Source organism: Gouania willdenowi, chromosome 22, assembly GCF_900634775.1.
Source record: "Gouania willdenowi chromosome 22, fGouWil2.1, whole genome shotgun sequence".
Lineage (NCBI taxonomy): Eukaryota > Metazoa > Chordata > Actinopteri > Blenniiformes > Gobiesocidae > Gouania > Gouania willdenowi.
This window is the reverse complement of record NC_041065.1, coordinates 27274423-27401047: the sequence shown is the minus strand read 5'-3', so window position 1 is coordinate 27401047 and position 126625 is coordinate 27274423. Positions and strand designations below refer to the sequence as shown.

Here is a 126625-nt window from a genome sequence, read left to right as displayed (position 1 = left end):
CCCCTTCTTAAAAATACATCTCGGCTTTAATGCGGTGCTGCCTGCCATTCACTCGTCCTCGGCCCGCACCTTGAAAAACACACCACCGCAGCAGCGTTCATTCCTTCCTCCCGCACTTTCAGCCCCTTCCCCCGGCCTGAGGATGCGGTAACAGCCTCGTCCCTCCTCCGCGGCGTCTATCCACGGCTGCTCGGGCGATCGGATCCCTGACTGTTTTGGGGGGATTGTCTTGTTTTATTTTTTGGGGTGTCTTGGATCGCCACGGAGAAGGAGAAGGAGAAGCGAGGGAGAGGGAGAGAGAGAGGGAGAGGGAGAGAGGTAAAAGGAGGGGTAGAGGACAACAACAAGCAGAAGCCTCCATGTTTCAGCTGCCCATCTTGAATTTCAGCCCCCAGCAGGTCGCCGGGGTCTGCGAGACTCTGGAGGAGAGCGGGGACGTGGAGCGCCTGGGCCGCTTCCTGTGGTCGCTGCCCGTGGCCCCCGCGGCCTGCGAGGTCCTCAACAAGAACGAGTCGGTGCTGAGGGCCCGAGCCGTGGTCGCGTTCCACACGGGAAATTTCCGCGAACTGTACCACATCCTGGAGAACCACAAGTTCACCAAAGAGTCGCACACCAAGCTCCAGGCGCTGTGGCTCGAAGCGCACTACCAGGAGGCCGAGAAGCTCCGGGGCCGCCCGCTGGGCCCCGTGGACAAATACCGGGTCCGGAAGAAGTTCCCACTACCCAGAACCATATGGGACGGAGAGCAGAAAACCCACTGCTTTAAGGAGAGGACCCGGCACTTGCTACGAGAATGGTATTTGCAGGACCCCTACCCGAACCCCAGTAAAAAGAGGGAGCTGGCCCAGGCCACCGGACTCACACCCACACAGGTGGGAAACTGGTTCAAAAACCGCAGACAAAGAGACAGAGCAGCGGCTGCAAAGAACAGGTGAGCTGCATGAATCCTTCACATCATCATCATCATGAAATAATGCATCAAATATATACCGTCATTACAAAAAACACCATCAATCAATTCCAGCACAAAACATTTTTTTTAATCTATTTTTGCAAATGCATTCTGACAATAAAATGTAAAATCTGACTAAATGCAACCATAATTCTGTTTTTCAAAATACAATTATTTAATGAAAAATATTTCTATTGTTTAATATCGTTTAATGTCTTTGTTTATAATAGTCTGAGTCAAATTAACACTGGACGGCACAGAGGTTTAATATGAATTATTCTGCATATATTTTGCCCAAGAGAGAGAGAGAGAGAAAAAAACGATAGGCCTCTTTTTTAATTTTTTTTTTTTTTTTTTATACACTGAAATTATATATATTTAATTACAAATGCTCAATATATATATGTATGTATATATGCAATGCAATAAGAAACTAACAAAATAAACATTGAGTGATAGGATTAATTTAAAAACATGAAAACAAAGACAAATAACAGTTACACAGTGTGTATAAAAATAAATCAGTCTCAGATTAAGTATTCACAAAAATTTCGTTGTGCTTTTTTTGTACAATGACAAATAAAATGGTTCTGATTCTGGTTTTTTGAATGTTATTCAGTTTTAATCAGTGTTAAATATACATTATTTATGTTATTTTTGTTATTGTTAACATTGTTTCCTTTTTAGCCAAATGTGTTATAACCAACATTATCATGGGATTTACGATGTACTAAATGCAAAATAATATAGCCATTAAATAGATATATTTTTTGCTATTTTGTGTTTTTTATTTTGTTAAAATGTATTTATTGATCATATTAAGAAAAAAGAAAAAAAGACGGTATGTTTTTTAGTCGTTGAATAATTAGTGTGTTTTTGTGGCCCATGTTGATCCGTCTCATGCGTCCCGTTCCCAGGCTCCAACAGCAGGTGCTTTCCGGGGGTTCGGTTCGCTCTCTGGCGGATGAGGATGGTACCGTGGACCGTCTGGGGAACTCATCCAGTCCCGAGGCCAGTCTGTCCAGCAAAGCCGCCGCCTCGGCCATCTCCATCACCTCCAGCGACAGTGAATGTGACATCTGAGGGGCCACATCCATCCACCCAGGGTGTTGTTGGTTATAGTTACACCCGGAGTGAAAGACAATCGAATAAAGAGTCATAGTGCCTGCGTTAAGTTATAAACACACACACACACACACACACACACACACACACACACACACACACACACACACACACACAGAGAGAGAGAGATTTGTGACGTCTGCCAAAAACACAAAGGGAATTAATCCAAGACTTTTGGTCCTCATCCTTTTTTTTTTTTTTTTGCCCCTAAATACTTTTCGTTTACTTATTCTGGACGAAAAACATTTCACGGACTAAAGCGAGACGAAAACACACAGAATTTCACGAATACACAAACACGGAAAAAGGATGAGGCATCATCATCATCATCATCATCATCATCATGACGCGCCTGACCTGCTGTTCTCTGTGGGTTATTTCATGTTGAAAAAGAACTGTGAACATTTTTACTTTAGCGTCAAAGTTTTATAAATAATGTTTATTTGCCTATTTAAAAACATTTTGCTCTGCTGTCTCTTTTGAATTTCGTGTCCATTTTGCTTATGGTGTTTTTTAATACTTTACCTTGTACACAGGTAATAAACCATGTTGAGCATGCGCGCTTTAGTAAAAAAAGAAAGAAAAAAAAATGTGTTTGAGTAAAAGATAAAGATAAGTTAATAAAATAATAATTGTTGACCCAGAGGGGTTAAAAGTTAAAAGTCTGCTGGTTTATTTTCGGTGACAAAGTGATGAATGGATTTTGTATTAAAAAAAAAAACAGAAAAGTTTGTGTATTTATTTTTGCGGTTATGATGATGAGGAGGTTGAGGAGGAACTGCTCTGGGTGTTTGGGAGGTGATGAAGCCGCAGAGCTGGATTCTCCAACACGTTAGAGCGCGCGCGGGGCCCTAATTGGCCAACATGCTGCGCGTTCTGTAATGCGGGGTGACAGCACGAGGTCACCGCGAGGCCGGCTCACTAACCCGGATGATCCAAGAGAGAGATGATCACAACAAAACAGATATAGTGGAGCCTTTTGAACACAGACGAGGCTGGAAAACTGCGTGCGGTGTACAAGTCTATATGTTCATCATCATCACATAACTAATGGTTATAAACACTTCAATTATACTGCCTAAGATAACGTGTATTATTTACAGTTGTGCACCACTAATGCACAACTATTGCTCAAATTTTAATTAAATCTTTGTATCATTTAATTACAATATTTTTTTTATTATTATTTTTTTATTATCCAATCTATATTCAGACCGTGAAAATGGCTATAAACCATTTTTTTTTTTTTCAACCTTTTGGTCGGGACATCATGTGTGGTGGCCTGAAACATATAGAAATTGGTAAAATAAATAAATAAATTAATTGATTAATTAAATCAAATTAAAATTACAATTAAAATAAACAAATTAATTAATAAAAAATATTTTTTTTAAAGAAACTAACATTTTACTTGAAATTTGATAAGGTTGACATAACGCTGTCACCTCCAATATTTTAATACTGCGTTTTATTTGAACTATTTATATTTCAGAAAGTAAGTTTAAGCATAGGATACAGTTGTTTGATATTTATCAAGTGTGATGTGTATTTGAAAAATAATACGTTTTTATTTATTTTTTAATTTAAACATTTTAAAAATGTACATTTTAATTCTTTTTTTTGTGGGGGGGGGGGGTAATACTTTACTTGAAGTTTTACCCATAAGGCTGACGTTACGCTGTCATTATTATGACATAAACCTGTCATTAACATGAATAAGGTGTCATGAACGCTGTGATTGTTGAAGTGTTGTTTGCTAAATCATGACACCTTTCGCTATAATTATGACACCTTTGGAGCTATGTTGGCATTTTTTTGGGTTAGGTGGTGGAATCTAGTGCAGTTAGGTTGGGTTATGGGTTCGGGTAACGAAGGGTTTGGGTAACACACTTTAATAATCAAACATTTATTCTAGGAAGAGAAAAAACCCATCCTCCCTCTAATTACGACCCAAGACATTGTGCATTATTTACATTTGTGTGCAACACTATAATGCACAACTATTTCTGAAATTTTAATTAAACCTTTGTGTCTTTTTATTAAAAGCAAGATATATTATTTAAAATGTCCAAATTGTATATCAGAATATCAGTTTAAACATCCTAAGCAATAATTGTATTTTGTTGGTTTTTGTTGTTGTAAGTTAAGTTGTAAGAATTGCGATACATGTTTTGTGAATAATGATTTAATTCACTGGCCAGAATGTCATTTTTTCAACATAGTTTTTTAACCTTGGTGTTGTGAACCCATGTGGGGGTCGCCTGAAATGTCTATGAATTGGTAAAAAAAAAAAAAAAAAAGATTAAAATTATATTTTAGAATGTTTCAAATAATAATTTTTGGTTTTAATTTAACACATCACACACAATAAATATAAAATAACTGTATTCTACACTCAAACTTTTTCAAATAAAAGGCAGTATCAAAATATCTAATCCATGGCTACTCTGTATTTTAATAAAACATGATCAAATACTAATTTTAGAGAGAAAAAAAAGTCAGAAATGTATGATATCAAAATGGGGTCACGACCCGAAAAAAGGTTGGGAACCGCTTTTTTCTTTTTTTTAATTATAGTACTTTATTTTCCTCGATGTAATTTATTTTCCTCAGTTTCCCCACCTTTTTTGTGCAAAATATGTTTCCAGCTTTACAACATTTCTTGTAAATATTTAGGACAACATGTGTGGCCCCTTTAATAGACTTTTTAACATGTTTTTAACAAATAAAATCAGGTTGAAACCAGCAGTTCTCCCACCTGGTTTCCTCCAATTTGCAGTTAATTAGGCTACAGTAACTTATGAAACAGACAAAAGCCTTTCAGAGGGAGCACAACAGAAGCTAAATGTGAAGGTAGAGGAAACATGTGAAGAGGGTCTAAACGGGGGCGTTTGTGGGGGCTTTCCCCCCCCCTACTCTATTCTTATTGCTGCTCTTCTTCCAAACAGAATAGCTAAATATTTCCGTTTCTTTTGAGCATCAGGAGGACTGTGGAGACTGGATGAAAAAAGTCTTTCTCGCAGTCAATAAGGTTGTCAAACTGGTCAGTGGTAATCAGTGCTAATGATGGGTCTGGGGTCCCAGCTCGGACAAAAGGGGCCCCGCTGCTGTTTTGTGCAGGAGAAGCGAACGCCGAAGAAAAGACTCATGAGGACAGTCTGGTGTGTGTGTGTGTGTTGTGTGTGTGCGTGCGTGCGTGCGTGCCCATGGTCTATTTCTTGGTTAGCCTAGATTTAGATTTAACCAGAGACTGTTTCTAACAGGGTTGGGGTCAATTACTTACAATTTTTTTTTCAATTACAATTACGTCTTCAATTATGTTCAATTACAATTACAGTGACCAGCATTTTTTTTTCCAATTAAAATAAAAAAAATTATTATTTTCACCCTGAAAGTCAATTCCAATTACATTCTAATTTACAACAGTTCAAATTCAATTAATCACAATTACTGAGCCTTTCTGTTCATCTCTTATGATAACAGGTCAGTTTGACCCATTTAATCATCTGTAAAATACACAAAAAAATATATAATCTATACTTATTTGTTGGTTACCTTGTTAAGGTTCTTTATCCTTTAAAATATTGGTAGTAATATTTTTGGTGTGGATGGCACAGCCTTTTTTTATGTCAGTATGTATTTTTAGTGAAACATATTTTAATAATTGTTAACTTAATTAATTAATAATTGTTGTTTGATAATGTGTAAGACATAGAACTATGACATGGTTCCACAGGTTTACGTAGAATTAAATTGTAATTGAAAGTCTTCATAGAACACACACACACACACACACACACACACACACACACACACACACACACACACACACACACACACACACACACACACACATCAAGAACCAAAATTAAATGCAATTATTTACTATGGTTTACTTTCTTCTTCACAATAAATAACAATAACAAGTAGTGTAACGTAAGGCTTGTAAACTGTACATAGCTTAGTAGACTAGAATAAATTACACACATTTGAGCTTTAACATTTCCAACTATTAACATTCAAGAAAACTATATACAAAACAAGTAAAACAAAGTATTTTACAAAGTAGCGCAATTCAAAGCTTGTAAACTCTGTATAGCTTAGTTTACTGCCATAAAAGGTTAAATAAAAACAATAATAAAAGAAATTATTATGGGAATAAAAACTTATAAGAGTACGATTAAACAAGAAAAAAAAAAAACACACAAAAATAAAAGGTGTTTTGAACACACTATACTACAAATCAACCCTGCAGGTTTAAGTTTAGGTTTAAGGTTAGGTTTAGGTTTAGGTTTAGGTTTAGGTTTAGGTTTAGGTTTAGGTTTAGGTTTAGGTTTAAGGTTAGGTTTAGGTTTAGGGTTAGGGTTAGAGTTAGGGTTAGTCTTAGTCACGTGACCTAAAGTGACCAAATAGGGCCACTGCGTAAGAATAGATCCGGCAGTAGTATGGATAGCCACTGCCTAAAAGGTTATTTTCAAAGAGTAAAGCATGTATAAGAAAAGAAGTGAGAGGAAAGCAGGAGTGTAAAGAGTTACTATTGGAGCCGACTTCTTCACTCGGAGCGGAGATTCACTGAGAACCGTTTAACTCACACGCACGTTGCACCGCGTGCGCGTCGTACAGCGAATAACCTTGAATCTGCTGTTTTCTGAAGGGGCTCTGGCTGCCTGTGCTCGAGGCTGCAAACAAATCGTGATCCTGTCCGCGTGCGCTGACATCTCAAGGTGTTTGGACACGTTTGGGTGACGTGGAGCTGAATTTCAAACACATAAACACAATACAAATGCATTTTTGAGTGATTATTTTTCAATTTAAAACAAGAATCAATGGAATTCTATACTTTCACTTTGACAAATATAAATCTAGTTCAAAGAAAATGCATTAGCACAAATATCTGAGCTGGCACAACTTGTCACACACTCTGTATTTGTAATAGAGGATATTCTTGATTTCCAAATTGTGTCACGATCCAAAAGAGGTTGGGAACCACTGCTATAATGACTTATTCCTGCAATTCATGACTGAATCATTTTAAATGTGGATTTTAAAAAGTAGGCCTTGACTATTATTAATTGTAACCTGCATTTTAAAATCCGTTCACTAATCGTTTTGTCTCTCACCATGTTCAAAATCAATACAATGTGAAGATGGCTGTGTAAAAATCAATCTCTAACTGAAAAGGAAAAGTTCAACAATTCACTGCGTAAAATAATCTTAAAGAAAATATGACTCATTCTCAACTTATATCCAAACAATTAAGCTATACTTAATAAATCTACATTAAAAAAAACATGTTTAATTGTGTAGACCTTGCTTTTTAATGTATTTGTTTTTTATTCCCATATTATCATAGGAAGTGACAGGGTACAACAGCTTTGCGCTTTGGTGAAATATTGATATTAAACCAATGAGGTTCAAAGATATTTATAAAAGCTACATGAAGATGCACGATGATGGACTGGTGTCATGTGCCATAATGTCATTTAACGTCAATTTCCCATTACATGTCTGGTATTTGGTGCCTTTATTTATATATTATTAATTTCAACTGTAATACTAAAAATGAATGAATAAATAAATCAATAAATATATTCCCTGGCTTTTAGCCTAATAGCTTTTACAAATCTTAGAAATTGAAATTTTATCTCCTCTCATGTTTCGAAGGCATATCACCTCTGAGGAAGACTGGCAGTTGACAGTCGAAACAAGTCAGGAGATAAAATATCCTAAAAAACCTTGTCTGGATAAACGAAAACTTAACATATATATTAAACATATTTTTTGCTTGTTTTTTTAATTAATTATTATTATTTAAATTATTATAATCATTATTATTTATTATCATTATTTTTGATAATGAACCACACTTGCTCTATATTATTATTATTATTATTATTATTATTATTATTATTATTATTATTATTATTATTATTATTATTATGTTCTTTCTCTGTCCTGTCCACACTCATCAATCCTTCCTTTTTTGAGTCCTCATCTGCTACTCGCTTTGTACAAGGTTCTAAAATGTGAGATACCTCTAAAAGAAATAAATCCCATGGAAATAGTTTGTTTGGATAGGAAAAGCGGGCATTCATATAATATATAATTGGTTTTAAAACCCACGATAACCGTCAGAGATCCCCAGCCTTGGGCACAGGCTGTTGAAAGGAGTTTGTGTGTGTAAGATACTGTCATTTCCATCTCAGGGGTTTTCTTATCACACAATAGCTGTAGTATGGTGATTAAACACACTGAGCTGTGGGTCAATACCGCCCCCTGGTGGTGGAGAGAATATAAAAGCTATGATTGAATGAAGCCCTCAGTCTGTATTTGTGGTGAGCACAAAAAAAAATGTTAACAAATGTTCTTCAAAAACACACACCATGACAACAAAAATACACAGAACGATAGAGGAATATACAAAACAACATCATAAATACACATCACTTACTCCAAACACACAACCTGACAACAAAAATACATATTTACTCAAACAAACACAATGACAGGAAAATATACAAATGGCAACAAAAATACAATAAATAATTTCCAAAAACACACAAAATGTCAACAAAAACCCACTAAATGACTACAAAAAGTAAAACACAACAATAAACACACAAAATGTGAGAAAGTTATACAAAACAACATTAAAAAAAAAGAACAAATAATTTACAGAGAAAGTCTGTGAAAAGTAAATTTTAGCTTTGACAAGTTCTTTAGCTACGGCCGGGCCCACGGAACATCACCACGTTCCGAAGAATTCAGTTAAATGACTCGGTTCCACCAAGTAAAACAAATGAAATTGTGCGATCTAAAATCGGAATCTACATTTAAATACCTTTGAAACGATATGTCACGACTATGTTCCAATAAATTTAGAAATGACCGGAAAAGGGGGTGGTCTCCGAGAGGCTATTGACATCCGCTCATAGAATGTCCATGTCAAATTACAGCCCGATTCAATGAGCATTAACGGAGGAGTAGTTATTTCAAAACTGGGGCCCTCGGGGGCCTTCTGGCGCCCTGTGGCACAAACAGAGAAATGGGCCCCATTCATATATTGGTATGTGTCAATTATTTGGTTCTGACAACTCTCGCAATATTTGACTCACAAATAAATGAGAAAACAACTTTAATGGAAATTGCCTAAAAAGGGGGGTGGACCCCCGGGCCCCTCAAGCCCCTAATCAAATTGTGCGAGGCATAATCGTAATCTATATTGCATTACCTTTGAAACGATATATCACACGACTATGTTTTCATAAATTTGGAAATTACCGGAAATGGGGGGTGGGCCCCATTTTATAAAAAAAAGTTTCCGAGTGTCTCATCATATTCATTCATAGAGAATCCATGCAAAACTGTATTCCAATCCAACGAGAACTAACGGAGGAGTAGTCATTTGAAAAATGGGACCCCCGTGACACGTACAGGATAATGGGCCCCATTTTTATATTGGTGTCGATGATTTGGTACCACCAAACATCGTATTAGTTGACTCGCAAATAAATGAGAAATTGGCCTTAGTTTTTTTTTTTTTTTTGGTGGGGGGGGGGGGGGGGGGTTAGGGTTCCAAATAAAAAATCGAGCTCAGAGCGTCGATGCGTGCACATTCATAGATTATACCTACCAAATTTCAACCCGATCGTTAACAAATAACAGAGGAGTAGCTATTTTAACTAGTGTACACAACAAGAAGAAGAAGAAGAAGAAGAACAAAATGAGAGGCGTTTTTTAGTCCAGGATCAACAATGGAGCACAGAACAGCAGCTCTTACCAGCCAGAAAGCTTCAGTCATAATTAAATGTATTTTCCTAAACTATCTGTAAAACTAATAAAAATGTAACAATCCTAACATGATCAATTATTGAAAGCCTATTAGGAAAACTTACAAAAACAAAAACGAGAATGAATTCTAAGATTATACGAGGCCAGAGAGAGAATAAATCAAAACAGCTCTGTACGTGGAAGTATGCTGTTATTGATATTTAGCATTAACCTTGCTTAACTTATCAGATTTATTTTTCATTTATTTGTTTTCAATCAAAATAAGTTCACCCAAACTAATCTGCCTATTGAAATGTGTTAGGTTATGTTGTTTAACTCTTGGTTTTTCTACTAACTTAATAAATAATAATGACTTCTGCTTTAACAGTTTTAAACATTATATCCCACAGCTAAACTAACTCACCCCTGTTGGAAATGGCCACAACTTGGACAAAAATAGTGAATTTGTAATTGTTGAATACAAGTTACAAATATTTATATTTCATTTTAAAACATGATGTGTAGTCCACATTATTGCTCCACCAATGTAAGAGTGGAAGCAGTGAGACTTTCAGCACCTTGGACAGAGCCTTAGCACCTGGAGTCACTTTTCATCTAATAATTCAAAAGTGTTAAAATCAACATGATTTATTGATCATTTTAACTCATGTTGTAACTTTCAAACAATAATTCAGTGCAGAGATCATTGATATGAAAAAAAAAAAAAAAAATGTATGTATTACCATGGGGAAAGTTTATGGATGTAGTGAAGCTGAAAACATGGTTGGTGTATGCATTGATGACGTCATGGGAAGTGCAGATGACTTGTTGGTATTGATATGATTTCAGCTGATAGGTTGTTCATCTGCACTTGTCTAAAAATCATTAAAACGAAAATAAAATGGATAAGACGAGTGACGATGCTTTCAACCATGGACTCAAAAAAATGGTTAAAATCAAAACTACAGTATATTCACATTAATAGTTTCTCACTTGCCCGTGTTGTCTCTGCCCTAAAACTAATGACTGTATTGAACATTGCTTTTCTTTTTGTAATGTTTTGTTCAGTGCATATTTCCTCCTTACTTTCTTATTATTTCTGTTACTTTTAACCTTTTTAAAAGCCTCCTGTGGACAGGTGTTGTAAATTAATACATTTCTGGGTAACTAATGTAACTGTCTGTCCATATCAAATAAAGGGGAATAAAAAAAAGTAAAAACCACATTAGAAACCATGTAAACTTCATACTACTATACGTTTTCCTGCACTTTTTTAGACATTTCTCCATGTCAGTCTTGCACCAGCATCATCATCCTGAACACATAGGAGTCCCCCAAGGATGTGTGCTGAGCCCCCTGCTGACCCACGACTGCTCACCAAAGCACAGCTCCAACCTCCTCATTAAGTTTGCAGATGACACAACCGTGGTGGGTCTCATTACCTTTTATGAGACTAACTACAGGAGCAAAGTGAGGCACCTGGCTGGGTGGTGTAGTGACAACAATCTCCTTCTGAATGTGGAGATTGTTGTGGACTTCAGGAGAGTGCCCACCCAGCATCCTCCTCTGGACATCAATGGTGCTGCTGTGGAGAGGGTGAGCAGCACCAAGTTCCTGGGTGTGCACAACCCAGTCTGACTCCCAACTCATCACATATTGACGTTCCGAAACGACCCTTTAGCACGGGGCACCCCCTTGGTAGCTGCCTTTCACCGCAACTTTTCAAAATAAGACTTCTAACCCTAACCTTAACCTTAACCATAAGTAATGGGTAAATTTCTCACTAGAAATGTAATAAAAACAATTGTAAAGCCACAAACTATCTTGAAATAAGGCAATTTGTCACGGGCCGACGCGTGACGCCAAAGGTACCCTCCTGAACTCAAACGTAGATATATGACGAGCTGGGAGTGATAATGTGTTGTTATTCGTGGTGACCCCACCACCCACTACACAACCTTTTGAGTGTGCTGCCAACTTTATTTATGTTCAGATTCATACCTGCACTCTCACTGTAAATATTCTGAATACTTGTTGTGTTGTCCCATCATTTATATTTCATATATTCTACAATGTCGTGTTGTTGTGTTTGTGTTGTGTAGAGAACAGTCATTTCGAATCCCTACATGTCTTGTACATACAGTGCGTTTGACAATAAAGATGACTTTGACTTTTGACTGAGAGCATCCTACTTTAGTGCAGTGCTCACTTCTGCCACTAGATGGAGACACCGACCGATGAGAGAAACTGAACGCTTCTCTCTTATCCATGATAGGTGTCAAACTCATGGCCTGGAGGCCAAATCCGGCCATTTGGATCATCGAATTCGGCCCACAGGAGAAAGTAAAAATGACAGAAAAAACATGAATCATTGTGTCAATAAAACAGTTTAACATTGAGTACTATTTAATTATTATTACTTGTACTCGAGTATTTCATGTATGAATTACTTTTACTTGTACTTGAGCACAATTTCAATCAAGTAACAGTACTTCTACTTGAGAAGGAAATATTAGTACTCTTTACACCCCTGTTAATAATTAAACTATTTGCAGTACTTTTACACCGTTTAGAAAAACACTGAGCTTTGTACAAACCTCCACCAGGGGTCGCACAAGAGCCACTGTAGCCACATGCTTTAGTGTCGTTTCACTGCTTCTTCAAATTGATACATAACATGTAATATAGTTTGTTTAAAGGCCTTAATGAGGGATGTAAGTGCTGATTACTTTTAAATATACAACATATTGTGACCAAATTTAAAAATGAAAACATATTTGTGACTTAAACAAAGGATTGAATGTTTTGTTTGGGTATTGTTTTGTGACTTCCGGCCATCTGCACCATCAGGTAAGACCATTTCTATCCAAATATCCCATTTCAATGAAGAGCAGTAATCACTGAGGGTAAAAATGTAATCCATGCACAGGAATGTTGGCTCCAGTGTAAATGAGTGAGCAGCATTACACAGTGCACGGTGTGAACGTACATGTGTAAGAAGGTTTACAGGCAGAGGATAAGGGCACCAGTTGGGCTCTATATTTAAAACTCTCCAGTTTCTGCAGCTGTCGCCAAGTTGAAGTTCAGCACATTGAGCCTCTCTCCCTCAGTTATGATCCTGGGTCACAGTAATAAAGCTGCCAAAGCCTGAGACAGAGAGAGTGAAGCTCAGACTCTCAGTCTGGCTTCACTTTATGTCTAAAGAAAAGCTGCACAAAATTAAGTGAAGTCAAAATCCGACAAACATCCTTTGTTTTTTCAACTTTTAACATAAAAAAATAAAAAAAAAAAAAAAAATAAATCAAAAATTAATTAAAAAAAAAAAAAAAACAATAAAATATTGATAATGGTCATTATATATATCTTGCTTTTTATGACCATTCTGTGTCTGTGTTGATAAGCAGTTTATTTCAAGTATAGTTGAAGTCATGACATCTTTTTGAGGGTAGAATCATGTTCATTTGGTTCATTATTTTCTCTTTTATTTTATTTTTGGCCGTGGCTATTGATGCAGAAACGTATCAATAGACTAACATTCTATTCATACGCAGCGCCCCGCAATGGCCAGTTTAGGTGACGTGATAGGTGCACCACGTGACTTAAAGTTCCGTCAGTTTTATTTTAGCTCATATTCATTTTTTGCTACCCCACTAAAACTTTTATTTTAAGACTAACCCTAACCCTAACTCAAACCTTAACCCTTAACCCTAAACCCTTAACCCTTAAACCCTAAACTTAAACCTAACCCTATCCCTAACCCTATCCCAAACCTTAACCCTTAACCCTTAACCCTTAACCCTTAACCCTTAAACCCTAAACCTAACCCTAAACTTAAACCTAACCCTATCCCTAACCCTATCCCAAGAAATAACCTAACATGTTTGTTTTTTTTTTGTATATGTATTTTTAAAATTGGATTTTGCCGTGTTAAATATGTTAAAATGAAAAATATATATATATGACAAAAGTGGAATTGGAACCCACGGCAGGGGAAGGAAGAATTCTCAAGTCGGATGTAATGTAGAATAAACGTATACGTGAAAGTTTCCTATGATAGACAATGGACATCGCACCTGGTGAACTGCACACGCGTGTCCATCATGTTGAAAAAAGGTAAGAATCTTTCCTTTCATTTTTAGGGTTAGTTTTAGGGTAAGAGTTAAGGTTTATCATAGTCGGAAAATTTAAGGTAGAAAATAACTGTACATATACATGTAAATATTTACTACGCTATTCGTGAACATGTGCCTTTAAGAGGCTTTCACGCGTAGGATTATTTTTCACTACACCGGAAAACGTACCCATAGCTCCAGGGGCTACTGATGCGTTTCCGTATCAGTAGACACTTCCTTTCTTTTTATCTGTGGCCCGGTTTTTATTTTTCATGAGTAGGGTTGGTACGATACACTGAATTCACAATACGATATGATGTGGTCCCCAAACTGGGGGGGCGGGACCTAATGACGGGGGAGGAGGTGATTGACGCTGGCACGAATGGCCTTGCTGAACCTTGAGCATGAAAAATGGAAAATGTTTTTTGTTTTCACACTTTATTAATAAAGGGCTTTATTACTGTTCTAAAATTTGTGATTGCAAATTTTATGTTATGTTTTATGAAATTTGAAGAAGAATATTGTACCTTTTTTTTTTTTAAAGGTCACTTTTTTTTACTCGTTCTTTTGGAAATTTTGTCCCGACGGGCCTGGGAGTGGAATGGGGGGGGGTGAGAGTTTTTAATTCTTCAAAGGGGGCGCCACTGATATCTCGTTCGCAATATTGATACAGTACTTTATTTTTGGAAAGGAAAAAAAGACAAAAGAAAGGTGCAGTCGAAGAAATAACCATCCTTCTGATTACTTTCAATTAGGGGTGTACCGATCCGATATTGATATCGGATATTGGTCCGATATTGATATCGGATATTGGTCCGATATCAGCCAGAAAACAAATTTTATTGGACTGCATTTAAAATCTGCGATATAATCACTCCGATAAGTTTTTGTTTTTGTCCCCGCCCTCAGTTGTTCCCGCCATATACTGACAGTAAAAAATTAACTGAAATGAATTTGAATTGTTGACTATTGTTCTCTGTTTGAGTAACATCACTTAATCAAGCCTTTTCTAACATTCCACACTACAAAATAAGTAATAAAAGTATATATGATTTATACTGATATTGAATCAGATCGATATCGGTGCAATATCGGTATAGTATCGGAAGTGAAAAAGTTGTTTTGGGACATCCCTACTCTCAATCTGGACATACTTACTCTGGGTATGACTTTTTCAATTCAATAGGAATATTAAAAAAAAATAATAACTATAACAATCTGATGTGTAGTAGGTTGTGTGGTATTTCTTTACCTGGCTGACCCCCTCCCTCGCAAATACCACTCGTACCATCGACAATACATTCTGTGAAGTTTTAATATCACTTACTCCACGATATATCGTTCCACTTTTAGTTATTAGTGAAAAACTGAGGATGTATGTGTGTTGGTGAAAACAGTAATTACCAAAAAATAACACAAACACAATCAATGCAGAAGGAAAAAAAAATGTAAAAAAAAAAAACTGAGTAATCTCTAAGACACTCAATGCTTACCGAACTGAGAATGAGATTATTTAAAAAATAATAATGATACTTTATTGTTTGAAAGATACATTATTGAGTAATTCTAAACTCACTCCAAAAATTGAGATCTGAAAGCTTTGGTGTCTGCTTTTGCAAAGGACATCTTATTGCCCACCTATAGGCTAGCACGTGGTGTATTACTAGTTAGCATTAGCATGACCACCTCACGTTAAGAAGGTCCTTGGCCTGAGCTCCGGAGTGGACACTGGAGGGTCCTTTCTATGGGGAGTATGAACACAAGTTGACACACTGTCATGAAAATGAATGTTTCTTGTTTCGTGCATGCTAACGCAATTATTTTTTAATTTTTTCACGCTGCTTAGAACAACTTATTTTCATCCTGGTTGGAACAAATTTCAAACAAATGTATTCAAATTGGAATGTTTTTCTCTGAAGCCTTCCCATTTCTCCCAGCCCTGATCCAAACCAACCCATTACCTCTTAGCTCTGGCTCATCATTTTCTGTAACTCCAATAATGCAGTGTTCAAGGTCTCTGTCTATCCATCTGAAGCATATTTCGTTCCCAGCCACAAGCACTTATGAAACAATAGATTAATTAACGTTGCAGTTTCATAGTTCCCCATGACATCTTGTTGGTAGGTTAGTGGTAACGCATTCCAACTTAAAGATTAGGCTTTGATTACCATTCATGTTGGAAAATCTTTTACTTTAATCCGAGTTGGAAGAAAAAGACTGTGCAATTTGCTGTGTGGCTTTTTGTCTGTATGTGATGTGTTTAAGGAGACATAATAAATGAAGGAAAACACAGATGAACAGATCTTAGACTTCTTATACCTGGTTTTATTGGGTAGTTTCTAACACTCAAACCTTGGCCTTTTGGAGGTCCCCATGATGATATAAGTTCATGACTATAACATCTGATAGTTTGGATCCAGTGATCTCATCAGTCCTTCATCCACTGCAGACACATTGTGCTTATAGAGACATGAGCGGTGAAGATGAGAGGGATCCTTCTCGGGTGTTTGACAGGTTAGAAACACACCATGTTTAAAACTCCACCAAATACAGAGCGTTCTGCATGATGATGACTCGTGTGTGTGTGTGTACAATTACAGCTGCCTCATATCATAAACATGTGTCCTACATAAACGATAAAGATCCTTGTAATTCAGCTTTCTAAAGCTATAAATCTTAGTGGATGGATGCACACAGTAGATGTGTATTCTGTGGAAGTGGGGCCTACCGTCCGGTGGCAGTGCTGGGCCTAATGACAGAGCTTAGCTGGAATAGCAGAGCAGGTGGCACGCTGGTGTAGCAGTAACTCCAGGAGAGCCTGGTAATTACCTCCAGCGGGTGACACCATGCTGCAAATGTACCAGTGAGTGAGCAGAGGATATTTACCCTTAGCTCTCTCTTGGCACAGATCCGGTAACCAATCTTGGTACACCAGCAGTTTGTGTTCACTGCACCATTTACCTCACATGTCAAACTCAAGGCCCGGTGGCCAAATCCGGCCCTTTGAAGCATCCAGTTCGACCCCCCGGCAGAAAGTAAAAATGATGGAGACGGTGCTTATATTGTATGATTGCAGTCATTTTTAATGTTAAACTGTTGAAGAAACTCAAAATTCTGACAAAATCCTTACAATTTCCTCAAATTATTACATAATATTTACCTTGATTAAATAGAAACTCTTCACAAAATGTAGGAAATTGAAAGTGAAGATCCTGTTGCGACTGATATTTACATATTGGTTGGATATTGTCAGTTTCTCACATATTTTGTATATCATGTATACAAAGAAGCATAAGGTTTTGTACAAGTTTTTTTTTTTTTTTTAAATGAAAGAATCATAAACTAGGGCAGTGGTTCCCAAACTTTTTGTGCCCAAAGTACACCAAAGGACAAGTAAAAAAAATCTAAAGGCACACCTATTGTGCAAAATAGCCTTTATAACACTTGTTATCATTAATATCATGTGCAATATCTATATATTACTCATGAAATATTTATTAACGAAATATTAAAAAAAAAAAAAAAAAAAAATATGTATAGAATTTGTCTTTTTGTGTAGTTGTATATTGCAATAATTAGGGCTCTGTAAAATCCGTTTTATTTTATTTCCAACTTCCATTTTATTTTTTCCCAAATTCCCTGTTTTTCACATTATTTTTTTTTAAATTCCGTTTTTTTTTTTTAGAAATATGAATACATTTTTTCATAAAATATTAGTTTTTAACTCCTGTGAGGAACCAAAATAAATGCTAATAAATAAAAACCCCATAATTAAAAAAAAAAAAGTATGTCGTAAAGTAAAGTAAGATACAATTATAAGGTAGATGTAATTGTAGTGACAAAGATTATTCTGACTGCTCCTTTTTAATTATTTATACGTCATATAAAGATTCCCCCTCAGGGATAAATGATTTACTGAATCTGATCAGGTTTGTTAATTTAAATTAACCGTATTTAAATTATCCTGATGACATCATTCCAGACCATAATGATTAAACAAAAACAAATGGACGCAAGGATGCATCAGTTGTTTCACCACTAGGGGTCAGAATATTAGAAGTTATCATTAACCTGCGATGTTTCTGGCTCTACAATCCACAACAACAGAACAACTTTTCCCACAGATCTTCTGTAGCTCTGATGAGATGTTGTTTAAACACTGAGCAGATGAAGCTGATTAAAGCTGATCATGTTTTCACGGAGCGATGCTGCGCTTGACGAGAAACGGATGAGCTTTACAGGCACGTTAAAGTTAAGCAGCCACTGGTCGGCTCCGTATTTAGGAATCAGTGATGATTTACGTAGTTTTTTGGCAGTTTAGACGCTGTTTTGGGTAGTTTAGGCAAGGTTTAATGCAGCCAGGATGGGAGGGGGCGGGGGGGTGCATCTAATAAGCGGTCCCAAAAACATTTCCCTATGAAAAAACGTTCTTTCATGCCGATTCTGTTCATTTCCGCGTTCAGTGGTGGATTTCGTTTTCATTAGTCAATTCCGCGATACCGTTAACGTGGATTTTACTGGGCCCTAAATAATAATAAATGGTTGTCACAGAATCCCGCAACACACCCGGACTTGTCTCGTGGCACACCGTTTGGGAACCACTGAACTAGGGCACAATAATGTTGAAATTATACTTTTTCCCACATAAAATTTGTGGCCCACTTGAGATTAAACTCTGTATTTGGCCCCTGAAATAACATGAGTTTGACAACCCTGCTTTACCTCAATCAGAGAGCATCCTTATAGTGAAGGCTCGTAGATGTTTTTTTGTTGTTTTTTTCCAGAAAACCTACTGCATGGTCCGGAATGGGGAAGTTTATTTTCCTTGGTGGATGGAGATCTGTGGGACGGGGGGCTCTAGTGCTCAGTGGACAGCAGGGGCACTGTTGATCAACACTGGGGAAATCATTTGAGTTTCTACTTTCTTGCAATCTCTATTGTTCTGTACTTTATTTGACTTATTTACTCTATGTTAGCAACCTTGTCGCTCCTCTATGGTCTGCTGACTAAAATAGGCCCAGCAGCTTTTCTCTGGGCCTTTTGTCCTAGCTCAGGGAGACGTTTGGCACACAGAGGATCGTGTTACAACTTTCATTTCCTGACTGTTTTCTTTTTTTTTCTGAGTTTCTTGGAACCAAGACGGGTATTCTATCCCCGCTCTGTATTACCAAGCTGAAGGTGAAGGAGGTGGGGGGTGGGGGCGTGATGGCAGCTCGGATTCAGGCTACTGTCACTCCAGCATCGCAAACAAATACAGTACAAACCCTGTGTTGCTGCAAGGATAGCTGTAGTGTGTGTGAAGTTTTTTTTTGGGGGGGGGGGGAACTGGTTATTCGAGCTATTTGTGAGCCCCAGGATAGCTAGCTGAGGTGACGTCCCTCGGGAGCGTGAGGTAGATTTCATTATCCCCTATCCCATACCACTTCCTCTTGTTGTGTCTGCCACCTCTGCCCCTCCTCTAGAAGCCCCCGGAGCATGAAGTAGAGTTTAGATTTATGGAAGTAGAAAAACAAGCAGCTCTGAGGTCAAGGTCAGAAAATAAATCAATTATTAATCTGTCATTGCTTAGGTTATTGATCCGCTAATGAGAATGCAATCAATATGAATTTACAGGCAGAATATCTGTCATCCATCCATCCATCCATCCATCCAGTAGATTCAGACTTTTTGTGGATATTGGTGTCATCAAATATGTTTTTCTTAAAGTTGCTTAACCACATAAATCACATCTTTTAAAAACCGTACCTGTAAGTCATCTAAAACTGGTTCTCATCCACTACTGATGCCAGTGTGACCCTTCAAAACACAGACAAAGTGACATTTCTGGTGTTTTCACAGAGTGAAAGTTGATGTTGATATTTTAGCTTCCATGGAGACAAAATCAGACAACATATCAAGGGGAATATTAAAAAGCAGGACGGTCACTCAAGTGCCGGTACTGTAAACCTATTGCCTCTGTGTGCGAAAATGTAATTTATAAAAACAGAACAAAATTACATCACGTGAAACACTGGCTGTGTTCGAAATGTCATACTAACGTGCGTTCACATTAGATAGTATGTAAAGATTGAGTATGTGAGAAATACCTGGATGTATAATATAACGGGACATTTTTTAAGTATGCACAGTGGGCACACTAAAATCATACTACTCATACTCAACCGCCCCATGATGCATTGCGAGCGGTACTTAAAATCGTCCTGGGACCGACTTCAAGCTAAAAATCAAACATCCCCTTTTCAAAACAAAAGCATCCCTTCTTGTCTGTCATTAGTTTTTTTTAATGCTTTTGTAAATAAGGCTCTTGTTTTGAAGTTAACGGGAAGTTTAATTAGTTGCACAATGGCGGTTCTCCAAAACACTCTGAAAAAACACAATGAAATGTTTTTCCATGAGTTTTATGGATCAAATCAGCACATGTTGATATTCTACTTTCATTCTCTCACTTAAAATGATTTCAGAACTTTCAAAGGTGGAGAATTAACAGAGATATTTAGCATCAGTGTGATTCGAAATGCATCTTGGGTAACTTAGAAGTATACTATATTGGGAATGGTCATCATCGTAATCATACTAATAGTATATACAGTAGTAGACAGTATTTACTCATTGAGTGTGTAGTACGTTAGTATGCAATTTCAAACACAGCCACTGTGTTGCCTGGCAAAGAAACACAAGTAATCATGGTATAAGAATAAAGTCAAAACACTTCCTAAATAACCTTTTCCGTATCAAAGCAGAATAAAATGTTGTCCAGTGAATCACTGTCTTTGTTTTCTGGCGGAGAAACTCAAGACATTACAGTAAGAATGAAGTTTAAAAAAAAACTTGTTAAATTTCAGAAATGTTCTTTGAACATCGCAGTCCAACCTTGTGTCGTAAATTTAACTTGATAATGTGAAACTTTTCATATAAGTTGCGGCAAAACTACAAAAAAAGATGATGCTCCTTTGAGCTATCCTTGCTCTCTTTCTTGCCCAATCTGGAATGAAACTTTTCCGCGTAGGTGCCATCTTTGCATTTTTCTACAGACTCCAAATCCCACAATGCAATGCACAAGACTTTTTTGAAGTTAAAGTCACATGGCCGTTTGTCGACAAGCTTGTTCGTGGTGGACACAAAAACAAACTGTCGAGCGGGAATTTCTACTTTCCAGTACTTGTTTGTTTAGTTAATCCCTATCAGAGGATTTGTGAGAACAACTTTTGGATGACGTACATTTAAAAAAATGTGAAGTGGTTAAGCAGCTTTAACAAAGTGCTTTCAATTCTAAGTTTGTTATCAATTTTGATGCATGTCCATAATTTCCTCAATTCTACATAAAATAATCAAGGGAAATGCTTTATTTTCTGGGAATTGACCAAGCATGAGCCATTTGCTGAACTTCCAACACTGTTTTAACAGTGCAAGAAAAAGCTTTGACTCGCTGCAAACCGCATCAATTGAATGAGTGAAAAGCACCTAAATGTAGCCATTTCTCACTAAAAGTCTCACATACATTAAAAACTAAGTCTGTTTTACTGATAAAATGTATGTTCATGACCTCATGTAGACTTTAAAAGTTACTGTAGAACCAAAGTCTGTGACAAAACATTATCCTCCAATTATTTATTTTTTCATGTCGTCTGACGCTGACATTCCCAAAGTGGGTATAAGATCATTTCCAAAACTGTCCACATCCGAGACTCTGCTCATCAAATGAGACTAATGCTGCTATCACTTTTCACTCCAAACTAAAAAAACAAAAAAACATGTATCTGATTCTCAGCAACCAGAGCTGGGTTTTTTTTGTCCCAGGAAATGGTTCGTTATATGAGCCGCAGCCTTCAGGACACATCACATTCTATTCTCTTTCTTTTTTTAAAGACATTTACTGCACGTCTTGTCTTGTCTCGTCTTTGGACTTTTTTCTTCTGTGCCCTTTATTAAAAATCTTCTTCCTCCTTTTCATCGTGTAATGTATATGATGCTGTCCTGTATTTGACACACAACAGGCTATTTAACACCCTAATAGCTCAGCATCTTCCTCCACCTCCTCCTCATCATCATGTCTGAACCCGGGGTCATGCATCACTCACAGTTAGATGACAAAGATAAATATTTCTTTCAGCTCTGTCACAGCGATGCTTCCTGAATGGCTTCCAACTAGTGTGGGTGGAGCCTGTACACATCTCTGTCCTCCTCATCAGTCAAGTGGCATATAGAGTTAATATGGGAATGGGATTAAGGACCCACAACTATTTATTACTTTTATTTATTTCTATGCGAGTGACGCACACACAGCCTGTATCGGCCTCTTGACTTCGACCATGCATTGTCAGATCCATGTATCATTGGTAAGAAAATATCCCTGCCTCACCAACTTCCCCCCCACCCCCAATCCCTCTGAGGCAGACCTGAAAAGATCCTTTTGTCCCTCATCACCCGCCCTGCCCCTCTCTCTCTCTCCCCCCTCTGTCTCCCCCCCCCCTTTACTCTGACTCACTCACATATACACACACACACACACACACACACACACACACACACACACACACACACACACACACACACACACACACACACAGCCTTTAGGTATATCTGAGAACAGCCTCTGATACACTTTAAAACAGGGTTTTTTCAACTTCAGGGTCGAGACCCCAAGTGGGGTCACCTGAAATTAAATTGGGTTCACCCGAAATGTCTAGTAATTGATTTAAAAAAAAAAAAAAGATTACTGATTGAAATTATATTTTTATTTTAAATACACAAATTTAATTTGAAAATTAAAAAAAAAAAAAAAAAAATCAATTATGTTTTTTTGTCTTTCTTTCTTCTAATATGTACAGTAAAAAACATAGAGACCACCTGTATCGTGTACTGTTAAGCAGATTTTCTGTTTGATAAATATTTGGATGTCTTTTGTTGTTTGGTTGTTGTTGACGTTGCAAACTTTCTGAAAACTCTTGTTTGTGTGTGTGTGTGTGTGTGTGTGGGGGGGCATATATGCTAACAGATAGAGGTTAGGCTTACATATATAGACCAAACGTGTGTTTTCATGTTTTATCAGAAGAAAATCTATATTTCTATAGTCAACTGCAAGTTATCTAATTCAAATTACTTTTCCTCTACTCTTGAAAAAAAAATTATTTTTATTTGTTTGTTTGTTTTTTATTCATTTATCTTTCTCCACACACAAACTCAAACAATAGTATTCTACACTTTAACTGAAATATAAATCTAGCTCAAATAAAATGCAGTATCTAAATATCTAAGACGGATTATCTTGTCACTTTATGGACTAATCCTGGCTATACTCTGTATTTGTAAAACAGCAGAACAAATGTGTAAAACTGTAATTCTAGAGAAAAGAATGTCTCTGGGGTCACCAGGATTTAGTGAAAAAATAAATAAAAATGGGGTCACAACCTGAAAAAAGGTTGGGAACCACTGCTTTAAACCTATACTGCAGATCCACTCAGGTCTGTGGATTCTGTCCTTGACTTGAGACCAAATCTCAGTCCTGATGCTTGAGAAAACATTAATCCAGCGAAGGCGCAGGAGGCTTTAGGCTGATGCGGGCTACTCTCCATGTTTATTTGCACACGTCAAGGCCTTCCTGCTGTTGATTTAGAGCCACTGCCACTTACAACCATGACAAATGAAATACCCTTTTGATGACTCGTGCTCTGTTTGCCATCAGCAGCTGTTGTTATTGGCTCTGAAACGCTCACGGTGGACGTTAACTTTAGCTTTTGTCATGTCGTAGATGGGTCATAACACGCCCCTGTGCACTTTCACTTGTGTGTCTGATGAGACTATGCAAACACACACTGCAGTGAGGCGACTGAATGTTTTCCAATCGGAAGCAGGAGATCGGAGCACACACAGGAGGCTAACTCTGAGTTTCCGTGTTGGATTGATTTTTAGTCTCCCACACATCCTGAAGGTGACTCCCATCACTAGTCCATGTCATGTGGCACAGAGCTTGTTTAATCCACTGTGTGTGTGTGTGTGTGTGTGTGTGTGTGTGTGTGTGTGTGTGTGTGTGTGTGTGTGTGTGTGTGTGTGTGTGTGTGTGTGTGTGTGTGTGTGTGTGTGTGTGTGTGTGTGTGTGTGTGTGTGTGTGTGTGTGTGTGTGTGTTCTCTGCTGAACATGTTGTTGTTAGATTAACAGGTATAAGCAGCTTCTTTGGTGGCTTTATGATCACCTGTCTGTTAATTTGTGATAATTTGGCATCACCGAGTGCCAAAAGTGAAGGACGTGTTGTGGTGGGATCTATACTAGACTCAGGCTGAATGACATCTGAGGGTTATTTATTTATACTCCTAAATATTACTCTTGGGGATTTGATATGTTGTTTAGTTTTCAATTATCAGAATATATTGGCCACAATAGAAAAGCTTATTTACTTGTTTGTAATTATAATATACAAATGACCTTATGTTGTGCACATCCAAATCCCTTGCTCACTTGACAAACTATAGTTAAGCGTATTTCATACTATTTTTTTAAAAAACCATGCAGTTATTTTGCTTTATTTACCTTTTTTTCTATCTACATTGATATAATAAACAACCTTTAAATGTATCCATTGCATATCATAAACCACATCTCACCTTTCTTTTGATTTTTTAAATGTATGTATGTATGTATGTATTTATTTTATTTTATTTTTTGCTATAATTTGACCAGATTTGCTGATTTAGGGGTCCGTCAATTGAAATTGAAAAGTCTCTTATCCGCTTTCTGACCTGCAGGCTCACATCACTACAAAGTCTAACAATAATAATTAACGAAGTTGTTTTTAAATGGACTAAAACACCTACAAAACTGTTCGTATCGCTTTATATTGTGTGTTTCATTCTTGACCAAAGTCCTTAATGTATCAATACTGCATTTAGGTGTTTTGTAGATTTAAATAGAAACTGATTCAAAACTTGTTCATTATTTACAAAATTAACCATTTCTTCACTGCACTGATAGCCTAAAGCAGCGATTCTCAACTGGTGGGTCGAGATCCAAAAGTGGATCGCGGACCTGTACTGGGTGGGTCGCGCACAGCTGGTCAAAAATAAATAAATACTGAATATCCCTCATTTTGGACTCGTCTTTTATTTTGAAATAAACTATTCTTGTGACAGGCATGCTGTGAAATGCATGTTGCACAGGAAAATATATAGATTTATGTTTTAAAAAAGATTGTATATGTGTGTTTTCAACAGCTATTTTTGAAAAACTAAATTTTGGTTGGTTAATTTAAATTTAAAAAAATAAATAAATAAAAATTGGGTTGTGATTTAATGACTGTGGAAAAATGTGGGTCCCAGGGTGAGACCAGTTGAGAACCCCTGGTCTAAAGCAGGGTGTCAAACCTGCGTTCAGGGGCCAAATACTAAGTAGTTTGATCTTCAGTGGGCCACAGATTTTATGCAAGAAATCTAGTAATTTCAACATTATTGTATATACCATAGTTTGCACTTCTAAACATACATAAAATACAAAAGATGTAAGAAACTGACCATATCCAAGCAATAAGTGACAGATATCAGTCACGACAGGATCTTCACTTTAAATTTCCTTGATTTTGTGACAAATTTCTATTTAATTAAGGGAAATATTTTTGACATATTTTTGGAAAATGAAAGGATTTTGTTAGGAATTTTGAGTTTTTTTCCACTGTTTAACATTAAAAAGGACTACAATCGTGTGATATAAGCACTGGGGAAACTGTGAGCTCCTGCAAATGTTGAGTTTCATTTACACAATGGTTCATGTTATTTTTACTATCTCCTGCGGCCCGAATTAGATGCTCCAAAGGGCCGGATTTGGCCCCCAGGCCATGAGTTTGACACATGTGGTCTAAAGAATGAGTAGTTTTCAGGTATCTAATGATGGAGGATCTGCTAAGGACATGATCTAGAACCAACTTTTACCCCCCACAGAGCCACATATGAAGTTTACAGGAGAATAAAGGGTCTCCCATGGTGCTACAGCAGTCAGTGACACTGACAGAGAAACCTTGCATGAGGGAAATCTCCAGGGGTGCAAGAGCACCTCAAGGTCCCTCCACAGGCTACCACAGCCCCTGCAGTCCTGCAATCTCCGCAATCAGGCAGCAATGTGAGCTGCAACTGTTTCAGATTAGGCTCAGGAAATCCTCAGTGCTCTCTGCTCAAAACAATTTAGCCAGACATGAGCCCAGACAGGGAGCGTGGGGGGCTGGGGGACAAGAGAGCTGTCTTCACTACTGTCCTCCTCCATGGCCACCAGTGTCCAAAACCCTGGCCTACAAATACAGCTTCTACACACAGCTCTTCACAATACACTATACTATCTTTATACATTATCTCCATCATGGTCATTAATATTTATATTGACAGCACGATACCCCAAATGTATGTTGTTCCTATATTATTATAGAGGTGTGTTTAATATTACATTTCCAATTTCCGATATTAACCGATACTGATATTTACATATACCCCCCCTACACCCCAACCTAATTTGAGGTCACATTACATATATCTTCAAATAACAACAGGTTAAGATATGTTTCTTGTGATGCCACACTGGATGTATTCTATAAATAAACATCATCTGTGCAAAATAAACATACTTATTCAACGTTAGTAATGGAAAAAGTGCCATATGAATTTTTAAAACAAGTTTAAAAAAACCAAAACAAAAAACATATCAGTTTTTCAATTTTACCATGCAATATCAACCAATATTATACATCATAACGCAAATATTGGCTATTTTTATTTTTATTTTTATTTTTATTTTTATTTTTATTTTTATTTTTATTTTTATTTTTATTTTTATTTATTGCTCATGCAGTGTTGACGACAGTGGTCATTTATGGATTGCCATTCTATCACAAAGTTTTCACTCCTGCGGGTAATTCCAAAGATCCTATTGATTCCATTAACATTCATTGTTTTGGACTACGGGAGGAAACCGGAGTATTACTTGAAGACTTCCTATTACCCGATTAAGCGCACTTCCACAACCTGGGTGTTAGACATCACCACTAACATCTGAATAATCAACCTATTTGTTTATTTTGTTAATGTAATTTAAAAAAAATATTAAAAACGAATAAAAAATACTGTTTTATTTGTTTCCATAATAAGTATAAATATAATAATTGTAGTAATAATAATGGTAATTAACTTTTGTTGACATATATGGGCTTTATAATTATAAAATTATAATAACGCCTGTCATCATATAAAAACTGGTTTAGTTGCGTTCTACTTTCACATGTGTAAATCCTAAAAAAAAAATAATTCCATATATTATCGAACTTGGTGTTTTTCCCAACAGGCCTCGTTCATTCCCATGGCCCGGAACACACAGAGCAAACTCCCAGAGAGAGCAAAGAAAACACGGCAACAAAAAGTCAATGATCCGCAGCACTTTGACTAAAATGATGGAGGAGGGAAAAAAAAAAGGTGGGGGGGGAATTATCTCAGTTTTGGTCAGACTGGTAAAATAGCTCAAAGATGACTGGTTTTTTTTCACTGGAGTCTTATTACTTTGATCCACGGTTGTATAAAAGCAGCGACACTGGTGCGGGATTCCATAATGGTTCATACACACAAAAAAAAAAAAAGATTTGGTGTTTTTTAAGGATGCATCATGCATCTCATTAAATATCCATCCAATTTTTTAACCCGTTTTTTCCTCATTAAAAATGTGTCATATATATATATATATATATATATATAAAATTGCCCATTTGTGTGCTTTAGTGTTATATGGACATAACGGTATTTTTTTTTTCTCTATGTGCACAAAAAACACAGAGACCATTGTGTCCTTTTGTTTTATTGGAAACCAATGAGCACGACTCTAATGAAAACCTTTCTCTTAGTTTCCATCAGTGGACGTTGCTATATATATATATTTTTTTTTTTAATCTTAAGAAAATATCATAAATTAAGCAAATGGGCAGTCCGGTTGTGTGTGTGCGTGTGTGCGTGTGTGTGTGTGTGTGTGTGTGTGTGTGTGTGTGTGTGTGTGTGTGTGTGTGTGTGTGTGTGTGTGTGTGTGTGTGTGTGTGTGTGTGTGTGTTTAGTAGATCGGAAAGCCTCCTGTCAGGGAGGAAAATACACATTTAAGCGCGTTAAGGAATTTGGATCTAACCAAGATTAACCACAGTCAGGTCAGTCTATATTATAAGGTATAGCCTACTATAGTGTTTTTATACATGTATGCAATTCGATCACCGTCGGTCCGCTTTTTCTTTTTCTTTTTTGTTTTGTAAAATAAAAACCATCTGTCAGCCCGCTTTAGGAGCCCAAATCCACAAGGCTGGAGGTTAAAGGTCCCAACAAGGAGTCCTGCAGTTGGTGCGGGTGTCCGTGCATGCCGTGCACCGGCTGTGGGCCTCCCAGGCCGGACATGGGGTAGGCAGAGGCCCCGGGGTGGCTCAGGTTTCCCTGGAGCAAAAGCGCTGAGTTCTGGTCGGGACTCTGGGGCGGAGAAAACTCGTCCTCCGAGCTGGACATGAGAGACTTTCCTCCGTCTAAAGGCGACAGTTGGTTCTGCTTATTACCGCCTGCGTTGTTGTTTTCACTGTTCTCCCTTTACAAAGAATAGAAACCAGAGGAAAAACTGAGTTAGAATAAATACATAACAGTCAACCAGAGAGCAAAGCTTATTTTTTTTTAAGTATTCAATTTGCTATAATTGTACAAAAAATGTGAACTGGTTATAAAATAAATAATACATACCTACATATTTTGCATTTCTATGTCTAAATTGAGCCTGTCAACTGCATTGCAGTCTGTTGACACAACTGTGCTTGAGTGTGTTGTTGTTGTTGTTGTTGTTGTTTTGTTTTTTATCCTAATTGAACCTTTTACTCGTCAGGAATTAACTCGCATTTTTTTTTTTTTTTTTTTTAAATACCAAATTACTTGCTCTAATTAATTTAAAAATATTAGATTCTATTTGTTTTAAAATTGTATTTAAATGTTATATATTTAATCAAGTAGAAAAATGCTTTACTGAACCAGCATGTCTATATTTTTATTTATTTTAAGTTATTTTGGTCTTCAGTTTTACAGAAAATTGACTTCCTAAAATGATCTACTCAAGTACATTTCCTGGAAAACAGTTGTCTGAATAGATGAAACCTTAACATGTTATCGTTGTCAATTCACCAGTTATTAAAATTTGTATCAATGTGTTGTTGTTGTTTTTTTGTTTTGTTGTTTTAATTTTTGACAAACTGACAAGGTTTGAAAGCTTGTGTCGACACAACCTGAAAACATTCAGTCCATGGCTTTGTTTTGTGAACATGTGTCACGTGAATTTTCTTACAGATATTGAAAACAAATGAAACACATTAGCATTGGATGTTATATGAATGAATAGAGTGTGTAGGGAGCCATATACCTCTCCTTGGCCTCCGCGGCTCTGTCTCTCTGCCGTCTGTTTTTGAACCAGTTGCTGACCTGGGTGGTGGTCAGTCCCGTGGCTTCGGCCAGCTCTCTCTTCTCCCGCGGGGAAGGGTACGGGTTGTGCGTGTACCACTCCCTCAGAACCCCCCTGGACTTCTCCTTGAAGCAGTAGCTCGTCTCCTCTCCGTCCCATATCGTCCGGGGCAGCGGGAATTTCCTCCTCACCCGGTACTTCCCCACGGCTCCGAGCGGCCGTCCGCGCAGCTTCTCCGCCTCCACGTAGTGCGCCTTCAGCCACAGCTGCTGCAGCTTGGGGTGGTTGTGCGGGGAGAACTGGTGGCTCTCCAGGATCTTGTAAAGCTCCCTGAAGTTGCCCCGGTGGAAGGCCACCACCGCTTTGGCTTTGAGGACGCTTTCGTTCTTGTGGAGGTGATCGCAGGCGGGCAGCGACCACAGGAAGCGACCCAGCCTCTCCAGGTTACCTCCCTGCTGCAGCACCTCGCACACGCACGCCACTTGCTCCTGCGTAAACCCGAAGGACGGCAATATAGACATGATGTCCGAGTATCCAAAACCAAAAGCAGCGATGTCTTTTTGTTGTTCTACAGGCGATAAATATTCAAATCCAGACGCGTTCGGTTTGCGCGCTTCGCTCCCGGCTCCGGTGCGCGCAGCAGATTTGGAGGGGATTGATGATTGTTGGGACAATTTGTTCCTGTTGGAGATATGTTATAGGCTTAAAGGGAAGCCTGTGTGCGTCTGCGGTGATTGGCTCTCCTTCCCTTTCTGCCCTGCACCCTGTACAGCAGAAGCAAAGACTGAGTTTGCAGCTCCGTTTCCTCCCCAGAGGCAGCGCGTCAGGGGCTGAAATAGGAGCGCTCCCATCACCTCCTCCTCCACCCGCCCCCCCACATAGTCCCTCTCCTGCTCTCCTGCACCTAAACACTAATCAATTATTACAGAGCCCTTAAAAAGACACATTAACAGGTCCTCTAAGGTCTACCTTTAAACTTCACACTGGGGGGAAGCAAATTGAAATATCTAAGTTTTATACCGAATTCTCACAAAACACCCTGAGGATATTTGGAGACAAAAAAAAAAAAAAAAAAAAAACTAAAATTGACCTGAAATGCACTCACATCAGCTTATATAATAGATAATCATTTAATTTTGAATATATACAATAAAAATAACTATTTTCCGGTTTGATACACACATTTTCTTTAGTCTATAATTGCATGCAGATTGAACTTGTTGTGTTCACACCTTGAAGAGTCCATTAATTACCCAAGCCGTTTATTTTACGAGGTGATATAATGTTAAAGTTCTTATGATATAGCTGGGAACAATTACACACGTGTTTTATATGAGGAATACAGACAGTGCCAATATAGTTCAAGCGAGATTAATTTTGTCTTCTTTTTTTAATATCGTATAAATGAAGTTTTCGTTTATTCAGACAAGGTTTTTCAGGAAATGTTCTCTGAAACTTTCCCTGAAAAACCTGTGTATAGAGGCCTATTGGTGGATTTCAGCTTGTCTGCAGTTTGCGCCACAATTTTTTCTTTATAAATAAATAAAATATATATCCCCTGGGTATGGATAAAACCGTAATTTATGGTGGTATTCCCCCCTATAAAATTTTCTTTAAATTTTGTGCACATTTGTAAGAAATTTTCTAATCTGTCTCATTTTTTTAATAGGGATTCTTCTCCCCACCAACCCAATTTATATTTCAGGGATTAGACGCGGCCACCTCACTGGCTCCAGTGTTTTCTGTGGGGTGAAATACTAAACCAATCCATTAGTAAATGAGTTCTCTGCGACACTGGTTCTTGGTGGTGCAGTTGTTGGCTTGAGTCACAGAGATCACGTTTCTCCATCTGCACCATGCCGTCTGAAACTGGACTCCCCTTTGAATGAATATGGCATGAGGAACAGCACATTGGGGTTATAAACTAATATTTGCTCTGAAAACCTATTCATGCCACTTCTGAGGACAGTTCTATTGTAAAGCAAACCAAAATCCATTTGTTTTACGCACGATTCAATTGGATAAGACGCACAATTGCAACATAACGGAAGTGTAAATAACTGAGAATGAAATGAGAAGAGGTAAATGACTGAAATATGTTAGAAATGTTGTATAAAACAGTGGTTTTTTAACTTTTTCAGGTACCCCCTTTCTTTTATTTTTGATTTTAAGTACCCATTTTGCCCTATACTACAACATTTTGACCAGAATTCTATAGCATGGAATAAATGAGTGATAATAACGCACATTTTAAATAACCCTAACCCTCACACCTTGAAGAGTTAATACATTAATTACCAAAGACGTTTATTTCCATATTATTTTATGTTTTCACTTGTTCATTTTTGTCTCGCTCAAGTTCTCTCTGTAGTGCCATTGCGTACCCCGAGGGGTACACGTACCCCATTTGAGAAACACTGGTATAAAACATGTTTTCTATATACATTTTAAAAATAGATACAAATAAAATTGTTTATTATTATGATTAAATATCAATTTAGTCCTTATGGAAATGTAGCGTTTCCTGACAGCAGGGAGAATGTATATTATTTATTGGTGCATGCCATGCAGGAGGGCCTTTGTGGTGCAAAATGCAGAGTTGGCTGGACACACAGGCTGAGGTCCTATGGCTGTGTAAAACCTCAGTGCTTCAGTAAATGAGCTGTCTGATGAGCAGCTCTCGGGTTTCTCTAATATCTCTACCACATTGCGCCTCGCCTCCTCCTTTAACCCGAGCAGCCCGGGGGCCGAGATTATTTCAAGATGTGCATGGAGGACTTAGTGCTTCTACTGCGGCCATAGTTAGGACTACTCTTACATCCCAACGAGGAAAATGCAAATGCATGGATGGACAATCCATTATTACTTGGTCCCAGTTATAGGATATACAAGCCATTTTAACGTGCATTGTTATCAACTCATGTGTTTTTTAAAAGATCAAAATAAACACAATCGTGCAAAAAAAAAAAAAAAAAAAAAAAAAACAATTCCTTTGCCATTTTTTTCTATCTAAAACATTTTCACCTTAAAATGCAATTTTATTATATAAATATATACTTTCTTTATATTTACCACAATTTTCATTTTTTTGCACAACCTCAGAGTAGCAACCTTTAACCCTAAATAGGCTACTTCAGCAGTTCAACAGTTTTTCAACCTTGGGTTCGTGACCCCAAGTAGAGTCGCCTTGAATATCTAGTAATTGATCCAAAAAACGAAGAAAAAAAAGAATGATTTTAAATTATTATTTATTTTCAAATTAAAACACACAATCTCACGCAACTATGTTCTATACCAACGATTCTCAACTGATGGGTCGGGATCTAAAAGTCGGTCGCCGACATGTACTGGGTGGGTCGCGAAATGAATGAATACTTAATATCTCTCATGTTGGACATGTTTAAAAAACTTCTTTTCATGCTGTGAAAAGCATGTTGAACTGGACAATATGTAGATTTTTTAATTTTTTTTGTAATTACATATATGTTTTTAACAACTATTTTTGAAAAACAAAAATTGGTTGGTTGAATTCTAAAAATAATAATAAAAAAAAAACAGTCGGTCTCGATTTAATGACCATGGCAAAATATGTTCCATGACTGTCATTTTCTCAAATATAAATATAGTTAAATCAAAATATTGGATAATTAAAAAATACCAGAGCTGGTGCATCTAGTCACTTATAGTGATACTCATAACACAATATAACAAAAAATAATTCTAGGAAAGAAAAAATAAATAAAAAATATCTCAGAAATTTGTAGTTCTGAACCAAAAAAAAAGGTTGGGAACCCCTGGGCTACTTGATCATTTAGTTTATTGATATATTTTTATTATTCCAACACTTTGCATCTGCACATTCATGTGGAAAAAATAAGTTGAAAATAAAACAGCATAAGGAGAATGAGAGGAAGAAAAGGCTCATAGAAAACACTTCATAAAGATGTCATCATCAAAAAAAAAAAGACTGCTTTTCCTTCTGGATGGTTTATTTTCCTGAAAATATGAAGGAGTATCAGCTCACTGAACAGATGGTTTTCACTCTTCTTAAGTCCAATGTGCTATTTCAGCTGAAACGACTGGAACAAAGCAATAGTGTCTGAATTAAGGGGAAAATATCAGATGTAGTCTCTCTCTGGGGGGATTTTTTAAAAAAAAATTTTTTAAAGACGTCATTGTTGGAAAACATTAAAACGATTAAAAAAGAAAAAAAATGGTACTCAGCGCATCTTAACTCTTATTTTTATTTTCAGTTTTAAATTAATTCGTTAAAAAATAATGTAAATAAGACTTTGTCCAGTTCTCTGGTTGATCCTAAATAATATTGCGGCTGTTGTGAATAGAACTGCAGTGAAAAAAAAAAAAAAAGGCCTATTTTCTCCTCAAAATAAAACACAACTGTTGACATGAGTGAGTTAAATGAAATTGGAGCTGCAATTATCAGCTTAACAGAGTTTCCTGTCATGTTGGAAAATTAGACCTGGTACAAGTGCGCTGGGGTTACCCCCCCCCCCCCCCACTCCCTACACCCCCCACCATCAAAATCATTACGCATTTCCTCAGAGGACCCACCTCCACAAATATGCAATTAGGATCCGGGCTTTTTACAGTGCTCTGCTCCATAAACACACTCCGGGCGAACTAGATGAGCACATTTGTTTTTAGAGGAGCCCCTCCCCACCCCCCCCCCCCACCCCTTTTTTTTTCTTAAACTTGTGGCTTTGGTAAATAAACAAACGAGCCAGGCAGACAAACATAAACACACCAAAGGGAGGACTTTAGTCAGTGTGATGTGCAGCAGAAAGCTCCTAATGTTGTGCTTTCTGACAGAGAGAGGGCGCCACGACAAAAGCAAGACAACACCTAGAACTGTGTGTGTGTGTGTGTGTGTGTGTGTGTGTGTGTGTGTGTGTGTGTGTGTGTGTGTGTGTGTGTGTGTGTGTGTGTGTGTGTGTGTGTGTGTGTGTGTGTGTGTGTGTGTGTGTGTCAAACAAGTCACACAAAACACATTTATGACACATGCACTGGGAAACTATTGTGTTATTAAGATTTTCCATATAGGCCAGAGGTGCATGGCAACTTCTATGACAGCAGGGTGGGGGCACGTGATCAACATTCATGTCAGTATTTAGAATAATGACTAATCTGAGCGTTAACACAGAAAAGAACAATAGTAATTCTGTGTGTTTTTCTGTCATTCTGCAGTTTGTTATGATTGCATTTTGAGCATTTCTATTGTCCCTTTGTGTAGTTTTCCTGTAAAATGCATGATTTTTGGAGTCTGTTTGGATTAATTTTGTGTATTTATTTTTTTATTTGCGTTTTTTGGAGTAAGTTCTCTGTATTTCTGGTGTCGTTTTGCTTGTTTGCTAGTACTGTTAGTTTGCGGGGTCATTTTTTTTTTGTGTGTGTGTGTTTTTCTTGTATTTTAAGGTATTTTTGTTGTAATTTTCTGTAATTTTGTTATGCAAACCATTGCGATTTTGACCCAATATGTAAAACAGGTCACACAAAAGTATTTACAGTATGACATGCTGGAAAACTATTGTGTTATTTACAGTTTCTTATATGGGACCACAAAAGTGTTTTGTTTTTTTGTTTGTTTGTTTTTTCTTTTTTCTTCTACCTTGTTCGCACATGCTGTCGAAGGTCAACACTACATGTAGTCCAATCTTTTTGCTACAGAAATGCATGAATTATTATTGTATTTAATAAATACATTTATTTTATTGCATGAATGCGACTATCACCAACCCTCCCTATGGAAGGGTAAAAACACTTTATTAAAGGGAGAATATAAAAAAGAGCACAGTGTTGCACCTTGGTGAGGGGGAAGGGAACAGGGAAGAAGGAGTCAGGGTAGGGCAATGGAAGTCGTGCGGAAGAGTCGACTGCCAGTTGTTTGATTGAAGGGCCACATTTTCAACATTCATTTAAAATAATGACCAAAGCATTTTTATAGTAATTTCATGTGTTTTTCTGTTATTCTGTGTATCTTGTTGTCTTGTTTGTTACGAGGCATTTTGTGCATTTCTGTTGTCCTTTTGTGTGTTTTCCCCATAAAATGTATGTTTTTTGGAGTATTTTGTTGTGTGTTTTACTTGTCATTTAGTGTGATTTTGTTGTCATTTCCTGTAATTTTGTAAATTTGTTGAGTAATTTTTTGTATTTTTGTTGGTTGTCGTTTTGTGTTATTTGGAGTAATTTTGTGGTGTCAGTTTGTTCGTTTTTGTAGAAGAAGGTGAGTTTTTGGAGTATTTTCTGTTTTTCTTGTCTTTTACTGTATTTTTTTTGTAATTCTTATTTTTTTAATGTGTTCTTGCTTTTGTTTTGTCTATTTTTCAGTCATTTTGTACGTTCAGAGCCACCAGTTGCTCACTGTAGGCCATATAAAATGATCCCCTTCTTTCCCACAGCCGGTTGAAACCACCATGCAGGCTGTTGATCAGCCAGCTGAGTTTAAAGCCTGTAGTGGTGGGTCTGCCCGAACAGCCCATACCCGCTGACCCCTGGCCTCTCATTAGTGGGACGTGGAGCTGTGGAGTACTGTGCTCTCCCCAGGTCATGTTACATATGGCTTGCAGTCTGCTGCGTCGCATTAAATGTCAGCTTTGAAACCATCGGAAAGATCAGAGGTCAGTGTTTTTAATAAGACCAGAATTCTGGAAAAGTTCCCTCTTTTGTTTACATTTTCTTCTGCACTTCATTTTTAAAATTGTGGATAAAAAGAAGCCACTTATTAGATTGCATTGGGCTGTGTTTCTCAGATGTCAGCGTACCCGTAGGGGTATGTGATGTCACTACAGGGGGTATGAAAATTTACAAATTAAAGCATAACAATATGGGGGTTTATAATATATATTTTTAGTTAAAATGATAATCTTAAAAAATATGGTGTAAATGATCTTGATTAAATTAAGTAGGGTCAGTCTTGGTCTGGAAATGATAAAAACTATAGAAATAAATCCATTCAGGAGGCACTATATACCTTTTATTTACACTTATTACAAAATGAGATACTTTAACATGTGTTTCATCACTTTTTCATGCTGTATAGCTGTTTTTCTCATAGTATTCTGAGCAAAATGTTGTAGTTGGACAAAGGACTAGTTGGATTCAGAAATTAAAGAAAAGAGTAACTTGAAGTGAAAAAGTTAGAGAACTGGTATTGTTTAACCTTTACATGTAAAAAAAAAAAAAAAGGTAAAACTGTCGTTTTTATTTAAAATCATCGCCCCGTTTCACCTGTGCTTGTTTCCTGGTGTATTTTCATTTAACACAATACACAAAGGTGGAGTTTGGAGTTTTCTTTGTGCACCCCCTCCCCGTGAGACCCACAGGCCATGGGCTCTTTGCTGCAAATGGGATATTGTCCTGGGCTCCAACAAAGCTGTTTTCACCCTCTTCAATATTACAGGAGAAGTCACCTGATACCTAACAATCAGCTAATCCACTGCCCATGGCGACCAGGTCACCTGTGCTCAGGTAACTTTATCCCAATCGCATGCACATCCCCTCCCTTTCCCGCTGCTCCCTGACATTTTTCTTCTCTGAGCTTCAACAGTGAGCACAGACAATCAGCCTGTTGTTTATTTAGGTCATCAGTTAGATCACTGCTTCCCAATCTTTTTGTCCCCCCAGTTCCTCCATAATTTCATATATTTTTTCATGTTAGAATTTAGAACAATGACTAATCTCAGCATTAACCTATAAAAAAAAGTGTTTTTTTATAGTAATTTTGTGTGATTTTCTGTCATTATGTTTATGTTTGTTGTCACGTGCTTGTTTCGAGGCATTTTTTGCATTTCTGTTGTCATTTTCTGTATTTTGATGTCGTCGTTTGGCATTTTTTGAAGTAATTTTTGTGTATTTCTGTTGTTGTTTTGCTTGTTTGTTAGTACTGTGGGTTTACAGAGTCATTTTTTGTGTTTTTTGTGTCTTTTAGCATATCTTTGTTGTCATTTTCTGTCATTTTGTATATTTTTTCAAGTCATTTTGTGTATTTTTGTTATTGTTTTGTGTTATTTGGAGTGATTTTGTATATACTGCTGTCAGTTTGTTCATTTTTGTGGAACTTTGGTGTGTTTTTGGACTATTTTATGTTTTTACTATTGTGGAATATTATTGCGATATTGTCCTTTTACATTTGTAGAACAGCGGGCTCTTGACCCCTACATGTGACTGGAACATTATTCCCTGTAAGGCTTAATCTACAAAAACAATGAGTGCATTTTAAAATGTAGCTTTATATTTATTGTCAGAAGTGTAATACAATGGCATCTACAGTATAAAAATAATCCTATTTTAATAAATTACAATAAAATATAGTATTTTATTGAGCAATAGTACTGTTAGTGAATGAACACAGGTCAAATCGTCCAGCCCAGAGGTCACAGCAAACATGGTGACGCTACTTTTAGTTGCTATGCTGCAAAGAAGTGGAACAAACTGCCAGCAGAGCTGAAGTCAGCATCCAAAGTCAACATTTAGAAATCCAAGTTAAAAGCACTCTTTTTCTTTGCTGCGTATAACTGAGAGGGAGATTTTTTTAATGTTTTTCCTGCTGATTTTAAGTGTTTTTTTTTTTTATTGATTTTCTAACTGTTAAATTTTTTCTGTTGCACTTTTTAATCATGTAAAGCACATTGAATTGCCTTGTGTATTAAATGCGCAATACAAATACATTTGCCTCGCCTTGCTTGCCTTGGTTTGTGGTGAATTTGTCCAAACAATAGCCTAAAAACGAACTAAGAACATTTCCTAATTTATTTTTTATTTTTTTTTCAAATGAATTGTTAAATCATTCCAAGTACCCCCTGCATTATGTTCCTGTACCCCTGTTTGGGAACCACTGCGTTAGATCATATATTACTCCTGCAGCCAGCCACAGAGAACTATAATCCCCCCACTAGACAGAGCACCAATAAAATAAAATCCCACACTGTTTATCTATTTGTCAAACTTTGTCTTATCTCTCAGGTGCCCAATGGGAAGACATGTACACGATTTAACAACGAATCCTTTCAAGCCCGTGAGAAAAGGTTAAAAAAAATTCTGGATAGAGATGCAGTATCTATAGCCATGAGTGGCAGCAACTCAGATTGGTTGAATGTGGAGAGAATAGGAGTGGATTTGGCCTTCACCGAGGGGGAAAAGGCCTGTGGATTGCACTGAGCCGTGGGGAGCTGCAGACCCCCCACCCAAGAGGGGCTTTACTTCTGGAAATCTCATTGCTGTTTATTTGAATTACAGGGGCTGAGATGAGAAAACGGGGCCTAATGAAGTCCAGGTTGCCTTTGCATGTGCAAACGATCACTGAAGGTTTGCAGCAGCAGCAGGCACGCTGGATTACAGCATGCCCCCCCCACCACAACCCCACCTACTCCAACAATTTGGCTACACCAGGGTCTTAAATGTTTGGAGGACATGTGCTTTCTGTCTGTCATGAACTTACTTTCATTACATGCAGGCGGGGTCACTAAAATCCAGTAGATCACTGCAGTGTGCTGTCCACCATCATGTAGACAAATTTATTACAAATGGGAGAAGAAAAAAAAAAGGTCTGTTTTATGTTTTTATAAATATAAACTTTTATTGCAGTATGGAGATTTAGAAAAATACATTCACATAATTTCAGACAACAAACATATAATTCAAACTAAAAAAAACAAACAAAAAAAAAAACACAATAAAATAAAATAAAAACCAAATCATTAATTTAGTCTGCCCAGAGTTTACTTTTTTGGTATTTTACATTAAAGCACTGAAATGTCCATTTAAACTGAAGATTCATTCCTCGTGGATTCTCTGTGCCAGGCTGAAAAGGGGTCATTCATAGGCCTGTGTGAGTCCGTTCAAACTTTAGACTGCTGTTGTGAAACGTGCTGGACATGTTTGACAAATGGGCTCCACACACTCTCATGTCTGTCCCCTCAACTGACACCCAACAAATGTGCCTGTGATGGCGGCAGACGTACATCTGCTATGTATGACTAATAGCTTCCCTTTACAATCGTTCCCAAAAGTCAAATGCGACGGGAAATGTTCACAATTTATTTCTCTTTTTTCCTTTTTTTAGGAGCATCTCCATCAAAGTTCTAGAAAAAAGATCATTAATGGTACAAATGAAACGTCTAGCAGAACATACGACGAGTTTCAGCCATTCAAACGACATGTAACAAACAAAATGTGTCACTGAGAGCGCAACCATAGGGCTATCGCTAAGTTCGAGTCATTGTTGAGATAATCTACGTATACATTCAATGAGGCGAAATCTCTAAAAAACCTAAAAGTGGATTAAAAATGTGTCCATTGTCAAGTCACTGTTAGTGCAAATGCCAAGACCGACCAATGCCACTGTGTGATTTATAGTTTGCAGAAAGGCACGTTTGTCTTTATTGTTCTTCCCTTTTTTTTTTTTAAAATAAACCCCGCAAACTCATTTGGTATCATAAGAAACACTAAAGCAGAGTTTTTGCAGTGACGTGTGAGGAATAAGGAGATTTTAAAGTGCTTTTTGAAGGACACTTTTTAAATTGTTTTTTGCTATATGAGCAGCTTTTGTTGTTTACTGACATTTTCTCTGTTTGTGTGCAGTCCTTCACTAAAGCTGTGGCGCCATAGACTGAACCCCCCCCCCATCCCCCTTCATAATGACCTTTTTGGTTTGACCCAGATGACGCATTTAGTTTGGAGTAACATCCTGGTCACATGACCACCAGGAATTCCAGCACCTGCTTCTTCGGATCAAATCCACTCAACGGGAAGTAGCAGGTGTTGTCCATAAAAATGAGCTTTTAAACACGGCTCAAATTCACAGTGACTTCTTCTTCTTCTTCTTCTTCTTGTGAACAGCCACGGCGTTTCGTCTGACGAACAGGGCTTTTTTTTTTGTTTTTTTGTCTCTTTAAAGTTTCATGATAAACATATCCAGCACACCCATAGAGTGCATTGTTTAACTCCACTGATGATAAATCAAAGCAAATAATTTAACATTAAAAAAGGAAATAAAGGGTTAAACACACACTCGTGCACACACACGCACACACAAAAAGGAGTAATCATAATTCCTATTCAATCATTGTTCAGGTGGATGTGAGTCAGGGTTGGGGTCAGTTATAATTGGAATTGGAATTGAAAAAATCTATTGCTGTTGTAATCGAAATTGAATTGTAATTGAGTTCAGATAATTGACTTTGTAATTGAGATTGGCAAACTGTCAATTACAATTTCAACTCAAACCTGTGGAACCACGTTACAGTTCTATGTCTTACACGGGTGCAGTTAACGATGATCAAAATATGTTTTAAATCAACTTTTCCCTCGACTTGTCAGTTCCATTCAGGATCATTTTACCATTTTTTTTCTTAAAACAATGTAAATCTAGGGGTACACTAATAATATCAGACGCCTGCACCAACAATATTAATACCAATATTTTCATGTATAAAGGAAGCCTAACAAGGTAAACAAGAGATGAGAACCAAATTAGATGATATATAATATTTTTTAGTGTATTTTACATCTGATTTTGGACATGGGTCAAAAGTGACCCGTTATCATGAGAGATGCTAACAGAAAGCTAACACAAGAGGAAGGCTCAGTAATTGTGATAAATTAGTTTCAAATTGTAATTGTAATTGACTTTCAGGGGGAAAATATTAATTGTCATTTAAATTGTAATTGGAAAAAATGTCAGTCGCCACAATCATAACTGAGTTGTAATTGAACATTGATAATCAAAGACGTGATTGTAATTGAAAAATGTAATTGACCCCAACCCTGTGCTTCTGCAGGTTAAAGGTCAGCCATGTCCTCGTCCATCTGCACTGTCTGTAGTTTAACGAGTTCCTTCCCCTCGGCGGCCCCCAGCTCGCCGCACATCGCCCGCACCATCTCGTTCATGCCTCCCGTACCAGAACCGTCCAATTTGTTCTCCGAGAGGTTCATGTAGTTACTATTTATGCCGCCGTCCATCATGTGTGAGGAGGAAGCCCCTCGAACATCATGTCCCCCCCCGAGGTACTCGGCGGGCTGGAGGTGATGGCCGCTCGGGTCCGTTTGAGCCATCAAGGGCGTGCTGACGGTGAGGGTGGTGTACACCTCCGGCTCGGGGCTGGACGAAGCCACGGTGGTGACCTCTGCGGTGGAAGCAGGGACGTGCGTGGGGGAGATGTTTTCTGAGTTGGGGGTGACGTAGGTGATGTGGCCGTTGGAGTCCAGGTGGAGGCCGTGGTGATAGGAGGAGTAGACACTCCCCTCCAGGGGCTCCTTCTTAATGGATGGATGGTTGCTCATGTTGTAGAGGACGGTGCTGTGGTGCAGAGACGTCATGGTCAGCTTGTCCTGCTGGAAGGAGTCCTCAGTGGAAGAGCTCACTGCTACATTATTCAGAGCCATGGTACCTGCAGTGTAGCAACAATAGATCAATACTCTCTCCCTACAGTAGATCCTCTTCCAACAATTGAACCTCTACGTCTCTGTGTGTTTCATAGATCAGTGTTTCTCAAACTTTTTTGGCTCAAGTACCCCCTTTGTCTTATTTCTGAATCCAAGTACCCCCTTTGTCCGACTATTTTGCTCAGAATACTGTGAAAAAACCACTATAGAGCATAACGATGACATATAAGTGATAACACACATTTCAAACAATCTCATTTTGTGAATAAAAGCAATGAAACACCATTTAGTACTTCGTGAATAGATTTATTTATAGTTTTTATTATTTCCCCTCGTCACTATTCAGTTCATGTTCTAATCAAGATCATTTCCATCATTATGATTATCATTTTTAACTTAAAATAAACATTATAAAACCCCATGTTTTAATGCTGTCATTTGTTAATTTTCCACTATCTCTCTCTCAAGTACCCCCTGTAGTGTCATCGCGTACCCCCATTTAAGAAACACTGTCATAGAGAGAGGGACATGGTTTCAAAATAAAAGACTATTATATGTTAATTATTCCATTTTTTTGCTTCCTTAATTGTTCCTCCCTGTGTATTTCCCTGCTTAATGTCTAAGTAAGTGCTCTAACAGTTTACCCCGTGTTTCCCTTCTTGCCCAGGAGATCAAGGGCCTAATGATGATGAGTGATGGTGACTTCAGAGCTGCTTTCTCTTCATCTCTGGGCTTTTAAAAGGACCACCATATCAAACTGTGTGGGTGTGTATGCTGTGCTTTACCCTTTTAAAATTTATTCTGCTCTGTTTTATGTGAAGTAGCCCCCCACCCCCACCCGGGTTATAGGCCCAAACATGACATGAGCTTTATATATGGGTGGTGTAGGTGCATAGAAACCTTGAGTAGATTAAAGGCTAAATGTAATTTGTTATCAAGTGAAAAGACTTGGCAGTAACAGCATTGGTTTAGTTTTGATTCACTTTGGGACATTAAAGCAGAATATTTCCGTAATTTTAAGGTTTCAAAACCATTTAAAAAAATTATTTCTCAAATACAAATAAAATAAATATGTCAATGTTCAATCATAAAAAATCAAAATCCAAGCTCATGACATTGCTAGAGACATGCTCTTGAGTCCTAACAGTGTCGGCCAGGGGTGTAAACTCATTTTAGTTCAGGGGCCGAATACGAAGCAGTTTGATCTCAAGTGGGCCACAGATTTTATGTTGGAAAACGAGTAGTTTCAACATTATTGTGCCATAGTTTGCACTTCTACGTATACATAAAACACAAAATATGTAAGAAAGCGACCATATCCAAGCAATAAGTGATAGATATCACTCCCAGGAGGGTCTTCACATTAAATTTTCCTAGATTTTGAGGCCTATTTCAATTTAATTAAGGGAATAATTTGATGAAAATTGTTGGATTTAGTAAGAATTTTGAGGGGGTTTTTTTCAACTGTTTAACATTGAAAATGATTGCAATCATGCGAAAACTGTGAGCCCCAGCAAATATTTTTGAGTTTCATTTGCAAAATGATTGATGTTGTCTCCGTCATTTTTACTCTCTCTTGCAGGCCAAATTGGAAGCTCCAAAGGGCTGAATTTGGCCCACGGGCCATGAGTTTGACATTGGTGTAGGACAGCAATACATCAACCCTGAATGATGAAAAATATTTACTAAATGAATCATCACCTGAACCCACCTTGTGCAATAGTTGAGGCAGATGAGAGCTGCAAGGGTGGGAGACCCACGTTGTTGCTGAGCAATGAGCTGCCATCGCTGTCTGAGACTCCACTCGGTACCTGGACCAGACTGTAGCCCCCCAGCTGCAGAGCTCCAGACGGGGAGGTGAACGTCAGCACCGAGGAACCTCCGTTCTGAGCTGCCATGGTGTGATGAGCCTCCTCCAGCTTCACCTCGGTCCCGTTAACACAGCCCGAGTAGGAGGCGTACTGCAGGTTGGACTCCTCACCGTTGCCTATAAGTCCCTTCTCCTGTCCTGTCTGCATTTGCATGTCCACCCCAGAGCTGCTCAGGAGAACCCCCCCAGACGACCTCAGTGGACTGAAAGCCAAGGGCGGGATGCCCAAATTGAGCCCGTTGAAAAGGATGTTTCCAGGTGAGTGTAGATACGACGAGCCACCATTGTGGAACACAGTGGGGCTGTTACTGCTAACAAGGCTACCATTGTAGAGACCACTACTGCTCGAACCAGGGGGCATTTTGATGTCCCCAATCTGCTGGATGACTACCCCAGCATCCAGAGAACCTGTTTGAAGAGGAAGCGTCCCATGAGTTATCACCCCATCGGAAGAATTCGACAGAGGACGAGGAGACAGTTCTTCTTGGCCTTTGCTGGATTCATCTTCTGTGCTGTGGTTTCCATCAGATTCACTGGAGGAAGAAATAGAAAAGTGACTTTGAGCTGACAATAAACAGAAGTATAATAATCTGCATAATATGTAAAGGTTCCTGATTTAGAAGTGGACCATTTGGCTTTATTTTTGGCCTTTTTGAAGTAAGTACACTTTTAATTGTAAGTACTAGTATGTCAGGTTGAAATGATGAAGATCACTTGAGGTCGGTTAACTGTGTAAGAAAAAATAGATTTGTTGATATATCGCAATATTTCACTGCGTGATTATCGTATCTATCCAAAAAATGTCCAGATCAAGTTTTTAAACCACGTTTTTTAACGAAAAAAAAAACATTTAATTGTGCTAACATATGCACAGATTTGATAATATATTGTGATATTTCACCACGTGATTATTGTATCGATCCAAAAATGCACAGATACATTTTTTAAATCATGTTTTTTAACTTTTTTTTTTTTTTTTTTTAAATTGCACTTACATATGCATAGCACGTGAACACCCGGTCACTATAGTGTAAGTGCACCACACACATCAGACCTTGTTAAACTACCTCACTCCTCAGTGCATATTACCTTGGAAGTTTATTGCACTTTATTTTCATCAAGCATACTTTGCACTTGTATAGATGTATGTGATTGTTTTTTTTATTTATTTATCTTTTTAAGAATTTCATAATTTAACAGAATTAGAATATGTAGTAGAAACAAAAGTTAAACTTGTTTTTACATTTGTAATTTCACAGTTTGATAAACATACCACTTTCTTTTATTGCGTATCGTATTGTTTAGTAGTGGGATATATCGGGATATATCGTTTCCCTACATGCAAATCGTGAATCGTATCGTATCGTCAAATCCCTGGCAATGCACAGCCCTGACGTTCGCCCACATGTTGCAGAGAGAATCCTCGAGGCTGTTACTTCACAGCTGTGAGAGTGTGAAGGCCTCATACCTCATGCTGAGAACCAGCAACCAATGAACACACTGCGCTACCATTTGGCGCAAACATTTAAGGGGTGAGAAAACAAATGGCTGCACCATCAGACTCTCATTTCATATTTTAACTTAGAATCCTCTTCTTCTTTTTTGGTCGGAGGACCAGGATTTATTTACGTGGTCGCCTTTAAACTTCTTGGAAAAACGTGCACAAATAATAAAAATAAAAAAAACTACGTAAACAACAGTTGCTAAACCAAAACACAAATAGGTCGTGGCCATTAAACCCCCACTGTGCGTCTGCGTGTGTGCGTGCGTGCGTGTGAAAGAGAGAGAGAGAGAGGGAGAGAGAGAGAGAGATAAAGAGAGCGGGGTCACCTCCACCAGGTGTGCGTTGTCTTTGTTCGCGCACAGAGCGAAACATGAAAGAATAGTCAACACACTCTGTTTGTGAGCGGGATTATGAAAAGACTCAGAGCTCAGAAATCCTTTTTGGTTCAACAGCGAGAGAGGAACAAAAAATAAGTGATCATAAAGATGATTTATGTGCGTGGCTATGAGGACACACGCACACGTATGTGTGTTCACCTACACACACACAATTACACTTCAAATGAAAAAGAAAAACACTTTGTCACGTATTGACTCTGTTTTCCTCCCAGTGTTATTACTGGAACGTTTATTATTTTGGTTTTACTTGTAGATTTCATGCCTCTCAGCCTCAGCGTTTGAAACCGGATCTGTCTGGCAACAGCTTCATATTTCAAAACATTAAAAAAAAAAAAAAAAAAACGTGCGTATAAGCGCTTAACGTGAATTTTCATCTCCTTTATTTGTGAGTTTATCTTTCAAAAAGTCAAGTGTGTGCCCGCATGTGGGTGTGAATAGTAGTAGCAGGCCTTCAACTATAGCAGAGGGGCATTCACATTGAAATTTCATTGTAATATAGGCAAAGTAATTAAGTTCAAATTAGATAATTTTGGTGCGCTTTTACGCACTGAAATTGCGAGTGAAATTGTCTTTGATCTTTGGCAGTTCTCACCTTTTTGATTGCGCCTCCGACGGGTTTCTGTCCCTCTGTCTCCTGTTTTTAAACCAGTTGCTGACCTGCGTCAAAGACAGTCCTGTTATCTTGGCCAGGTTTCTTTTCTCGGCTGGAGACGGGTACCTATTCTGGTTGTATAGATCCTTCAGCGCGTTCCGTGACCTCTCCTTGAAACAATAAACAGTCTCCTCACCGTCCCAGATAGTCCTGGGTAGAGGATACTTTCTCCGGATCCGGTACTTGTCCACCGCGCCCAGGGGTCTCCCCCGCGCCTTCTCCGCCTCGGTGTACCGGGCCTTGTACCACAGCTCTTGTAGAAAGGTGTGGTTGGACGAGCTGAAGCTGTGGTTCTCCAGAATGCTGTACAACTCCTGGTAGCGAGCCTGGTGGAACGCAACGAGCGCCTGCGCTTTGAGAATGCTCTCGTTGCCTCGTAGCAGGTCGCTCTGCGGCAGGGACCACAGGAACCTGGCCAACCGGTCCACGTTGCCCCCCTGCTGCAGCGCCTCGCACACACACGCCACTTGCTCCGGGGAGAACGCCAGAGAGGACGCGGCGCTCACCAGGAGCTCCGTGCGCACCGCGTCCGCGCCCACGGCCGCGCGCTCCATGGACATCTCCACCGCGTCCAGCGCCACAAGCTTGATGCTCTCCCGCCTGTCCGCCGCCTCCTTCACATTTTCCCTCTTGATGTCATTAGCTGTTGTGACTGCCCCGGCAGAAGAAGAAGACATTTTTTTTGGTTCAAGCCTTCTCTGATAAAGTCACTCCTCCTCCCAGCTCGATCGGGTTACCTCCTCGCCATGCGAACGCGATCGGATATCTGACAGCAGCTGAAAGTAGATATCTCTCACCCCCTTCCCTCCCAGCGTGACTTTTACACTGCGGGACTGGAGCAGGAGGGAGACACGCTGGGCTCTGTCGGCATTAGAGCCACGCCATTGGCCGCCGGGGGCCCCACGAGGGAGGAGCGAGCGGGATTCAGGACGCGACTGTTTGGTTTCCAGCTGTCAATCATTGAACTTCCAGTAGTGTTCCCGAAGCATCACCTGTAAGGTGAGTGCCATTCAGATCGTGGGAACGGGATATCCTTGTTGTCTGTTTAGTTGTGAAAGGCTTGGAGTGCAGGAATGCGCATCAGGGCATTTTCTATCCAACACCATGACCACATTTCTTACAAGTAAATTACAACTTGAGGCAAGGCAAGGGAAGGCAAATGTAAAAGCACATTTCATACTCAAGGCAATTCAATGTGCTTTACATCAGTGTTTCTCAAATGGGGGTACGTGTACCCCTAGGGGTACTTGAGAGAGAAAGAGTGGAAAACACCAAATGAAAGCATTAAAAAATATCTTATCATGCTTATTTCTATAGTTAAAAATAATCATCATAATGATGATGGATTTGATTAGAACATGAACTGAAAAAACAAGAGTCAGTCTTGATCCCACACCAGGCGTGAGACGACCTGGAAATGATAAAAAAAATTTTTTAGAAATAAATCTATTCAGGAGGCACTAAATCAGTGTTTTTAAACCTTTGGGTCGTGGGGATGCTTCAAATTTAAACGGGGTTGCCTGAAAGTTTTTATATAAAAATGTGGTCACGAACCAAATAAGGTTGGGAACCACTGCACTAAACACTCTTTCCTTCCACTTATTTACAAAATTACATTATTTACAATGTAAGTTATCACTTACTAATTACATCATTTTGCTCTGTAGTTTTTTTTTTTTCATAGAATTCTGACCAAAATGTTGCATGGGGTTACTTGGATTCAGAAATTATAGAAAGGGGGTACCTGAGCCACAAAAAGTATGAGAACCACTGCTATACATGATCAAAAAGTGCCACAGAAAAAAATTCAACAGCTTAAAAATTAACATTAAAGTCTGCAGTAAAAGAGTGTCTTTAACTTATATTTTAAAAATGTTCACATTAGATGCTAACTTTAGCTCTGCTTACAGTTGTTTCCACTTCTTTGTTGCAACTAAAAGCAGCCTCACCATGTTTACTGTGAGCTCTGGGCTCCACTATCTGACCTGTGTCCATAGATTTGAGAGACCTGCTGGGTTCATACCTGACTAACATCTCACTGATGTATACTGGACCAAAACCCATTTACCAACAGCAGAACTTTAAAGTCTATTCTGAGGCTGACTGGGAGCCAGTGACTTGAGGACTAGCCTACTCTGTATTTTGATTACAGTAAAATGTTCTCAAAAGCTAATTCTATAGGAAGAAAAAAATGTCGCAATATATTGTATCGCGAGGTACCTGGCTATACCCAGCTCTAATATCTTGTCACAACAGCAGCTAATGTAACAATCCAATGTCCAAATGTATGGGCACTCTCATTTTTTTAGAAAATCACAATAAAATGCGCAATCTGGATAAAACCCGGTGAGGTAATTGATAAACCAACTCAACATAAGTGTGTAAAATTTAATAACGATTAGTCAAATACAAACTGAGAAATGAATTTTCTCAATTTCACCAATGATGAGTGAAAAAGATTTTAGATTTTTTTGAAACAGATCCAAAATCAGTATTAATCTGGATCCCCTCCAAAATTTATTGGAATTTTCCATGTTGTAAGTTGTATCTTTGATTAAAATTTTGTCGAAATCTGTTAAGTACTTTTGTCTGACTCATTACTGCCCCCTGTGTTGTACGTTGGCGAGCACCACTTCATAATGACATAATGGCTTAAAGGGGCGGTATCATGAAAAAAATCACTTTATTATGGTTTTGCTACAGTGATATATATATATAATCATGCAGTGTGTTTGAACCTACAACTAATTATTTTGAGTGAAAGAAAATGTTCAGAATAAAAGTTGTGCCAGAACCTGTAAATTTACCTTTGATTGTGATATTTGTCTTTGATGTCTGTCTTGTCTAAAGCACCATGGGACACCGCAAAATAAAGCAGATATACAAATGATGAATAAATAAATAAATGAATGCATTCATGAGAATCTGAAAAATGTAGCTGTCAATCACTTCGCCAGCCTACCAGTGAAAAAAAAAAAAAAGTTCTTTGGTGTTTGCTTAAGATAAACTTGCTCTACAGCTTCTAAACCCCTGCTTGTTTGTAGTTTTTCCTCAGAATTTCTGGAAAAACATGACGTTAGCATCTGCTGCTCATGAAGCTTTCAAACTGCGGAAGAAAACAACTTCTTCGCTGGATTAAAATTTTAATTTCCAACCTGAGAAGCAACTTTACTCCAGTTTATCTTCATTTTCTATTATAAGTCAACCACAAAGTAAAAATAAAATAATAATAATAATAAAAACTTACTTTATTTTGTACTTTTTTACCCAACTGGCTAATGTTGACGACTATTTTTTCGAGGTTTAAATTGATGTGTTTGCTAAAAGCCTGTCGAAAAACTTGCCAAAATCTTAAAACAAACATTTAAGAAAGGGACATTATGTTAAAAATCCGTCTATTACATGATCAAAACTTTTCTCCTACAATATCCAGGCAAAAACCTGGCTTACAAAAGGCTGCATGGCTTAAATAAACTGACACAAATAGATATTTAATTAAGATACAACAGAATAATTAGTGAATCAGTGACTCAATCCGTTTTATTTACAAAGCGTTTTTATTTATTTATTTATTTATTTATTTATTTATTCAGTTCATTTCCGACATGGTTGCATTCACAGAAATTCATTTGACATCAATCAGTATTATAAATCATATTTAATGGCTTGAGTGTGCCTGTAACTAATAAAATAAAATAAATGAAAAGTAAAACGAGAAATTAGCAGCACTCCTCTATCCAGTCTGCGGACTATCGGACTAGGAACCTTTCTCATTAGCAGTGTTTCCAGGCCGGATTGCATTCAGAGGGGACACGGTGCTTCGTTTAACGGCGGCGCTGATGTTCATTTGTTGACAGTTGTTCCAAAGTGTGTTATTGTGTGTGTCAGACACAGACATGGACGACCAAGGCTGTCCGAGGTGTAAAACAACCAAATACAGGAACCCGTCTTTAAAACTGATGGTGAACGTCTGCGGACACACACTGTGAGTACCAGCACCTGCTATGCTAACATATGCTAATGTTGTAGCTTACTCTCATTCATTTCATTTACCACACACCGGGTACAAACATACACAACAAACTCCAAACGCACATTAAATATACAGGAAATACGAAGAAGTGCTCTGTATTTATTATTTTCCCGTGTACTAAACTCAAACGTTTATGGCTCAAGTACCCCCTTTTTCTCTACCCTTTGAATAGAAGTACCCCCTGATGTCCGACTACCTCATTTTGCTCAAAATACTGTGGAAAAACAACTATAGAGCATAATAATGGAATAAATGAGTGATAAAACACATTTCAAAGTATCTCGTTTTGTGAATCAGTGGAATGAAACAGTATTTAGTGTCTCCTGATTCCTGAATAATAGATTTATTTGTATAGTTTTCATCATTTCCGGTCATCTCCCTCCTGACCCTTGTATTTTTAGTTCACGTTCGAGCCAAGATAATTTCTATCATCATTTTGTGTGTTTTCTGTATCATTTTGTGAATTTTGTTGTTGTTTGTCTGGTGTTTTTTTTTAAATTATTATTATTCAGTAGGGGTGTGTATTGCCTGGATCTGACGATACTATTTGTTACGATACGGTACATCACAATATTAAAGTATAAGGCTATTATTGCATATATATATATAAACAGTGCATGCGGAAAGTATTCACAGCGCTTCGCTTTTCCCACATTTCATCATGTTACAGCCTTATTCCAAAAGGGATTCAGTTCATTTTTTTCCTCAAAATTCTACACACAATACCCCATAATGACAACATGAAAAACATTTTTTTTGACTTTAGAAACAACTAATCTGTAAATGTGTACACCTTCATGAGAACATTATGTATGAAATATAATTTATTGGCATATTTTAGACTCAAAACATTGGCTTTAACATGCCATGTGCCAACAACTTAAAATAAATAAAATACATACAATCTGCCTGTGGCTTTTAAACCAATTTTGACTTTAGTGAAACATGACTTTAACTGAGGTATATGCCCAGAACTACAAAATACATGCAGAAAGTTAGTACTTTCTTTTTAGATTTTTTTTTTTTCTTTTGAAAAAACACAAGCAAAAAAAAAAAAAGAAAGAAATCGATATGGATGCATATTGAATCGATCCGAGAATAGCGCGACGTAACATCGCGATATATTGCCGAATAAATTTTTCTCTTATTTTGTGTTGTTTTTTTTATTATTTAAATTATCTGTGTTTGTATTTTTGGTGTCTTTTGGTTGATTCTTATGTTGTTTTTGTGTCCCGATCCGATATTGATATCGGACATTGATCTGATATTGATATCTGATATCGATCCGATATCAGCCAGAAAACTAATATCGTATTTTATCGGACTGCATCTAAAATCACAGATATAAGCTCTCCGATAAAATTTTGCGTTCCAGCACTTCTATCCATAGGTGACTGTGGTTCACACTTCAACAAAGTCACCCACTGTTGGTATTGTTCTCTGTTTGAGTAACATCACTTAATCAAGCCTTTTCTAACATTCCACATTACAAAATACGTAATAAAAGTATGTATAATTTGTGCTGGTCTCGGATCAATATTGGTATCGGCCAATACGCAAGGCTGCAATATCGGAAGTGAAAAAGTTGTATCGGGACATCCCTAGTTTTGTATGTTATTTTTGTTGTTATTTTTGTCTCAACTTCTGCTTAGAAGATGCTTTAGTGCTCAGATTATTACTCGGATTATTAGTCGATCCTTAGATTTATTATTCACATTTCATATTTGTTGGACCAGTAGTAACATTAGTCATCAATATACAATTATGTTGTTACACATGAAATCCAAGAATGAGATCAATACAAAGGGTGTATTAGTAGTTAGAGACGTTAATTTTTAATATAGCATTTAACATAATTTATTGAGGTTTTATTCATTACATTTTTGATACGTAGTTCTTTTTTTTTTATGTTATTATAATGTAATATTATTACTATCACTATCCGCATATATTAAAAAACATGCAACATTATGTTTACTAGGGATGTCCCGATACAATTTTTTTTTATTTCCGATATGATACTGATATTGTAGGCTTGCGTATCGGCCAATACCAATATTGATCCGATATCAGCACGAATCATGCATACTTTTTTTTTTTATTATTTTTTTTTTTAATAAAAAATCAATAATTACTTATTTTGTAGTGTGGAATTTTAGAAAAGGCTTGATCAAGTGATGATACTCAAACAGAGAACAATAGTCAGCAACAGTAGGCATGAGAAAAACTAACCCATTTATTATTAACAGATTGGTTACATAAATTTTAACCTTCAACATAATATCTACAGTATTCTACTATTGATTAAAATAAACAAAAAATTAATTGTGAAAAAAAAATCGGAGAATCCGGAAATTTTATTCCAATATTTGATATTCGTTTTCAGGCTAATATCGGACCTATATTGATATACCTAACGTTTACAAGTAGAAGTAAAACCAATCAGTTACTTTAAGTATAGCAGCACATTGAAAAGTAAATTGTTCTGTAAAAGGTGTTTAAGATAATAATTTGTTAAAAAAAAATACAAAGGAATATCCTACTGCCGGGAAATTATATTTAGTATAGTCTTTAATTTAGGACAAATTCTACATCATAATGTAATTATTATATTGAATGTTAGAGTAGTTTAATTTTTTATTTTGTTAATTAGTTTTTACACCTCTGATTCACTCTTCCTAGCTTTATCACTGACTCCCAGGTTTCTTACCTTTAGTTTTAGGGCCAGAGTTTCAATGTGGCAGGTTAGGTTAGTGGACTAAATTCACCTCATTGTTGTGGCTTTGCATTTGTTAAGGTTCTGTTGTTTAAGAGTTTCTTTCTTTGTGCTGAATAGGATATGATAATATTGTTTATTCAACCAAGTAAATAACTCTAACTGATTGATTTAGAGCTTGCACAACACTAGATGTATGCTTAAAATACAGTCCAACCCGACTGCATTTCATTTGTTTTAATGGTATCCAGTCTAACCAATACCAACACTGCTGCATTTATTATTCATTATCATTAACGGCGTTTTCCTGGGGGGTTGATCGGACTCACTAATGGTTCAGATGTCGTCCACGGGGCTTAAGGTTCACTTGAACCCTGCTCGTGCCGGTTTTAATCCATTCTGTATTCTTTATTTACGTGACGTGAATCTATAATTCCATAGAGAATTATTATCAGGAGAATAATTGCGAACAAATGAAATGGGTTAATGTCAATGAAGTTAGGTAAATTTTGATGCGGAATGTCAGATTCCCTAAATCAATTGTTGGAAACTGGTCGTCCGAGAGCCAGATTTGGCCTACAAGCTAAATTTGTATGGCCCCCAAAGTTAATTAATTTGAAAACACACAAGATGATGAAAAAATACACAAAACAACAGCAAAAACATACAAAATTACTTCAGGAAAACACAAAATTACAGAAAGATTCAAAAAAGGACAATGAAAACACACAAGAAGACTACAAATATACACATTAAGAACAGAAAAACCAAAAAAAAATACACAAAATGACCATGAAAATGCACAAAACATTAACAAAATAATAAATACACAAATTGACTCTAAAAACACACAAAACGACAACAAAAATACGTAGAATGACTCAAAAACACACAAAACAACAACTTACATAAAACAACAAAAAATCACAAAATGCCTCCAAAAACACACAAAACAATGACAAAAGTTGCACAAAACAACAACAAAACTGTTTATTTCCAGTATTAATGCTCTTGGTCACAATTCTAAATGTTAACGTGAATATTGATGATGTGGCCCTCAGATCAGATAATTCTATTTTTCATATATATAAACATATTTCAATCATGCCTGCCTTTAGCTCTGCAAACTTACCTTTTAAATACTTTTTTCTACAAAACATAAAAAGTAGTTGCATGCTAAAAATACATTATCATATTTTGGGTTTTTTCATAGGGCTACATTTGACTCATAAAACAGTTTTTAATTAGTTAAATCCTGCACTCACAAAAAGGAACCATGGTCTCTTCCAGCTCTGTGCTGAAGTTGAGGCCGCTTGATCGTAGCAATTTTTTTCGACTCTGTCTTTTTATTGACCGCCCTGTCAGGAAGTAGCCGTGCTTTGTCATCAGGTCAGAGAACCTATAACTGACTGCCACTATCTGGATGCTGGGCTACACACAGAAAATTAAAATGATTCTGCAATGAAGCAATTCAGGTAGAGATGCCCTTGCAGAGGTCACCTTGGGTTGGTCAGCAGGATTTTATTCACCACTTGAAAAAAGACTGTGGTCTCAAGTTGTGTAGTGGGATTTGATCCCTAAAGAGTGAAGAGCACCTAAGAACTCATATTTAGATCACCATATTATAATAAAGAATAAATTATTCCAATTAAAACTGCGAATCTTATTAGGATTCATCTTGATTGGTATGTTTTGAATCTATAAGGGTGGTTTATATAAAAATGCTAGGTTGCATGCCTGTCCAATGTCCATCCAAGTAAAGTGCCTTCATTACCTCTTTGTGTCAATGTTGGTAAATGAATCTCGCCCATACATATTGATATTTGATTGACAAAACACTGGAAATCAACCCCAAAATTGTATATTGTATTTTATTCCGTAAAAATGACAGATGACATTATAGAAACATAGCTTTTCTCTCATATGTTAAGGTTTCATTTATTCAGACAACTGTTCTTCAGAAAATTTGCTTGGACCTCCTGACATGTTTTGACTGTCAACTGCCAGTCTTCTTCAGAGGCATTTGCTGATCGCTTTGATGTTTCCTTGACTTATGCATAATAATTTTAGCACGTTATTTTTGTCGTCTTTTTGAACGATATGCTAAGGTTTAATTTATTCAGAAACCTGTTCTTCAATTTGCTTTGATGTTCTGACATGTTTCGACTGACAACTGCCAGTCTCCTTCAAAGGCATCTGCTGATCTCTTTGATGTTTCCTTGACTTCCATATAATAATTCCAGCAATTTATTTTTGAATTATATGCCAAGGTTTAATTTTTTCAGACAACTGTTCTTCAGAAAATTTGCCATGATCTCCTGACACGTTTTGACTATCAACTACCAGTCTTCTTCAAAGGTGTTTGCTGATCGCTTTGATGTTTCCTTGTCTTTTGAATAATAATTCCAGCAAGTGATTTTTGTCTTCTTTTTCAATAATATGCCAAGGTTTAATTTTTTCAGACAACTGTTCTTCAGAAAATTTGCCATGATCACCTGACACGTTTTGACTATCAACTACCAGTCTTCTTCAAAGGCATCTGCTGATCTCTTTGATGTTTCCTTGACTTCCGCGTAATAATTCCAGCAATTTAGTTTTAGTTAATATGCCAAGGTTTAATTTATTCAGACAACTGTTCTTCAGAAAATGTATTTTGATCTCCTACATATTATTCAAAAAGAACTTGCTGGAATTATCACCTTTTCTTTTTCCCCTAAGCCATTGAGTTGTTAGCTGTTAGCTTAGCAGCAAAGGCAGTGATAATAAGTCTCTCTGGGCTTTAGGATAGTCCTTTAAATGCTGTGTGAACACATGCTTTAACATCTATTAGCTGAACTTGTGCCTCTGGTTTGTTTATTTGAATATTTTTTCACATAGTTTCTCTTCTTTGGAACAGTTTAAAGGGTATTCCAATTCGGGGTGCTCAGCCCTTGGCAACTCACTGCATTGCTAAGGTCTTCCATGTGTCTAAATTTAAACCCCACCACAGCACATTTTGTATCCCTGTCACCAGATGCATTTGATGTGCGTTATTTATTACCTTCGCACAATGACACTGGGCTCCGTGTCCTTTGGCATTTGACATTGGGTCCATTGGGTAAACACAGTTTGAGCTCATAGGATTGAGTGTGCGATCAGAGGGTGGGCATGCTAAAGCTGACAGGACAGACACACACCATTAGGTATGAACTTCGCTTCATGAAAAACATGGGAAGTAAAATGTTGCGTTTGCATACATGCACGGAAATACAATGAGCTGATGTTGGCGTAACACCAGCAGTGAATTGTTTTCCTGTAAATTTCCCATTAGGGCAACCACACTTATTAATTCCAGCAAGTTCTTTTTGTCTCCTCTTAGATTAATATGGTAATGTTTTATTTATTCAGATAACAGTTTTTCAGGAAGTTTCCTTTGATCTCCTGCCAGTCTTTTTCAGAGGCGTCTGCTGATCGCTTTAAAGTTTCCTTGACTTCTGCGTAATAATTCCAGCAAGTTCTTTTTGTCTTATCTTTAAAAAATATGTTATGGTTTCATTTATTGAGACGGCAGCTTGTCAGGAAGTTTACTTTGATCTCCTGCCAGTCTTCTTCAGAGGCATCTGCTGATTGCTTTGATGTTTCCTTGACTTCCGCGTTATAATTCCAGCAAGTTCTTTATGTCTTATCTCTAAATAATATGTTAAGGTTTCATTTATTGAGACGGCAGCTTGTCAGGAAGTTTACTCTGATCTCCTGCCAGTCTTCCTCAGAGGCATCTGCTGATCGCTTTGATGTTTCCTTGACTTCCGCATAATAATTCCAGCAAGTTCTTTTTGTCTTCTTTTTAAATAATATGATTATTATTCAAATGACCACATTGTTACGCGGAAGTTAAGGAAACATCAAAACGATCAGCAGACGCCGTTGAAGAAGACTGGCAGTTGACAGTCGAAACATGTCAGGAGATCAAAATAAACTTCCTGAAAAACAGTTGTCTGAATAAATGAAACCTTAACATATCACACTTATTATTTTACTTCAAAAATTTCCAAAAAAAAAAAAATTGTAAAACAAATCTCAGCTTTAGTTGGTTTTGTGGTTCTTTTTTTTTATAAGTAGTTGAAGCCGTACTTTAGTGTGCAACGCTCATGAAACACATTGCATCAATATATTGTTATAGCCAACAAACATTTGGCTACACTGCTGTTTTGTTCCTGCAAAGTGACAAGGTGAGGATGAAGCCAATGTCACAAAGCGGGTGGAGGGGGTTGGTGGAGTGTCTTTGCTGAGCCAGGACCCTGTTTACCTTCCTCCACCACCACCCCCCATTCCCCTGACCTGCTGACAGCTGCAGATGGAGGAGATGGCAGCCTGGAGCTGAGAACAGGACAGGTGAGAGAAGGAGGAGTCTGCAGAGTGTAGTTGGCCACAACAGCCTTTGGATACCGAGATAAGAAGCTGCAGAGATCCCTGCTGTCCCTTAAAGGATGGTTCCGTGTCCAAAGAGACCAATCGAAAGCTTCTACATGGCCACTTTGATTAGAGAGCTACAGCCATCCCATTTAAGAGTTTAGTAAAGGGTCAATTCACAGGAAATATGACAAATTGACTCAAAAATTCTCCTCCTGCCTTTTAGACCAGGGGTTCTCAACCTCGGGGTCGGGACCTCATTTGGGGTCGCAAGACACTGGGAGGGGGTCACCAGATGTGTTTACGAAACAAAGATTTTGTCATTTAACAATTTAAGCCCTTTTTTGCCATTTTTCGGCAAATTCACCAAACTTACCATATTTGAATATATTTTCATAACTTTTTCTTGTCATATTTTAGCTCCTTTTGATGCATTTTTCCCTTTTCTGCCACGTCTTTATCATATTACAATGCTTTTTCTGCACATTTTTTACATTTTTGGCACTTATCAACCCTTTCCACCTTTTTCACCTATTGTTGCATTTGTTGACTCATTATCGTCACTTTTAACATTTTTTCACCATAATTCATGCTTTTTCTTGCCAATTTAACCACATTCACAATTTGCCGTGCCCATTGTTGGCCAGTTTAAACTAATTGTTCCTACTTTAATCTGCCACTTTTAAGCTAATGTTGACAAATCTTTTATGTCTGTTTTTTGCCACTCTGATTTCCAATTTTTAACCAATGTCTGTGGTTTTTTAAATCCCATTTCACCACCTTTTCCACCATTTTTGCTGACTTTCAACCTAATTTATTTCTCATTAAAATAAGGATTTACGTTTTTAAGATCACTATGGTGCAAATAATAATAAACTTCCTGGATAACAGTGGATATTATTCAGAAAATTAAATAAATGTGGTTACAGATTCGTATAACAATGGGCCATCATTTTACTGATTTTAGAGATGGGATCAAAAAAGTCTCGACATGACTGTTCTTGAATGTTTATGTATGTGTTGAACCACCTTCAGGTACAGTGAAGGGTGGGTCATCGGTCTCTGGCACCTTAATTTTGGGGGTCGTAGCCGGAAAAGGTTGAGAACCACCATTTAAGACCATCATCATCATCATCTTTGCTTTAAAGTTACACAGGATTTACCCTTTGTAAGTTTTGATGTGTGGTCCATTTATAGGGCCGGGGCAAAGCGACGCCCCAGTCCTTGCCCCGTGCTGATGAATGGGCTTATTGTGGGCCTGTAGAAACAAGCTGAATCCCTCCATCTACCTCCATATGGCAAAGCCCATAGATCTCCTGTAGCCCGAGGCCGCAGAGGAACATCTGCCTCTTCCACAGGCTCCTCCAGCTCTGAGGCACCAACTGGACAATGCAGATGTTTCTGTTCATTGTTGGTTTCATTTTCAGATTGCAGCTTCATGTGATATATAGAATTACAGATAGGGATCAACCGTGCGTCCAGCAGTAAAAGCTCTGTGTCATATACTTGACAGGTCGGCATGTTTGACTCCATCTGAGAAGCTTGGTGTAAACAAACACACTCCAATGCTCTGCAGTGTCACCTTAGACTGTTTAGTGCTAGAGTCGTGGTAACTAAATGAAGTCTTGTCTTTCTGATACTTCCTCTAATCCACATGTATCAAACTCGAGGCCCGTGTGCGAAATGCGGCCTTTTAGAGCATCAATTTTGACCCGCTCGAAAGTACATGAAACTTATATTACATGACGGCAGTCATTTTTAATCTCAAATTGTTTAAAGAACTCTTGATTTTTCCAAAATCTGGAGAAATTTCTACAAATTCTCAAAATCAGGTAAATTTAAGTCAAGATCGTGCAGCAACTCATATACTCGCGTACTTTATCATTTATATGCACGTGACGTGCAAACCAAGGGAACATTAATGTTGAATCTGCTCTTTTTCCCACCGAAAATCTGTGGCCCACTTCAGCTCAAACTGGTCCATATTTGGCCCCTGACCTAAAATGAGTTTGACATTTCAGTGTTTTTTTTTTTTTTTTGGGAAAAAAAACCCCACATTCAATGTTTTTAATGAAAACTCCCTTTCACTTCCATGTGTTTCATTATAAAACAGTGATCCAACAGCAGTTGGGATTATTTGGAAACCAGATGTCCACCCTTGAGAAAGTGGTCACAAGCAGGAAGGAAATAAAGTTCTACAGAGGCTCAATTAAAACAGTGGACTTTGTAAACGTTTATCCAAGCTCCCTGGCCCTTCAGGGTTAGATAAACGAGCCTTTCCCATTGTCTCCAGCATCTTCCTCCTCGCTTGAGTCTGAGTGATGGGTAAACGCCTACCTGCATGAATAGGTGATTGATGGTTTATCTCAGGATTGTGCCCTCAGGTAGATCTGTTGATTGGTTGCTATGGAGGTTGTCGTCATGGTGCGTGAGGTAAAAGCAGCGAATTAAAGCTGGGGATTTACCTGCTGTGGATGGTTTTTAGCCTTCTTGTTTTCTAGGGGTCAAAAAGTGATGTAATTCAACCAAAGCACAACTGAACAACTCATCAAGACAGACTCAACCGCCACATGTTTTACGCTGAAAATTAATAAAGAGATTTATAGTGAATATTTTAATGAATACTTTCATGGAAATATAATCTTTTTGTCTAGTAAAAATTGAGAAAGGATGTAACAGCTTTTGGACCAACATGGTGGATTTTATTCACCCATATTAATCTTTCTTTTAAACCAGGGGTGTCAAACTGTTTTTTCGTTCAGGGCCCAAATACAGACCAGTTTAATCGCAAGTGGACTGCAAATTTTAGGTGGGAAAAATGGCAATTTCAACATTATTGTTTGCACTTACATCAATATAAAATATATCAAGCAATAACTGACAGATATCAATCACTGAAGGATCTTTACTTTCAGATTCCTTGGTGATGTGACCATTTTTTTTTAATTTAGAGAAATATAGTGAAAAAATGTAGACTTCTTTCAACAATTTGTGATGAAAAACGACTGCCATCATGTGATATAAGCATGGGAAAACTGTGAGCCCTGCAAATATTGCAGTTTGATTGGATTTGTACACTGTATCGTTATGTTATTTTTACATTCTCTTGCAGACCAAATTAGTGCTCCAAAGGGCCAGAATTGGCTCACCGGCCTTAAGTTTGACACTTGTTCTAAACTCAATGAAAGCAGTCAAAAAGCTGCCAAAACTGACCGGTTGTTCGTTATATGTACTTTGAACTGAGTAAAAATAACGCTTTATTCATCTACCAGGCCATACATGGAGCAAAAGGAACAATAGTGTTGAATGTTTTTAGTAGAAGCTCTAGTAAAGAAAAGGTCTAAATTTACCTAAAATATGCTTTGCATTTCTGTGCAGTTTAAACACATTGTTTATTCTCTTATACAGTAAATGGACAACAATGAGCCATTTACAGTCATATAATGCAACTTGGCAAAATCACTGGTACTGAAAAAACAACTGCATAAATGTTTTTCCAGCACAGACTCACACTTCACTGATGGGGTGTTGGAAAAATTCCCTTTCGACTTGAGAATAGGATGTAGACTAAAGTTCTAATCATAAGACTTGTTGTCCTTGAGCTGTCAAAGAAATTATTCACATTCTGTTTTATCAGCCTCTGAGCCTGATAATCATTTCCAGGCACACAAAGGAATACAAACGTAAAAGTGTATTTTTCAGTAGACACAAGCATCCTGACACTTGCAGTTAACTGTGACAGTTTGATGAAGTTCACAACTGGAAAAGTAAAGGATTTCTGTAATATCTTCTCCTGTGCAGATGTGAGAACTGCGTGGACATGCTGTTTGTGCGTGGCTCCGGTAACTGCGTGCAGTGCGACACGCCGCTGAGAAAGGTCAACTTTCGTGTGCAGCTCTTTGAAGACCCGGCTATAGATAAGGAAGTGGAAATCCGCAAGAAGGTGCTGAAGATGTGAGTGTTTGGGGCTGAAGGGTGTGGCTCTGATGTGTTTGTGTGTCATCCAGCATGTCCTCCCACTTCTTAAACTACCTTTGTCTGCTTCATTGCGCTGTTTGTTTTGTAGACAATGATTCTCCTCAGGGGAGCTCAAACGGGGAAGGCTTTTTCTCTGCCAGAATTTTTACTTCTCAGCCCCTCCCTGCCCTCTTATTTTTTCTGTAATAGCCTGTTAATTGACATCTAATGTGTACCTATTAGGCAGTGTGCAGACATGGTTATTATAAAATGGTTGATTTAATGGAAGCTATTAATGTCGATGAGGCTTTTTCTTTTTTGCATTAATTTTTCTTCTCTTCCTCTGCAGATACAACAAGAGGGATTTTGACTTTCCCAGCCTAAGAGAGTACAACGATTATCTGGAGGAAGTGGAGGACATAGGTACAAGCGTGGATATAATGGTTTTCATCTTGAGTCTGGAGGTGTTTTACAGGCATTAGTGCCAGTCAAAGAACTGGATTAGGGGATAGCTCTGTCAATGTTAACAAGTGTTGACTGAGCTCTGAATGTGCAAGTTTTTAGAGACTTTGCTTCAACACTTCACTTAACACTTGTATGGTTCATATTAGTCCAAAAACAAGTGTCATTATTCAAATACTGAATGCAAAAGTCCCTGCCGTTGTATAATGTAGTTTAGCAAAAGGAATATTTAATGTCACTCTTTTCATCATCTTCTATCATTGGGTCAGACATTGGTCACGTTTAGATGAGAGCTGTAATTCCCTTTTAATTCAGAATAAAAAATGTATTAAATCCTCTTTAAATTCACCATGAAAACACCTAATTCCTAATAAAAATGGCCATTCTGAATTAAATATAATTCCGAATCAAGTGGCTGGTTTATTATGATTTTTATTCCGAATTGAATAATGCCTCGATCTTGTATACGTTGATTCCGCTTTAAATTAATGCCGGTCATTCTGTGCATGCTTGTCCTGTCGCAATGATGCGCTAGTGACAGCATAATCCAAGATGGCCGCCCAAAGCAAGCGTTGGACTCGAGCCGAGACTATTTATGTAATAAGAGCCTTAGAAGATATGGATGTAATGCGCATTAACATGCCGACATTCACGCGGACATCAGCAAATGAAACGGGCTTCATCAGTGGACATGAAACAGTTTGTAGTTTTGAAGCAGCAGCTCGACAATAACGATTAAAATGAAAGTGAAAATAGTACTTATGTGGTCTTCTGTGCTGTAGCCGAAAAGAAAGGGTTTGTTATGTGTTTTTCCCCGATAGACGTGATATGTCATGTTTGCCCCTTGTCCAATCAGAAGCCTTCAAAATCCCAATGCCTAAAGTGGAATTGAATAAAGGTTTATAAATGTGTTTTCCATGTAAACCTCAATTCAGAATGATTATTTCCATTTAATCATGAATCAGAATACTTTAATTTTAAATTTTTTAATTCCAAATAATTAATTCCGAAATAAAAAACATTGTGTAACCGTGGCCCATGTAGAAGTTTTTGGGGTCTTCGCTTCAACACTTCAGTTAACAGTTGTACAGTTCATATTAGTCCAAAAACAACCATTCAAATACTGATTGCAAAAGTCCCTCCAGTTGTATAATGTAGTTTAAAGTTAAAAAAAACAAATATTTATCATCACTTTTTATCTTCTATCATTGGGTGGGACAATATAAATGTTTTGACTTTTCAAAAGGATACAGATCATTATCACTTGACCTCTAAATGCTTGTTTGTCAAATCTATATAAAATTTACTGCTACAGCTCCAAACCTGGTTTATAATAATACATTTGTTGAGCTGAAGAGATTGGCGTTAGTGTTGCTTGATTTTCTCATCTGTATGTAGTATACAATCTGACAAACAACATTGATGCTGAGAACACCAAGCTGAGGATGGAGCAGTACCAGAAAGAAAACAGCGATCTGATCAAGAAGAATAAAGTAAAACTTGTGAGTACTTTTCAGTGTTGTACCTTCCTTTGCGTTTAATGTTTAATTAAGGCTACACGATTAATCGATATAAAATTGAAATTAGATTATTTATTGAGGGGGATTTTAAAAAGTAAAAAAAATATTTTCCTGTTTCATCATGTGTAATCACATAAAGAGTCTGTCTCCCTTTAAAAACTGTTGAAAAACAAGTTTCAAACACGTGATAGTCCTCTGCTACAACCTCTCTTTTCTTTTTTTAAATGTTAATTTTTTGTGAGGTTTTTTTCTAATGCAAGGTACACTTTTTAAAAATGGTGAGGGATTCATTTTTGGTTGGGCAGGTTGTTATTTTATCAATCCCTCAGGGGATTTAACATTTTTTGTTAAAGCTTTGCAGTTGCACTTTATTCCCAATATGGAAATTTGTTTTTACTTTTTTCAATTAAAATAAAACACTTGCAATAATTAAATCCAGTGTCTATTTCTTTTTCTTTTTTTTTTAAAGGGGGAAACATTTTTTTAAAAATCGGAATCGAACGTTGAGTTTTCAAAGTAAAAAAAATCGGGATTTTGTTTTGAGCTAAAATCGTGCAGCCTTATGGTTAAAGTTACTGTTTCCAGAGATGCACAGGCCCATTTGTGGAGCCATACTTTGTGGTTAAGCATGACGGATTCTTTACATCGGCTGTTATTGTTTTTTTTCTCCTCTCCAGACACGAGAGCAGGAAGAGCTGGAGGAGCTGCTCTTACTGGAACAACAGGGCAATGAGCAGCGCAGACTGGAGGCCTTACAGGAGGAGCAGAGGCAGCTACAGACCAAGAGAAAGAACAAGCAGGCTCTGCTCGATGAGTTGGTCAGTGACTGCTCACATGTTGCTCACACAGAATGAATCACTTGTAGGTTATGAATCAGACATTTTAAGTCTGACATACATTTAAAGCAACACAGACGCACACATGTATCTAACCTGAGGGCTTGAGCTGTGAGATCATTAGGAGCTTATTAGCACTCATTGTGCTGCAGGCCTCATTGTTCTCATTCTGTGATTGCAAAGCCTATTGGCTCCGTCGTGTTGAGCTGCAGGGCTTTGAATCGTATTGTTCCTTCTGAGCCAGCAGCCGAAGGACCATCACAGATAGCAGCCTAAGCTGTGTGTTTGTTTAGTTAAGGCACTGGGCCTGTTGACTGTAGGCAGATGAGATCAGCTCTCACAACACTTACCCATCCCACCTCCCACCACCACCCACAGGGAATCTCCTCAGCTCTGACGTCTGCACGCCACTCACTTCAAACACTCGCTGCTCATTTGCTTCAGTGTCACTTCATGTGTTTGGTTTCATGATGTCATCGTGTTGAGATGCAGTTAAATTACTCAAATGCTTTTTGTCTAAGCCCTGTACAAGCCCAAATTTGGTAATAATCAAAATAATGTTTTATGATGTGGATGATTTGGAAATTGAATACTTCTATTGCCTATTTGGTATAAGAAATTATTTAATTGTCAATCATTTATGCAATTACAAGTACAGGATTATATTGTATTATAAATTGTTGTATTGAAAGCAGTTAGTACCATATGTAATTACCTAATGTTCTGTGTGCAGTGACATAGAATGCAGGCAAATTTGGCCCAAATTAGACTTATTTTTTATTATACGATTTCTTAATAACATACTAAAGATCACAAATAAGATATTTTGAATTCAGTCTAGGCCACTCTTCATTTGTGGTCCTGAATTATTGCATTCAAATCCGATCTATCAGAATGATATTTTAAATACAATTCTGTGTTTTACTTTGTCAAAGAGAGAATTCTGTGCAGAGGCAGGATGTAGCCTCTGCACAGAAACATTGTTCAAATGTAAACAATGAACTACACAAGCAGAGTTAATGAGTCGCATTACACAACTTGAAAATTGATACACAAACACACACACTGACATATGTTGAATCTATATTTGGGTCTGTAAAAGCAACATGATGCAAGCCATGTCACATTATCTATGCATGCAAATTAGGTCTTGGAGCACTGTTTTCTTTTGTAGATGATATGGATATTGTCCTCACGTGACTTTTTTACTTTCAGTACTCAACAATTCTGATTTGCAGTCGTCTTTCACTTTATTTTGTTGTGTTATAACAGCTCCTCACGTCTAGACCCTTCTGTTCATTTTTATGTTTTCTTTTTCTCTTTGGTAGAAGATTTCAACTGAAGCCCCCAAAGGTGGCAGTGAAAGACATTTATATAATTTTTTTACTGGACAATAGCATAACATAGGGCCATCACCATAACAAATGTTTTTTTAGTTAGACACAGACGTTGCTTATATTGCTCATTGCCTCGTGGTGGTTTCCATTTTTGGTTGTCAGAAAAAAATCAAAATAAAATATAATACTGATTCCTGTTTGTTCCCCTAGGAGCAGTCTAAGCTCCCCGCCACCTTCGTACTCGCCCAACACAAGGTTCGCGCTTCTCAGCTGGAGACCCAGATAGAGCAGCAGAAACAGGTCGTGAAGCCCACCACTTTGTTTTCAACTGGAATCCAAATGGTAAGTGTAACGCTCATTGGACTTGGCCATGAATATGTCACAAGTTTTTTTGTTTTTTTTTTCACACATCTTAACCAATTTAAATGTTGTTGATGCTATATATCTACAAACATGTTTGTCCTCTAGGTCAGTGTTTCTCAAATAGGGGTGCACAACGGCACTAGAGGGGGTACTTGAGAGAGACAAAGTGGAAAATTCACAAATGAAAACATAAGAATTTTAGTTAAAAATGATAATCATTATGATGATGATGATGAAAATTATTTTGATTAGAACATTAATTAAAAATACAAGGGTCAGTGTTGGTTCCACACCAGGTGGGAGATGACCAGAAGTAATAAAACTATAAAAATAAATCTATTCAGGAGGCACTAAATTCTGTTTCATTTCACTTATTTACAAAATTAGATTATTTAGAATGTGCGTTGTTATCACTCATTCATTCCATCACTATGCTCTATGGTTGTTTTTTTCATAGAATTTTGAGCAGAATGTTGAGGTCGGACAAAGGTTAGGTTCCGAAATAAGAGAAATTGGGTACTTTTGCCAAAAAAGTTTGAGAACCACTGGACTAGGTTATTATTTTTCTCCACCATTATTACACTACCTTGTTGTACAATACCTTTGTTGTATTCTCCTTGTTGTCCATCAGCTTTATGGTTTGTAGTACTTCTCTTATGGTATTTGTTCTATAGTTGTTAAAGATCTATCACTCAGTCTACTACTGCTGGTTAGGGAACAGCAGTAGGAGCTGCTGTGGCAGGGACGACTGGGAGGTGTAGCCATGAGACATTGATTAGTGAGCAAACCCACTAGTCTGGTCCAGATGACATGTGAGCACATCAACTGCCATCTTAGGAACATGGGTTGCACTTGGAAAAGACAGTAACAGTGTCAAAAGTAAAGTAGAATCCAGCTTATCAGCAGAATTGATTACCGGAATACTGAACCATATTTGAGTTTGTTTTCCCGTTCCTCGTACACGTTAACCTCTGTGTAACCTTTCTTTGGGTGTTGCTCCAAAGCAAAATCAAAATCTTGATCCAAAGAGTTAAAGTCATGTTTGGCTTTTAGTTCACTGCAAATTCAAAATGAAAACGTCAGATTTGTTTACAACTGAGTGATAAGAACATTTCAGATCTTCAAAAGCGGAATTTTCTTCAGTGCCTGCACCTTCCTTATCCCTTCAGTGGTGTCATCACATTCTTCAGAATGAGAGCTAGGTTCCTCAGAGAGCATGTGGGCTCAGGGCTTGCTTTCACTTGGCTGTCGTACAGCTTCTCTGTCGTTTATTTTCATTTTACAGCAATGAGATTGGCTGTGTCATCATTCCCCCACCAGCACCAGCAGCACTCATGAGGTATGGTTGTGTTCCCACAGTTCAATGGTGTGTGGGAGAGATATCTATCAAAGTGCTCACCGAAGCTTAACAGTAGGTTACAGCTAGATTCTTTACTAGTTTGATATAAGTAGGTTTTTTATACAAGACATTTACTTTGCTAAACATTTTCAATGATCCAACCAAAGAATGCTCTGACTTTAACTCCCTTGGTGGAAAGTGAAGCCAAACTCGCTGATGGGAGAGAAACTGCATGACTATGTTGTTCTTGGCCTTGTCCCCGTCTGTTTTTCTTTGCTTCCTTTAGCTCTGAGCTCCGGTTGGTGGAGCGGAGTTCTCCGTTTTTCAGCTTGGAGATTTGAGTTGGGGGACCATGTGGGTTTGGATCATCCTTAGAATTTGTTCTGTTTGACTTGGTGCAGTTTCAGGACACAGTGGTCGGTTCCTGCAGACTTGGTTGTAGTTTTGCTTTTTAAGCAGAAGTTCTTCAAACTCAAAATTCTTCAATTGTGGGAAGATAAGCGAACGTAGTTATTCAACAAAGCAGCAGTCACTAAGAGTATTGTATACATCTTTTTATTGTGATACCAGAAGGTTTGATGAGGTTTTCTCTTAAAATTTTAGGCTGGGAGAAAATTATTAATATTGAGTCACATTTGTAACAAGAGATCACATTTGCATCACTGGGACACTATTATTTTGTAATTTATCTGGAATGAAAGCATTTATTTGGGTACCTATGGATTATTTTGAGAAAGATTTTTGCTGAAATGTTTTAGCTCAACAGATAATTTACCAAGGAACAAGATGAGGCTTCACTGGCTGCCATCACGCCAATTGAATGGCACAATGCCAATTTCTTCTTAGCCTTCCTGACTTTATCTAAAGCATGAAGGAGTTAAAGAAGAATTGTCATTGGACAACAAAATTGCAGATCAGATTGTCGGGTTGATCTAGAAGTAGTGTTGCATATCTTCAAAAAGCCTGTGAGGTTTTTTCTTTTACTTTGCTGGCACTGCTCATTGCCAGAAGATATATCTTGGATTTCACAGCTCTTATCTTGACCATGATATCGCCGGAGCTTCTGTGGACATCACTGTCAATTGAACCCGATGCTTTTTGGCAAATACTTGGGTAGTATTATTTCAGTCCAAGTGTGACGTGAAGGGGAATGAGCCTGGTCTTGCCCAAGGAATGGTCTGTAGTCACTCACTAATCTCTCACTTTGTAGGCACTCCATTTATAAAGCCTGTATGGTGGTGAATGCGCATGCCCACACATGGTTGCACACCCCTCACAACCAGACTGGGCATTTTTTGAAGAGTCTTTTAGAAAATAGATATCGGCATACATTAACAGAGATGTTCTGTGGCAGAGTAGGAACACATTTCTGTTTAAATATGTTTTGTTGTTGGAAAAAATAAACGGGACATTAATTGAGAAAAGATCGTTTATTTTAATTCCAGACCTTTAGGCAATCATGTAATCAATAATAATCCATCCCATAGCAGTAATACAGTAGCTGACTAACCTGAAGGTTCAAGTTTGAACACTTAGTCAGGTACCAAACAGGCACAACCAAGGTGCTACTCTTACACAGTTAGCCAAATGTGGGTGGAAATTTTGTCAATAAACATAGACGAGTAGCGGTCTGAAATAACCTCAGGTTCTCTCAGAAATTTGTCTTCAAAAGGGGGTTAAAAATAGCATATGCACGGTGAGCAGGTTAGCTCTGACCCGTTCTACTTGGTTAACTCGTCCTCTAAGGTGACCTCTGCTCAGGAGATGTAAACGTCAAAGCAGGACAAGCTTTCCGTCACTATAGCGACAGACTGGACGAACCAGTTCTGCCTGAGGGTTTGTTATAATATATAGTCAATGCAACCCCCACTCATCAGTTGTATCTTCAGCTTCCAGGAGTAGTCAACAGCCCCCCCAGTGCTGTTTATTCTTTTAGAATGTTGTCGTCATCATTAGATGGAAGGTTTTATATGCAGCCACCGTCACTTTTTTTTGGATGACTGGCATGCACGATGGCTTACAGGGGACTTATGGGGAGCGGGTCACTGAGTGACTGATGAGAATTGTCTGCTTTGAGTGGCACCAGCACATGTGGGCATTCACACCACGGATTCTGCCCCAGGCTTGGCCCTGTTTATGTTGGCTTCAGGCGCCCCTCCGTCCTCAGGCGGACTGGCCCAGCCTGGCCCAGCAAAAAGAGGAGTTGTCAGATTTAGGGGCTTTGCGCTGGGGCAGCTGCTACCAGTCAAGTAGTTTATATTTAAACTTGTAAGGTGAGTTGAGGCACAGTGTGGGCCGCCGTTTTTACACTTGCTACTTGCTGCTTTGGGCCACTGGACAGCCCAAAGCTCTTGATCCGTACAGAAGCACTGGCAATGCCCGGGCAAAAGGTGGAAATGAATGGATGACGAGTTCCCTAAACCGACCTATTATTTTCCTAACCCCTCGTTCAGTCCTTGCTGTTTCTCTCCTTTCCATTGTTGCCATATCGATTCATGCTTTTGTGAATACTGGAGCATGTTTGGAGCCGTGGTTTCCAAAACCAGAGAGGGGCAGTAGTTTTGTTAGTTTGTGTGTGTGGTTGGAAGGTGCTTATGGAGTTGTTGGCTTCTGCAACCTTGTTGTGTTCTACTCTTCTGCAAAGTCTGATTTCTGGATGCTTGTGAGTGGGGCGTGTTTTTTCCTTTGCCGTTTACTGTTCTTTTTTCTTCACGCCAATAAATCCACATCATTATCATGAACCATGGACCATCACACTTTCGATTGAACACAACTAACCATTAAAATAAAAAAATCACACTGAAAGTACTAATACCATCAAAATTTAAAGTAAGCAGAACATGCAGTGATGCAAAGCAGAAAAAGAGTAATTTTAAAAACATCTGTTAAACTTTTGAATCACTCAGTGGCACTGACCCAACCATCTACTGTTTTAATATCGATTTGGCCTTATCCGTGTTATTTCTCTGCGATATTGCTCACGCTGTAGAAATTCTGACATTTACGAGGCGCCTGTCACATAAATGGGAAGAGAATGTCTTCCATGCTTCTCTGTCAGATGTTTTAGCTCTTTGTTTGCATACTAAAGCTAAGGAACAGCAATGTTCTGCTCCATCACGAGACCAACTCAAAGTGTGGAGTTGTTTCCTTAACCAAAGCTGCTGTCACTTTATAGTAACCAAGACAAAAAGCTCTAGTGATTCCAGAATTTGACAGTTTGATACAGTTTAACACCAGAAGACTAAACTCCAGGAAAGATACTCCCACTAGTGCAATGGTGATTTCCTCACATCATGCTCCCCTTCTCTTTTATCAAGATTGATGGCCTCCTGAGTTTTATATTAGTGCCACAGGGGTATTATTAGACTCCAGAATACCAGTAACACAAACTTGTAACACACGCAGTCTTGTGTAGCAAGGAAGATGGACCTCTGTGATGATAAAAGCAGATGTTTGCGTTGGCTCTAATTTTTCAGACATTTCTGCTCAGCTGAGTCGGACTGGTGGTCCCCCTCCCCCACCTCTTCTCCTTTCTGTTCCTCTCACTTGTTGGAAAATTTGGAAAACAATATTCATCTGTTGTAATTCTCACAAGCTTTTAATAGGAGGTGATGAGTTCCTGATTGAAAGTGTCTGCATTATTTTTAGAAAAAGTGGATGGGAGTTTTGTGAGGGCAGTTCTTTGCTGTGAATTGCATGATAGACTAGGCCCAGTTCTCAAAAAGATTGCTGGAACTAGAGGTTAGTGGCAAAATGGGGTAATGCTGTTTTCATGTGCTGATTCCGAATATTCATGTTCCCAAGCTGAATTTCAAGTCCTTCATGCACAAATTCAACGTTTAAACCTGCTCATAGACATAATTAGCTTAGAGATGATATCATGCTCATGCCAATGACTGTGCAGAACCTTGCAATGCAAATGTGGGAAATACAGGGCTAGGACATACATCACTATGCTGGTGTAAAAAACAGAGTGATACCACTGAAAAACTTATCTGCATGAACATGAATGATTTCATTCACAAGTATTGCTAATTTCATCAACAATTATTTTTGCACAGTATGTTGCATTGCAGTGTATGTGCTCCGCAGCGTTTTGTCTGCAATGTAATGTAACAGACTTTAAGGATATCCCAAACTGATTTGACTAAAATTTGACCAAATAAACCAATATTATCACACTCTGAATATCACCTGTTTGTTTGTAAAATGCTAAAGATTGTCCAAAAGCTGCTGTTTTGGCAGCAATTTTGATTAAGAGGTAAAGGGCTCAAGTTACAGCTTGGGAACATTGATATTCTGAATCAGCATGTATACCCAAATTGACCAAATGAGCTTGATTCACCACTTTTACCCCCAAATGGTCCTAATATTTACGTTTTTGGGAATTGGGGCTAGTCTAAGAGCAGTTTTTTTAGTTTAACTACTTGGGACTGATTTTATACATTTTTGTGCAACTATTTTGAAGCAAAGGGCTCATCATGAAAAAGCGTGCTGTACGCTGCCTTGTTTTTTGCTTCTCACAGTTTTCAAGGTGCCCTTGTTGTGGAATTTCTCCAGATTTGGGGCCAACTCTGCTCCGGCTGTCACTTAAATATCTGATTTATGCACTTCTATCATCTGCAACTTCCAATCTACCACTCTGACCACTCCAGCACTGTGGACTTTTCATGTTGTGGTTCTCCCCGCACTCTTTCCTCTCAGTGTATCTCTCTGACAGGCGCAGTAGGGGAGTGAGCAGCAGTGAAAATCTTGTAATAGATTGATGTAGAGGCTGTAGCAGAGCTAAAGAGAGCGTTTGTTGGTCTGGGTTTCATTAGCCTGTGGTGAGGCTTCACCGTGTTGAATGAATGGATGCACTGGGATAAAGGATCACTGGCACCTTGGGGTTAAAGGTTTAGTGAAAGGTACTGAAAACTGTTTGGTGTGTTCAACAGTTCATAGTTAGCTCCCTAAATAGCACCGCTGATGCTAATGTAGGCGAAGATTCAGGTCCATATTGAGTGGTTTGAGTTTCTTCATTTGTATAAAACAAAATGCTAAGCAGATATATTTCAAGTTTTAGTGTCCCTTACAATTTAGAAGCAGCGGTTTGAGTGATGTGGTTTCTCTGACTAATGGAGCCAAGTGGTAAACCATCATAATCCAAGGTCATAACACCAAAAGACTTTTTGGGAAGACAATAAACCTCCATTGTTTCTCAATGGAAAAAAACCCACTCAGTTGCTATTGATGCGCTGCCATCTTTGCTGATCCCCCCCATCTCCCTCCTTTATGTAAAACTGCTTCAGATTGCAACAAGTTCAAACTCGCCATTGACAGATGGTTGAAAGTCATTCAACACTTTTTCAGCTATTACAAGAAGAAGGGCCTTTACATAAATGCTGGGGTTTCTTTTGGCACATTTAGGCAATTCATATTTGGATTATTTAAGTGGATAACGGTGAAATGAATCCCTGAAGTAGGAATGTGTTTAAAAAAAATTCTCAGTATCGATAATGTACAAGTGTGTAGATCTCATACATTGAATTGACACAAGCAAAAACACAAAACTTGCTGTGCAACTTTTATTACACCCAAAAAATCTGAGCATTAATACAGGAAAGAACAAAGGGTTTCTGTGTGTTTTCTTGTTATGTTGCATTATTTTCTCTCTTTTTTTGTGTGTGTTGTTTAGTGTTTTTTTATTCATTTGTATATTTGTTTTTTTTTTGTTTTTTTTACAGTTAAGTGTGTTTTTGGAGTCATTTTTATTGTTTTATATATTCTCTGTGTGTATTTTTGTAATTGTCTTGTGCATTTTTGTTGTCATATTGCATTTTTAGAGTAGTTTTATGAGTGTCTTTGTTCTTGTTTTGTACGTTTTTCTGTTATTTTGGGTATTTTTGTTGTCATTTTGTGTGTTTTGGGGAAAAAAAATTACATGTGGCCCCCGGGCCGCCTGTCACCCATGTCTCCGTAGAGTTCCCAGCTTTTCTTTGCTGAATCCCTTTTCCCACATGTGTGTGGTTGCTTTGGCCAAAGCATGTGTGAGGGCGAGCAGTGTGAGGCCGCGGGGCACATGTTACTCGTTTAGTTTTTGTCTCCTCCCTTCTGTCTTTAGTTGTTTGTGTTATCCTTTTACTTTTTTTTCCTTTATCTTTTCCATCTTCCCCTTTGTCTCCAAGTTTCTTAATTACTGTTTGAAAGAGATTATCCCTTTAATTCCACCTTGTCTCATGGTTTTAGCTTCTTTTTTGAATCCCCCACGCTGCTTGGATTTTCCTGTTTGATGGCGGATTTATTACACTTTGGCCAAGTACAAAAACTAGTCCTTAAGTATGCCTTAAGTGTCTTTTTAACTCAACAAACTTGATTTTTAATAGCAGACCTTGAAAGTCTTGCATCTACTGTGCATCATAAAAGTGATAAACCACCAATAGATGGATTGAAGAGACAAACTTTGAAATAAAACTGGAAGTACAACCGAGGTGGCAAACAAGCCATTGTAGCTTATACTCACAAAGCAAACACTGTTGCTGCCTCATTCATTCTTTATCAGTTCATCTGTATTTAGTGGTTTCTTTGAAAATTACCAACAACCATTTTTTGATCCAAAGCAGACTGACGTTGCTATTTGAAGTCAAACATTCTCATCAGCCTGGCCACCATTCTCCAGTGTGATGTTATCAGTCATTTCCATAAAGAATAGTTATTGAGCTGCCAGCAGCATTATGGTCCCTGAGAACATGCCCAGTCATTGTCTTTAGTCCCTTTCTTTGCTGAAGCAGCACAGCCCGAGGAAAGTGAAATGTTTTGACTAAACTCCCCCCCCCTCACCAAACCAGTCTGTCGAGGACGCTGCACCCTGACTGATGTGTGGTTTGATGACAAACTTTTATGCTTTTGTTTTATTTTCTAGTTTGACCACAGCTATAATTCCTACAGTGAGACAATGGCTGCGTCCGGAAGTGTATTAGTGGTGGCCATGATAAAAACCGTCCGAGTTCTCTTTAAGCTCAGGAAAAGAGGCTCTATGCTTCCTTTTTTACCTCCTTTAGCCTAGGAAACACTGATGCATCCTTTACCAACGGACACGAGATAATGCTGACCCACAATTCCTTGCGGAGACAACATTTAAATTGAAACGCACACTCGAGCGCTTACGGAAAGTCACGATGACCGACAATAGCAGAGATCATGTAAGTTACCAATGCACAACTCTAAATAAATAATCTAAAACCCATGTCTTATTATATGTAAGACATATTATCAGATTATAACTGACATAAAACAGACACTCTGTGGCTCAAGAAAAAGGGATCAGAGACATTTTTAATCACATTGTTTTATTCAACATAATTCATATTTCTGAGTGGAAGGTGAGTGTGGGCAACCATTCTCAATGTGACGTTCTTTTAGTTTCACTGTTGTTCCTTGTAGCCTGGTAGCCTGTTTTCCTTTTATTTACATTCAAACTGTGTGATTTTTGAGATTACATCAGCGGAAAGTGTTACAAATGTGCTTTTAGCCCATTTTCGGAAAATTTGTAGTTTTTTCACCACGGCAGATGTCACTAACCTTCGCGGCCGTCAGATTATTACGTCACCGGGTTGAAGTGCGTCTTTCTTTACTCCTCTAACACCTTTCCTTAACCCCGTGACGTCATCCACAGGGTTATGGAAAAGTGGATAGGAAAGGAGATAGGAGGGACTATTCGGACAAAGCCCAAGACTTATATTGTGTTGAATGGTTTTGTCCTTTTCTTTATTTTCCAGCGTCAGAGTGTCTCTCTTCAGCCAGTGCCCAGGATAGAAGAAGTCCTGTATCATTACAAGCCTCTTCACGTTGAAATCTATGGACCCACAGTGCCTCAACTGGAGCAGCTGGGCAGACTCGGGTATACAAACCATTTCACTTTATCTCCTTCAATTCAAATAAATCTAATGATCTTTTAACACTTAGCACAGGATACAGTTATCAGATTTCATTAGTTTCCATAGCGACTTTTTCCTGATTAGAGTTTTTGCCAGTTTTCTCAGGGTGCACCCTGAACTTGTTGCCAGTCCATCACAGATTTAACACAAAAGGACAGCCATTTAATAACAAATGATCAATGAAAAGTAAACAATGGCTGATGTTCTTATTAATTCTGCTTAAGTAATAATATTTTCACCAGCATTTATTTATGTATTTGTTTGTCTGTTGGCAGGATTACTCAAAAGTACTAAAACATTTTATAGCCCTTATTTTTTGGAAACTTCCATTAAATTTTGTAGGGGAGCCGGATTAATATACTGATTCTGGATCAGCTTGAAAAATCAAAAAATCTTATCTTTGCCAAAATTTTTAAGATTAATAACTCGCTTTGCAATTGACCGGTCTTTATGAAATTTGACTCTAGATTTCACATTTAATCGTGATTTTTATTTTGAATAAATTTGGTGCCCGTACATTTAGACCGACTGTACAGTATTTATTAATGGGGATAAAGTGAAAATGATCATGGCACTGATCCGGGTAAGTGCCTATATCTGGCAAAGAGGAGATTTGAAGGGCTCTTGTTTATATTATGTCTAAATTATAACTAAAAGAAATATTAATGTTTTTTTCCTAATTAGATATTAAGTTTATAATAAGCTAATAATAATGCCTGTGATATATATTAGATATACAGTATTTTGAAAATATGTTTATACATCCTGTAAGATAGTTGACAATCTGCCTGGGAAGCCTGGGCTCTTTTGGTCTATGCAGCGTGAGTGAAATATTCTGTATCTAATGGGAGGGGATCTTTGAGCGGGACAGAGTAACAACCATCACCCGCCGCAAGTCAACAAGGTGCTTCTGCAGGAGCTTCCATTAACACACACAGGAAGTCCTTTTCCCGATGGCCTCTTTGGGCCAATCAATCCACGACGCCATCGGTCCAGTCCACACTGAATGCTAGCCATCCATCAGACGCAGCAGCGCCCAGCCGTCTGTGCTGCAACTGGCTGGCATTAAACCCTGCCCACACACCCAGAGCAGCTTGCTTCTTTCTATTAGGTGACGCTTGCACAAAGAGGCCATCTTATTTGGGGGCTTGGTGAATGACTTTGCTTTGACCTAACAATCGTCTTCGTTTGGCTGAGATGTGCACGTTACAAATTGTGGTCAGCGTGTTTTGGATGAGGCTTCTCTGTTTTAGTCGTTCTTTATTCTACAGACAAAAGTTATTGACTTATGTTGTACAATCACATTTCCCTAATTACCTGGAAAATCACTGACATAAGGTGAAACATTTGAGTAGAGTTTAAGCTGAATAACTGGAGCTTATTTACATTATGTATTCCTGTGAAGTGCTGAGGTCTAACTTCTTTTGGCCTGGCTAATCAATATGCAGATGAAACGCGCTTTACAATTTTTTTTTTTTGTAGCTGCTTGCTCGAGCACAGTGAATGGCCCCCGATTCAGTGTCAGCAGTTCAAGAGTCCTGGAGGAGCGATGCTGGAGGGGAATGACTCTGACATAGAGATAAATGAGGCTCTGTTCAGTGAGGGAACTCTGGTGCTCGCTGCAGGCAGCGACACCGACATCCTGGTTCTGACAAACCACAAGTCCCGAGATGCTCTTTGCTGTTAAGCAACAGTAAGACATAATGCTGACACTTGTGTGCAGTCGGCAATTTGGAATTCTGCTAAGTTTGAGATATACATGCAGTGTAGCATCAGGGTCCAACAATCAACCCTAAATCAGTTCTATGTGGTACACACTTGTTTCTGCCCTCCTGGTAATGTGGGTGTCCACATAAAACTTGTTTGATGTGTAATATATCAACATAGGATATAGAGTTGGGCAATATGGACCCAAACTCATATCTCGATATTTTTTCTCAAAATGTTGATATACAATATTAATCTCGATATTTTTAATTCAATAAAGTCTTCCCAGAAAGACAATTCTGAGATCAATTTGCTGATGAAAAATGCCACACAGGCACATTTATTGACTGCACAGTATGTGCCACTTTTGGATTTTTCTCTTCTAAGGGACAGCACGTGCGAGTGAGTTCTGCAGTGTGGCTTGTTTAGGGAAAGGTCTGGGTTAGGACGCATTTAGAAATCCATCTGTGTTTTTCATGCTGTTCTGAGGAGTAACAAAAGCAGCGGCTCTTGAAATTACTATTTTAATACAAATACCGCCTGTTAGAAAGGTGGCGAATCTTTTCTCATAGATTGGTAAGCTAGTGGTGATATAAGCTTATCTCAGAAATATGGAGGAATTGTAAAGGACACTGTTTTTACTGTACTCTAAGAATAATATGAAATATTTATATGTTGTTTGTACTGTGATTGTATAAATAAAAACAAGTAAAAAAAAAGATATATTTCAATATAGGCAATAATGTCATTTTCTGTATCGCTAAAATAGAAAACGATGTATCTTGAATTTTGATATATTGCCCAGCCCTAATAAGATGCTGACATTGCAGAAGAAGAAAAGCAAAGTAACTCCTCTGTGCAGGATGTTGGACTACTAGTGGTATGAATGGATTCCAAAGCTAGAGCAGATATGGACGTGTCTGTATGTAGATGAGGTGAAGGACGCTGGCATCTTCTTTTTAAACTGAGCCCGTTTGTCTGGGTCAAGGCATGAGGGTGACAGCAGCACCAATGGTCATTTGTCTTGGAATTAACCATCAAGTTAGATGGAGGTGGGGGCTCACACATTCTCTCCTCTGTGGCCCCCAGGGGCCTCCTTGCACAGAACTGCCAGGCGATGCAGGGTGGAGTAAAGTCAAGCTTTTTTTTTTTTTTCTCCTGCGCCATTGCTCTCCCTCTTCCCCCAGTCTTAACTCTTGGTATCTGTCTTTTTCACCTTGTCCCTTTGCCCCCAAAAAAACCGCAGGAGCTCTGCACGCCTGCCAGGAGAAAGACGGGCCCCGCCTCCCTCTCTGTCAGCTGTACCTGAATAAATACTGGCCGCGTTGAGCTCTTCTATTAAAGACAGATGCCTCAATGCAAGTGTAGAGTAAGACTGCAGGGGCCTCCGAATGGGTCCAGTCAACCTACACACACACACACACAGAGGCACGCACACATCCAAAAGTTTCTCCCCCGATGGCCATAGGTGTGTATGATTTGCCACATTTCATATGACCCGAGCTACGTGAAGTTTTCATAATGGTCGTAATGCAGCTCTGCCTTTCTCGCTGAGTGGCAGATACTCTGTTTGCACTGTGCGTGAGTCACAGGAATTATGGGAACCCGGAACGCAACACCCCTTTCTGAATGTACTTCAAATGTCCTGCCTCGGATCTTTGCTTTTATGTGAAGAGTAGAAAGTTTTTACCAAACCAAGTCACAGTAAATAGTGATTTGTAGAGATAAACAGAAACATTTGTTTTTGACGTTGACACGGCTGTAATACAAAACTGAGCCTGTTTACCAAAGCATGAGGCGCCTAATAGTGCTGCTGCTCCAGAAAAGGGATTTCTTTTGTTGTTCTTGTATATGGATGAACATCAGCATCTCAGTTTGTCCTCCAGCCCAACACTTTCATCCCCTGATTGTGTGGGCAGTGAAAGACTGACTCTGAGCTTGGACAAGGACATATCATATGAGGGGAAAATAGGGGAAAGCAAATTTGGCTGTAGAGCTTTGAAAAATTCAGCTCAAACCTCAAGTGCTGACAATAAAAGCCAGCTAGAGCAGTTATTTGTGTTGGCACAGGTTGCCCTGAAATTAACCCATCTTTCTCTCTGACAGAGTTGGTTCAACGCTCCTCAGCAAATGCCAGTTCCTATAATGTTTTTTTTGAAGTTTTGCCTCCTCCCCCACGCCGCATTGCTCTATATAATTGGTGGAAAAAGTGAGGTTTTCTGCTGGGAGCGCTCGTCAGGCATCTTGTCAGGCTGGGTGAAGGGGAGCAGCTGAATGAACGAGTGTTTAGTCTGGAGTTCCTCTCTTGGGAGTGAAGAAGGAAGTAGACCTAAGAGCACTTTCTCTTACCAAAACAACTAGTCAGCCATCTGACGAGTTAAATATCCATGCGTAGTTTGCCATGACCTTCATTCTTAAACACAAGTCTGATAATCAGTTTATCCCCTAAAACCTGACCTGGGGTCTTTTTTTGAAGAGGATCAGTGTTTTAATGGACTCTGACACAGGGAAGGTGTGCTTGGGTCACCTGTGCATGCTCATGGAGATGGTATACTAAGCACTTGTAGGATACCCCATTCAGTACCTTTGGTAATGATTATCAATGTTGGCTCCTTGTGTTTTGGTTTTTAAACTTTCCATTCATCTGATAGTTTTATTAATTTGTTGGTTGGTCTGTGTGGGCTTATACTGCTTGTTAAGTGCTTTAGATGGATGGGAGGCATCCAGAACAGTCAGCGGTGCCATCACAATCCTCAGTTCCTGGCAGCCAGCTTCTCTTGCCTTTCCTTGCTCGTTTGGCTTTGGTCCAAGTCTGAACTCTTCATTTTTCCAGCTTGTTAGCCAGAGCAACACACCAGTGACCCTGGATTTGGCTCTCAGGGAAGTAAGACCACATAACATGTTCTTCTGAGTGCTCTTGAATCAATTTCTGCTACCACTGAATTAGAGTATATGAGTTTTAGATTGCACATAAATCTCTCTTTCCTTTCCTTCATTTGCCGCCACCTCTGTGCGATGAAAATGCAAATTATCCATGATATTGTTTCTTTCCTCCCAATATGCAGCCACTGTCAGCAGCGTCTTTACAAACTAAATGGTTTTCCAGTGTATCGCAGACATGTGTCCATTTGGAAATGCCTGGAAGGGCCGGGGGTGTGTGTGGGTTAGAGGTCATTGACCACGAGGGTCCTGAGGTGCAGCAGCAGGACGTCAGAGTGCAGCGACTGACAGGAGCAGAGTGATGGCAGCTCAGAGAGACAGCTCTTGTTTTCTGGGCCACAAATAGTCGTGCACTCTCGCACACAAACACAGCTTTGATGCTTTGGAGCTGAAGAATGGGGCGCCACTCGGTGTGACCTCGAGTGAACTCTTTCAAGAGCACTGGTCTTTGATGGGCTTCTGTTACAATCAGATGATGTTCCAATAACAAATCCACAATTTCACCAAAGCCTGCATTTAATTTGTCATTTATATACCTGTAAGACCCTTCCTCAGAATCTTCAGTGAGACCTGGTTTCTCAGATCTCATTTCCTCCCTGTTCCCAGACTGCACACCCAATACACGTGCCGCTCTCTTGTGTTACTACAACCATTCAGCATTGCCAGTAACAGTAGACTTCAGCGCAGTGCCTCATTGACCCAATAAGTGCTTCCATAACCAGACTCCAGCCCACGTAGCTCAGATTTAACATTTGCATAGCCAAAAGAGCATGCAGGCTTTGCTAAGGTGTGGAGCCTATTTGAATTGCAAACCTACATCTTCCACCCTGTTGGTGGCTCATCTAAATTGGCAGCACACAGCCCCCCCCCCCCCCCCCCCCCCCCCCCAAATCAATGCTGGATTTGTACACCATTGGGACTCCCTCTCCTTGTTATGATCAGAAACAGAGTGGAGTATGACAATTGTCTGATTCTCCAGCTGCCAACACCCAGACCATTATCCTGTCTGTCTCAGTAAACAGACCATTAACAGACAGAGCTGGTGGAAGCCAGATCACTATTGTTTTCAGTTCCATAGATCTGAGCAAATATTGATTTTTGCTTGACGTACGAGTTAAAAAAAACAAAAAAAAAAAAAACAGAGCATGCGTTCTCGTTGGCTGGAGGCTTTTTACTTGTGGTGAATCATTTCAGAGGGAGCACTACAGAATGACAGAGTGGGAGGTGCGTTTGTCTGGTGTGTGTATTTCTAGTCATCAAAAAGAAGTCTGCTTTTAGTGTTATTGTTTTCTCTCTTCGGGCTGTGTGCCAGACAGACCAGCAGTCTCCTGCTGACATGAACCCAGACCCGGCCAATCTAGGCCGTTTCCAGTGAAGTAGAGGGAACTCCAAGGATAAAAGCCTTTCGCTACCTTTCAGATTTATTTGTTTCAAAGGCTCGAGGCGACATAGTTGACACCCAACAGAGAGCGATGGGATGTCTTTTGGCTATTTTAAAACACACACTTGTGACGTGAATTGTCTAGCGTTGTCTAGTATTGCATGCTTTGATTTTACGCAAATGTCTCATAACTCTCAATACACACAGAGTGCCTGAGACACAAACACATGGTGTGTCTCTTACTCTCTTCCCCTTGGGGCAAAGGCCTTGGTAATGTACAGGGGGATTAGAGGGCTCATTTGCTGCTCTTAGAGGCTGGAGAAACAAAACAAACTCCCCTTGTGTGGGGCTGGACAGGGACTTGCCTTGCACACCTCAGAGTAGGAGGTGCTCCTCCACTATGATTTATGCATTGTGGCCTTGTGCCTTTTGTTTCCTTTCCTTTCGCCCTCTCTAATTGAAATCCTGCCTATGATTCCCTGTGCTTGATGTGCAATTGTAAGTGATATCTGTGGAGCTCAATCCCCCATGGGAAAACTCTTGCTGTGTGTCAGCGATCTATCTCTCGGGTGTTTTTGTCTTAACCGCTGTGGCTTCTTTTCACGGTGTGTTCATGGGTGTGTCTTTGTAGGACTCCTTCACTGGTCAACATATGTCCCACCATTGTCTGGTATCCCATTTGGCAAACGTTAACTCTAGAGTCACGTTATCATTCTCCATCACCTGTATGGTTTGCTTCCTTCTCTCTTTTTCTAAGCTTTCCTGGGGCAGAGTCACCAACAGGAGACCAAAGTGTGTGTGTGTGTGTGTGTGTGTCTCTCTCTCTCTCTCTCACATGGTTAAAGGGGACTGTTGATGTCTCTTCTTGTCTCATGTGTTTCACAATCAGGTGTGAAGCCAGTAGCCCTGTCAGACATTCAGCCTCTACTGCCCCCATCAGGCCAGAGGAAGGAGGTGCAGCCATGATAGCTGATGCTCAGAGCAGCTGAAGCTGAATTTGGGCACATGTCACCATATTATCAACCCTCAGCACTCCTCACTGCAGTCCTATTAAAAACCTGCGGGCCTTATACTTATCAGTGAAACCAAGGAGCTGCTATCACGAGGACAACTTGCAGATTGTAAAGCACTCCACCGCAGAATGTGTTAATGTCAAGTGTCACCCAAAGCCTCTGTTAACACTCTAGATATGTTCTCCTCTTAATTAAGTAAGTGTGAGCCATACCCAGCTCCCTGTCTGGTTAGGGAGGCAGAAAGACAGCTTGGGCCTGTCAGTGTTGATGATAAGACGCATGATAATGAAGGAGTGGTTTGTAGGTTTTTCTGAGGATGTGATGTAACTACACCTCGACCTCTTCAAATGCACTCACAGAGCACAACTTGAGATTATCTGGTGGACAGTAGGTTTGCTAATGGAGGATCTGTCTCACACTTCTCCACGTCCCAGAGGAAGCTGCCTTCAGTGGAGAAGAGTATGACCTCTGACCTTGAGTGATGAAAGACTGTTGTTGACAGATATAGTATACCTGTGAGAGTTCTTCATGTTTGGCTTGTCTGTAGGGGGGGGGGGATTGTTTTTCCACCAGTTGGAAAAAGGTAGAAAATATTCAGCTGAGTTCATCTTTGGTACGGATACACACAGCGCTTAGAAAAACATATACTCACACACTTGAATTGTGTGCGCACTCACTTTGGGGAAAGGCACACATGGCCTGTCCACACAATGCGCTCAGTGTGCTGTCTCTCTCACAGGGGTACATTTTCTCTCAGGGCACAGCGTAGGAAGGAGGGGCAGATGGAGTAGCCGTGCTGCGAGTGAAACCGGAGCCGCCTAAGGAATGCAGGGGGTGTTTTGGGAGCGCTGGAGTAGAGTTTAGAGGGTGAAAAGAGGAGAGGGGGGTGGTGGGGGGCGACTTCAGGGGTAGGGTGGGTGATTAGGGGGTGACAGCTGAGTGCTGACCCTTCCATAATGACAAATCATCTGGCAGGTGTGTGGCTGTATAACCCACCCCCCCTCTTCAGCTCCCATCATTCCCAGGCCTGGAATCCTCGATTGTTGCTGGAGCAGAGTGTTAAAGGAAGACTTCCGAGCATCCAAACGCCATTGCGAAGCAAACTGTTCAGATTGCACATCTATCAGAACCTGACTGCCCAGACAAAACTTCTTTGGTTTGATTAACTATTGAGGCCTTTATTTGTAAAAAAAAAAACAAAAAACAAAAACAAAACAAGATCAGAACTGAGTTAGTCGTAGAGTTGAGCGATATTATCGTCCAATATTAGGGATAAATGTAATATTGGTCGACATTGGTATCGGTTCTTCCACTGACATTCAAAAACGTACGGCACTTTTTCTTAACCTGTTGTTTTCTATGGATATATACATAAAATTGAGTTGAGAAGGGGTGTATATTTGTGTTGTTATTGAAAATCGGACCGTGGTAGAGTGGGTCATCCAATAATCGAAGGGTTTAATCTCGCTCTATCCCTGTCATTGCCGTTGTATGAATGGGTATGTATTGTGCTTGATTGTTGGCGGTGGTCAGAGGGGCCGTAGGTGCGAAAATGGCAGCCACGCTTCTGTCAGTATGCCCCAGGGCAGCTCTGGCTACATTGTAGCTTACCACCCCCGGTATGACTGATGTGAGTGCCTGGTGGGAATGAATAATGGTTTCTGTACGCACTTTGAGTCTCCTCGAAAAAAGTGCTTTGTAAATCCAAGCTATTATTATTATTATTATTATTTAGTGTTGCAAAATATCTAGACATCGATATCGTCAAAAATACAATGTCATGTATCTCAAGTTTGTAAACTTCTATTTCTTTCTCTATAATGTTTGTTTGACTCCATTCAGTCAGCCTGAAACCTTTTAAAAGCATAAATCAAGCCAACACCAAGCATCTGTAGGGAAACTGAAAGTTTTAAAGACTCAAACAAACTGTTGGATTGGTTTTCTGCTCGTCATAGAAGAACCTGTTAAGCTTCTTTGGACTGTATTTTTATTGAGGGTACAGTCTTCAAGTGTAATTAGTGGAACCACATACATTGTGAGCACTTTTGCAAACTGATTGAGAATGCTGTCCTGTGCTGAGTGTCTGCTCTGTGGTTAGCACATGGATGAAGTAATCACCGTAGCATTACAGGCCTCTCCTCTTTTCCTTAAAGCTCCCTCAGCCCATTCTGCACCTCTGTCTGGGCTCCACTTTTCAGCTGTAACCCCCAAAGAATCCAAGCACCCTTTTTCTCTGCTCAACATCACCGATACAAACCCGAAGAGGAGCCACTCATTCTCAGCTGGAAATCACGCTGAATTCTCCAGAACGTTCCCCACTTATCTTTTCACTTTGAATTAGAGATGGGGCTCACTAGCGTTTTCCAGACAGCAGGCAAGGGGAATACTTTTCGGGTTCCCGACAGGAAAAAATCTTTGACTATTATTAGTATTAACAGAAGACATTTCCCAGGTATTCACGCTTCCAGACCCGAGTGGAAAAGCACAGTGAGCAGTTCTGATTTGGCCTTTTTTTGAAAAGCAAAAACCAGATGGTGACAAACTAAAACAAAAGTCGATCACGTTTTGACCAAAAACGTTTGTTCATTAGAGTGGTTCAGAATATAATGTTGTAAAAAAAAGTTTTCCTATTTTTGACAGATTGGATTTTGCCTTGCTCCTATTGATATTCTGAAATCTGGGACAATATAACGTCCGTAAAAGGCGGCACACTTTTTCACAGTTTTTATTGCTCAACCAAAGAATGCATAACTTTCACAGATATCAGAAACTTTAACGATATAAATATAAGTATGGTCATTAATAGTTTCTCCCTGTATTTATACCAGTGGTCCCCAATCATTTTTGTCCTGTGTACCCCCTTCGCATTTTTGTCATATCATCTGTACCCCCTCTTCATTTCATTAGTACCCTCTCCATAAGTTAATATGCAGACTATTCTAAACCCCTAACTGTGTCTCAAACATTGGTTCCCTAAGGCTTAATCTACAAGTTCAAAACAATGAGTGGAATTTATAATTAAATAACAATACCACGCACTTTTTATGTGATTACTTCAATAGTAATTAAATACAGTCTCCTTGTAGCGAATAATTGTCTCCAGTTGTTAGAAGTGTAATAAAAAATGACCTCCATAAAATAATCCTGTTTCAATAAATTACAAGAAAATATAGTATTTTATTGTGCAGTACTACTGTTAGTTTGTGGTGAATTTGTTCAAAAAAGGAGCTAGGAACATTTCCCAATTATTTTTACATTTGTTAAATCTTTCTGAGTACCTCTTGCAATGTGCTTGTGTACCCCTGTACCCCTGATTTATACTACATTAAAACAGTTCAACCACTATTTCTGAAAAGAGAAAAAACTTCCAACCTTGTGAAAAAGTGTGGCACCCCTAAATGTGCAGCGACTGACTCCATTTTTGGTAGAGTTGCTTACAATGTTAATGTAAACAAGGCAAAAAGTGATCGAGCAAAATTAAGTGAAAATAAAATTGTTCATTCATTGTGTAGTTATGAGAATAACATAATTCTCCATTTTAAAGCTCCTGATGTGTTCCCATGTGGCTGCAGCCTGATATACACACTGTCACACCGTGTCACTGAGGTGTCTTCATCACCTGATCCCCCCCCCCTTCCCCTTCACTAGGCAGCATAATGGACCCGACCATAGTGACCCATATTTACCCAATAATACGAAGCTTTGAAAAGACCCGTATTGGGTTGCAGCTAATGCTCCGGTGGGGTCTGCAGAGTGAAAGATGTAACCGGCCGAATCGGCTCTGGTTTCAACTCCCCACCAACAAAAGGCTGTCCAGTCCTCAGAGAGAAAGGGAAAAAGGGGCCGGGGGGGTTGGGGGGTGGTAGTATGGAAGAGTGTCCCTGACGTGAAGCTGTGGTGTCATAGGGGATGGATGCATCAGTTTCACATGAGTGTGGTTTCGACAGCAGTGCAGAGAACACCTGTTTTCTGGGATCACTGTGTAGCTTATATGATTAAATAGTTCTGGCTGAAGTTATCAGCGACATTAGGTAGAGACGTCACATAAAAAGTTAGACTCTATATGTCAAACTCAAGGGCCAAATCCGGCCCTTCAGATCATCCGATTCGGCCTGCAGCATTCTGAATCTTTGTTCGACGACAACATTTTGTCCTGCCACACCCCTTGTATTTTCAATTCCTGTTCCAATCAGGATAATTTCCATCATCATTATTAAGATGAAAATTAAATAAAAATTGTTTGAAAAAAGTCACTTATTGCTTAGATATTGTTGATGCCTTCCATACTTTGTCTAATTTATAACTGGAAGTGAAAACTTAGGCACATTAATGTTGAAATAGTTCAATTTTGCACCTACTTGCAATCAAACTAATCCGTTTTTGGCCTTTGAACTAAAATAAGTTTGACACCCCTGCTCTATATGTACACACTGGTGTGTGTACGTATGTGTTCCTGCTTTTACCAGAAGCTTCACATACAGCCGCTGTGTTAATGGGGCAGAACTGAGCTAACCTTGGATGTTAGGGGTGAGCGGAGGTCAGACTGGGTTGGTTTAAGAGAAGAGGGTCTGGGATGATGATACCCAAAGGTGATTTCACCTCATATCGCTCACTCCCCTCCCCTGATCACCACCGCCAACCCTCCTCCCTCTCTCTCCCCCCTGTGCTCTCCTTTCTGCTCGCTCGCCCGCTCCTTAGGGGCAGGCAGGTATAGTGTTACACAGAGCTCTCAGCTTTCTTGGAAGGAATGACCACATGAGTAGCTTGGGGATTAGATTAGCAGGAAGAGCAGACTTAGTCGGGCTGTAAATAGCCTACTTTTTTCACCATTAAAAAGGCCCAGTACCATATAATCAATAGATAGCACTCATCTGATGCAGGAAGCCATATGAGAAGACCTCCCTCAAGTGCTCTGAAGGACAGGCTACAGCAGCTTGGGTCTAATGAAGTTATTATTAATCACTGGGCCTCCTGTTTTGAACTTGTGTGTTGTTACATTAGTGGGTGATGAGTGGTCTTTGTGCGTGTTCTGATTGACAATCTGTGCGGCTTCTCTCTTTTCACTTGGCAATGGAAGATTGTTTTTTGCACGTAAATATCAGAGGTGAAAGTAATGGATTACAAGTACTCAAGTTACTTCATTGAGTTGATTTTATGGGTACTTGTACTTTTTTGAGTATATTTCTAAATCAGTAATTTTACTTGTACTTTAAAGCGTAAGTAAAACCCCAAATCCATTTTTTTCTGCTGAATAAAATTGTATGAAGTAGTGCTGTTGATTGATCCTGGTCCAACTCTCAACATGTTAAGCAAACTATTTCAATTTGGCATATTTTGTTGTAAAATGTCAGAGTGACTGCCCTCTATGGGTTGAAACCCGGCTATTACAATTGATTTTTGCTATTGGTTGAGAAAAAACTCGTGACATTTTGGGATCTGTGGGCTCTACAATCTGTGATGAGTTGGTTAGAATGAGAGAAGAGTGAATAGAAAGGTATATTTGGTGATATTGGATTTTATTTAGAGCTTTTTCATAGACTCCACACATGGTGGTGGTAAGCTACTATTGTAGCCTCAGCTGCCTTGAGGCAGACTGACAGAAGTAGGGCTGCCATAGTGCACCATCGGTCCCTCTGACCACCACCAACACTCACTCACACAACATTCATACGAGGCAATGTGGGTGAAGTGCCTTGCCCAAGGACACAACAACAATGACTTGGATGGAGCGGGATTCGAACCTCCAACCCTTCGGTTATTGGTGACCTACTCTACCACTGATGAAGCTTCTCCCCATTAGTTTGGATGTATTTTTCTGGAAATTTCCAGACAAAATAGTTTTGTAGACTTCAGAATTAATTCTGCTGCTACCATCATGAGTTACATCATCAATAAAGACTAGTGAGCCTGTTCCAGAAGCAGCCATGCAAGCCATGACATTACCTCCACCTTGCTTCACAGATGAGCTTGTGTGTGGATCATAAGCAGATCCTTTCTTTCTCCATACTTTGGCCTTTCCATCACTTTGGTAGAGGTTAATCTTGGTCTCATTAGTCCATAAAACTTTGTTCCAAAACTTCTGTGGCTCATCGTTGTACTTCTTAGCAAAATCCAATCTGGCCTTCTGAATCTTTTTGCTGATGAGTGGTTTCCATCTTGTGGTATGGCCTCTATATTTCTTCTCTCAAAGTCTTCTTCGAACAGTGGATTGTGATACCTTCACCCCTGCCCTGTGGACGTTGGCAGTGATGTCACTGACTGTTGTCTTTGGGTGTTTCTTCACACCTCTCATGATGTTTCTGTCATCAACTGCTGTTGATACCCTTGGCCAACCTGTTACTCAGTACACCAGTAGTTTCTTTCTTTTTCAGGACATTCCAAATTGTTGTATTGACTAAGCCCAATGTTTGTGTAACAGCTCTGATTTTCCCTCTTCTCTCCGCTTCAAAATGATTTGCTTTTCTCCCATAGATATAGAAACTCTCTGGTCTTCATGTTTGCTTAACAGCAAATGCAGTTTTCACAGGTGAAACCCAAAACCAAAAACAAGAACTATTTAATGTTTAAGCAATCGATCTAAAATGTAACACCTGAGCAACTAGAAACACCCGTCAGTCACATGTTCCAATACTTTTGCTCTCTTGAAAAGTGGGTGGGTTCAAACAAAAGATGTAAATCTCATGAAATAAAAGCTGTAATTCTGAACTTTTGTCTCATATTTATGTTTTGATCTGAAACCCAAATGTCTTTGGTATATAACACAAACAAAGGAATTGACCTTGCCGTTCCAATACTTTTGGAGGGGACTGTACATGAGATGTTTACTGTATACAAGGGAAGATTTATTAACAAACTAATTTATTCCTAACTTTTACTTTGAGTTCTATTGAATTGAGGCACTTTTTACTTGTACCTGAGTATTTCATGTATGACTTACTTGTACTTGTACAATTTCAATCATGTAACATTACTTCTACTGGGGTAGAATACATCAGTACTCTTTACACCGCTGGTAAATATTTGACGTGATGCTTTTCAACCCTTATTTTTTCTTTTAAGAATGATGTTTTTAGTAGATTGAAGAGAAAACATCAGAGTAAAAGACGTGATCTTTTCGACACCTCTTCCATCCTTCATCATCTCTCTGTCACATGTGCCTCGGCTCACCACAGGTGTTGGGTTACTCTGTAAGCAGCTTAAATTGGCATAGAAATCAGAGTGCTGTCTGTGCTCTTGAGTCTCTCCTCACTTTGAAGTTCTCTCCCCCGGCTCACGGGAACAGGGGCTACAAAGCCAGACTCTTGTGAGGGCTTTCGGCCTCCCTGCCTCTGCCTCGCACTAAAGAGAAGGCTCGTGTGTGCGTTATTGATGGACAAGGCGATGTGTTGTCTCAGTTGCTGGAGGACTTTGCTTTTTTAGCTTTGTAGTAAGAAGAACCAGCAAGAAATCAGTTGAAACCTCTTTTTTTGAGTGCACGAAAACATTTGAGGAGAGATTAGAGGGGGGGACACAGGTCAACATGAGCAGCCATCACTGTCGGGACATGAGCTAAGACTCCACTGTTCTTCTGTCTATGAAAATAAACAGGGACTCTAGACCTTAAGGGGCTTTAGCAGCAAACATCTGTAAGCACTTAAAAAAATAAAAGACGTCTCTATTACTTTATTAGAGTCGTTTGGAGAGACTTTCAGTTGCAAGATGCTTCTCTGTTGGTCCACGAATGAGTCCGTACGATTCGATCTCTTCAAAATGTCCAACAATGCCAGAACCAAAATGTAATGGAGAATAAAACCTAAACTCAACTTATACACACAGGAACTCAGCTGAAAAGCAGCTTTCTGGTGATAACTGATTTAATATCCTATTGTTGTTGCTGTCATGGTTGGGGTCAATTACATTTTTAAATTACAAATACGTCTTCAATTATCCATGTTCAAATACAACTCAATGACGATTACCTGCAGGATTTTGTCCAATTACAACTAAAATTACAATAATCTCCCCCCCTCTAAGTCAGTTACAATTATGTTCAATTACAAATAATCACAATTTCTGAGCCTTTAATTAAGAGTAGATTGGGTCGTCCAATAACAAAAGGGTTGGGGGTTTGAATCCTTGAAAAAAGCGCTATATAAATCCAATCAATATTATCTCTTATGATAACGGGTCAGTTTTTACCTATGTCTTAAATCAGCTGTAAAATACACTAAAACAATGTTCTGTATCATCCAATTGGTTTTTCATCTCTTGGTTACCTTGTTACGCTTCCTAATCCATGGAAAATGTTGGTATTAATATTTTTGATGTGGGCGTCTGAGCCTTTTTTTCTGTCAGTATATACCTTTAATTTCATTTTTTCCAAATGGTACAATGATTTTCAAGAGGACTGGCAGGTAAACTTGATATGAAACATTTTTTTAACAATGGTTTAAATTATAATGTGTCATAATTGTAATTATAATTGACCCTGACCCTGGTTGTTGTGCATGTTCTCAGGTATCTGAACCACGTGCGTGCTGCCCTGGCCCAGGACACCGCTGGAGGATACAACTCTGCCTTGGCCTGTTACCGAGCCATCCAGGAGGCTTTCAGTGGACTGTTTCCTCCAAAAGGATAAAAGAAACACAAGTATGGACTAAATGGATTGTAAATACAGCACAGCTTCCACTGGGAGGACATCTTTTATAAGATCCGGTTTTGTTTTAAATATGTAAATAATAAACAAACAAGCCCATGAGTGTCTGTCATTTCACAGATTTATTGGAGAAAAAAAAGGAAGCTTAGGATTATTTTATGGAATCATTATTGATACTTCTGAGTTAATTTTTTGTTGGGAAAAAAAACCAGTAAAATTAGGATGTAGTAGGAAAATAAAAATACTTTCCCTGCTTTTATCATCTTGGCATTAAGGAAACAGTTACGATGGTTCGTCACACTTTTTTCGCTTTGGTGCTGGTTCCTCTGAGAGCTCTGTGGATGCACACACACACAAAAAAAACAATTACAGTTTCCAAATCATACAGTATAGGCCTTTCCTCCTTTAATTTAAATTTACTGAAAAAAAATCTCATGAGCCAAAACAATGCTAATTTGTGCATGTATTGTATATTCTGTGCACAAATATCAGATTAAACTTTGTTACCAACTGCAACTAAACTAGCCTTAGTTGCCTACAATCCTGTTGCCACACTTGATGTCTACATACAACTGATGCCAATGACCCGAGTCCACATCTGAAGATGCTGCAGCTCCAATTTTTCTGATTACATGAACAGTAATTCAAGAGTTTTTCACCATAAAATCAAACGGATGCTGTTATGCTGTATGATTCCATTCTGGTTGTTGTGATTACATTTGGTCGATGTTACAGGTTATATACCCTTGTCATTAGAGCTGGGCGATATGGGCCGAAATTCATATCTCAATATCTTTTCTCAAAACGATGATATAGGATAAAAATCTCAATATCTTTAACTCAAAAGTCTTATCAGAAAGACAATTCTGGGTTAAATTTGCTGATGCAAAATGCCACAGGCTGCATATTATGTCCCACTTTTGGCATTTTCTCCTCTAAGGGACAGCACGTGTGAGTGAGTTCTGTAGTGTGGCTTGTTTAGGGGAAGGTGTGAGTTAGGGCCCACTCAGTGATCCATCTAACTGTGATTTCCATGTTTTCCGAGTACCGGTAGTAGTGAAAGCAGCGACTCCTAAAATGAGTATTTTAACAAAAAAGCTATAAAATAAAAATATATCCATACAGGCAGATAACACTTGATATCTTGAATCTGGATATATTGCCCAGGCCTACTTGTTGCACCTAGTTGCACGTTATTACAGTTAATGTCTGATCACTTTCTTTTTGGAGTTTTTCTAACTTCAGAAGACAAAAGCAAAAAAATGTGCTTGCTCACACTAGTTTAAAAAAACAGTTCACAAACAATGTGAAAGTTCCTGCGTCTTTAACGCTAATGCTGAGTTTGGTAACGTTCCCCTGTTCATTTAACTTCCTGTCTCACCTGTTTGTGCCTCAGTGCTGTAGAGGACCTCCTTGGGGAGAGTAAACATCACACACAGCATGTCTTTGTTTGGAGCAACGTTGCGTACAAAGTGCACGGAGCACAGTTTCTCCAGTGGAAACCCGAGGCTCTGCGACGCTCTCTTCACTACGTCTGTGTCAGGGTCGTCGTCCTTGGAGAAGCCGTAACAGTGCACGGTGGGCAGGTTCTCCTCACACTGAGGCTCCTGATGTAGGAGGCCCCTAAAAGCGTCCAGGAAGTCCAAAGCCAGGGCGGGCAGGTTCATCACCACGTGGACTCTGACCTTTTCCTTCAGCAGGGCGGGAAGCTCCTCCCTCAGCGGCCCCTGGATGAACGCTCTGCCGTCCAGGTTGAAGGTTCTCACTTTTTTCTCCACCTTGTTGAGTTTACAGTTGTGCTGCAGCCATCGGTGCGACTCTGGGTTGAGGTCGTTGGCCAGAACGTTGGCGCCTCTGCGAGCAGCCGGGATGGCGAAGGGTCCGACTCCGGCAAACACGTCAAAAACGGTGTCGCCCCACTTGGTGAGCTGCACCACGCGCTCGTGCTCCGTGCTCAGCCGGGGGTTCCAGTACACGCGAGAGAAATCAAACTTATACGTCAGGCCGTTTTCTTTGACCTGCAACAACAACAGACGCTCATTTACTAAACCCTGTTTCTATCCTCGTTGCTTTTCACTTATACTGTCAATACAGTATTAGTTAGGGCCACTTAGACCTGGGCGATATGGACCAACACTCATATCTTAATATTTTTTCTCAAAATGGCGATATACGATAGGCCTGGGCAATATATCAAGATGCAAGATATTTCAAGTTTTCTATTTTGGCGATATAAAAAATTACAATATCACGATATCAATATTTTATTTTTTTTGTAGCTTAATTTATTTTGCAATATTTGTTTCAGGAGTCGCTGCTTTCGTTACTTCTCAGAACAGCATGAAAAGCACAGTTAGATGGATTACTGAGTGCGTTCTAACCCAGACCTTCTCTTAAATAAGCCAAACTACAGAACTCACTCGCACGTGCTGTCCCTCACAGGAGAAAAAGTCAAAAGTGGCACATATTATGCAGCTGTCTGTTAATAAATGTGCCTGTGTAGCATTTTGCATCAGCAAATTTAACCAAGAATTGTCTGGTAAGACTTTGAGTTAAAAATATCGAGCTTTATATTGTATTTATTACCATTTTGAAAAGAAATTATTGAGATATGAGTTTTGCTCCATATCGCCCAGCTCTAATATACGATATTAATCTTATTTAAATTTGCTGATGTAAAATGCCACACAGGAACATTTATTAACAAGCTGCAAAATATGTCCCACTTTTGGCATTTTCTCCGTTGAAGGACAGCACGTGTGAGTGAGTTCTATAGTGTGGCTTGACTGTACTCAATAAATAATGTTAAATGCTTTTGTATTGTACTGTGTGATTGTATAAATAAAAAGAGGTTAAAAAAAATAGACATATCTTGATATAGACGATATTGTCATTCTCTATATCGCCAAAATTGAAAACTCGATTTATCTTGAATCACGACATAGCCCAGCACTAACTGAACTTTAAAAATAACTCAACGTACTTTGGCGACCATGTTCTCTTCTCCAGCCAGCACCTCCATCTGGAAGTTACGATAAGTTGAGTCAATTATGTTGGTCTTGTTGACCACACATGTGACGCCTGGATTTTTGTCCATGATCACCTGACCTACAGAAACACAAATTATTTATTTTTGATGTTACAAGCAGCAAGGTAAAATATATGAAATATGACTATTTCAGCTTTGTTGAAGGTCAAATCTTGAATATACATTTTTCTTTAAGGCCAGTATTTAGATAATTATGGTGTAAGAAAAAATCAATTTGGCGATATATATCGCGATATTGTACCACGCGATTATGGTATTGATCCAAAAGAATTTGAAACAGATTTTTCTAAATTATGTTTTTTAATGGAAAAACCATTTAATTGTGCTAACATATGCATAGCATGTAAACGTCCGGTCACTAGGTGTCATCAACATCAATTGTGCCAGTTTTTAAAATCAGTCTCAGCCAGATCTTCACTTCAAAACTTCTTGATTTTCTTACAATTTTTGTGTAATTTAGAAGAAATTGCAGGATTTGTGGAAAAATTGAGAGTTCTTTCCTCAGTTAGCAAATAAAAATGACTGCGATCACGTGATATAAACAAAGGAAAAATGCAAGCCCCTAAAAATAATGCTGAGTTTCATTAAATTGGTAAAATTTAAATATCTACAACTGGATTATTTGGTCATTTACACAATAATTAATTATTATTATTATTATTATTAATTATCTCCGTCATTTTTACATCTCCTGGATGCTCTAAAGGGCTGTATTTGGCCCCCATGCCTTGAGTTTGACACGTGCTTTAGATGTTTACATGCTCTTTTACTTTAAAACTGAGTCTGCATAAAGCATGACTGCAGTCCTCCAGGACCAGGCTGGACACATCTCACCTATGAGGTTCTTGTATTGGAGCTGGTGGTCCCTGAGGTTCATGTGTGCGATGTGTCCCACCCGGCTGAACCCAGAGGTCACGTCCTGGCCCTGAGGTAGCACGGCCTCCAGCACTTCTTCACTCTTCAGGTTCTCATAGGTCAGTTTCAGCTCATAATGGTGCAGTTCTTCAGGGACCCCGAACGACCTCAGAGCCTCGGCCTCAGCCTCGCTGAAGGAGGTGGGCGAGGTCACTCTGTGAGGGTCCAACAGCACCAACCGATAGTCAGCATTCTCCTCTGTGTCCTGGACCACTCTGGGGACACCGGGACGCTGGATGCTGGACTTCTTCAGGCTTTTCACCACTTTGTTCAAGACCCGGACCGGCACCCGAACAGCAGGAACGGAGATGGTCTGTGTGAACGCGTCTCTGTCCAGGGAACTCATCCCTCGGACCTCTGCAGGAGGTCGGTACAGTTTAGGTTCCATCCCAGTGTTCCCAGAGAACACACAGATTCGTCCCACAGCACCTCTCAGCTTCTTCTCAGTCTGTGCAGCTGCAAGGACTCTGAAGAACCTGTAGTGACAAAAAACAAACACGAACACAAGGGACATGTTTTAAAAACACACAGTTTGACTTCAGCTCAAAGTTGAATTTAATTTTAATTTTATTTTAGCAGTCTTCAGAAAAACAAAAAACAGTACAATCATTACTCATTTATCTAACTCGGGGTATTTAAACTCATTATAGCACGAGGGCCAGATACAGACCAGTTCAATCACAAGTGGGCCACAGATTTTAGGCGTGAAATCGAACAATTTGAACACTAATGTGCCCAGGTTTGCACGTTCCAGTTATAAATTAGACAAAGTATGGAAGGCATCAACAATATCTAAGCAATAAGTGACAGATACTTAAATGTCCTTTGATTTATCTATTTATTTTTTTTGGACCAATTTCTATTTATTTGGGGAGATTTTGTGGAATAATTTCAGAAAAATTGCAGGATTTTGGAAAAATTTTGAATGATTCCTGTTTTCTCTGTTTCTAATGTGGGCCAAATCGGATGCTCTGAAGGGCTGGATTTGGTCCCCGGGCCTTGAGTTTGACACGTGATCTAACTTATTAGCCGCAAGGGTGTAGGTTGAAGAAAAAGCTTATAAACACACCTACACCATCACAAAAAAAGAGAAAAAACAAGGCTTTCTAGATAATATAAAAATATATATAATAATAATTAGGAAACTAATGTTACTAGTTTTACAATCCACATACAATATACAGTATATACAACACAAAGTTTTATATATACAGTTTATAGTGGGGGGGGGAGCTACTTTTTACTTGTACTTGAGTATTTTATGTATGACTGTACTTGAGTACAATTTCAATGAAGTAACATTACTTGTACTTGACTAGGATATATCAGTACTCTTTACACCTCTGGATGTATTTAATGTGTGGCTTCTAGCAGATCAAACCCAAAAATGAGTCTATTTCAACGATAAAACTACGTTAAATGTAATAAATATCCATCTACGGCATTAAAAAAAAGCCCATCAGCGACTCACCTCAACATCGTCCAGTCCGAGGCATGCTGATGACATCATCAGCGGGCGACGTGAAAGAGGTTGCTTCACTCTGATTGGCTCATCTTTGTTATGACGCTACAAGTGCGACAGGAATGATGAACACGTGACCTGTTTGCTCATAAACAACAGTAAGAGGTCGATAAGCGTCTGTAAAGATGGTTTTTTACAGCACACAGAGTGTAACAGAGAGCTGACAGGAACCGGTTAGAGTTTAGATGTGTGTGAGTGTCACCATGAGCACAAACACTGACTGTTACAATGAACGCAGCGGAGAGACGGAGGCTCTACTGGAAAGCGTAAGTCAAACTCCCGTTTAATTTTTCCATAAACACTCAAATCTAACACAGAAACGTCCACACTCAAGTTTAAACCTATTTTTTGTTTCAGATTAAAGTTTGAGCAGATGATTAATGGTCTTGTTTACCTTTTTTCAGAAGGCTTTATATGTATTTGCAAACTTGTGTATACTATTATACAGTGAAAATCTTGTCATAAATTTACTAAATCAATATATCCGTGATAAGTCAATCATTTTGATTGGTTAACATTGGACAGAGAGGGGGTAGTTAACCTTTGATACACATACTGGTCTTGTGATGGGCTTTTATTATGTAGGGGTGTTTTTGAGAAGTGGAAAAAGCAACAGTCAGAATCCTCAGCTTTATTATAAATATTATCTAATAACACGTGTAACTCATGGCCCGAGGGTCAAATACTGTTTTTTGGATCATTGAAGCATAATAAGCACATAAGCAATTTCCCCCTGGGATTAATAAAGGAATTCTGACTTTGGCCTGTAGGAGAAAGTAAAAATGACAATGAAAACATGAATCATTGTGTAAAAGCAACTCAACAATATTTGCAGGTGCTTTTATCGCACGATTGCAGTCATTTTTAGTGTTTAACTGTTGGGGGGAAAAAAACAAAAACATTTTTACAAAGTCATTCATTTTTCCTCAAATTATTACATAATATAAACCTCAATTGAATAGAAATTGGTCACAAAATCTAGGAAAAGTAAAGTGAAAACCCTGTTGGGACGGATATCTATCACTTATTGCTTGGATATTGTCAGTTTATTACATATTTAGTGTTTTTTGTAGAAGTAGAAGTGCAAACTAATCTGTGGCCCATTTAAGATCAAACTGCTCCTTATTTGGCCCCTGAACTAAAATGAGTTTAACGCCCTTGTCTTTTAACATTTATAATATGATAAATTTACATCACACATGGCAACAATATTTAAACACCATCAATTAAAATTTTTGTAAACTAAAGTAATCAATGCAGCTGTAGTTAAATCCTTACCTAGCTGCATAAATAACATTATTTATGAGTAGGTGCTTTATTAATGTTAATTATTACAATTTTTTTATATTGTTGTGTTTAATTGCATTGTTATTGTTATTATCCGAACCATATAATTTGATCAGGATTGAAATTATTACATTTATGTCAATATTATTTTTGTTTTTTTTGCATTGTTGATTGTTTCATATAGTTTTGCATTTAATTTCTTCTTCTTCTTTTTAAATGCTGCAATAATAAGTAGTTAAAATTATTTGATTGACACCACAGAAATAGAAGAGAAAAAAAAAACTAGAGGCAAAGGTAACGATTGAGAAACTGCCGACGTCGGCATAAGAAACTAAAAGCTGGAGAGAAAAAGAGACTTGACACTATCAGTCTTTTGCAGACTCAGCAAATAAAGAATGAGTGCATTAAAAACTGTTTAACACGAGGCTCACTTTGCATGATGTTATTTCTATGGAGAGTTTGCATGTTCTGCCTGAGCTGGTGTAGGTTTCCCTTTGTCCAGATTAAGCTGGACATCAGGCATCTTGTGTTTGTGTTGTTTATATGTAATGTTTTGTCGTTGCTGAGAAACACAATGTCAGGTTGTGCTTCTAATGAACTGGTCTGGCCTGTTGTTGTAACACTGGTTACGACAGACATCACATGACTTGGTCACCCTTATTTCAACATACCAATGTAAACGAATAAGTATTTCCAACAGTGCTTTCTGTAAACAAAAAATAGGGTCTTTCTTTCCAGTGACACCATTATAATGCAATATTCCAGTAAACAATATATTGGTTCCTTCAACAAACAGTGACAACATTTCTGTGACACATCCAGCCCTTTAAAGCATGTGTCAAACTTCATTTAGTTCAGGGGCCAAATATGAAGTAGTTTCATCTTAAGTGTGCAGCAGATATTTTGGCGGGAAATCGAGCAATTTCAACATTAATGTCCCCAAGTTTTCACTTCGACGTGTAAATGATACATAAAGTATGTAAGGCGCCACCAATATCCGGCCAATAACTGACAGAAATCAATCTCTGCAGGATTTTTTCTTTTACATTTATTTGATTTTGTGACCAGTTTTTATGTAATTTGGGGAAATTATGTGAAATAATTTATGAAAAATTTAGTTCTTTGAATAATTTGAGATTGGAAATGACTACAGTCATGTGATAAAAGCATGGGAAAATTGCAATCCTTCATGTTTACGTCTTTCTCCTGTCGGCTGAATTGGAAGGTCTAAAGGGTCGAATCTGGTCCTTTGGAAAGTAAAGATGACAAAGAAAACGTGACTCATTGTGTAAATTAGCAAAAATATACAGTTGTAAATATCTTCCAAATTCAATGAAACTCCACAATATTTGTAGGGCTCACATTTTTACCATGCTTATATCACATGACTACGTAACTGTCATTTTTTTTCTTTGCGATCAGAAATTGTGGAAAGAAAATATTTCCTTTTTAAACTTGCAATTTCCTTGCAAACAATTCCACAAAATTCCCATAAAGATTACACAAAACAAGTTGTTCACAAATATGCAATAAAATAAATGCATTATTTTACTTTTCTCACTTTACAGGTATAAAACATGCATCGCTGTCAAAAATATTGCACTACATGTATTGTTAACCTTTAATGACATATGCAGACATGGCAAGATAAATGGGTAAATTTAGAAGTGAAGATCCTGCAGGGACTCAAATCTATCATTTATAGCTTGGACGTATGTACAGTATATCATTTACAAGTGGAAGTGCAAATTAGTGCACAATCATGTTAAAATAGCTTTTTTGTGATCAAACTACTTTTACACTCCTGCTTTAGAGCATCTCATTCAGCTCGCAGGAGAAAGTTTAAATGACTGAGAAACCATGAATCATTGTTTAAATGACCAAGTAATTCAGTTATAGATTTCTCAGTTCCTCCAAATACAAAAAAAATCAATGAAATTACACACTGTGATGATATCTCATTATGGCAATCATTTTTAATCTTGAAATTGTTGAAAGAATCTAAATTTTTCTGAAATCCTGCCATTTTTCTCAAATTATTTCACAAAATTCCTCCAAATGAAATAAAGGATGTGTCACAAATTGTTGAATATTGTTGGTGTTTTACATACTTTACATATAATTTATACGTGGAAGTTCAAACTAGGTCACATTATTGTTGAAATTGGTAATTTGAGATTAAACTGGTTCATGAACTAAAATGTGTTTGACATCCCTATTCATTTGAACCACCGCTAACACTACATAATCAGTTATTTCACATGTAATTTGTGGGGTTTTTATTCCATCTGGCTTTGGCGTTCACTCCCTGCATTGCAGTCCGTCACTGAGTGAGTGTGATTCAGCCTGTAGGTCAATCCCAGCTTGTTGTGACAGTGGCACCCACTTGGTCACTGGTCCAGGACCAGGATATCCCTCATTAGAGGGTCAAGCGTATCCTGAGCACAGGCAGCTGTCCCTCTGCCAGCAGCTGAAATCCCACGTGCCAGCACACACTGGGTTCATCACCAGTGATGAGGGGTTCTTCCTCACGCTGTCATGGGGCAATTTTAGGGAAATAATCACATTTCTTCTTTGACCTCCGCTCTCTCTGTAACAGCGTGTTTGTGCACAGGATGCAGCGCGACCCAGAGTGGGAGGAGCCTCCTTCTCCTCTTCAGTTTTCAACCTGATCAATGCCATCATGGGCAGTGGGATACTCGGACTGGCTTATGCAATGGCTAATACTGGTATCGTTGGATTTTGGTAAGTCGGCTGGTATTGTACCTTAAATAATAGTGACTTATCAGATGTGCTCAGTCTTTTTTTCTTCTCTTCTCCAGTATCTTGTTGCTGCTGGTTTCCAGTCTGGCTGCGTACTCCATCCATCTTCTTCTGACGCTCTGTGACCAAACAGGTAACAGCTGAGCAAAATTAATAATTCAATTAAAGCATTGTCTGTGCGTTGGGCTGGCAATAGATTGGTATCTCTAAGTTGTGCTTTGCTAAAGTATTTAAGTTATACATATAGTATACTATTAGTACAGAGGGCCAATACTTTTAATTATATTATTAACAGGGCTGGGACATTAATGTGTTAATTGAAAAGAAAAAACAACATTTTTGCACTCCAACCAGCGCAGAATCTTTCCATTTCACTAGTTCCCGAGAAGTCGTTGCTGTGCTTCGTGGGCGTTAATTTTTGTTTTAATAAACACACTGGATGGAAAACAAAAGCCTGATTGTGTGCAAATTGTTCTAGCCTCCACTACCACTACATAATGCTCAACATGTTGCTGCTCACACAGATACTTGGACAGTGGAAGCTGCAACATTCGAGCAGGTAGTGTCACCAATTCACACTAAAGATGACAGGGTTAAGAACCAAAATGAATAAGTCCATGACAGTTGGAGTGCGGATCGAGCCGCATTTTCTTGTCCGAGTCTGACTCGACAGTTAAAACCTAATTTATTCCTCATAGCTAGCGTGCAAAGCGCAGCTGGGCTCACGCTGCAGCTGGAGGAGCCCAACCGACCCAGCACTGAGAGCCAACCCTTATCACAAAGTTAAAGATCTGACTTGCAGACTTCCCTTACTAAAGAATCATGGCGATTAGTGCACCAATAAACCAACACGAAACTACCATATTGTGCTCTTATGGCTGTAAACAGAGGCTAAACTTGTTTCAGCTGCCCACAACAATGGCACCGGGTCGAGAAATGCCCGTATGTTGTGGCGTCATGTGGGAACTATATATATCCAAGCCTGTGGTCACGTGACTGCCGTAAAGCGACACGTTCTCCAGGTCACATGACCTGGCCAAAGACGGTCCGTCTCCTCCAAAATTACATCGTCGGTATTTCAAGAGGAAAGTCCCGCTCGGAGCATTGATACTGTCAAGCGCTGTATATTGACCTGAGGAATCATTTAAAATATATGGGTCAACTCTTTAGGTCAAAAAGTCAGTGGTGTGTCTTTAACAAACAACTGTTAATGTCAACATCAGATCAACACATTGGGTAACAAGCAAATGTAGACCCAGTGGATCTATTTGCATAATCAATGTATCAGTGATGAGGAAAATCCATGTTCTTGTGCAGAAAAATGATTGTTTCAATGGTCGATACCTTGATAATTGTCCTCGCTGGCCTGCAGCGCTGATCCTGTGCTCACTTCAGTTCTGCAGCAGGAATGGAAGAACCCGACACGCGAAGGGCACTAGTATAGAAGTAAATCTGTGCCATCGGATTTTGAATTTGAATTTTTAGCACTGATTTTTTTTTTGCCTAATGATATTTTTTTTGAATGTTTAAAAGAATTAAATCCCTCAAAAAAATCAGTGTAAAAAAATTTCAGTGTCTTCCGATGGCACAGATTTACTTCCATACTATGTGAACGAACCAGACCACCAGTTCTAAATGTCTGTCCGTAAATGTCTGCGCGGCACAGCGGCGGCTTGGCTAATGACTGCAGTCACGCTAACGGCCGTGGTGTCACTATGGAGTCTGAATTCTTGACCCTATGCTCCTTTACATTGGAAAAACATTGCTTCTCGTGTCAAATATGCAAATAATTTAGATGAATTCATTACAAAGTCTTCACTGCTTTTTAACATTAGTCTTTGCTGCAACATCACATTATTGCCAAAATATATTTTTATAATTTGTAATTACAGATTGGAAGTTTATTTATTTGTTCATTTTAGATGATACAAAATAATTAATCATTGTCCATGTGTGTTGATAATTTTTACCTCTATTATTTAAAATGACTGAATAATTGAAATTAAAGACAAAGTAGAGAATTGTGTTGATGTAATGATGCTGCTTGGACCTTGTGTTATAGGTATTAACTCGTATGAAGACCTCGGAGGAAGAGCTTTGCAACATTCAGGAAAAGTGAGTGTTGACTGGAGCTGTGTTGTGTGTCGGATCAGGAAACTTCTCTAATGGTCTTATTTAAACCCGTCACAGGTTGTGGTGGGACTCTCTATTCTGATCCAAAACATTGGAGGTGAGTTCAGCTGCTTTTTCTTTTTTCTGACATCCTGAAGCAGGTTGTGTTTGTCATACACGGCGCCCCCTGCTGTACACTCTGATGTGTGGTTCCCCCCCCACCCCCACCCTCCACCCCCTCCCTTCTGTGAGGCTAATATCTGGATCCTGTGATAACCTCTGACCCAGCCCCCTCCCCTTTTCCCCAGAGCCTGAAACGTGACTTCTGGTCTAATTGATCGCTGATGGTAAACCCATTCCCACCCCTTTGCCTAATGGGACCCCTCCCTTTACGCCCCCTCCTCACTACTTCTTCTCTCTCCTCCTGAGTCCTGCCCATCTCGGCTGCTCCTCGGAGCTGCTCAGACGCTGAGAGCTGCGGCCATGGCTGCTCTGCAGTCATTAGAGCCTCGGCTGAGTGGATTATTGCCGTGCCCTCTGGTATGTTTGTGGTTTCCCCAGCGTGCGTGTGCATGTGCGAGTATGTGTGTGTGTGGGGAAGTGTGAGAGCCAGCACTCCAGCCTGTATCTGTCCATACCCCGGCCCCTTTTATAAGAGTGCAATTAGCCCCTCTCTGGGTAAACATTCATCTGCACTGCCAAAAGCTTGATGGGGCCAATTGACCTTAATTACGGATCAGCTCGCCTCTCTCTGCCTGCTTGTGTGTGCGCTCTGAATGAAATGAAAGTGGCTCTGTCTCATGCTGGACGATGAACACATGGTGCTTCTGTTTACTGACCACACACTGATGCTTGAACTCTACCTACCTGCTCATGTTTGAACATGTTTTCTTACAAATGATCCTCTTTCTTCACTCAAGGGCCTTTTAATGATTAGACGTGTAAGTATTACGACCTCCAAAGAACTTCCATAGACGTGTCGTGATGATGGGGTGCCGAATGTAATAACTCAGTCACTTTTTTCATAGCCGACATATTTTGAACATTTAGCTAATTTTTCTTTCATTTGAGACAGAAATTCCATTAAAACAGCATATTCTAAATCCACTGGTCTCACCCTGGGACCCACATTTTGCCACGGTCATTAAATTCCGACGCTTTTTTTCAGAATTCAACCAACCAAATTTAGTTTTTAAAAAACAGCTGTTGAAAACACACATATTGTATATAATCTTTTTAAAACATAAATCTACATCCCTGTCCAACATGCATTTCACAGCATGCCTGTCAAAAGAAAGGTTTCTTTCAAAATCAAAGACATGTCCAACATGGGAGACATTAGGTATTTATATATTTTTGACCAGCTGTCCGTGACCCACCCATTACAGGTCCGCGTCCCACTTTTGGGTCCTGACACACCAGTTGGGAATCGTTGTTTTAAATAACTGTTAAAAATGTGCACACATTAAATATAGATGTAAATGTTAAATCTAAATGTAAATATTGAATCTAAATGTTAAATAGGTCGCCAAGTGTAAAGCTAAATGTTTAGAAATTATGCAAAGTGAGCAGGTCAGTGCCTGTCTATCACGAGGCCCCGCCCACACCACCGACTAAGGTTCAGTGAGTGATTAGAGGAAAAGAGCGAAACATTGTGGGATCGCTCCAAACTGAGGGAATGTTAAAAACTGCACTCACACAGTTTAACAGATGTAGATTCGCTGATAGTACCAGTATACTGTATGTCAACTCACTTTTGCCAGTGATGAAGACACTGAGGATGCAGAAGACCGTGGAGGGTGGGGTGTGTGGAGTGTGGGCGGGGCCTCGTGATCGACAGGCACTGACCTGCCCACTTTTGTATAATTTCTAAACATTTAGCTTTACACTAGGCGACTGATTTAACAATTATATTTATATTTAACATTTATGTTTCATGTGTACACATTTTTAGCAATAATATAGAACATGCTGACACATGAATTTGTCTCAAATGAAGGAAAAATTAGCTAAATGTTCAAAATTTGTCGGCTATGAAACAGTGACATAGTTTTTACATTCTGCACCCCATACGTGATAACAGCTGCAAAGTGCATGAAACTAAACCTGTGCTGTGTGTGCGTGTGCGTGTGCGCGTGTGTGTGTGTGTGTGGTTACTGTGTGCTTCTGCTTCGTGTGGCTGCATTTTATTTTTTGAACTTTCTGATGGATTCCCTGAGAGCAGACGTTGCCTGAGAATAACCCCACACTGGCAGACTTCACTGACAGCAGTTATTCTAAGAGACACTTTGTCCCAGTGTCTGTGTGGGCTGCTGTCATATCCAAGGAATTTTCTCTCATAAACAAAAAACGGGATCTAAAGGATTATCCAACAGCCAGAGAAAACACCACCCTCAGGAAATAACCTCCGAGCCAGTCTTTGCCTAATTTAGAGAATTTAATTTGGTTTCCCTTCATGAGTGACCATTTTTTTTTGGACCAAACATGTCCCTTTCTCTCCAAGTTTTTACATGAAGTTTGTTTGGCATTAGGAAGCGACGCTGATCCCTTTTTTAATTGGCTGTTTGAAAGCGTGGGCAAGTATTTGCTTTCTCACTGAGGTGTTGAAGAACCTGGATCAGCGTCAAAGATAATTAGTTTTAGTTTTTCTAGCCCAACTGCTGCTCACAGATCTCCAGTATTTTTGAAGACCTGCTCGTCATCTGCTCCTCCACATCAGGGGCTTTGCTGATGATCCACGTTGATCTCCTTTCTCCTTGCTTAGAGCAGTGGTTTTCAAACTCTTTTAGCTCAAGTACCCCCTTTGTCCGACTACAACATTTGACTCAGAAAACTGTAGATTATAATGATGGAATGAATGAGAAATAATAATTTCATTTTGTAAATATGTGGAATGAAACAGTATTTAGTGCCTCCTAAATTAATCTGTTTCTATAGTTTCTCCGGCCTAGTGTGGGACCAAGACTGTCCCTTGTATTTTTAGTTTATATTCTAGTCAAGATCATTTCCATCATATCATCACTATAATTTTTAAGTAAAATAAACATTTTAAACCCATATTTTTGATGCTTTCTTTTGTTAATGTAGTGCCATTGCATACCCTTAGGGGTACACGTACCCCCATTTGAGAAACACTGACTTAAAGCAGCCATGCTTCTTAGCATCCCTTCTTGTCACAATGGTCTCAGCCTGCTTGTGCTCCATGTGCTGCAGTAATTTGTAATGGCTTTGTTTGAAGTAAACAAGACACATCTAATGAACCCTTTTAACCTTTGTCCTCACAGCCATGGCCTCCTATCTGTTCATCCTGAAGTCAGAGCTTCCAGCAGCCATCAGCAGTCTGCTAAGTCCAGAAACGGGCGGGTAGGTACAGCATCACAGCACTACATCAGTTTAAATGAGGATTCACTCCTGCTCCCATGATGCTTTGCTTTCTGCAACAACACAAATGGAAAAGTGTTTGATTGTCACAGCAAAATATCTTTTAACAAATTCTCCTACAGGGCTTTCCCTATGAGTGATGTCACGATCAAGATGTAACCCTCGGTGTAAACCAGTATAATCACTATAAACTAGCATAAATCAGTACAACTAGTATGCAGTATAAACTAATATACATTATTAACTAGTATACATATAAACTAGCATACAGTATCAACCAGTGTAACCAGTATAAACTAGTATACAGTATACCCAGTATAACTAGTATAAACTAGTACACAGGGAAACCAGTATACAGCATAAACCAGTATAAACTAATATACATTATTAACTAGTATACGTATAAACTAGCACACAGTATAAACCAGTGTAACCAATATAAACTAGTATACAGTATTATTATAAAGTAGTATACAGTATAAACTAGTATACAGCATTAACCAGTATAAACTGGTATACAGTATTAACCACTATGAACTAGTATACAGTATAAACCTAATATAAGTCAGTATAAACTAGTAATAGTATAAACCAATATAAATCAGTATGCACTAGTATACAGTATAACCAGTATAAGCCTGTATAACCAGTATATACTAGTATACAGTATTGTTATTATATTATTATTACAGTATAAACCAATATAAATCAGTATACAGTATAACCAGTATAAACTTGTATAACCAGTATAAACCTTATAAACCATACAGCAGAAGGCTGTAAGTTTTTCATCATCTTCGATTGATCATCATCTAGCTCCTCCCATCACAGGCAGTAACTGGTTAGTGATCATACTGGTCAGAACACATTGTGTAGTCTCTCTCTCTCTCTCTCTCTCTCTCTCTCTCTCTCTCTCCTCCCAATCCGTCACCATCTGACTCTTGTGCTCACAGCTGTGTTGTATTAGAGCTCCTTTCACCCCCAAATCTCTCACACATGTTGGCTGGAATCAGACTGATACAAGAGGATATCAGTTTTGCCATTCTAATTACAGCTCACAGCTGAGGGAATGAAAACATCCCTCCTAATGAGTGGCTTTGGGACGTTAACACACACACACACAGTCAAAACCCAAACGTATCAAACGTACGTCATGCTTTGTGCTTTTGTCTCTGTTAGCCAAACAAAGGCCGACACATGGAGGAAACCAAAGGAGATACTGACAGCTGGAGAATAGAGTTGCATCGGCTTCACTGACTGACACACTTGTAGTTGCTCTGCTTCCTGATTGAAGGCCATTCTGGTTCTTGTTAAAGCGTGAAATGTTCCACGTTTCATGGATCTCCAGCTATTCTGTGTCTTTACTGGTTTTCTTTTTTTTGGAAAGCTGCAGTTTTCAACTAAATTAAGTGCGTGAGCGTGTGAGCGTGTGTGTGAGCGTGTGTGTGAGCGTGTGTGTGAGTGTGAGTGTGAGTGTGAGTGTGAGTGTGAGTGTGAGTGTGAGTGTGAGTGTGAGTGTGTGTGTGTGTGTGTGTGCGTGCGTGCGTGTAACAGTATTTAGTGCCTTACGGTCATCTTCCTCATGATGTGGGACCAAGACTGTTACCCCGAGGGGTACACATACCCCCATTTGAGAAACACTGCACTACATTATCAGAGGACACTATGTAGAAGCCGTTATTAAGTCAGTGATACTCAACATGTGGCTTTTTATATTTTACTTTAGCTACCTTTTGCCAATAAATATCCCTTTTTTTCCCTATTTTTTGTGAGTTCTTTTTTACACTTTTTTGTCCTTTCTTTAATTTTTTTGGCCACTTTCATCCAAATAAGCTAACTTTTGCCCAATAAATACCAATTGTTTTCTTTTTTCTGTACATTTTGCCTCTTTTTGTTCCACATTATTGACCTTTTTCACTATTGTTTGCCACATTTTGCTCATTTACGCTATTCTTTGCCATTTTATACCACCTGGTTCCTTTTTATTTGCCCATTATTTGCCCTCTCTTGACTGCTTTTGGCCCATTTTAGTCACTTTTCACTCTTTTCTTCCAACATTTTTGCCACTTTTTGACCATTTTTGGCCACCTGTTACCATGTCTGCCTCCACTCCCTCATCAAAAAAAAAAAAAAAAAAACATACCGGACCGGCCCATTTTGGGACGATGCCCGGTATGGCCAGTCCACTGCTGGGTGAGGGTCAGAGCCAGGCCTGACGCCATCCAGTCACAGGACGAAAACGTGGGCTGACCCCCTTCGACGATCCATCAGCGCCTATGGTCGCACCGCAGCTGTGAAACTGCCAAAAGGGGGGTCAGTGGGTGTTGACATGGATGAAGCAGGTGCTGCTGACTCTGGAAGGCCCATAAAGAGCAGAGGAGCCGGTCCCATGTGACCCCGAGCTGCCGTCCAACATCAGCAGCGCCAGCAAAGTCGACGTGCCTTTTCACATGTGTCACCTCAAACACCCCCCCTTCCTAGTCCATAAACCTTGAATAAACCTCCAGCGCTAAAGAAAACTTTATCCCCCCTTCAAAAACTCAGCATTCAAAAGGGCTTCCATCAGATGGAGCGACACAACTTTTGTGAATTACATAATTGTTATGGTTTCCAAGAGCCAAATCCTTTAACGTGTACCACATGACAAATCTGTTGCTCAGTATTTCAGCACAAAAGGATACAAATTTCCAGAGTCCATTCATCATGAAGCATGGAAGATCAATCTGCAGATGTCATGAATAATAATGAGTACTAATTCCAGGGTCCCCACGGTCATGAAATTCTTGGAAAAGTTATGGAATTTGAAAAACCGATTTTCCAGTCTTGAAAAGTCATGGAATAATTTAACTGTTTTGGAAATATAGGCTATTTTATTTGATTGTTTAAAATATACTACGCCCCAAAGATGTTAAGCGTTATGTCAAAGTGAAAGTGCTGCATACCGGCAGCATCATTTAGCGGGAATCACGAGATCTAATTTATGCAAATTCACTCTCCAGATAAGTTAGTTTGCACGCTGCTGAGATGATCCTGGGAGCATCAGTGGTCGAAATGGTATATCAATCTTTTAGAAATGCCTGTTTGTACGTTTTTTTAGGGTCCCCTCACATAGGGCCTCTTCAGGGAGAGACATCTCCTGTTGGAGGAAGTGTGGATCAGATAAGACTGGGCACGATCACATTTTCTCTGGGCTTTTCCAAGGATCCAGCTCAGGAACAGTATTGAGAAAGTTATCGGTGTAGCCATACCACATGACTTTTTGACTTTATACTTTGGGAGGATACCAGTTCAGATGATGGGAAATGTGAATAAATATTTGTGCAAGGTTTATGTCAGCACCCTAATCAGTTTTAAGATGTGACTGACCAACAAATCCCTTTTCTACTGAAATATTGGAACAATGTTGGTTATTTCTTGTTTGTTTATTTACTTTGTTATTATACAGTTATGTGTGCATATTATGTTGTTTTGTTGATACTGTATACATATTAAAAACATGGGACTGAAAGATGTAATATTCTATTTGTACCCAATAAAATTTTAAATTGCAAAAAAGTGAAATGCCTGCAAAATGTGCATTCAATGCAACATGGCTGGCAAATGTAAAATACCAACAATGGCTGAAGAGAGAAGAGAACCCTGGTCATTCTGGATGGAAACTATGTCTAAAATAGTTTAACATCAACATGGGGGAAGCCGCGCTACGGGGAAACACTAGTATACTGGAAAGGCTCTAATGGTCTTGAATATATCTTAGCGGTTCAGAGCTAAGTCATGGAAATTTGGTAAAATATTTTGGAAAAATTTAGAAAAAGAGTGTGGGAACCCTGTAATTTATACCCCTATGTCATTTTTCAGACATGCCTGGTATGAAAACGGCCGTCTGCTCCTGATCATCGTCACACTTTGCGTAGTTCTGCCGTTGTCGTTGTTGCCTAGGATCGGTGAGTCGTATGTTCTCCGTCTTTTTCCGGTTCCTAACGCTGCGTCTTATTCTGTCACTTCTTCTCTGTCACTTTAAGGTTTCTTGGGATACACGAGTAGCCTGGCCTTCTTTTTCATGCTGTACTTTGCAGTCGTTGTAAGTTCTGAACCATGGCTTCATAAAGACGATTGTCTCTGTGTTCTCCATCGCTGACGCGTTTTTGTCTCACCGACAGATTGTTGTGAAGAAATGGTCCATCCCTTGCCCCCTGCCTCAAAACGTCTCCAGTTTCCAGGTAGCTATAATAAGCCTTTACTTAAGCTGACACACACACACACACATACTATGAATGTGAGGTAGGTCGTCCGGAGCAGACGGTCATGGCCACAGGATTAGATGGAGAAAGACTTCCCTGATTGAGTCAGCTCTGACTGACGAGGCCCAGAGATGGAGGCAGAAGGGAAGGAAGTCCATGTGACCTCTACTGAACCTGGAAATGACCTCTGACCTCCAGGAATCATACAGATTTTGCTAAACCGTCAGACCTGGATTAGTTCACCTTCAGTTCCACATCACATGCTGCCAGTGTGATCTAGCTTTTCGTTTGGTATCTCTAAATCATCAATAATCTTCGTCTGCTGTGCCTGTTTCCTTAGATATCAAATTCCTCGGATTCAGACTGTTCTCCCAAACTGTTTGAGATTTCCAGTAAGGTATGGATTTAAAGTTTGCATTTTTCTTTTTTTGGCTGCAGAAGCTTCAATATGGCAGGGATTCATTTCTGAATGCACATCTGCTCACTTTCACCTCTGTCAATTTTTTTTCCTCCACCAAGGAGGTCATGTTTTCGCTGGCGTTTCTCTGTCCGTCTGTATTAAAGCGGATGTTTGTTTGCACAATATCTCAAAAAGTTCTGAACAGATTGAAATGAAACTTGATGAGCACATCTGCACGTAAATACAACGTCAGAAATAGGTTGGCATCTATACTTGTACGCCTCCACACCCCTGAGGCGTGCAGGAAAGATTGTAGCCCACCCCGGACACAATCTGTTTCAATCTGTCCCGTCTGGGAGGAAGTTTTGGTCCATCAGGACCAGAACCTCCACACACAAACAGTTTCTTTCCTTCTGCCACCAGCCTCATGAACACAGCCCTAGTCCCCCCACAACACCACCTCCATAAAGTCATAATTACCTGCTGCACTTGTATGTATGTATATATTTATCCTTTATCCTCCATCTATCCTTTATTTATCTGTTATCCTTGATATTATCATTTTTATTAGGGATGTCCCGATGCAACTTTTTTCTTCTGATACAATACCGATATTGCAGCCTAATGTATTGGTCGATACAGATATTGATATGATATCAGCACAAATCATACTTTTATTACTTATTTTGTTGTGTGGAATGTTAGAAAAGGTTTGACAAAATCAACAAAATTTTTTAGATGCCATCCGATATAATCCGATATTCGTTTTCTGGCCGATATCGGACCGATGTCTGATATCAATATCGGACCGGGACACCCCTAATTATTATTATTGTTTCTGGTTTGTTTTTCATTTTGTTTCTTGTTCTTTCAACCAACTACCAAGTCACATTCCTTGTGCTGTTTTAAACTGTACTTGGCAAATAAAACTTTTTTGATTGTGATTCTGATCTGAACGTCACGACAACGACTTCATCTGGACCTCGATCTGACGTTCAACGTTTGGAGCATTTTCTGCTCACTTCTCATATGAAATTTAAACACGTAGCATGTGTGTGTGTGTATGTGTCGGTGGTGGTTGGAGGGGCTGATAGCGCACTATGGCAGCCTGCTCCCAGAGCAGCTGTAGCTACAATAGTAGCTTACCACCACTAAGTGTTGAGTGAAAGAATCAGTGTGAAGGCCATCTGTATTACTTTTCTGATCACATGCCACCAACATGTTTAGTTTCTCTTGTATTGGATTATTGTGATTGTGGTAATTTGCCTCAATCTACTGACTGTTTAGAAACATTTAAGGTTTTCTGACTGATGTTTGTTGCAGAGCGCCTTCGCCATCCCAACCATGGCCTTCTCCTTCCTGTGTCACACCGCCATCCTGCCAATCTACTGTGAACTGGACCGGTCAGTGCCGCCTCTACCTGTTCCTAAAGCGACCAAAGCGGCTTGTCTCGTGTGTGCTTTTCCTGATGTGCCTTTTCATATCTTTCAGTCCCACAAAGACCAGGATGCAGAAGGTTTCAAATATCAGCATCTGCGTCAGTTTCCTGGTTTACCTCATTTCGGCGCTGTTTGGCTACCTCACTTTTTACGGTAACCCAGCAAGGACACACATCAATCACTGAGGAACAAATCAGAATTACAGAGACAGTACAGTGGACATAAATGATCAGACAAAAGGTAAAAGACAAAACTGTCGTAGAGCTCAGCTTGTGCCCAATGTGAGCAATGATAGCTACAGGTTTTAGGTGAGGAAAATAATCAATTTTAATAATATTGTGCCCTTCCATATATAAATGATGTGTAAACCATGTAAAGCACCAACATAATCCAAGCAATAAATCATAGATTGTTCCTACAGGCACATTTTTGCAGAATTTTTAAGGGAATCTTGTAGGATTGTTGCAGGGTTTTGAAGAAAATAAGTTATTTCTGGAATTAAAAATTACTGCAGTTGTGTAATAAAAGCAATGGAAAATTGTTAGCCCCAGCAAAGGTTGTGGATTTTAATTGAATTTGTAAATTTGGATGGAATGAGATATTTACAACTGAATTATCTAGTATTTTACACAATGATTCTTGTTTTCTCTGGCATTTTTACTTCCTCCTGCGGCCCACATTGAGCTCTGAAAGGACGGATTTGGCCCCCTGCCCTTGAGTTTTACACATGGTATAGAGGATTTGTTTGGACTTCTTTAGACAGCCTAAACCATAGAAGAAAAGTAGAAAACCAATGACCAATGATATGGATGCAATCTAACTCAGCATTATCTGCTCACAAAGAAGGTAGAGAAGAAGCATAAAATTGTCTAACATGTATTATAGCACATTGTTATGCTCAATTCTTAAAGGGATCCTCCACTGTTTTTACAAATGTGGCCTAAAATCTTTAAAATGTTCTTTTTAGAAGATCTCTGCCTAACAAAACACACTATTTTTCACCATATTTGTTTTAAAAAATGATGTGTTTTGTTTGGCATACATCTTCTAATAAGGACATTTCAAAGGTTTTAGGCCACATTTGTAAAAACAGTGGAGGATCCTTTTTAAAGTTCCTATCCTACATGTTGAATCACTTTGTGGACTGAATCAGTGCAAACTCAGTCCTGTGCTGCTCGTAGGTCACGTGGACTCAGAGCTGCTGCTCAGCTATGACACCTACCTTCCTCGTGACATCATGGTAATGACTGTACGTCTGGCCATCCTCCTCTCTGTGCTGCTCACTGTGCCACTCATACACTTCCCGGTGAGCCCATAGATTTAAGTTTGTTTCATTCAGGACATTAAAACTCATTTTCTTCACTTTGGGAAAAATAAAGAAAAGATGAATGAAAGGGAACTGAAATCCAACTTTCTTTTGTTACTGTTTTATTTAGGTTTTTCCACTATCTCTTTTCTTCACAAGTTATAATTACTTTCTATCTAATTTTTTTTTTTTTTTTTTTTTTTTTTTTTTCAGGTTTGTGAGTAATATTTATAAATGAGCTTTGTACATGGTTTTTAAAATGTTGTATTCTACCAAATGATGACATTTTAATCATTTTTGCTGTATAAATATTAGGTTTGTATGTTTCCTGTATCCACTTCTACTAATAATTCTCAGGGCTCGTTTCAGTAAAACAGAAAAAAGAAAAAGCATTTGTGTATGATTGGCAGGCACTGCCCCACATTTCAATATAATAAGTATACAGTGACTGCTTTACCTTGTGGAAAACAGCCATAATAAATATTAAGTATTGTAAGTTTGCGTGGTTAGAATTTAGAATTGAAATCTTGTGATTTGTAATTCTTATCAATTTTTAATACATTTTCTGTTCAGTCATTTTTCATTGGATTTCAACTTTTAAAATATACAGCTGTTTGATGACTAATGCTAGCCTAATGTTAGCTAATGGTATTGCTAATGCCAGGCTTATGTGTTAGGTTAATGCTAATGCTAGGTTAATGTTAATGCTAATATTAGGATAATGCTAGGTTAATGTTAGGTTAATACTCGGCTAATGCTAATATTAGATAGTGTCAATGTTAGGCTAATGCTAATGGTAGTTTAATGCTATGTTAATGTGAATGCTTCTGTTCAGCCATTGTTCATTGGATTTCAACCTTTCAATTTTAAAATATACAGCTGTTTGATCACTAATGCTAGCTAATGGTATTGCTAATGTTAATGCAAGACTAATACTAAGGCAAGGATTATGTGTTTAGTTAATGCTAATATTAGGTTAATTCTAATATTTGGATAATGCTAGGTTAATGCTAATGTTATGTTAATGCTAGGCTAATGCTAACGTTAGATAGTGTCAATGCTAGGCTAATGCTAATTAATGCTAATAGTAGTCTAATGCTATGTTAATGCTAGCTAATGCTAATGGTAGTTTAATGGTATGTTAATGCTAGTTAATGCTACTGCCAGTTAATGATAATGCAAGTTAATGCTAATGTTAATGCTAATGCAGTGTTCAATGACGCGGGCCAGCACCTGCATCCTCACTTGCATTTTCTTCAGGAAATACAAATACTCTAGTTAACATGTGCATCACTGTGCTAAATGAAGTGATTTAAAGAAATGCTATACCCATCATGTTTTTACCAATACAAAGTCTGCATTCGCTCATCTTTATGAGATGATTATGCGTATCAGAACAAGTAGTTGATGCGTGTGTGTTGCAGGCCCGTAAATCTCTGGTGTTGCTGCTGTGTGGAGGTCAAGCTTTCTCATGGTTCATCCACATCACTGCGACTCTATCCATTCTCGGCGTAGTGTTGCTGATGGCCATCTTTGTACCTGATATCAGCAACGTGTTTGGAGTCGTAGGTATGCAACCGGTGACAGACGACGTGTAGAAGGTTGTGTGTTTTTGGCCTGTCAGTAATTCAATGTTTGTGTCTTAGGATCAACAACATCCAGCTGCCTTCTGTTTATTTTTCCGGGCATTTTCTACCTGAAGATCAGCGACCAGCCGCTCAGATCGGTTCACGCTGTCGGGGTAAAAACATGCATAAATTCATGTTGAACTTTGTGTGGTAGTGTTTCTTTTTGGGTGTTTTTCTGGTTGTAATGTGATGCTGTTCCTGGTTCTGTCCTCAGGCTTTTCTGCTTGTGGTCTTCGGCTTGATGATGGGCGTCATCAGTTTCTCCGTCATTGTCATCACATGGGCAACAAACTCCTAACCACCTCCGGGCCCTCATTTTTCCCTTCAGTCAGGAACAAGAGAAGTATGTGCCAAAGTAACTGAACACTGAACCAAGAAAAGGAGAAGATGCAAAACGTCACCTAATGCTGAAAACACTACATTAGTGTTTTCTGAACTTTGTAGGTTCAAAAAACTTGAATCAAATTCAGGCCAAAAGAGCAAAAACTTAACAAGTTTTCCAGGTTTTTATCATTTTAATGTGAAGTTTGTGATTTCTTGATATTTTGCAAGTGAAAATACTGATGCAGTGTTAACTTTAAACTGTTTACAACAGAATTTACTGCTTTGGGGCATATTTTTAAACCTCGTTTTGTTTTTATTTGTTGATATTTTTAAGCATCTTGTGGGTTTATTTATTTTGTTTGTTTTTAAAGTCGGATACACTCATGTTTTCACTACAATGACCATACAAACCTATCTACAACATCATCTGCTAACCCATGTTGTTTTTGAATGGAATAAATAAAAAGCAGTTTAAGAAATACTGACTTATTGTGTCTGTATCGTGTTGACAGACAGACACTGACTCTACACTGAGTCCTGCTGCTCTGAGCTGAGCCGTGGCCTCAGCCTTCAGATAATCAAAGCCAAATGGTTTGTGTACGTTTCCAATCACGGTGCAGTGTGGACGTCGCTTTTCAACCTACAGCCAGCAGACTCCTGCTTTTAATCTGAAGTTATTAGGCAGGTCTGCCCAACCATCCCTGCAGAAGAGAGGAAAAGGTTGTCCAGATTTGACAGCAGACACCATAACCCGCTCTACATTTAAAGGCGTCTTAATTCAGGAAAAACATCCCTGACCTGCAGGAAAGAAAACATAGAGATTGATGTTTCTTAAGTTAAAACAGCCTTACTGATTATTTCTATCAGGGGTTTTCTTCACAACCATTTAATTATGCAATTAAAATGGCACATTTAATATAAATTTTAAATGTTTTTCTTCCTAAATAAATATATTTTATTTGAAACTTCCAATGGAAATACTATAAATTTGATCATTTAGAAAACAAATGACTGCATGTGGTTTATGGAGGTAGATTTGTGTCATTATTCAATAAAAAATTTCAATCAATAAAGAAATCATTTCAATCAAAAAAATTAAAACAAAGAAAAAGTGTTAAAATGCAATTATTTGCATCTCTTTTTTTTTTTTTTTTTTCATTTGAACCCTTTTTTTCTTTGGAAATGATTTTTGATTGAAGTAAACTTTTTTTTATTAAAAATTTTTTTTTATCGAAAATATTTCTTTTGATTGAATAATAAATACAAATCTACCTCCATAGTGGTTTTGCTTTTCCAAACGCTCTGCAAATATGAAATCCCACACTGCCCCCTAGTGTCAATGTAGACACACAGCAGGAGACAGAAGAGGCCAAGTAGAGACAGTTGGATGGTCTGTGGAAATGTTTTACACTTGATGCAAAATGATACAAACACATCCTAAGTTTATTCCAGCAACAAAAAACTTTCTTTTTCTAGTCCTAATTAATTACCCAGACCTGGAAAATGGCTGATGGTAAATTTATTTCACTATTTCGTGGCTCTTCCATGAGTTGCCTCATAACGTTTAGCCTGTCATGGTGAATCTATGCCAAAAATCTGTTCCAACACGCTGTTTTGTTGGGCTTTAAAATGTTTTACTAGGGTGTGCGTCGCTGAAAAAGTTTAAGATGGAGAACATGCAAACTCTGCAGGCAGACTGTCCATTAACCCAGTGGTTGTCAAACTTTCTCTTATTTCTGAGTCCAAGTACCCCATTTATCCCACTACAACATTTTGCTCAGAATACTATAAAAATAACTAGAGCGTAATGATGGAATGAATGAGTGATAACACATCCATCCATCCATCCATCCATTTTCTTCCGCTTTATCCGGGGCCGGGTCGCGGAGGCAGCAGTCTCAGCAGAGATGCCCAGACCTCCCAATCCATGCACACCTCCTCCAGCTGTTCTGGGGGAACCCCGAGGCGACACCAGGCCAGCTCTCTCTCTCTCAAGTACCCCCTGTAGTGTCATCGCATACCCCTAGGGGTACACGTACCTCCATTTGAGAAACACTGCATTAAGCTGTCCGGTGACGTCTATCCATTGGAGGATGAAAAAGGGGAGTTCATGCTCAAGTTTTGTTGTTGGAGATATGCACATGAGCTGATCCGGTTCACAGAGGCCTGTTGGGAGTCCAAGTGTTTAGTTAAACTCAGTCACACCCGGGCCCTGGTCCAGGGCTCTGACAACACCGTCTCCCGGGGTAAAGAGGATGGAATGAGGCGGAGGGCTCCATCTGAGCGCTGTGGGCAGCCTTCGCTCTCCTGTTGTTTTAGGAGGTGTCGGCTGTGTTCTTTAGAAATGATTTTTTGTTTTTAGAAATTAAGATGGTGGGCCTGGCTCAGGTCCCTGTGTCCTCACTGTGACCTTTGACCTTTGACAGTGGCACAAGTGGATGAGAGCGTCTGAGGTGATCAGTGCATTGATCAGTCTTCCATTTCCTCTTCCTGTTTCAGCAATTTCAATTTCAGCTTTTCATTTATATTCTTCAGCTGTCTGATGACTAGGACTAATGTTAGGCTACTGTTAGCTAATGGTATTGCTAGGCTAATTCTAATATTGGGCTACTGCTAGCTAATGCTAATATTAGGCTAATGTTAGTAAATGTTAATGCTAATGTTAGCTAACGCTAGTTAGTGCTAATGCTAGCTAAGGGTTGCTTAATGCTATGTTAATGCTAGCTAATGTTAATATTGGGCTACTGCTAGCTAATGCTAATATTAGGCTAATGTTAGTAAATGTTAATGTTAATATTAACTAACGCTAGTTAGTGCTAATGCTAGCTAATGGTTGTTTAATGCTATGTTAATGTTTATGCTAGCTAATGCTACTGTTATCTAATGTTCATAGTAATGCTAGGCTAATGTTAGCTAATAGTATTGTTAATGTAATGCTAGGCTAATAATAAAGCTATGTTAATGCTAATATTAGGCTAATGTTATTGCTAGGTTAATGCTTGCAAATGTTAATGCTAGTTAGCTTATACTAAGTACTGTTAATGCTAGCTAATGCTAATTCTATGTTAATTATAGTTAATGCTAATGGTAGCTTAATGCTAGATGAATGTTAATACTAATGCTTGGTAAATGTTAATGTTAAGTTAATGTTAGCTAATGGAATTTCTAGGTTAATGCTAATGTTAGCTAATACTAATATTTGGTTAATGTTAGGTTAATGCTAATGTTAACGTTAACGCTAGCTAGAGCTAATGCAAGCTAGTGCTAATGCTAACTAGTGTTAATTCTATTTAGTGTTAACGGTAGCTTAATGCTAGATTAATGTTAATGCTAAAGTTAGGTTAATGCTAATGTTAGCCAATGCTAATATTTGGTTAATGTTAATGTTAGGCTAATGTTAATGTTAGGCTAATGTTAATGTTAACGTTAACGCTAGCTAGTGGTAATGCTAGCTAGTGGTAATGCTAGCTAGTGCTTGTCACTACCTAATCTTTTCATGGAGCGAATTCTTTCAGATCCTTTCAACGCATGCGTGAAACACGTCTACATCCGGTCGATCTATTTTACGGCAGTTTGTAATAAACTATTTAAAAGATTGAAACCCTGCTATTTAAAAAGAATTAGAAATGTATGTTTTTAGTGAATTACAATTCATTTAGTTTTTTATTTTATTTTCTGTTTGAATTTTGATTGTCAGTGTTGTGCATCGTGTTCTAATCCGTTTTAGTTTTTTTTAATCAACAATTAAAAAACACCACAAAACGGTCACATATTTACGTGTACTATTAAAGTTTTTAACAAACGTCGTATGGTTGGTTTACATTCAAATATCACGTCCCAGCAGCTCTGTCGTAAGGATTGCGAGTGAAGGAAGTGACGTCGTCCACGCGCATGCGTTGAAAGGATTAGGTAGTGACAGTGCTAATGCAAGTGTTAATGTTAGTCTAATGCTAATGGTAGCGTAATGCTAATGGGAGCTTAATGCTAGGTTAATGTTAATGCTAGCTAATGCTTTTTTTGTTTTTAGAAATTAAGATGGTGGGCCCGCCTCAGGTCCCTGTGTCCTCACCGTGACCTTTGACCCTTTGACGGTGGCACAAGTGGACGAGAGCGTCTGAGATGATCCGCAGCCTGCATTGATCTGTGTGTGTGTGTGTGTGTGTGTGTGTGTGTGTGGATCCTGAGAGATTAGTGCTGGCATAAAGCAGAGCCTGTGCACTCGTCCATTTCCTCTTCCTGTTTGTGTTTGAGCAGCAGCAGAAACCTGGGCTTTAACAATCTGGCAGGTAGTGGATGTACGACTGCACATCTGCTTCATGTTTACGCGCGTAATCTTGTTCAACAGGCATTCCAGGCTGAATGGTGCTTGGAGGAGCTTTTCACATGAGTTTTTTTTTTTTTTTTTTTAATGCTGCCTTCATGATGGCCCGTGATGAGTGGTTTTCCCTGTTAGTCATGGTGCACACAGCCAGTCAGCCAATAGAATCAATACGCCAGTGTCATCATCGCTGATGAAGTGCTCTCCGGTTTATTCTCCTTTCCTTTCCCCTCCTCTCTTCTCTCTGTCTACCTTCGCTACACGCTGCTTTTCTGCTCTGAATTGATTTTCATGGTCTATCAGTAAACATGCTCTTTGTGTCACAGTAAGAACATTCCTCGTGCACAGGACTCTTTATTCAGATGCACAAAAAAAAAAAGAGTTTGAAACCAAATCTTTTCTTTTCGGATCTCAATCAAATTTTCTTTGACATCATTCCACATTAAAAACTTCTAAATTAGGAATCGAAAAGACTTACAACCATAGGTGGAGTTTGAGATTCTTGTCCTGGGTGAGGGACAAAATTAAATATATAGACCATCTGCACCATTTACATTGTGAAGAAGAATTGTGCAACAGAAGACGACTTGAAAGGAGGAAGATGGTCACATGACTCGAGAGCCAAAAAAGAACTTGTATTTTTAAAAGAACAACAAATAAATTCATATTTATTTTGTACAGTCACTGTGTTTTATGGCGCTTAAAATATTTGTATAATATGTACATTCTACTAAGAATAGTTTTTTTTTTCAAATGAATTAATGACCACCGTGAAAGCTCCTATCTTTTTAACCCTCCTAATATACTTGGGGTCAATTTGACCCCATTCAATGTTTATCATTCAAAAAATAATAGTTGAATTTGTTGTAGTTTTTTGCTTCATATTTCATGACTTTTACAATTTATTAAGCATAAAATTATCATGATAATTCTTTTCAATGTGCTGAACACATATTGCATGCATTGGTGTTCCTCTGGGGTCAATTTGACCCCACGCTGTTTTATCTGTGTAAAACATACTGTATGTCTGTGTGTGACCTTACATCCCCACACCTGCAGGTGCAGAGTTGATAGATAAAAATAATGGTTTATTCTGTGAGTGTCATGTTCACACAAAATCTATATAAGAATATATATATATATATATATTCTTTATTCTCCATATTTATATAGTATAATAAAGTGTAATAATTGAGGACAATAGGAGGGTTAAAAATATTTTTAACACTTTGCTTCATGTAGTTTTGGCAGAGGATGGTTAGGGATTGACGGTTAGGGATGGACGGTCAGGGATGGACGGTCAGGGATGGATGGTCAGGGATGGACGGTCAGGGATTGACGGTTAGGGATGGACGGTCAGGGATGGATGGTCAAGGATGGATGGTCAGGGATGGATGAAGAGGCAGAAAAAGCACTATATTGAGCGATCCATTGTGTTTCTGTGATCTCATCAGCCCTGAGCTGAGCTTTTAATGCACATCTGACGCCTTTCTGGCGCAGGGACCACGCTGCCTCACATCTGGAGCCAATTACCCTCTGGAGCGGCTGTGGCAGGGCCCCCACACCACCACCCTCACTCACTGAGCTCCTCCGTCCAAAGCTGCAGCTCTGACCACTCACCCTGACATTCCTGCAGCGTTTGCAATGCCAGGCTTTAATCTTCTCGGTCACACGTTCCTTCAGATGAATCAACATCCTCCACACTTCCAAAACGTCTACATTATCAACCAAATACAAGCATGGCAAGCAAGTCATGACTCATAGGTGCAGATGGGTGGAGTGGAGATGTTTGAAGTCTTAGTTAAAGCTCTAAGAACCTTCACAAACATGGGGAGCGAAAGAAAGTCCTCGTGTCTGTCTCATTAGGACTTTCTTTTGTTAAACATTTGAATAACAAAAAATCAAAAGTCACTCGCTGGTTTAGAAAACTATAGACTAAAGGCTCAAATGTTTCCACATGTGTGTTCAATTTGAATAACGACTAAAAGTCAAAATTGTCCAGATAATACGCATAAAACATTACAGATCTTGGATAATTATTTCTTTTGAGGTTTACCCTGTTTAAAACATAAAAACTACCCTTGTACTGAGGTATTTGGACATGACGCAGGCTGACACTAAGGGCAACTTTTATCACAGCAGGGGCCACAAAAAGATGATTGTCTGATCCAAGGGCCCGATTATCAACATTCATGTTAGCGTTTAGAATAACGACCATTCTGAGCTTTAATACAGGAAAGGCTTTTGTCTTTTGGCCTATTTCTGCTTTATGTGTTTTGGTTATTGTTTTGTTTTTGTGGGACTTTGTAGTTTTTATGTGTGTTTTGGGAGTAATTTTTGCTGTTATTTGTATATTTTTCTCATTTTGTTTGCTTATGTTGGAGGTCGCCAGTTGTCAATCTCTGATCTTGGCAGATGATAAGTCCTAACTTACTTTTGTGTCTTAGTATGAAAGAGGTCTCATTGTTTTACGACACAGCAACAATAATTCAATAAAAATCCTTTTATTTTTTAACTTCATCCTGCTCAGAGTGTAAAACCTTGAGCAAAGTAAGTAAAAAAGAAGAGGAAGATTTATTGAGTTGAAATCCTGCCGAGGACGCCTAATTGCTTATGGGTTGGGTGTAATTGTAAAACTCTTTATGAAATACTTGATAGTGATTCTGAAAATGTTGGTACTTCTTACAATCCATCAATGCTCTGGATGCAATTTACAGTATTTTTAAACTATTTCATGACGATCCTTGTTCCCAAAACCTACATTTTGCCAATAAACATCATGTTTCTACATCTAACCAAAGTTATAATAAGTAAATAAATTTGCAATACTGATGGCGGCCATCTTGGATCTTCCTCTGAGCACAATTAACAGTATTTTAAGATATATTATTGGATTCCTTGACCCTGAAAACCTATAATTTGCCACTGTGATCATGCTTCTTTGTCAAATAGAAGCAAAGTTATGACAAAATATCCAAGTTGCCAATGGAATGGCTGCCATCTTGGATTTCTTGATTCTGACTGGGAACCATTGGTTTGCCAGAGTCGATCTCATTGAAAACAGATTCAGCATATTCAAAAACCCCCATGTACAATTTCTGATTCATTCTTCCAAAAGTGAACATCGTAGCCTAATATTGCTACATATCTGCTGGACTATACCCCAACAACAAGATTAAAAGTCCAATTTTATGAAACTATTTTTGCAATTTTATCTCAATAATCTCCGTATAGCACCTGAAGTATACACTACTGATTTATAGAGCGTGGTTTATCGAGAGTGGGCATAGCATTGGGAGCTTTTAGCTGCACTGAGTGATGGGGTCAGTCCTGCTCCTCGGCCCAATGACTGATGGGTGTAATCGAGTTTGTGGTTTGTGCATTTGGGGATTATGGAGCGTATACTGGCCCAGCAGGACTTCTCCCAGTAAGACCTGGGAACTGGGATCTTTCTCTGTCCTCTCCACACAGCTTGGCACCGATGCTATGCTTCATTAGCTGTGGCTTTAAGAGGAGCCAAAGGATTGAGCTGTCCAGGGTTAGGTAGAAATAAACCAGAGCACAGATGTGGATAGTGAACAGGTGGCAGAAATTAAGCTGTATACAGTGAATAGTCAGTTCTGAGATATGGAGGGGGATTTTGGTTGGTTTGGGGCATAAAATATGGGCATCTTGAGCAGGGCTGTGCATAAATTCCGGATTTTGTCATGGCAACCACTTGCATGCACAGAGAGCACTTGGAAAGAATGATGGGGAAGTAAAACTGAGGTGAACAAGTCTATGAGAGGGGAATAAACTAGACACTCTACAAATCATCATAGACCAGAAGTTCCCAACCTTTTCATAAGCGGAGTTTGCGGTTAGTGGTCAAATGTTTCCATTATAGTTTTCCCAAATTCATTCGAAAAAATATAAATTAGTTTTTTCTGCTGCTTTGATTCTAACACATTACTGTTAGTTTCATGTCACAGATGTTAATTCTACCTCAGTAGTGTAAGTTTTCAGTGAAATGGCCCCAAACCTTTGAGACTTTAGGTTGGTTCTTCTTCTGTTGCTCAATTCTTCTTCACTATGTAAATGGTGAAGCGACACTGTGGTACTAAAGCAAAAATGAAGCAGGAAGCTTTTTTCATCATTAAATTACAACATTATACGGCGCGCCGTCGACGCACATTTTTATCGTCAACATTATCAATTATGTTACTTATCATTTTTGCATTATTGTATATGTTACACCCATTGTCGTTGGCGTGAATCTCCAGACGGTCTATATATTTAATTCTATTTTTTCTTTAGTAGATTTATATTTGAGAAAGTGAAAGTACAGAATACAGTTGTTTAACATTGTGTATTGTGTTTCAATTTGAAAAAGAATAATACAATTTTTAAAATAAATATGAAATATATTTGGTAACACTTTACTTGAAGTTTTATACATAAAGATTGACATTACGCTGTCTTTATTATGACATGACACCTGTCATTACCATGAATAATGTATCATAGAGGTTGTCATTAAGTGTTGTACGTTACCCTAACCCCACTAGAGCCCTCCACCTAACCCAAAAAATGCCAACATAGCTCCAAAAGTGTCATAATTTAGCAAACGACACTTAATGACAGGCTTCATGACATCTTACTAATGCTAGTGACAAATAATGACAGCGTGATGTCAGTCTTATGCATAAAACCTAAAGTAAAGTGTTACCGTATATTTTTTTCAGTAATTATTTTTCATCAATTACTAGATTTCAGGCGACCCCATTTAAATTCCAGATGACCCCACAGGGGGTCATGACCCCAAGGTTGAAAAACCTGTCGGGTTTGACGCTGTTGTAAGAACATGAGGATACACAGTACGATATAGAGATTTTCAGAGCTTTAAAGCTGCATTTTAATAGGGCAAAGGTGAAGAAAGCGCTGCTTGGCCCTCTGTTGGACGCCTCAACAAAACACTTTTACATCATATTCTAAAGAGTCTCATTGAAAGGAAAACACTTCAGTTTTTATTTAAGCTGTGTCTGACCACAAAAATACCATTAAGGAAACCTTGACTCCATGACAGCATAGGACACAAGTAAGAGCCTGTAATGGAATGTTGGCTTGTTGTCGGTCAAGGTGAGATCTACTATAGCACCAAATGCTTTATTCCAATCTACCAGGTAACAGAGAGAGGTTTGCTGCTGATAGCTGTGAGTGTACTGTGTATTCACACCCCAGTGCTGAGGCTTTATCCTTCCGACCCTCACTGCTCACTAAGGTCATGTCTGAGAGGTTGTTTACAAGGCAGTCTGGATCCAAGGGATGTGCTGGATCTGGGACCCCTGGCTCTTTATTTATACCAGCTGGAGCGCAGAGATGTGGAGCGCTGACATTTGGCAGAGTGGGGTGAGAGGTCGAGTCTAACACCAATAAAGTGGAGACTTTGATCGTGGCATTTATGGAAAGAGCAGACACGGCACCCTCACAGAGAGGTGGAGAGAGGCATTTAAAGCAGGGGGGAGAGAAAGAGATAGTAAATCAGGATTTGAGAGGACAGAAGGAGATTAAGTGGTTGGACCTAAACTTTCACTAAAGGGATCAATTTCCCATCAATCGTTGTCTCTCTGGTATTTCATCTCAACTATATGAACACATGTTTGACAAGGAAATGTCATACAATACGTGTAACAAATTAGTAATTGTTGATTAATATGTGAATAAATTATCCAGAGGCTGTAATTAATGTTAAAACGGGTGGGGAAAAATGCTAGAAATTGTGACTTACATTGGAAACTTGAGTTGAAATAGTGGGAGAAAATATATGAATGTGGATGGAAATGAGTTAGGAGGTGCAGACGTGGAATGTTAAGGAAGAAAGCAGAACACAACCATAAAGGCTTCACTATAATCTTTCCTTTTAATGTCCCTCCCTAACTCCCTCTCCCTTGTTTTTTCTCCCTCACTGGAGTAACACTGCCCTCTCTTTTTATTTTTCCCCCCTAATACTTTAAATAATAATTAGCTTAGCTAGCCTTCCTTAGAGAGGGCTGCTGATGGTCAATAAAATATGATGGTAAAAGACCTATATTCATTCCTACACTTAGAAAACATTAAATATGGTATCAGGTGGTGCTCTGATAAATTTCATAATAATATTATTCTTAAAAATAAATAAATAAATAAATGAAGTCAAGAAATAGGCCAGAAACTAAAGAGGCGAGGCACAACATATACAATGTATTATTGTAAATTTTTGTGTGTTTGTTTTTAAATATTTCGCAATCCTCCTCTAAATATCCCTTTTATTTTGATATGTTCTGTTGTTTTGGTTACTGCTCATGTTCACCTCTCCTGTGATTTTTGTTTGGGAGGAAGAGAGTTGTGTTTGCTTATTATAACAATTTTTTTTTTTTTTTTTTTTAACTTATATTATGTTAATTTGGGGGCAGGGGTTGTTTGTATGCGAATTGTACCCTTATTGTTTGAAAATGTATGTTGTCTTGATAACCCAGTAAAAATATATGGAAGAAAAAAAAATTTAATAAAAAGACAATGTGATGGTAATAAAGGATTTTTTTTTAATTTTTTTTTTTTTGTAAGAATAAAACATGCATAGTTGTCGAGAAAAGACTGCACCATATGTAGTGTTATCCTTTAACAATTATGCAGACAAAAAGGGGGAAAATGGAAGAAAGCATATAAGGAATAAAGAAAGGAGCAAATATGGGAAGGTGGTGGAAAGGAATAGAAGGACAATTTGAAGGAAGACATAAATATAGACAGGTAAAGATAATACAATTAATAGACAGGAGGGGGAGAAAATATATTTAAAAAAGATTTACGGAAGTGTTCTGTAGTTCACCATGACGGCCAGCAGATGACGTCATCGTCTCCCTTTCTTGTGCGTACACAGGTGTCAGTGTCACTTTAATGGATGATAGCTGACAAAATATACATTTAAAAATAAAGTTAAAGAGGTGCATCTTAAAATAATACATTATATATATATATTGTTTTTTTTTTTGTTTTTTTTCCCCATCACCAGCCCTCCCTAAGGAAGGGTAAGAAATCTTTTATTATAGGGGGGATATAAAAAGGGAGAGCAGTGTTACACCTAAGTGGAGGGGGAGGGGGAAGGGGAGGGGAAAGAAGGCAGGGAGGAGAGACTCAAGGCAGGAAATAGAAAAGGTGGGGAAGAATAG

General features: G+C 38.7%; 7 protein-coding genes across 10 annotated transcripts in view; 4 read left to right on the top strand and 3 right to left on the bottom strand.

The window, feature by feature from the left end:
* six6a (SIX homeobox 6a) overlaps positions 1-2200 on the top strand; it is a 2393-nt gene extending 193 nt beyond the window's left edge. The window contains exons 1-2 of the mRNA XM_028439032.1: positions 1-931; positions 1870-2200. The exon at positions 1-931 is cut by the window's left edge and continues 193 nt beyond it. Of these exons, the coding sequence (XP_028294833.1) occupies positions 360-931; positions 1870-2035 (738 nt within the window). The 5' untranslated portion in view covers positions 1-359 and the 3' untranslated portion in view covers positions 2036-2200. The remainder of the gene's footprint in view (positions 932-1869) is intronic.
* Positions 1-11181, top strand: part of ppm1aa (protein phosphatase, Mg2+/Mn2+ dependent, 1Aa) — a 79786-nt gene extending 68605 nt beyond the window's left edge. Inside the window, exon 6 of the mRNA XM_028439028.1 lies at positions 11125-11181. Within this exon, the coding sequence (XP_028294829.1) occupies positions 11125-11166 (42 nt within the window). The 3' untranslated portion in view covers positions 11167-11181. The remainder of the gene's footprint in view (positions 1-11124) is intronic.
* A 16578-nt stretch (positions 11182-27759) lies between these two features.
* six1a (SIX homeobox 1a) lies at positions 27760-30206 on the bottom strand. The gene is made up of 2 exons (XM_028438509.1): positions 29351-30206; positions 27760-28534 (listed from the first exon to the last, which is right to left on the bottom strand). Exons 1-2 carry the CDS (start codon positions 29908-29910, stop codon positions 28240-28242), a joined length of 855 nt encoding a protein of 284 aa, XP_028294310.1. The 5' UTR covers positions 29911-30206; the 3' UTR covers positions 27760-28239.
* A 10852-nt stretch (positions 30207-41058) lies between these two features.
* On the bottom strand, positions 41059-47042 carry six4a (SIX homeobox 4a). Its single transcript, XM_028439011.1, has 3 exons — positions 46153-47042; positions 43500-44191; positions 41059-41793 (listed from the first exon to the last, which is right to left on the bottom strand). The coding sequence occupies exons 1-3, from the start codon at positions 46887-46889 to the stop codon at positions 41186-41188; spliced, it is 2037 nt and encodes a 678-aa protein (XP_028294812.1). The 5' UTR covers positions 46890-47042; the 3' UTR covers positions 41059-41185.
* A 10-nt stretch (positions 47043-47052) lies between these two features.
* Positions 47053-92144, top strand: mnat1 (MNAT1 component of CDK activating kinase). Of its 2 annotated transcripts, XM_028439018.1 has the most exons (9): positions 47053-47211; positions 50101-50197; positions 61152-61304; positions 61657-61730; positions 63168-63271; positions 63967-64107; positions 65673-65804; positions 74922-75043; positions 90618-92144. In XM_028439018.1, the coding sequence occupies exons 2-9, from the start codon at positions 50109-50111 to the stop codon at positions 90736-90738; spliced, it is 936 nt and encodes a 311-aa protein (XP_028294819.1). In that variant the 5' UTR covers positions 47053-47211; positions 50101-50108; the 3' UTR covers positions 90739-92144. The 2 variants fall into 2 exon arrangements, with proteins under 2 accessions (XP_028294819.1, XP_028294818.1); XM_028439017.1 differs by lacking the exon at positions 47053-47211 and having other exon boundaries at positions 49988-50197.
* Positions 90878-96254, bottom strand: trmt5 (tRNA methyltransferase 5). The gene is made up of 5 exons (XM_028439012.1): positions 96192-96254; positions 94640-95196; positions 93740-93864; positions 92138-92774; positions 90878-91091 (listed from the first exon to the last, which is right to left on the bottom strand). Exons 1-5 carry the CDS (start codon positions 96197-96199, stop codon positions 91039-91041), a joined length of 1380 nt encoding a protein of 459 aa, XP_028294813.1. The 5' UTR covers positions 96200-96254; the 3' UTR covers positions 90878-91038.
* Positions 96255-96299: 45 nt separating this feature from the next.
* Positions 96300-115602, top strand: slc38a6 (solute carrier family 38 member 6). 3 transcript variants are annotated; one of them, XM_028439014.1, is made up of 16 exons: positions 96300-96508; positions 100144-100274; positions 100352-100425; positions 102355-102407; positions 102483-102522; positions 105689-105767; positions 109644-109729; positions 109808-109866; positions 109946-110005; positions 110367-110423; positions 111750-111829; positions 111918-112018; positions 113047-113171; positions 114596-114740; positions 114818-114912; positions 115014-115602. In XM_028439014.1, the coding sequence occupies exons 1-16, from the start codon at positions 96428-96430 to the stop codon at positions 115095-115097; spliced, it is 1350 nt and encodes a 449-aa protein (XP_028294815.1). In that variant the 5' UTR covers positions 96300-96427; the 3' UTR covers positions 115098-115602. The 3 variants fall into 3 exon arrangements, with proteins under 3 accessions (XP_028294815.1, XP_028294814.1, XP_028294817.1); XM_028439013.1 differs by having other exon boundaries at positions 100129-100274; XM_028439016.1 differs by lacking the exon at positions 110367-110423 and having other exon boundaries at positions 100129-100274.
* Positions 115603-126625: the final 11023 nt, after the last annotated feature.

Coding starts and splice junctions, on each gene's coding strand:
- six1a (XM_028438509.1), bottom strand. CDS start 29,910: ATGTCTATATTGCCGTCCTTCGGGTTTACGCAGGAGCAAGTGGCGTGC. Junction 28,535..29,350: donor GCCGCGGAGGCCAAGGAGAG/GTATATGGCTCC, acceptor TTCTTTGTAAAG/GGAGAACAGTGAAAACAACA.
- six4a (XM_028439011.1), bottom strand. CDS start 46,889: ATGTCTTCTTCTTCTGCCGGGGCAGTCACAACAGCTAATGACATCAAG. Junction 44,192..46,152: donor TCGGAGGCGCAATCAAAAAG/GTGAGAACTGCC, acceptor TTCTTCCTCCAG/TGAATCTGATGGAAACCACA. Junction 41,794..43,499: donor TGCCTCAACTATTGCACAAG/GTGGGTTCAGGT, acceptor GCTACACTGCAG/GTACCATGGCTCTGAATAAT.
- mnat1 (XM_028439018.1), top strand. CDS start 50,109: ATGGACGACCAAGGCTGTCCGAGGTGTAAAACAACCAAATACAGGAAC. Junction 61,305..61,656: donor CGCAAGAAGGTGCTGAAGAT/GTGAGTGTTTGG, acceptor CTTCCTCTGCAG/ATACAACAAGAGGGATTTTG. Junction 65,805..74,921: donor TTTCAACTGGAATCCAAATG/GTAAGTGTAACG, acceptor TTTATTTTCCAG/CGTCAGAGTGTCTCTCTTCA.
- trmt5 (XM_028439012.1), bottom strand. Junction 93,865..94,639: donor CCAATACAAGAACCTCATAG/GTGAGATGTGTC, acceptor GTGTTTCTGTAG/GTCAGGTGATCATGGACAAA. Junction 91,092..92,137: donor CAGCACTGAGGCACAAACAG/GTGAGACAGGAA, acceptor GTGCATCCACAG/AGCTCTCAGAGGAACCAGCA.
- slc38a6 (XM_028439013.1), top strand. CDS start 96,428: ATGTGTGTGAGTGTCACCATGAGCACAAACACTGACTGTTACAATGAA. Junction 102,523..105,688: donor TCTGATCCAAAACATTGGAG/GTGAGTTCAGCT, acceptor TTGTCCTCACAG/CCATGGCCTCCTATCTGTTC. Junction 113,172..114,595: donor TGCCACTCATACACTTCCCG/GTGAGCCCATAG, acceptor TGTGTGTTGCAG/GCCCGTAAATCTCTGGTGTT.